General features: G+C 46.3%; 1 protein-coding gene and 1 long non-coding RNA gene across 51 annotated transcripts; both read right to left on the minus strand.

The window, feature by feature from the left end:
- Window positions 1–7,783: 7,783 nt before the first annotated feature.
- LOC144581190 (uncharacterized) lies at window positions 7,784–27,574 on the minus strand. The gene is made up of 4 exons (XR_013531740.1): window positions 27,459–27,574; window positions 26,091–26,148; window positions 9,933–9,981; window positions 7,784–8,342 (listed from the first exon to the last, which is right to left on the minus strand). It is a non-coding gene; the product is annotated as an uncharacterized LOC144581190 (long non-coding RNA).
- A 4,926-nt stretch (window positions 27,575–32,500) lies between these two features.
- Window positions 32,501–84,976, minus strand: FAM156A (family with sequence similarity 156 member A). Of its 50 annotated transcripts, XM_078363946.1 has the most exons (9): window positions 84,836–84,976; window positions 63,463–63,798; window positions 61,606–61,694; window positions 61,233–61,335; window positions 60,471–60,592; window positions 58,374–58,504; window positions 53,996–54,151; window positions 41,958–42,040; window positions 32,501–34,002 (listed from the first exon to the last, which is right to left on the minus strand). In XM_078363946.1, the coding sequence occupies exon 9, from the start codon at window positions 33,883–33,885 to the stop codon at window positions 33,196–33,198; it is 690 nt and encodes a 229-aa protein (XP_078220072.1). In that variant the 5' UTR covers window positions 33,886–34,002; window positions 41,958–42,040; window positions 53,996–54,151; window positions 58,374–58,504; window positions 60,471–60,592; window positions 61,233–61,335; window positions 61,606–61,694; window positions 63,463–63,798; window positions 84,836–84,976; the 3' UTR covers window positions 32,501–33,195. The 50 variants fall into 50 exon arrangements, with proteins under 50 accessions (XP_078220072.1, XP_078220066.1, XP_078220061.1 ...); XM_078363940.1 differs by lacking the exon at window positions 61,606–61,694 and having other exon boundaries at window positions 60,501–60,592; window positions 63,467–63,636; XM_078363935.1 differs by lacking the exon at window positions 61,606–61,694 and having other exon boundaries at window positions 63,467–63,636.
- Window positions 84,977–120,364: the final 35,388 nt, after the last annotated feature.

Consider the following 120,364-nt stretch of genomic DNA (forward strand, 5'->3'; position numbering starts at 1 on the left):
GATGAAGCCTTCTGCTTAGATAAAGGGCCACATAGGACTAGGTAATATACGATGAAAAATACAATTCAGCCATCCCTTGTTTCACGTGCTCCGTGGAGACCCACCTCCGCAAACTTCTCTTTTTTCTTCAGCTGTTCCTTCTGAATATTAAACTCTTGTGTCTCCAAATGATGGGCTCCTACTGCTATGTCCCGATCTAGGGATTTAGAGGTTATCTGTTGAGTTCTCAGAGGAGATGAGCATTTCGGTGTCTGAGATACATTCCAGGGCCAGAGTCCGCTCTTTGGCCTCCCCTGTGGGGGCCGCCCAAGCCAGGGCCTGGGCCTGGGCCTGGGCCTCCACTCAGATGCCTGTAGAGAGTCTCTGCCAATACGAAGCCTTCACAGGAGACTCTTTCCTCATCTGTGGCAATGTGGAGGTCACGGTTGCCTTTTTCCAAGGCCTGCAGAGTCACGGGGCGATCAGCAGCCAACCTAGTAGAATTCCTGGGTTCTGGGGATCGGGAACTGAGTGGACGGCGGTGCCAACCCATGAGACAAGGGACACAGTTGAGGGGGTCACCCGCTGATGTTTTGGGCTTGTGGGATATCTGAGTGGACATGCTCCTTAAACCATGCCCTGTGGGGGCTCTGGAGCTCACCTGGGATTTTCCCGGTGGAGTTCCTGATGGAGGAATCCATCAGCACACAAGTGGAGAAGGACAGAACCAAGTCTGGGTGGCGACGTGGGCACCCAGGGTCACCTACAGAATGAGGAGCGTCGAGGCCAAAGGTTGCAAGCCAGGAAATAACAACACTTTTCAGATGGTCAATGTAAAAGGACCAAGGAGGAGACTCAGAAGTAATGGCCTCGGGGTAGGAGGAAAGCCAGGGGTGGCTTCACAGATGCTGAGAAACAGAGCGTATTGAAAAAGGGAACGTGAACTGTGGCCAGGACAGCATTGGGTACTTTGATTTGGCATTGCAGAACTAGTTGGAGATTCCAGCTGGGGAACGTTGCGTGGCTGTGGGGCTCACTGAGAAGGAAGCAGGGAGAGGTAACCATTAACTCTGCTGCCGTGGTCTACGGGTTCAAGAAACTTGGCTTGAAAGGGCTCAGAGACCCAGGCTGATGGAAGCTGAGGGCTGAGGACTTGTCGGGGTGTGTCATCTTCTCCTCCCCAAACAGGTGAGAGGAAAATCGTGAGGTGCAGGTGCCATACATCCATGATGATCTTGAGGCCTGGTAATAGATGGCCCAGGCAGACAGAGGTATATGAGCCTCGTGGCGTTTCTCTGAAGATGGGCATAGAGGAGCAGCGGTTTCCAAGCAGCGGTGGGGTTGCAGGAAGGCTCCTACCACCACTGTCCTTCCCTCTTTCTTATCGCCGTGACCCATGGTGGTGGGGGCCGAGATACACCTCACCTTCCATGGAAACGGCCTAAAGGGATGGTGTCCACAGATTGCAAGAGTGTGACCTAAGTCGGTAGAGTGTGCAGTCGAGCAGGCAGGAGTTGAGAATATGTGAAAGGTGGCATCAGAGGGAGGAGGAGTCCCGCTGGGGGAGCACGGAGCAGTCTTGTGATGAGAGTGGTGGACCTACGGGGCTTGGAGTTGGGGTGATGGAAGGGGCGGGGTACATGGGGCACTTGGCTGGTCTGGAGATTCAGACCGAATGCCTGGTGCGAGGAGGTTTCTCTGCTTCGGAAGATAGAAGCATGAGGAGCCATCAGAAGCCAGAAGAGGTTGGTCGTGTCTGTGGCCCTGGCCAGGATGGACTTCCAGCCTCCTTAAACCTAAGCCCTATGGTGAGAGTGGCCTCATAGTGTCATCCCTGGTGGTGAGGAGGCTGTGCTTTTGGGCCCGTCAGGGGAGGATCAGAGAGACTTAGCCACAGGGTGACACAACGGAACTCCCCTGGGATTCTGGCCTCTGCAAAGCTGGGGCAGCAGGGTCTGAGTCCTCAGATCACCACGACGGGGCTGCAAGGAGCCCTGTGCTCCGGTATTCTTTGCAAGTGTAAGTAGAGCCCCAAGTCTGGAGGTTCACATATCTTGCAGCAGGCCACCTGTAGCAGGCCACCGTACATCATGGTGGGGTATGCTCCCCAGTGAAGGAGCAGGGTGCAGTCCAAGAAGGATTCTGGCCATCACTACCTGGCCACAGCCCAGGTGCCATCGGGAACTGAAGGTCTTTGTCAAGGAAACCCGTCGCTGCAAAGCTCCTTAAACTCTCTTTGAGTGGTGTGGGCGGGGGTGGGGGTGTCTCCAGGTATCTACCTGGGAGGTACCCCCTATAAGGAAAGGGGACCACATGGGGTATGAATGTGACAAGAGGAGGAGAAGCAAGCCCTTCCTCCAAATTGACCCCTTGAGAGATCCCAGGATGAGACCTAAGGGCCCTGGGAGGCTGGTTTTTGGGTCTGGTTTCTGGTGTACATTTGCTGGCCTGAGAGCGCTGCTGGGGCGTGAAGAAGAAGTGCGGCAGAAGTTGTGACTTTCTCAGCTTCAGGAGCCCAATCAGGATCTGGAAGCGGTGGCGTGGCCTTGGAGTTCCAGGTACTTGAGAGGCTGAGGTGGGAGGATGGCTTGAGCCGAGGAGTTCAAGGCTGTAGTGAGCTATGTTTGCACCACTGTACTTTAGCCTGGGTGACAGAGCAAAACCTTATCTCAAAAAAAAAAAAGACCCGAATCAGGCAATGAGTATAGAAATGTTTGCTAAATCGTGCAGCTCCACGTAAACTAAGGGGTGTTGCTGATTTTGCTTCTGCGGCCTAACTGTAGCTGCTGCTTCTATTAGTAACGGATTTCTATTATTAAATGAAAACACACTCAGAGGGGCCCAAGACAGCTGACTCACCCAGGGCTGGAGAAGCGAGACCTGCCCAAAGGGCCGTGCCCATGCACGAGGGTGCGTGGCGTCTGTGAGACATGAGGTTCTGCCTTGGAGAATGGGTTTCTGCCAGAATACGATGATGGGAGACAATTCTAGGTCTGTCAGGAACCACTGCAATTCCCTGTACCCGTCAGCTCTTGGGAGGAAACTGGCATTGTGTACATTTGAAAGAAATAAGAAGGAAAAAAGCCCTCCTCCTTTTTTTTTTTTTTTTTTTTTCTTTTGAGAGAGAGAGTCGCGTCACTCAGGCTGGAGTGCAGTGGCACAATCTCGGCTCACTGCAACCTCTGCCTCCTGGGTTCAAGCGATTTTCCTGCGTCAGCCTCCCGAGTAGCTGGGCTTCAGGTACGTGCCACCACGCCCAGCTGATTTTTTGTATTTTTAGTAGAGACGGAGTTTCACCGTGTTAGCCAGGATGGTCTCCACCTCCTGACCTCATGATCTGCCCGCCTCGGCCTCCCAAACTGCTGGGATTACAGGCGTGCGCCACCGCGCCCGGCCGCCCTCCTTGTTTTAATAGGAAATTTTGTCTCGCTGTGCTTCCTCCAGACATTGTTCTCTGGCTGTAGAAACATTTTCTCACACCACCCTTCAGGGCTCAGGCCCTGGGAAGTGTGGTCTATCTTAATAAAGAACACTGGAGCCCAGCATGGCTGGGGACGGCAATGATGGCCCTCAAGGAGGCCCTGCTCACCTCAGTGACAGCTTTCATTGGCTGTTCCACTCTGCGTGCCTCTCTGGTTTCTCCTCTTTCTGTACTCTGTTGGGGGTGGGCGGTCTATTTATGGGGAGTTAAAATCGTCTCAGGTGAGTAAATAAGAGGTGGCAGCCATACACGCTGGTGCACACCTGTAATCCCAATGATTTCGGAGGCTGAGGTAGGAGGATGCTTGAGCCCAGGAATTCAAGACCAGCCTGGGCAATGTAATGAGACCTCATCTCTACAAAGAGTGGAAACATTAGCCGGCTATGGTGGTGCAAGATTGTCATCTCAGCTACTGGGGTGGCTGAGGTGGGAGGATCTCTAGAGCCCAGGAGTTTGAGGCTACAGTGAGCTACGATCGTGCTACTCTACTCCAGCCTAGGTGACAGAAAAAAAGAAAAAGAAAAGAAGGAAACAAGAGGGGAAAAAAACCCTTCCTTTTAGAAGAATCTCTGGCTTACTGCTTTTCTCTAGGCATCCTTTCCTGGCTCTGGAAACAGTTTTTGCCTCCAGGCTCCATGGCTCAGGCCCTGGAAAATGGGGTCTGTCCGAATAAAGGACGGTAGAGCCTGGGGTAGCATGGGGAAGGGAACAACGGCTTCCCTGTTCTGTGTGTGTGTCTGATTCTCTGCTCTTTGTGTGTCCTGTTCTGGGGGTCTGCCTACAGGGGGTTACAATTGTCCTCGGTTGTAGTAGAGAAGACAGGTGTGTCCCATTTTCTTGCTACTGTGGGTCGATAAGACGGGGTGCAGAGCAGGAGTCAGAGGGGATGGTGTTTAGGGAGCACAAACTCACTCATGCCCCTCATACCCCACAAGCACATTGGTTGATTTAGTCTCTCTGACTGATGTGATGTTCATCTTGCTTGTCCACCCTCTGGACTGGATAGTAAAGGGAAAGGAACCCACTGGATTTTCGTCTGATCTGGTGTCATCTGATGCTGTTATGTAACCAGTCCATTTGTACAAATGCTCGATCTGTTTTGGCAAAAATGATCAGTCTCTTGGATTGCCACCCCACCTCTCTACTCCTGTCCAACATGGGGAAGGGGCGTAAGTGGCTTTCGAGTCTCCATGGTGATGTGGGAAGGGGCCTATGACATCTGATGTTGATTGCAGTAGCCTCGGTGGTTTCTTGGGGAAGGCTCACTCTTGTCCCTCAGTCCTGCTGGCACTGCTGCCCTGCTCATCCATGCGTGAGGCTGGCGTAACCTGCATTTTTGTCTCCTCTCTCATCTTGATCGGGACCTTGTGCTCCCTGGCTGACTCGGCCTCAGCCCACCCGTGCTGGCATCTACAGACCCCTCTCAATCTGGGCCTCATCCTCCCCCCGAACCCTGGCCAGTGCTGTGCACTCCAGAGCCTCAGCTGCAGGGTCACCTAGCCCCTATCTGGCTGATGCTTGCTTCATGGTTGCACCCGGGGGTTTTCAATCGGCCACTTGCACATTCCCCTCTCAGACACTGTAGAGCCCTGAGGTCTCCCAAAACAGCAGGAACCAAGATCAGCTCTACAAAGCAAAATTCTTCAACTCCAGACAGCCCTCTGCCCAAAGAGCCTACGGGGCCATTCTGCAAAATGAACTCCATATTTGCATGGGGTAAAACCCTCTTTTACTGGGAGCCTCTCTCCACTCCTTTGTCACACCTTCTTTCCTCCTCTGAGATGTCTAACTCTCACTGCCTCTGGGGACCTCCTACCCCCTGTGACTAGAACAGGACACTTTGTTTGGCTTGTCTTTCCTGTTCACCTCAGACTTGCCCTATTATATCCAGGTCAAAAAAAAGCACAGTTGGGAATTTGTACTTTGTTCAGAACAACGAGAAAATGTTTCCCAGGGCCTGAGCCATGGAGCATGGAGTCAAAAAATGTGCCCAGAGCCAGGAAAAGCAGTCAGTCAGAGATTCTTATAGAAAGAAGGGGAGATAATTCCTTTCTGTTTCTTTCTCTTTCTCTCTCTCTTCTCTTTTTTTTTTTTTTCCGAGACACCACCCCATTGTGTCACCAAGGCTGCGGTATTGTGGCACGATCGTAGCTCACTGCAGCCTCAAACTCCTGGGCTCAAGAGATCCTTCCACCTCAACGACCCCAAAATACAGATCAAGGACAAAAGCTCTATTAAAGGGAGTTGAGGCCGTGGCCTCAGAATTCCAGGCAGTTTTTGTTGAAGAGCAACACATTCTGTGCCAGCAGCTGCTGAAGGACATGTGGCGAGAGGGTGGGTTTTTCCTCCTTTGCTTGTGGAGTGCTCTAACGAAAGGGGGCAGTTGATGACTTGGAAAAGAGGAGGGATCATTGCAGGAGTAAAGCCCCTGAGAAGATGGGAGGCATGGGATCCTGAACTGAAGTGAGGGCCTGGCTTCAGTTAGGAGCACCGTACGCAGAAGGGCGGCAGAGAATGCCAGGGCGGGCATGGGTAGACTGGGCTTCGGAAGCCCGAAGAGTTCCCAGCGGATTGCTTCTGTCTTCTCAATGAATCCTTAGGGTAGGCCACTGAAATGGGAGAGGGTTCCTAGCATTGTTGGGGACTCCGGTAGCAGTGGAGGTAGCATGGGAGTGAAAGTGAGCCGCAATCTCTCATGGTCATGGAGAAAGGTACAATAATTCGTAAGGCCTTAAGGTTTTTCTCATCAGTGCTCAGCTGTTAAGACAGAGGCAGGGCGCCCGTCCATTACTGCACATCGTGGAAGGGCGCGGTCCTTCCGGACGCCCAGGGCATGATTGTGGGCGGAGGAGACCCCTGAGGACGGAGAGGTCCTGGTTGTGGCTTCGTCAGCCCCAGGGGCGATTGAGATAGCAGGGGAAGATCAGCGAAGTTAGGGCTGCGGGGAGGACGTTGGGTGTGCCACCTAAGAAGCGTGTTTGCTGGCTGGGTGAAGACAGCCCGGGGCCTGACACGAGTCTGGAACGTAGGGCGGTTGGGGCAGTCGCGTCCCTCGGCCGTGAGCTCGGTATAGCAAGGAGAAGAAAGCCTGCGGCGGACACCAGGAAGGAGACCAGAACCGACCCTCCTCCCGGGTCTCCGACGCGGAGGCCCGAGCCCGTCAATCCTAGGCCAGCCACGCCCCCCAGGCTGCGTTATTGCGGTGGCTGAGGAACTTCCTGCGCGGTTGCTATGGTTCCGAGGGCGGGACTAGGGGATGCTTTTGTAAAGGGATTGCTCCCTTTTCCTTGTTCGCCGGAGCCATTGGAGCTTGTTGCAGTCCCTTCTCGGGTTGTCGCTAACTTCCCGTTTTCCTGTCCCAGCCGAAGTGTCCGGGGCGTAGTCGAAAAGCAGCGGAGAAAATGGAGTTTTCTCTGCTATTGGTGGCGTCTGGTTTCTGTGGTCGTCAGGTGGTAGTGTTGCGCCGTGGAGCGGCTTTGCTCGCCTCCCGCCCCGCCCTTCGTGAGCGAAAAAACATCGCCGAGCCCTTTCTGATGGAAGAGGCATTTTTTCCCCCCTCTAGTGCGTGAGTGGGCGGGTTCCTCGCTGAAACTCACCACCAGTGGACAAAGCCCTTTTGCTTTTCAAATCCGCCCGTCTCCCGCTAGCCGCCTGCGTCCCTTAGCAACATTATTCTGCTGCTCTGAATAGTCTTGTCATTCTGTTTCCCCTACTTAGTCCTGGGGCTTGGGGACATTCATCAATATATTCTTTCATTAGGATGGGCGTTCAGCCTCAATGGAGAACATTGCGAGGCGAGATAACGCAGAATAAAGAAAACGAATCTTAGCCAGCGTCCCATCACACAGCGGTGGGCGTTCATTATGCTTTGTGAAATTTCCTTAGAGTTTTTTTCATCCATAAAGGTGCATTTTCCACATACTGAGATTCCTACTAGAGTCACAGCTTCAACATCCTTCTTTTGAAACTCAGTTTCACATTTTTGAAAAATAGCTTTTGTGATTTTCGTCGTTTGATTGAAATAATAATGCAGATGTTTTCTGGAATGTTCAATGTTTCATTAAAACTCCAGTGCACAATTCATTAACTCCTGATCCATAGACAGCTGTCACTGTGTTCTCTTATGAGGGCAGGAGCTGCGGTCTGTGTTCTATTCTTTTGTCCTTAGTACCTGATAGAGCACTTAGAACTTACTAGGTGCCTGATAAACATTGTAAAATAAAATATATTTTCCATCATTTTCTTTATACATATACAATCTTTTCATAGCACTGGAGGAGAGATAAAATATAATGAAGAAAACTCCACAGTTACATCAACATGCCATAATCACTAATCATATTTTATTATTTCTTGAAAGGTTTTTCATCTATAAAGGTAGATTTGAAACATGAGATTGATATTTACATCATGTCTTTAAGAAAATTTTAAGCGATTCTATTTAGCATTAAGGTGTCCCACAAATTATTTCAAGAAGACTTGAAATAATTTTATTTGTGTTTTACTAATATGTAGTATAGAAGAGCCAGAACCAACTTAATAATTAAGCTAGATAACAGAAATAACCCCTGTCCGTCTATTTCAAAGGTTAATATCAGAAAGTGATCATTATAATGACAGGAACTACATTTGTTTTGCTTTGTTTTTGCTCACAAACGTATTTTCAGCACACCACCAGAACAGTGCCTAGCTTTGTCTTCTCAATATAGACATTTGTTGAATACAAATACAGGTAGTAATTTCTTCCAGGTGATTTTTAAAAAAATAGGCTAGATGTCTTGGCTCCGGCTGGTAATCTTAACACTTTGGGAGGCAGAGGCAGGGGGATTGCTCGATCTCAGGAGTTGGAGGCCAGCCTGGGCAACGTAGTGAGACCCCACCTCTACAAAACATAAACAATAAAATTAGCAGGCTGTGGTGGTATATACTAATAGTCCCAGCTTTTGGGAGCTACAGGGGGCTGAGGTAGGAGGGTTGCTTGAGCCCAGGAGGTCTAGGCTGCAGTGAACTCCAGTGTACTCCAACCTGGGTGACAGAACAGAGACCCTATCTCAAAAAAAAAAAAAGTGTCATTTCATAATACTTAGATCATACTCTTTGAACAGTTTCCTACATGGCTTATTTTCTCTTTCCATTTTGCACTATTTCTGTGAGCAGTGACTGCCATGATTTTTTTTTTTTTAATGTTTTGCTGGCTCTTTTACATACTTGCCCAGCGTGACTTTTCTTTTTATACTGGGGGCAGGAAAGCATTCTGCAAGCCAGTGTGTAATCCAGAGTCTGACAGACCAGGGACATTGGTGAATGTCATTGCTCTCTTTAAGGGGCCCTGAGACCCTTGACAACCGACTCCACCTCTGTGTGCCTGTTTCCACAAGTGTAGATTAAGGGTGGTAACAGCATCTACTTCAGGGCATTGTTTATCACAAATAGTCCCACAGGTTCTTGGATTGGGTCCTGGCAGTCGTAGATGTCATACTACTCTTGCTATCTGCAATATTTTCTGTTACATGTGTAGTAGGTACAGATTTTTTTTTTTTTTTTTTTTTTTTTTTTTTTTTTTTTTGAGGCAGGGTCTCTGTCACCCAGGCTGGAGTGCAGTGGCAATGGTGGCTCACTGCAACCTCCGCCTCTCAGGTTCAAGGAATTCTCATGCCTCACCCTCCTGAGTAGCTGGGATTACAAGCCTGCACTACCACACCCAGTTGATTTTGTCTTTTTAGTAGAGACAGGGTTTTGCCATCTTGGCCAGGCTGGTTTCACACTCCTGGCCTCAAGCTCTCCATCCGCCTCAGCTTCCCAAAGTGTTGGTATTACAGGCGTGAGCCAGATTTTTAGGCCAGATTTTTTTTTTTTAGAGTGCATGTAATAAAATCTGGTCTCTAAATTTAGTTATAGCTGCTATGTGTTTTCATTTCCCATTTTTGCCTTCTGGTAGAAAATGCACTCTAGTAATTGCTAGGAAAATTCATGCAAGGAAATGTGTAGGAGGAAAGCATATGGATACATTTCTCAAAGACTGTCCCTCCATAAAATGAATATTTTAGTATGTATATATTTTTTACTATCTCTGATTTTTTTTTTTTTTTTTTTTTTTTTTTTTTTTGAGATGGAGTTTTGCTCTTGTTGCCCAGGCTGGAGTGCAATGGTGCAATCTCACCTCACTGCAACCTCCAGCTCCTGGGCTCAAGCAATTCTGCCTCAGCCTCCTGAGTACCTGGAATTACAGGCGCCGGACACCAGGCCCAGCTAATTTTTGTATTTTTAGTAGAGACGGGGTTTTTCCATATTGTTGATAGTCACTCGGGGTGGCTGGCAAAATATTAAATATTAGGAAAAGTTATAGAGTATCATCTCAAACATTTCGGAAGGCCAAAAGGTTTTACTGGGGCAAGGTGAAGACAGCTGCCTCATTTACATTAGCATAGGAAAGAGAGACGATCAAAAGCTTTCCCAGTTTAAATCTGCTTACCTCTTTGTCTCCACTGTGTTTACTCATGTAAATTTTGTGCTGAGTGGTCCTGTCAGAAGGAGATCAAAGGGGAATTACCTGTTAATAGTGTTTACTCAGGGCCCAGAACCTAAAGCTTTTATCAGTCATAAAACCATTCTTTCAACCATGCTAATTATCCACAAGTGTGTTGACTTAGAACCTCTGTTGTAAAATTCATACTGAATAAATGTAACCATGGAGAGGGAGGCTGGGTCGATTGGTTGTGTATTTCGCCCTCTGAAAGCAGCCAGCTTGTATCACTGTAATGGTGTGAAAGTGCATTCATTCATCCGTCATTGAGTCAGGGTCTGCAGGCCAGACCTCCACAGGTGGTGGTCGATGTCTCACCATGTTGGCCAGGCTGGTCTCAAACTCCTGACCTCAGGTGATCTACTTGTCTTGGCCTCCCAAAGTGCTGGGATTACAGGCATGAGTCACCTCACCCAGCTCTGGTTATTTTTAATAGATTACCAGAAGTAGATTTACTAGATGGAAAGGCATGAACACTTTACACTCTTCGTGCATATTGCAGGAAACATAATACCCATTTGTATTGCCACTGACATTCTATGAGTGACTTCAAGAAAGACTATCTTGAATTATTGAAAGAGTCCCTTTGGGGCTATTAAATATGTGAAAACTTGGACTTCGGCTCAGCACCTTAAAACAAAAAGAAGGTAAGATAGCTCACTTACAATGAGTGGCTTTCTTTAATTGGTAAGAAGCAGCCACTGAGAAAAGAGACAATCCAGGCAGACTCTAATCTATGGAGGTCTCTTTGAAAAACCTTCAGCCTTCTCCCCACAAAGACCTCCTCCCGTTGGTCTAAGTCTGCTTCTGCCTCTTATAACGCCAGTTTCTGTTGGCTGCCCTGCTTTCCTGGTCTTTGCTCTCCTTTGTGCCCCTTCCTCCTCTTCCTACCTTTCCCCACCTCCCTCTTGCCTTTAGATGCAGACCTTCACCACCCCCTTCCCAAGCAGTTCCTGACCCCAATCCTGTGACCTTGGAACCCTGGTTGTGGGCTGACTTCCATACCATAGTCAAAGATGTCCCAAATCCTGAAAATGAAAGAAATGTATTTGGGGTGGTTTTGGGGCTTATGCTCCTGAGCTCCTTTTTTTTTTTTTTTAAGATGGAGTTTCACTCTTGTTGCTTAGGCTGTAGTGCAATGGCACGATCTTGGTTCACTGCAACCTCTAACTCCCAGGTTCAAGCAATTCCCCTGCCTCAGCCTCCCGAGTAGCCGGGTTTACACGCACCCGCCACCACACCCGGCTAATTTTTTGTATTTTTAGTAGAGAAGGGGTTTCACCATGTTGGCCAGGCTGGTCTTGAACTCCTGACCTCAGGTGATCCACCCATCTTGGCCTCCCAAAGGATTACAGGCATGAGCCACTGTACCCAGCCACTCTGAGCTCCTTGATCTGTGTCATTTAGCACACCTACTAAAGTAGGACCAGGAGATCCCTGACCCTGGTTTGACAAGGCCACCATAAATTAGGATTTAGGTAACCCTGCTAGAAATTACACCTTCTTTGCTTATGTAAAAACCCAGGAAATAGGATAGTGTCTTTTAAAGGCTATCCCTGAAGTTTACGCCCCTCATAATTACTAGAGAACAATCCAACCCTGTTGACAAAGGCAGGATGAATCTGTCTCTAACTACAGAGAGTAATTAGAGACTATTTTCAGGAATACTAGAGGTTGGGCATTAATGCTAATACTGCCAAGGACTTCTCCTTTTTTGTTAATAGCCCTAAGCCTGAAATCTTGGCTGCTGTTCAGAAGCAGAAATAGGTGGGCAGGTCATACCCATCCACGAGTTACAACACTTAGCTCAGTATTTTGAAGAAAGCATGATAAACAAGGAGAAAACTGCACACACAGTCTTATAGCCCTCAACTTCACCTGAGGGAAACAAAAGGGCCTCTACAAATACAACGCAGCTAGACAAGCACGTGTGCTGGTGCTGTGGTTTATGATTCCGGTATTTTATAAAAACAACAGAGTGTCCTACCTGTGGCTGGTACTTGTGTTAAGTGTGGTGAGCAAGGCTGAGCTTTACTAGAAACCTTGCTCCAGGAATTGGATGTAAGTGTAGTCAAAGCTCCTACTAGGAAATAAACCTGTGAGGGCCGGGCGCGGTGGCTCAAGCCTGTAATCCCAGCACTTTGGGAGGCCGAGGCGGGTAGATCATGAGGTCAAGATATCGAGACCATCCTGGTCAACATGGTGAAACCCCGTCTCTACCAAAAATACAAAAAATTAGCTGGGCATGGTGGTGCGTGCCTGTAATCCCAGCTACTCAGGAGGCTGAGGCAGGAGAATTGCCTGAACCCAGGAGGCGGAGGTTGCGGTGAGCCGAGATCGCGCCATTGCACTCTAGCCTGGGTAACAAGAGCGAAACTCCGTCTCAAAAAAAAAAAAAAGAAATAAACCTGTGAAACAAAAGGAAAGTCCTTGGCTGGTATGCTAAACAATCCGCTCTCATTCAAGTTTAGCAAACTGCTGATGGTCTGGTTCCTCCAGACCACGTCTATGAAATCTTGGGAAAAATGCAGTCACAAGCATTCGATTCTATAAACGAGATAAGGGAGAATGGCAGTTCCTCAAAAAATTAAACATAGAATCGCCATCTGATCCAGCAATTCCACTTCTTGGTATATATCCAAAAGTATTGCAGTCAGGGACTCAAACAGATATTTAAACACCCATTTTCATAGCAGCATTATTCTCAATAGCCAAAATGTGGAAGCAACCCAACTGTCCATTGACAGATGAACAAATACACAAAATGTGGTATATAAAGACAATGGAGTATTATTCAGCCTTAAAAAGGGAAGGGCATTCTGACACATGCTACATCATCAAAAAAAAAAAAAAAAAAAACCTTGAAGACATACTTAGTGAAATAAGACAGTCACAAAGACAAACATTATATAATTCCACTTATATGAGGTATTTAGGGTAGTCACATTTATAGAGACAGGGAGTAGAATGGTGGTTGCCAGGGGGCTGGAAGGAGCAGGGAATATGGAGTTATGGTTCAGTGGAGACAGAGTTTCAGTTTTGCAAGATGAAAAGAGTTCTGGAGATGGATGGTGCTGGTGCCTGCAGAACAATGTGAATGTACTCAATGGAACTGACCCGTATACTTAAAAATGGTTAAAATAGTAAATGGCACATTACATATATTTTACCACAATAAAATGAGATATTGGAAGAAACCCAATGTCCCCTTCCATCAGATGGGCAATGGAGATACCAAGACCGCTGTTTGGCCTTTCCAGTCTGAATTGGAGCTTGATGAAAAATGTGTAGGCAACAAAATAATAAATAAACAAAAAGAAAAGAAATAAAAGAAAAATATGTAGGCTATGATCCATCACAGTAAACAAACTTGAAAACTCCTCTGGGCCAACACTGGTGGTGAAATCTTTAGTTGAGTAGCAGATGATGTCCCCAGGGTATGTTCCACCTGCAACACTTTATAATCCTGGACAAACTGTAAATGTGGGACATGGACAGAAACCAGGACTCCAGGGACCTTCTGAAGATTTACAGATGGACTTTATACAACTTCCTGCATCACAACAAATTTCCTCGATTGCCTAGCTCTAAGGCACCAGGTCTTACTATGACTTCTAAGAAAATTAGAATTTGTACTTTCTATCTGGGGAATCTCTACTTACTCATTTTACTGAAATTATAATTAAGAAACTTTGTAAGCCAAAAATTATGCAATCGCTACCAACTTCTATCCTCACTCTGCTATTTCTGTTTCTTCTCTGTGTTCTCCACATTTCCTGTTCCCTTTCTCCTCTGCCCTTACTCAATACCTCAAATCTTTCTCATTTTCTTGCTCAGGCTTATGAACCTAATGTCAGCTATTGGCTCTGCACCTTTTCCTGTCAATTCTATTTTATATCTCCTCTATTTCCTACTCTGAAAGAAATCTCTCCACCATTACTGCTGCCATCTGAGGCATATTCTCATACAAACTGGACCTCTGACAACTCTCCAAAATTATCACCCCCTACCCAGTATACACACCAAAGGAGATTAACTTGTTTTTATCCAAAGGAAGTGTTTGTTTGTAATCATAAATTTGTGGGCCAAAGCTACTACTACAAGGAAAACCTGCCAGGTTATTAGCCCAAATGAAGTGCTTGAGTGTCCTGGGTTTAATTCCAACACCAGCCACTATTAGAAAAGCTACATGATAAATTGTGACAGTCGGGTTTTTTTTTCTTCCCTGGAGAATACTTTGTTGTGGGTTCACTGCCTTTTTTTTTTTTAACTAGCCAATTGGATAGTCATGTTACCCATCTCTTTTTCCCTTTCTGATTACACAGTTGGATAGAGTTTTGACAACTTACGAACTTTTTAGAAGTGAAGTAAAAACTCACTTCTGGACAGAAGAACAGTCCATTGTCAAGAGTGAGAACATCCCTCTGCAAAACACCCATTTTCTCCAGGGGATGAACAGGAACTGTCTGAAAAAGCTAAAAGACTTGGAATCGTTTTAGAAGAATTTGCCACCAAAATGGACAGGTCTCAGGTTGCAGGCTTTTCTGGACAAGCAGCTGTGTGGGTTACTGAAGAAGCTCAACCCAATGCCCAAATTTTCCATGCTGTCAATCATGAAGCCAACCAAGCTACCAGTGATGTCACCAAAAACATTAACACAATCACTCAAGAAATGCCAGAACTCCAGCGGTTGTTGTCCATCATCAGCTGACATTAGCCATCATCCCAGCAGATCTAGGAGATGGATGCACTTGTGCACTTGTCAATGATGACTGCAGTACATATATCACCCCACACCTTTCTGATGTCTTTTTGATGAATAACCACACAGTCCTGATCGATGGGACCTCTGGGTTATCATTGGGTAGCTGAGAATATTACCTTTTCCCTTGAATGTTCCCAACAGGGATACAGTCCTGGGGATGCACTTTTTTACCCCCAAGAAATAGTGATAATTTTTCTTTTTGTTCTCATAGCAATAATCATGAAGTCTATCCAATCACATCTAGTTAAGACCAGCAGCACGCTCCTATCCAAATGGATGATCCATGCCACAACTAAGGAACAGAAGACCAAAGAACAAACTGCTCCTCAGATCCATTATGGAGGCCTTCTTGACTCAGTTCCTGAATATGATATATCCTTATAATTTTGTTTTCTCTCCAAAAAAGAATGTGCTGGCAATGAAAGGAGTTCATCTTATCTAAAACGAGGGACTAGGAATATTAATTAATTCATGTATTTATTTAGAGACAGGGTCTCACTCTGTTGCCTAGGTTGGAGTGCAGTGGGACAATCTCGGCTCACCACAACCTCTGCCACCTGGGTTCAAGCAATTCTTGTGCCTTAGCCTCCTGAGTAGTTGGGATTACAGGCATGCCCCACCATGCCTGGCCAATTTTTGTATTTTTAGTAGAGACAGGGTTTCACCATGTTGTCCCAGCTGGTCTCGAACTCCCGACCTCAAGTGAACCTCCCACCTTGGCCTCCCAAAGTTCTGGGATTTGTTTTTAATTTTTAAAAATGAGCCAGGTGCTTGGGAGGCTGAGGTGGGAGGATCAGAGGTTGAGGCTGCAGTGAGCCGTGACTGTACCACTGCACTCCAGCCTGGGTGATAGAGACCCTGTTTCAAAAAAAAAAAAAAAAAAAGAAAAGAAAAGAAAAAAGAAATATGAGGAAATCTGTTCCTTGAGTCATCATGGGGTTCACATTATACAAACATCTTTAGCATCACACACCTGAGCACTGATATCTCTAAGTAGCAGTTTTCTCTTCTGTTAAACAGGAATAATTATAGTAACCAGTAACTATCTCCAAAGGTTTCTATGATCAATGAGATTAATAATACATATAAAGGACTCAAGCATAGAACCCAACACATATTATATGCTCAATAAATCTTAGCCACATGATTTGAAATAGATAAGAATACAGTCTCTGGAATCGTAATTTTAGGGAGAGTAAAGACTTTCTTTACATCTTTTTTTTTTTCTTTGAGACAAGGTCTTGCTCTGTTGCTCAAGCTGGAGTGCCATGGCATGATCACAGCTCACTGCAGCCTTCAACTACGGGGCTCAAGCAGTCCTCCCACTCCAGCCTCTTGAGTAGCTGGAACCATACCTGGCTAATGAAAAAAACTTTTTGTAGAGATGGGGTCCCTACATCTTTAAAATACAAACAAAGGGTGTCTGTGCCAAAACCAAAATACATCCTAAGATGCCACTCAGAAACAAACAGGAGAAACTATGATTTGGTATTTGGAAAAGATAGATCACGAAAAACTCACTAAATTGACAAAAAGGACTCAAATTTCTATAGAGCTTGATTTTCAGTGATGCTGCAGTCCATACACTATATAACTATTTAGCGAGGACACAGGCTAATCTATTTAATGAGGCAGCAAAAATATATTAGCTTTAACAAAAGATAAAAGTTTCTCTTCAAAATAGTCTTCTTATTAAGCCAGGGTCCAGTACAGTAACTTGACAGTGCTGGAGACCTAAGCAGAGCGATTACATTGTAGTGGCTGCTACTCCTATGGATGACTGTACTGACTCATTTTCACAACTTCATTTCTCTCCCATCTTCCTTCCTGTCATGTGTGGGAGATTGAGCACAGAGGAAATCTTAGAAATCATGCAGACCAGTGCATTTCAAAGTTTTTGTTAAAAGAATGTTTCTTGAAAAAAAAAATCCAATGCATAAGAAAAAAAAGAGGAGCTGCTATGCTAGGAACAGGGACACTCTCACCACACCCGTCCCTGGATCCTGCTGCAGGCCCAGGAAAGAGCAAGTCCAGAGAAGCAAAGTGACTCAGTCAAATAGGTAAGGCTGGCAGGGCAGGAACTGTTAACAGAAAGGAAGTTCTCTTGAACCCTGGCCCAAGGCCTGGCATGAGGCCCTGTGAGAGGAAGTGAGTATTAGTGGAGAATTGCTTGTCCAAATCAAACCGCAGCTTTATGGTAAAGAAGTTGTCTGCATAAATTAACTGATTATTTGTGTACAGTACTGTTTACAGTGAGCCCCCTCCACTTTTTGGTAAGAAGTATGTGATTTTTTTCAGTTATATGAGGCATAGCCAAAGCAGCTTCAGAAGTAATAGTTAGACATGGAGAAAGACCACTGCAGTCAGATCAGTCTTGATTGACATATACTGCTTCCAGTCAAGTGATGGTGTCCCTGACTCCAATGACATGTTGGGAATTGGGCTCCTAAGTTCATATTTAGTGTTTTTTCTTTATGCCCCTAGTACATCATTACATCACCAAATCAATGCAGCAAGTTAGCTTGACTGTAGCTTCTTACCACTAGGCCAGATAACCTTCACATGCCTTCCAGAATCTCATTTCTATGAATTGACTTGATCTAGGGCAGGGTTCTGGGGAAGACAGCCAATATACTGAAAGCTGATCAAAACACAGAATAAAATATCCTTCTCTATCTGGGCAATTCTAGGCTACAACTTACTCAATTACCCCGTCTATACTAAAAAGCCTCAGTGAGATTTTTATGGAATGAAGGAGTGTTTTACATGCAAAGCCCTGAACTCTTTCCTGAATATCATAAATAAGTAAAATTACCTTTCCTAAGTGAACTGCCTGACGGACGCAAGACAGACATTTAAGAAATGTTAACGACAAAGGCAAATGCTCACTACAAAATGCGAAACAAAAAAAAAAAAATCATATAGAAAACCGGTGCTATATTATAATCCAGGGTAATGAAAAGATTGAGTCTACGTGTATAAGGAAAATTGACTGGAAATGTAAATGTAAATTTAATTCACAACGTTTACTAGGCACCCAGTAAGTCCTAAGTGCTCTTCCAGGTGCTGAGGGCAAAAGAACACATACAGACCACAGCTCTTGCCCTCATATGAGAACACCGTGACAGCTGTCTTTGGATATCAAATCAATGAATTGTGCACTCGAGTTTTACAGGAACTTTCAACATTCCAGAAAACGTTTGCATTATTATTTCAATCAAAATGACAAAAGTTACAAAAAACATTTTTCAAAAATGTGAAACCGGGTTTAAAAAGAAGAATGTTGAAGTCGTGATGCAAGTAGGAATATTAGTATGTGGAAAATGCACCTTTATGGATGAAAAACCCTCTAAGGAAATACCACAAAGCATAATGAATGATCATTGCTGCGTCATGGGGCAGTGGCTAAGATTCATTTTCTTTATTCAGCGTTGTTTCGCCTCGCAATGTTCTTCAGTGAGGCTAAAAGCCCTCCCTAATGAAAGAATACATTGAAGGGCCGGGTGCTGTGACTCAGGTCTGTAATCCCAGCACTTTGGGAGGCCTATGACTGCGCATCACCTGAGGTCAGGAGTTCGAGACCAGCCTGGCCAACATGGTGAACTAAATCCCGTCTCTACTAAAAACACAAAAATTAGCGGGGTGTGATGGCAGAGGCTGAGGCAAGAGACTCGCTAGAACCCGCGAGGCCGAGGTTGCAATGAGCCTCGCACCATTGCACTCCAGCCTGGACGACAAAGCAAGACGCTGTCTCAAAAAAAAAAAAAAAACTGATGAAGGTCCACAGGCGCCAGGACGACTTTGGGGGAAAAGGACAAGACCAGCAGAATAAGGGTTGCTAAGGGAGGTGGGTAGTCCTGCGGGAGACAGGCCGATTTGAAAAGCAAGACTTTGTCCACAGGCGCTGAGTTTCACCAAGGGATCCCCCAGCAGAAGGTGTCAACTCAGGCTCCGGGACCCGCCAGGACCTGCCGGCGCAGACCCCAAAGAGGGAAAAAAAGAAAAAGCCTCTTTTCTCGGAGAAGGCTCGGCAGGGTTTTTTCCGTAGCAAAGGGCGGGGACGGAAACGATCAGGGACTCCACGGAGCAACACTGCCACCTGGTAGCCAGGGGAATCAAGCACCACCAAATGCAGAGAAAATTCCATTTTCTCCGCTGCCTTTCCGCCTCAAGCCCAGAGAGCTCGACTGACAAAGGCAAAAGGGAAGAGAATGACAAGCCGACAAGGGACGAGAACTGGTTGCAATGGCTTCGGTGAACAGAGAAGAGGGACCGAGCCCTACACAAAAGTCTCCCCAGTCCCCCTCGCCACCATAGCAACCGTTAGGAAGTCCCGCTCTCGCAACCATAGCAACCGCGAAGAAAGTTCCAGCGGCTCCGAACCTTCCCCACTAGTCCCGCCCCCGTAACCACAGCAACCGCGCATTAAGTTCCTGAGGCTCCGGCCTCCCTAACTAGTCGCTCCCTCCCAACCAGAGCACCCCCGCAGGAAGTTTCTCAGCCACCACAATAACGCAGCCTGGGGGGCGTGGCTGGCCTAGGATTGACGGGCTCGGGCCTCCGCGTCGGAGACCCGGGAGGAGGGTCGGTTCTGGTCTCCTTCCTGGTGTCCGCCGCAGGCTTTCTTCTCTTGCTATACCGAGCTCACGGCCGAGGGACGCGACTGCCCCAACCGCCCTACGTTCCAGACTCGTGTCAGGCCCCGGGCTGTCTTCACCCAGCCAGCAAACACGCTTCTTAGGTGGCACACCCAACGTCCTCCCCGCAGCCCTAACTTCGCTGATCTTCCCCTGCTATCTCAATCGCCCCTGGGGCTGACGAAGCCACAACCAGGACCTCTCCGTCCTCAGGGGTCTCCTCCGCCCACAATCATGCCCTGGGCGTCCGGAAGGACCGCGCCCTTCCACGATGTGCAGTAATGGACGGGCGCCCTGCCTCTGTCTTAACAGCTGAGCACTGATGAGAAAAACCTTAAGGCCTTACGAATTATTGTACCTTTCTCCATGACCATGAGAGATTGCGGCTCACTTTCACTCCCATGCTACCTCCACTGCTACCGGAGTCCCCAACAATGCTAGGAACCCTCTCCCATTTCAGTGGCCTACCCTAAGGATTCATTGAGAAGACAGAAGCAATCCGCTGGGAACTCTTCGGGCTTCCGAAGCCCAGTCTACCCATGCCCGCCCTGGCATTCTCTGCCGCCCTTCTGCGTACGGTGCTCCTAACTGAAGCCAGGCCCTCACTTCAGTTCAGGATCCCATGCCTCCCATCTTCTCAGGGGCTTTACTCCTGCAATGATCCCTCCTCTTTTCCAAGTCATCAACTGCCCCCTTTCGTTAGAGCACTCCACAAGCAAAGGAGGAAAAACCCACCCTCTCGCCACATGTCCTTCAGCAGCTGCTGGCACAGAATGTGTTGCTCTTCAACAAAAACTGCCTGGAATTCTGAGGCCACGGCCTCAACTCCCTTTAATAGAGCTTTTGTCCTTGATCTGTATTTTGGGGTCGTTGAGGTGGAAGGATCTCTTGAGCCCAGGAGTTTGAGGCTGCAGTGAGCTACGATCGTGCCACAATACCGCAGCCTTGGTGACACAATGGGGTGGTGTCTCGGAAAAAAAAAAAAAAGAGAGAGAAGAGAGAGAGAAAGAGAAAGAAACAGAAAGGAATTATCTCCCCTTCTTTCTATAAGAATCTCTGACTGACTGCTTTTCCTGGCTCTGGGCACATTTTTTGACTCCATGCTCCATGGCTCAGGCCCTGGGAAACATTTTCTCGTTGTTCTGAACAAAGTACAAATTCCCAACTGTGCTTTTTTTTGACCTGGATATAATAGGGCAAGTCTGAGGTGAACAGGAAAGACAAGCCAAACAAAGTGTCCTGTTCTAGTCACAGGGGGTAGGAGGTCCCCAGAGGCAGTGAGAGTTAGACATCTCAGAGGAGGAAAGAAGGTGTGACAAAGGAGTGGAGAGAGGCTCCCAGTAAAAGAGGGTTTTACCCCATGCAAATATGGAGTTCATTTTGCAGAATGGCCCCGTAGGCTCTTTGGGCAGAGGGCTGTCTGGAGTTGAAGAATTTTGCTTTGTAGAGCTGATCTTGGTTCCTGCTGTTTTGGGAGACCTCAGGGCTCTACAGTGTCTGAGAGGGGAATGTGCAAGTGGCCGATTGAAAACCCCCGGGTGCAACCATGAAGCAAGCATCAGCCAGATAGGGGCTAGGTGACCCTGCAGCTGAGGCTCTGGAGTGCACAGCACTGGCCAGGGTTCGGGGGGAGGATGAGGCCCAGATTGAGAGGGGTCTGTAGATGCCAGCACGGGTGGGCTGAGGCCGAGTCAGCCAGGGAGCACAAGGTCCCGATCAAGATGAGAGAGGAGACAAAAATGCAGGTTACGCCAGCCTCACGCATGGATGAGCAGGGCAGCAGTGCCAGCAGGACTGAGGGACAAGAGTGAGCCTTCCCCAAGAAACCACCGAGGCTACTGCAATCAACATCAGATGTCATAGGCCCCTTCCCACATCACCATGGAGACTCGAAAGCCACTTACGCCCCTTCCCCATGTTGGACAGGAGTAGAGAGGTGGGGTGGCAATCCAAGAGACTGATCATTTTTGCCAAAACAGATCGAGCATTTGTACAAATGGACTGGTTACATAACAGCATCAGATGACACCAGATCAGACGAAAATCCAGTGGGTTCCTTTCCCTTTACTATCCAGTCCAGAGGGTGGACAAGCAAGATGAACATCACATCAGTCAGAGAGACTAAATCAACCAATGTGCTTGTGGGGTATGAGGGGCATGAGTGAGTTTGTGCTCCCTAAACACCATCCCCTCTGACTCCTGCTCTGCACCCCGTCTTATCGACCCACAGTAGCAAGAAAATGGGACACACCTGTCTTCTCTACTACAACCGAGGACAATTGTAACCCCCTGTAGGCAGACCCCCAGAACAGGACACACAAAGAGCAGAGAATCAGACACACACACAGAACAGGGAAGCCGTTGTTCCCTTCCCCATGCTACCCCAGGCTCTACCGTCCTTTATTCGGACAGACCCCATTTTCCAGGGCCTGAGCCATGGAGCCTGGAGGCAAAAACTGTTTCCAGAGCCAGGAAAGGATGCCTAGAGAAAAGCAGTAAGCCAGAGATTCTTCTAAAAGGAAGGGTTTTTTTCCCCTCTTGTTTCCTTCTTTTCTTTTTCTTTTTTTCTGTCACCTAGGCTGGAGTAGAGTAGCACGATCGTAGCTCACTGTAGCCTCAAACTCCTGGGCTCTAGAGATCCTCCCACCTCAGCCACCCCAGTAGCTGAGATGACAATCTTGCACCACCATAGCCGGCTAATGTTTCCACTCTTTGTAGAGATGAGGTCTCATTACATTGCCCAGGCTGGTCTTGAATTCCTGGGCTCAAGCATCCTCCTACCTCAGCCTCCGAAATCATTGGGATTACAGGTGTGCACCAGCGTGTATGGCTGCCACCTCTTATTTACTCACCTGAGACGATTTTAACTCCCCATAAATAGACCGCCCACCCCCAACAGAGTACAGAAAGAGGAGAAACCAGAGAGGCACGCAGAGTGGAACAGCCAATGAAAGCTGTCACTGAGGTGAGCAGGGCCTCCTTGAGGGCCATCATTGCCGTCCCCAGCCATGCTGGGCTCCAGTGTTCTTTATTAAGATAGACCACACTTCCCAGGGCCTGAGCCCTGAAGGGTGGTGTGAGAAAATGTTTCTACAGCCAGAGAACAATGTCTGGAGGAAGCACAGCGAGACAAAATTTCCTATTAAAACAAGGAGGGCGGCCGGGCGCGGTGGCGCACGCCTGTAATCCCAGCAGTTTGGGAGGCCGAGGCGGGCAGATCATGAGGTCAGGAGGTGGAGACCATCCTGGCTAACACGGTGAAACTCCGTCTCTACTAAAAATACAAAAAATCAGCTGGGCGTGGTGGCACGTACCTGAAGCCCAGCTACTCGGGAGGCTGACGCAGGAAAATCGCTTGAACCCAGGAGGCAGAGGTTGCAGTGAGCCGAGATTGTGCCACTGCACTCCAGCCTGAGTGACGCGACTCTCTCTCTCAAAAGAAAAAAAAAAAAAAAAAAAAAGGAGGAGGGCTTTTTTCCTTCTTATTTCTTTCAAATGTACACAATGCCAGTTTCCTCCCAAGAGCTGACGGGTACAGGGAATTGCAGTGGTTCCTGACAGACCTAGAATTGTCTCCCATCATCGTATTCTGGCAGAAACCCATTCTCCAAGGCAGAACCTCATGTCTCACAGACGCCACGCACCCTCGTGCATGGGCACGGCCCTTTGGGCAGGTCTCGCTTCTCCAGCCCTGGGTGAGTCAGCTGTCTTGGGCCCCTCTGAGTGTGTTTTCATTTAATAATAGAAATCCGTTACTAATAGAAGCAGCAGCTACAGTTAGGCCGCAGAAGCAAAATCAGCAACACCCCTTAGTTTACGTGGAGCTGCACGATTTAGCAAACATTTCTATACTCATTGCCTGATTCGGGTCTTTTTTTTTTTTGAGATAAGGTTTTGCTCTGTCACCCAGGCTAAAGTACAGTGGTGCAAACATAGCTCACTACAGCCTTGAACTCCTCGGCTCAAGCCATCCTCCCACCTCAGCCTCTCAAGTACCTGGAACTCCAAGGCCACGCCACCGCTTCCAGATCCTGATTGGGCTCCTGAAGCTGAGAAAGTCACAACTTCTGCCGCACTTCTTCTTCACGCCCCAGCAGCGCTCTCAGGCCAGCAAATGTACACCAGAAACCAGACCCAAAAACCAGCCTCCCAGGGCCCTTAGGTCTCATCCTGGGATCTCTCAAGGGGTCAATTTGGAGGAAGGGCTTGCTTCTCCTCCTCTTGTCACATTCATACCCCATGTGGTCCCCTTTCCTTATAGGGGGTACCTCCCAGGTAGATACCTGGAGACACCCCCACCCCCGCCCACACCACTCAAAGAGAGTTTAAGGAGCTTTGCAGCGACGGGTTTCCTTGACAAAGACCTTCAGTTCCCGATGGCACCTGGGCTGTGGCCAGGTAGTGATGGCCAGAATCCTTCTTGGACTGCACCCTGCTCCTTCACTGGGGAGCATACCCCACCATGATGTACGGTGGCCTGCTACAGGTGGCCTGCTGCAAGATATGTGAACCTCCAGACTTGGGGCTCTACTTACACTTGCAAAGAATACCGGAGCACAGGGCTCCTTGCAGCCCCGTCGTGGTGATCTGAGGACTCAGACCCTGCTGCCCCAGCTTTGCAGAGGCCAGAATCCCAGGGGAGTTCCGTTGTGTCACCCTGTGGCTAAGTCTCTCTGATCCTCCCCTGACGGGCCCAAAAGCACAGCCTCCTCACCACCAGGGATGACACTATGAGGCCACTCTCACCATAGGGCTTAGGTTTAAGGAGGCTGGAAGTCCATCCTGGCCAGGGCCACAGACACGACCAACCTCTTCTGGCTTCTGATGGCTCCTCATGCTTCTATCTTCCGAAGCAGAGAAACCTCCTCGCACCAGGCATTCGGTCTGAATCTCCAGACCAGCCAAGTGCCCCATGTACCCCGCCCCTTCCATCACCCCAACTCCAAGCCCCGTAGGTCCACCACTCTCATCACAAGACTGCTCCGTGCTCCCCCAGCGGGACTCCTCCTCCCTCTGATGCCACCTTTCACATATTCTCAACTCCTGCCTGCTCGACTGCACACTCTACCGACTTAGGTCACACTCTTGCAATCTGTGGACACCATCCCTTTAGGCCGTTTCCATGGAAGGTGAGGTGTATCTCGGCCCCCACCACCATGGGTCACGGCGATAAGAAAGAGGGAAGGACAGTGGTGGTAGGAGCCTTCCTGCAACCCCACCGCTGCTTGGAAACCGCTGCTCCTCTATGCCCATCTTCAGAGAAACGCCACGAGGCTCATATACCTCTGTCTGCCTGGGCCATCTATTACCAGGCCTCAAGATCATCATGGATGTATGGCACCTGCACCTCACGATTTTCCTCTCACCTGTTTGGGGAGGAGAAGATGACACACCCCGACAAGTCCTCAGCCCTCAGCTTCCATCAGCCTGGGTCTCTGAGCCCTTTCAAGCCAAGTTTCTTGAACCCGTAGACCACGGCAGCAGAGTTAATGGTTACCTCTCCCTGCTTCCTTCTCAGTGAGCCCCACAGCCACGCAACGTTCCCCAGCTGGAATCTCCAACTAGTTCTGCAATGCCAAATCAAAGTACCCAATGCTGTCCTGGCCACAGTTCACGTTCCCTTTTTCAATACGCTCTGTTTCTCAGCATCTGTGAAGCCACCCCTGGCTTTCCTCCTACCCCGAGGCCATTACTTCTGAGTCTCCTCCTTGGTCCTTTTACATTGACCATCTGAAAAGTGTTGTTATTTCCTGGCTTGCAACCTTTGGCCTCGACGCTCCTCATTCTGTAGGTGACCCTGGGTGCCCACGTCGCCACCCAGACTTGGTTCTGTCCTTCTCCACTTGTGTGCTGATGGATTCCTCCATCAGGAACTCCACCGGGAAAATCCCAGGTGAGCTCCAGAGCCCCCACAGGGCATGGTTTAAGGAGCATGTCCACTCAGATATCCCACAAGCCCAAAACATCAGCGGGTGACCCCCTCAACTGTGTCCCTTGTCTCATGGGTTGGCACCGCCGTCCACTCAGTTCCCGATCCCCAGAACCCAGGAATTCTACTAGGTTGGCTGCTGATCGCCCCGTGACTCTGCAGGCCTTGGAAAAAGGCAACCGTGACCTCCACATTGCCACAGATGAGGAAAGAGTCTCCTGTGAAGGCTTCGTATTGGCAGAGACTCTCTACAGGCATCTGAGTGGAGGCCCAGGCCCAGGCCCAGGCCCTGGCTTGGGCGGCCCCCACAGGGGAGGCCAAAGAGCGGACTCTGGCCCTGGAATGTATCTCAGACACCGAAATGCTCATCTCCTCTGAGAACTCAACAGATAACCTCTAAATCCCTAGATCGGGACATAGCAGTAGGAGCCCATCATTTGGAGACACAAGAGTTTAATATTCAGAAGGAACAGCTGAAGAAAAAAGAGAAGTTTGCGGAGGTGGGTCTCCACGGAGCACGTGAAACAAGGGATGGCTGAATTGTATTTTTCATCGTATATTACCTAGTCCTATGTGGCCCTTTATCTAAGCAGAAGGCTTCATCTGGTATCACTAATTATAATAAAATGTGAACCATGCGTCTCAACACACTTAATAAGTAAGCCTGGGAGCTGATTAATCCACATCAGCTGATACAAATCTGAGCCATGTCTAGATTCAAAGAACGAACGTGTGATGTCTCATAAAGGTATCTATCTATGCGATGTTTTACTCACCTTGAAAATACCTCGAGCATACGAGATCCTCACCAGAAATAACAAGTGATATGTTTCACTGGCAAATGCAGCACGTTCCCGTCAACATTTTGATTTCAGGAATAAGGAGAAAAGGGAGCACAGTGTCAGTTGTAAAACAAGCACTCACGCTTCCGTGAATGCTTTTGACCTTTCCTTAGCCCAGGAAATCTATTAGCCCTAGAAACTACCAGCATATCAGGGAACAATGACGTCCTGCTTGTCCTTTGACGTGGGACCTTTCAGATATGCTTTTCTTCCCGAGAGGATGGTTCCCCTTCTGCAGCTGCCACCTTGGCTTTCAAAAGAGGAGCTGTAACATGATACTCACGCTGGGGCCCCATTCCAGACATACTAAGTCAGACTCTCGGGGGGATAGGGCCCGGCATCTGCTCTTGGACAAATGCTCCACGAGAGACCTGACCCACAGCTGACATTGAGACACATAAGCACACGCTCCCCTTCTCCTGTCCTCTTTTTAAAATATAACCTTGGACTTCATAGCCTTGCTTGTAGTTAATGAATCGGAAAAAAACGTGTGGGTTGCCCTCTCTTTTTTTTCTTTAAAGACAGAGTCTTGCTCTGTCACCAGGCTAGAGTGCAGTGGTGCGATCTTGGCTCACTGCAACCTCCGCCTCCCGGGTTCAAGCGATTCCCCTGCCTCAGCCTCCAGAGTAACTGGGATTAGATGTGTGCCAACACACCCGGCTAATTTTTTGTATTTTTAGTAGAGACGGGGGTTCACCGTGTTGGCCAGGATGGTCTCGAACTCCTGACCTTGTGATCGGCCCGCCTCAGCCTCCCAAAGCGCTGGGATTACAGGCGTGAGCCACTGTGCCCGGCCGCCTTCTTTTTCAAGAGCATCTTTTGATGTATTTATTCTACAGCCACAGCTAGAGCAATTTCAAGGACTTAGGAGAGTGTTTATGCCACAGCTTCCCCTTTCCGACCTGATACTCGGCAGGCCCAGGAGAGGGAGAAGAGCCTTGAAGGTGGAAAGGGGTGGAGAGGTTCTGTTGTCTTGGTAACCGTGCTGCCACTCATCCCATCGGGGGGGCTCAGCTCTGGCAGGGGCCCTGTGGGTGAGACACCACCCCTCCCCACTCTGTATGTCTTCCTGTGCTCAGAGGTTGAAGCTGAGGGCTGAGGCTGGTTACCAGGGAAACCGAAGCCAGGTCCCTGAGACTGGCAAACAGAAAAACCGGCTGTGGAATTCAGAAGGCAGCATGGATTACGGGAGCCTGCCCACAGACAGGGGATGTACAGTCACTAGAGCGTGCACCCACAGAGTGCCTGCGCAGGAACGCGCGCACACCGCACACAGACACACACGTAGACACGTGCACTCACCAGCACTCCCTCTGCCCAGGTGTGCACAGTCTATCTGGCTGGAGCATCAAGTGCACGTGGAGGAGGCAGGCGACCAGACGGGACATGTAGGCGGGACGCAGAAGAGGGAAAGAGAGGGGATATTGCTTATTGTTGTAAAGAAAAAAACAACTGCATACCCTTTCCCTTTCCTCAATGACTTATGGTCACATTTGCTGGTTTTTTTTTTTTTTTTTTTTTTTTTTGAGACGGAATTTTGCTTGTTGCCCAGGCTGGAGTGCAATGGTGTGATCTAGCCTCACGGCAACCTCCGTCTCCTGAGTTCAAGAGACTCTCCTGCCTCAGCCTCCTGAGTAGCTGGGATTACAGGCATGCGCCACCACGCCCGGCTAATTTTGTATTTTAGTAGAGACAGGGTTTCTCCCTGTTGGTCAGGCTGGTCTCAAACTCCCGCCCTCAGGTGATCCGCCCGCCTCGGCTTCCCAAGGTGCTGGGATCACAGATGAGAGCCACCACGCCCAGCCTGTACCACAGTTTCTTAAATGGCTTTACTAAGGTATAATTTGTTTGCCACAAACTTCACATATGTAAAGGGAACAATACAGTGAGTTTTAGTAAATTGACAGTTTTGTAGCCCTCATCACCATCCAGTTTCAGAATACTTCCATCACCCCAGAAAGATCTCTGGTACCCACTAGCAGCAGTCAATCCCCGTTAGTTTACCGCCAGGCCTGCCCAGGCAACCAGTAAGCTACTTTCTCTCTCTGTAGAGCTGCTTCTCTGGGCATTTCCTATAAACTGACTCGTGCAATAAGTGGTCATTTGTGTCTGACATCTGTCAATTAGCATAACGTGTTCCAGGTTCAAACACGCTGCCGCATGCATCAGTAGCGTGTACCTCGTCACGGCTCAGTAACGTTCGGCTATATGGATATACCACTTCTTTATCCTTTTAACCACTGGTAGACATTTGACTTGTTTCCACTCTGGGACCTTCCCAAAAAATGCTGCAGCGAACATTGGAGCACATGTCTGTGTGTAGGCATGGTTTTAGCATGAATGGGTCTCGGATACTGTCAAATGCTTTCCTCTGTCTGTGATGATGATGATGTAGTTCCTCTTCTCTATTATATTAGCAGGGTAGATTACCTTAACTGAAATTTGAATGTTAAGCCAGTCCTGCATTCCTAGAATAAATGACACTTGGTCATGTTGCACAGCCCACTGTATGTATGACTGGACTGGGGTTTGCTAATATTTTGTTGGGGATTTTTGCAGGCATATTCATGGTGGATGTTGGTTTAAGGTATCCTGTTCTCTCTGTCTTGCTTTATTATTATTATTGCTGTCTCTGTCTTGCTTTATTATTATGTTTTTGAGACAAGTCTCACTGTGTCAACCCAGGATGGAGTGCAGCGGTGCGATCTGGACTCACTGCAACCTCCACCTCCCAGGTTCAAGCGATTCTCCTGCCTCAGCCCCCTGAGTAGCTGGGAATACAGGTGCCCACCACCACACCTGGCTAATTTTTCTATTTTTAGTAGAGTCAGGGTTTCACCATGGTTAGCCAGGCTGGTCAAGAACTCCTGACCTCAGGTGATCCACCCACCTCGGACTCCCAACATGCTGGGATTACAGTCGTGAACCACCGCCCCCAGCCTCTGTCTGGCTTTAGGAGCAGAGTAATAAAATTTTCGGAGGACGAGCTGGGAAATGTTCCCTTCTCCTCTATATTCTGAAAGAATCTGTGAAGAGTTGGTATCATGTATTTTGTAAATGTCGGACAGACTTCACTAATGAGGCAGCGGAGCCTAGACTGTACCTAGTGGGAAGATGTTTAATGTAGTCTTTCTATTTCCTTACCTGCTCCAGGTCTACTCAGATGTCCCACGTGATCATCGCATTTGCACCTTTCTCTGTCCCAATCCTCCCTCCTGCCGGTGCCTTTGGTTTGGGTTTGGCCTCTGCTGTAGAATTTTGCATACTGGACATCTGTGGACATCACAGGATTGCACATCCTAGTCTGTAACTTGGGATAGGATGGTGTCTCAGGCACGACCACCAGGCCCCCTCCGTCCCCCACACACAGGTATAGGGATAAAGACCTGGAGGTGAGGACGTGGCGCATGCGCAGAGTGCCTCAGTTTCCTCTACTCACCCATTTTCCATGCCTGTTCCTGGACACCCAAGACCCTGTGGCACTGTGCATCTGTGAGCTCCCTGAGCAAGCCCCTGATGTCTGCTTTTTCCAACTCAGATCTTTCTCACTCCTTTCATCTCCCGGGACCGGGACCACACAGGATCAGCCACCTGTTCTCTCACACAATGATGCGTATCTGCTAGGGTTTCAATGTTTGTCTTCCCTCCAAAACTCACAGTGAAATTAATCCCCACTGCAGCAGTGTTGGGAGGTGTGGAATGACAACAGGTGTTCAGGCCGTCACAGCAGAACCCTCGTGAGAGAATGAAAGGAGCTTGCAGCAGTGGTTTGTTCTCTCTTTTCCTCTTCTGCTATGCGAGGACCTAACATTCTTCCCGGCTTGCCCTTCCACCTTTTGCCCTGTGAGGAACTGGATTGAGGTTTGCTAGTATTTTGCTGGGGATTTTTGCAGGCATATTCATGATGGATGGATGAAGACTCTTGCCAGATACCAGATACTGGGACTTTCGTTTTGAACATCCCAGCATCCAGGGTTGTGAGAAATAAATTTGTTTCCATTACAAATTGCCTGCTTTCTTGGTCCATTTTGCTTTGTTATAACAGAATACCTGAGGCCGGGTAATTTCTAAAGAAAACTGGAGGCCAGGCATGGTGGCTCATGCCGGTGGCTCCCAGCACTCTGGGAGGCCGAGGCGGGACGATCACTTGAGGCCGGAAGTTGGAGATCAGCCTGGGCAACACAGCCAGACACTGTCTCTACAAAAAACTTAAAACTTAGCCTGGGCATGGCGGCACAGGCTTGAGTTACTTGGGAGGCTCTGGTGGGTGGATCGCTGGAGCCAGGAATTCAAGGCTGCACTAAGCCATGATCGTGCCACTGGGCTCTCTTCTGGGTAACAGAGCATGACCCTGTGTCTAAAAAAATTAAAATAAATACATCTTTTAAAAAGAAAAAAAAATCGGTTTATCTGGCTCACAATTCTGGTGGCCGAAACATTCAGTCTTGGGCAACTCCATCTGGGGAGGGCCTCGGGCTGCTTCAACTCATGGTGGGAAGTGGAGGGGGTGCCGGCGTGTGCAATGAGATCACATGGGAGGGAGGAAGGGAGAGAGAATCCGGGGAGGCCAGATTCCTGTGAAGAACTTGCTCTCCTGGGGACTAATCCATACCCGTGAGAGCAAGAACTCAGCCCGGAAGGATGGTATCACAGGACACTGAGTCCTTCATGAGGGATCCTCACCATGACCCAAACACCTCCCTCTAGGACCCACCTCCCAACACCGCAGCACTGGGCGTTAAACTTCAACCTGACTCTTGGTGGGGATAAACACGCCACATCAAATCCAGAGCACCCAGCCTGTGGTATTTCATGATATAGCGGAAGGACAGAGACTAACACAGGGTCTGATCTCTCTCCCTGATCAATCAATCAATCCCCCAGAGCAGGGCTACCTCTGCGACTCCTCCTGACCTCCCCAGCATGACAGTCGACGAAGCCCGGAAGGGAGAGAGGCAGGGTGAGGAAATGGAAACCCTGATGATTGCTGAAATGCTGTCACTGGCAGCATGGACCAGGTGTGCCTGCCGGGCTGACTGAGAAGGTCAGCGAGATAGCATTTCGGTGGCTGGGGAGTCAGACAGAGGCATGCATCCCCAGCCACCACTTTAGGACCTCCACAAACTCTCCGCAAGGTGGGGATGATTGTACCTGCCCCACAGCACCGTGCGGAGGATTCGGCAACGGGTCTCGCCAAGACTTGGTGCTACCAGCTATGAAATGACCACCAAAAGCCCTGCTCTAGGCCATTTACCCATAGCCTTCACAGAGGTGAACTGCTGAAGGGGGCCACTTCTGACCCCAGCCTGCCTAGGTTCGTGTGCTAGTTCTGCCGGTGTCATGGGCTGGTTCCCTAACTTCTCTGGTGTTCTGCTTTCCAAATTCACACAGCGGAACTGAAAATGTTGCTAGAGGATGGGTCTGTGGGAGTGGAGGAAGGCAGCTAATATGTGGAAGTGGGGAAAATACTGTCAGAACCCTAGGAAACATCAGCCAAAGGGCAATGCCTCGAGCCCCTTTGAAACCCTCCCCAATTCACTGCCCTGCATTTAGGCCTTTGTGTTTCAAGAAGGAAAAGCCCTGCTTTTTTTGTTTGTTTTTTTACCTTCTCCCTGGAGCTGGGTCACTTCCACTGTCAAGCTCGCTCATGAGATCCCAGCATCAGAATCTAAGACACTTACTTGTTTTCAAGCCACTTTTGTTGGCAGTAGGCACATAGACTTTTGCAGCGAGACAGCTCTGGGGAATACCTAAAAATGGACTGGCACGAAGCAGAGTCTGTTTTCAGTTCAGAGGGGTCATGCGGGTACCGGCTGGGTTCACACCTCAGGATTCTGCAGAGGTTAAAAGAAAGGTAGATTTAGTCATTGGTTCCTCCTGCAATCAAAAGGCACAGATGTCTAAATGATCCCAGTAAGATTCTGGAGGAACCCAAGGACGCTCTAGTTCTCACGAAGCAGGTGCAAACTGCTGCTCAGGTTCACCCACCCGGGCCCACCACACCGCAAGCAATGGCCAGCCCCGCATCCCCCAGGCCGGGGCACCCGCACTGGCACCAACACGCAGGGCTCTCACCGTGGGCGGTGGACTCTGCTTCCACGTCTCCTGTGGGCAGGAAGCCTCTCTTCGAAGCCGTGGTGCTGCCTGGCTGCTCTGGCTGCTGGTCTCGCTGCATCCAGTGACTGGGCTGTGTTCTCTGGTGCCCTCCCTCCCCCGTTCCCAGTCTCCACAGTGCAGAGCTTCCCTCAATAAACCCGGATCCGCTGCTGGGAAATTTCAAGGGAGCCAGCTCAGATCTAACGAGAAAAATCAATACGGAGGAACAAACCTGAATTCTACACCTATTTTCCATTCCTACATATATTTATTTGGTATTGGTGATGAGGAACCCCATCAGAAATTCCTGCAAGGGAGAATACTACTCGACTGTTAGGGGCAGGGCGACATTTATATACACGTAGCTTACCACGTACATAAAAGTTTACGCAAACAGTACGGCGGCGGACCACCAAGTTCTCATTCCACATCCCTTTCCCACACTGCGTTTAGCTGCCCGTTCTTGAAACTGGATCTCAGGGCAGCGCGCTGCATTTCAGCAGGCCTAGTGCTGCTTCTCGGAGGCAGTCAACTCAGTGGTGCAAAAGCATATAGGACAGCGACAAGGCATTCACACTACACCGACATGTGATCTCTTACGGACAGCAGGAAGGGAAGAAAGACGGAGATCCAGGGTGGGAAAGCGACAACATGCATCACGGGAGGCAGGTGAGACGCGGCGGGGACCGCTGGTATGCAGCATCCCTTGCCACGGGATGCCTCGCGGCCATCCGAGAATGACAGGCACCAAAGATGAGGACCTTCCTGGGGTCAGTCAAGGGTCATGCTGGGAGGGTTCCCACGTGTCCCCGTAAACGGGTCCTGGCACTCATCCGACCGCAGCTTGCTGTTTCGTCCCCAAAATGGTCCCACGCCCAGGCGCTGCCAACACGCGGGCTCCGTCTGAGTCCCTTCCGGTCTCCATCCCAGGTGGGTGCGCGTCTCAGTTTTCCTCTAACCACTGCTTGAGCAGCCTCTGAAACATTATTTTGCTCTCCTGCTGCCTCTCTCGCTGGCGCTTCTCCTCTGCCTCCTGCGGTTGGAGTGCCGCTTCAGGCAGAGGCCCGGGCTGGTTGGTACCCAGGTTGAGGGTCAAGCCACTGAGGCCCTGCACCAGCGTCTCCCAGGAGGAGGGAAGTGGGGCCCTGTTCCTCTCCCCAGGGATCCCAGAAAGATTCGGCCTGTGGCTCTGGCAGTATCGACATTCACATCGGAATCGATTCTGACCTCTGTCACCTAACGGGGAGATTCTGGCTTCCCTCCCAACAGCATAGGGGGCCATGTGATCGCGGTGTCTCCTCCTCACGTGCCTCAGGAATGCTTTCTTCCTCTGAAGGAACTCCAGCCTCTCCCACCGCTGCTCTTCGAGCGTCTTCTCCTCTCTGTACCGCTCGTGGAGCAGCCCCTCGGGGAGAGGTGCGGAGTGGCTGGGGCCAGGGCTCAGGTTGCTGGGGCCAGGGCCCAGGTTCAGGTTACTGAGGCCAGGACCGGGGCTCAGGTTACTGAGGCCCATCATCAGCTGCTCCGAGTATGAAGGCTGCGAGGGCGCTGGGCCTTCCCGGGAAGTCTCTGCAGCTGTCATCGGGAAAGATGTAGAAGGCGATGCTGGATTCTGTTTCTGGAGTGGATCCATGGAGGTCTGGTCCCAGCTGGAAGCTCCACCAGGCCCTTGGGTCTAGAAAGGGTGGTGAAGCTGGAGGTTCTCAGACACCAAGAAGGTAGCGAGGAATGTGTGCAGGCAGAACCCAGACTGCAACGCAAGGTGATAAGACAACAAGAAAACACACGATTATTCATCTGACTCAACCTCTCTGTCCCTCCACTTCCTGTGTGTCAAATGAAGATTATACAGACACCCCCTCCTAGGCTTCTTCTGAGGATGACGTGAGATCACACATCTCAGCAGCTGAGAATACTAATGCCATCTAATAAAGGATTGAGAAATGATACCAATTAATGCATCCACGTGACCCGGGGTGCAAAAGGATGCAATGCAGTTCAGTGATGTTGATTCCCCACTGACATTTTCCAACCCCTTCCCAAGCATCATATGAAGAATAATCAATGCGTGACTCACAGGTGCTCTTCCCATGAGCGTTCATTTTCATCCATTCACAAGGGAGACTTTTACTCAATTGTAAGCGTTTGCACCATGGGGACACACCCTTTTGCATGTTCGTCTTCCTGACCGCTGGGTTTGCGTCTAGTCAGAAAGGCTGCTCATACCTATGGAAATCCTCTCCAAATTCCTACTGTAGATAAGAATTCATTTTGCTAAGCAGCAGAAGCAAAAACCCCCAGGAGACTTCAAACAGAAAAAAACATACAAGAATTCAATTAATCCAAAAGCTGCTTCTTTGAAGTGATAAACCCGTGGCAGGACTGACTGGGGGAAAAGAGGGCAAAGAAACAAGTTACCAATATCAGCAACGCAAGAAGAGATTTCACTCCAGACACAGAAAACATAAAACGGTCAACAGGGTAAGAATACATGCGACTCTACAGCTTCACATTCCACAGGTCAGAGGAAATGTAGCACATACTCGAAAACCACAAGCTACCGAAACTCACATAGGATGGACTTCAAACACTGAACTGTGTGCACGGTCCTGTATCTTTTAAATAAACTGAATTCACAGGTAAACACATTTGCAAAGACATCTCTGGGCCAAGAAAGTTTCACTGGCAAATTCTAACAAACATTAAATGAAGAAGTATCACCAACTTACACAACTTCTTCTAGGTAACAAAGCAGAGGGAATGCGTCCCACTGACTTTATGAGACCAGCACCGCAGGGATACCAAGAAAATGACAGACCAATATTCTTTCCTAACACAGGCACCAAAGTATTCAACACAAACCTAGCAGTTTGAATGGAGCAATATGTGAGAAGAAGAATGAGCAGTGATCAACCGGGTTTTATAGCGGGAATGTGAGGACTGTTCTTCCCATACCTGAAAATCCATCAATGTAATCCACAGATTGAGAGATCAGATGAAGAACAAAAATGACAGGATCAATCAAGCTATGCAGAAAAACCATCTGACCAGATTCCAAGTCCACTGGTGATATAAAAACTAGCACCCTAGGGACACAAGACAACTTCCTCCCCCACAAAAAGGCCATAAACAGTCAAACCTACAACTAACAAGCCACTCAATGGTCAAAGACTGGATGCTTTCTGCCTGAGGATGTGAACCAGGCAGGGACGTCTATTCAACGTCACGCTGGAGGCCTAGTCAGTGCTATAATGCCAGAAGACTCACGGCACCCACCGGAGACAGCAAGAAACCAAAGTACTCCTTTTCGTAGGGCATGTGATCATCTACATGGAACAACACATGTGTCTCCCCCAGACTCTCAGAGCCAATAAGAGCTTAGTGCTCGTTAATGAGAGCTTAGCAGTGACACAGGAGACAAAGTCAACACACGGAAAACAATCTTATGAGTAACTGGAAACCTAAATTTAAGAAAGAATACCATTTACAAAAGCTACAAACACAGTGAGACGGTTACGTATAGAGCTTAAATACATGGAATGGGTCTGTGTGCCGAAAACTATAAAACGGTATGAAGAGATCAAAGAAGATTTAGTTAAATGGAGAGAAACAATGTGTTCCCAGATTTAAAGACCCAAGAAGGGAAAAAGTCAACTGTCCCCAACTTGATGTGTAGAATGAATGCAGTGCCTGCCAGTCAGAATCCTTGAGGGACATTTACATATATAAAGAAGCAGATTCGACAATTCACGTGGAATAGCCGATGTTCCAAAGAGCAGAAGGGATTTCGAGAGATCGTGTTATTGGATTTTCACATCTGCTCTAAAGCTGTAATAATGGAGATTGCTGGATCACAGGGGTAGACATGTAGATCCATGGAAGAAAGCGGAGTCCGTGAATCCATCCACAGAGATGTGGCCAGTGAGTTTTGACACGGATGTGAGAGGGAATCCAATGGAGAAAGGATAAGCTTTACAATATACGAGGCGCTGTATCCTTATGTGAGGAGATGCACCTCAACCTCAACCTTTATGTGCAGTTAAGGAAAAATGCTTCAGAGACCTACACGACAAAGTTCAATACTAAGACCTTTGGGAGAAACCGTAGGAGGACATCTTTGTGAGGGGAGGCTAGGACATGACATGAGATGCACGATGCACGGAAGGGAAAGATGGATGAATAGAAGTCTGACAAAATTTAAAACTCTGGGTCCGGCTGGGCGCGGTGGCTCCTGCCTATAATCCCAACACTGCGGGAGGCTGAGGTGGCTGGTTCACTTGAGTGCAGGTGTTCGAGACCAGGCTGGCCAATGTGGTGAAACCTTGTCGGTACCAAAAAAATATAAAAATTAGCTGCTCAGTGGCACATGCGTGTAGTCCCCAGCTACTGCGGAGGCTGAGGCAGGCGAATCACTTGAACCCGGTAGGCAGAGGTTGAAGTGAGCCGAGATCGAGCCACTGCCCTCCAGTCTGGGCTACAGAGCGAGACCCTGTCTCAAAATCAATCAATCAATCATTCAATCAATCAATCAATCAATAAAAGACAATAAAATAAAACCTTGGCTTCGTAAGAGCTAGTGTGTTCCGAAAAAGAAAATCAAAGTTGCACCAGTAGGAGGAAATGTTTGAGAATCATTGACCTGACTGAGATCTCACATCTGAAATACATGGCACATTATCAAAACTCCACAATAAGAAAATCAACACCCCAACCAGTAAATGGGGGAAAGACTTGAACGGGAGCACATGAAACCGTATTTAACATCATTGAGCACTAGGGGAACGCAAATTAACACCGTGAGTACTGGCAACGCCGAGCGAGGACAACATGCTGGGCGACTGGAAGTCTCATACTTTGCAGCTGGGAGGGCGAAATAGCAGAGCAACCTGGAGAAGCACCTTGGCAGTTTCTTGTAAGTGAAACAGATGTTTACCATAGGACCCAGCCATCCACTCCTGGGGATCTACCCTAGAGAAATACAAAAACTTAGGTTCACAAAAAAGCTCGCACCAAATGGTAAAAGCAGCTTGGTGCAAAACTGCCCCAAACTGGAGAGAGGAAAACGTCCTTTGGTGGAAGGCTGGCTGAACACCTGTCATCTTCCACACAGTGAAACTGCTTTTTCAGCCTAGGACAGAAGCATCCGACACTCACTCAACACGTTCATCAGGCCAAAAGAAGGAAGCCCACCTCAAAAGGCCACAAACCATATGGCGTCACCGACATGGCACTCTCCCCAAGACAAAACCAGAGGGAAGGAAACAGATCACTCTACACCAGGGAGGGAGGGGTAACTGCAATGGGGCAGTTCCAGGGAGTGTCCTGGGGTGAAGGGACTGTTCTGCATCCTGACTGTGGTGATGGTGGTGACAAGAACGTAAGCCTGTGTTAAAGCTCAGAGAACTGTACTCCCGAGGGAAAGAAGTCAATCTTGCTGCTGTAGGTTAAGTGAAAAAACCCAACGGCATATTTTGCAATAAGGGTATCTCTCTGTATTCTTTTGATATACATCTTAGATGAATGCAACCAAAAATTGACATTAAATGCTAAATGGAAACTTTAGACCAGCCTCCCAGGCTCTATTCTTTTGACAAACTTGGAAACCAAGAATTCACTAGTTTTCCTGGTCCTCTGAATGTTTATTCACCAAATCGTGGCTACCAGCACACACTGGGGTGGGAAAGAACCAAATCAGAAACTGTTTGAGTATGTACTGAACACACACACACACACACCCCAGAAAGAGTTAATCTTTCAGAAATTGAAATCTATCTTCCCTATGAGTTAGTTCCCTGACATCCTTTGGGCCACCACCATCTTACACAAACACTTATGTGTGAAACATTTGGAAATTGTTTTTTGTTTTTGTTTTTTGAGACGGAGTTTTGCTCTTGTTGCCCAGGCTGGAGTGCAATAGTGCGATCTCGGCTTACCGCAACCTCCACCTCCCGGGTTCAAGCGATTCTCCTGCCTCAGCCTCCCGAGTAGCTGGGATTACAGGCATGCACCACCATGCCCGGCTAATTTTGTATTTTTAGTAGAGACGAGGTTTCTCCATGTTGGTCAGGCTGGTCTCAAACTCCCGACCTCAGGTGATCCGCCTGCCTCAGCCTCCCAAAGTACTGGGATTTTTTTTTTTTTGAGATGGAGTCTCACTCTGTCACCAGGCTGGAGTGCAGCGGCGCGATCTTGGCTCACTGCAACCTCTGCCTCCCGGATTCAAGCGATTCTCCTGCCTCAGCCTCCCGAGTAGCTGGGATTACAGGCGCCTACCACCATACCCAGCTAATTTTTGTATTTTTAGTAGAGATGGGGTTTCACCGTGTTGGCCAGGATGGTCTCGATCCCTTGACCTCGTGATCCTCCCACCTTGGCCTCCCAAAGTGCTGGGATTACAGGTGTGAGCCACCACGCCCAGCGGGAGAACTATCTTAACCCAATTACCACCCAGCCGATTTTCAGGTGTCACAAGGATTCTCTCAGGATCTATTTCTACATGTAGAAGCTAATTCTCAGAGAGAAAAAAGTCCTCACAACCCTTTCCCCCCTCTTTTTTTGTTGCGGCAGGGTCTTGCTCTGTTGCCCAGTGTGGTGTGCAGTGGCAGAATCTCAGCTCACTGCAACCTCCGTTTCCTGGTCTCAATTGTCCCTCCAGCCTCAGCCTCCCAGGCAGCTTACGCTACAGGCGAGAGCCACCATGCCTGGTAACTTTTGTATTTTTTATAGAGACGGCGTTTCGCCATGTTGCCTAGGCTGGTCTCGAACTCCTGAGCTCTAAGTGATCCTCGTGCTTCAGCCTTCTAAATTGTTGGGATTCCCGGCATGAGCCACTGTGCCCAGCCAACACCTTTATAGGAAGAAATGAGGGCCGGGCGTGGTGGTTCATACCTGTAATCCCACCCTTCGGGAAGCCGAGGCAGGCTGATCACCTGAGATCAGGAGTTTGAGACCAGCCCGGCCAACATGGCAAAACCCCAGCTCTACTGAAAATACATAAAAAATAGCTGGGTGTGGTGGCGGGCACTTGTAGTTCCAGCCACTAGAGAGGCTGAAGCAGGAGAATCATTTGAACCCAGGAGGTGGAGGCTATAGTAAGCTGAGATTATACTACTGCACTCCAGCCTGGGCAACAGGGCAAGACTCTTTCTCAAAGGGAACAAAGAAATATGAAGATTCTGGAGACATCAGTTAACAACCAGGCTGCATAGTCATTGCTCTTTTCTCTTTCTCCCTCCATCAATTTTGTGAAATGAAACATTTTACCGTCCTATGTGTAGGTTCATCCAGAGATTCTCAAACCACACCCATGGAGTCGCTCATGATCCCTGACAGAGGCATTAAGGACAATGAGGTCTAGAGAAGTCCCCTGTGTGTACGGAGGGGAGCAGCTGCAGCAATATATGTGACTTCCCTTCCTTCATCATCTCACCGACGTCATTCCTTCAACAGGCAGTTGCTCCCCAGGAAAAGATCTTGTATCAAAAATCTCTGCATAAGACACCACAGCCTCAAGGTTCCCGCATCATCTCACGCAGCTACTGAAGAGAGGGAGGGACTACTAGAGACAGGGAACCCAGACAGTTTAGCCGTCAGACGTGCAGCATGAAAGGTGATGTTTCTGGGAACCGATCCCTCACTGTGATGGTTTTATCTGGGAACCGATCCCTCACTGTGATGGTTTTATCTGGGAACTGATCCCTCACTGTGATGGCTTTATCGGTCAACTCGGCCGGGCTTGGTGACTGGTCCCCTTTGGTCAAACGCTACTCTAAATGTTGCCGGGAAGGGATTTGTGAACGTGATTAACATTTACCATCAGGCGGGGCATGGTGGCTCACGCCTATAATCCCAGCACTTTGGGAGGCCGAGGTGGGCGGATCGCTTGAGGTCACCAGTTCGAGACCAGGCTGGCCAACACGGTGAAACCCCATCTCTACTAAAAATAAAAATTACCTGGGTGTACTGGTGGGTGCCTATAGTAGTTTGGGAATGCCATGGCTCCTAGCAAGACTTTCACTTCTCATTCACCCTGCAGGACTCAGCTGAGATAGCACTTCCCCCCTGGAAGCCTTCTCCAAGCTCCTAAAGCACCCTGTATTTCCCTGTCCTGGCCCCAGTCCCACTCAGCTGTCAACAGATAGCTGTCTGTCAACCCCCAGCCCTGGAGCTGGCAGGGGCCAGGGACTTTGTCTTGTTCACCCACCACAGAGCCTTGAGCCCAGTGGACATCCACATTCACAAATATCTATCGAAGGAATCAAGAAGAATATGGGGCCCCGTCATAAACATCTCACTGAGTATGTCAAGTCAACTCTGCAGAATCCATATTTTTCCATGTTGCAAAGGCAGAAATTCCTGCATGGAGAGGTCAAGTAACTTCCCTCAGATCACACAGCCACTCAGGGACAGAATTCCCTCCCAGGTCTCCCTGATTGCAGATGTACACACCCTTGGTAGCATTGCCTCTGGGTGTTCAGCCTCCCCTGACGCCTAAGTGAGAAAGTGATCCCGAGGGAAGAGTTCAGACAGCAGAATCCTGGGGGCTGAACCGTGTGTCCACAGCTGCCCCGGGATCGGGTACAACACTGCGACTCCTTACTCTCATTTTCTCCTGGCCAGTTCTGTTCTTATGCTGAAAATGCTGCACCTCTCACTCCTCTCGCACTACCCACTGTCATTGGCTTCATTTCTCCTGTGCGGAAGGAGAAAGAGAACAGCTAAGCAAGTGAATCCAGACTCCACCCTGGAAATGAGCGCCAGGAAGAGCTTTCTGTTTCTTTTAAAAATTGAGCCAGTCCTATGTGATGCTTTTTTCAATGTTCCAAATATGATATGAGATCCCCTTATAAAATGTATTTATTTCCATTTAAAGACACAGATTTCATTTAATAATCCCAAATAAATATGGACCTTTTTTTTTGAGACGAAGTCTTGCTCTGTCACCCAGGCTGGAGTGCAGTAACCCGATACCAGCTCACTGCAGCCTTCACCTCCGGGTTCAAGCAATCCTCCTGCCTCAGCCTCCTGAGTTGCCAGGATTCCAGGTGCCCGCCATCATGCCTGGCTAATTTTTGTATTTTTAGTAGAGACGGGGTTTCACCATGTTGGTCAGGCTGGTCTCAAATTCCTGACCTTGTGATCTACCCGCCTCGGAGAGTGCTGGGATTACAGCCATCAGCCACCGCACCTGGCCACATGGACCTTTTTCTAGAAGTGCCAAAATCCTACAGCAAAATGACTAAGATCTGTGCAAGGTCTCTGGGTGCTGAAAACTGTGCTCCTAGTCTCGTGCCATGCCAGGGGAAAGGAGTCTGACTCTTAGCCATGCAATGCCACACAGATTTAGGAAAGAGTCTGTCCTACACACGGCTCACAGATGTTCTATATTTTGGATGCCTACGCAGATTATCTCTATCCTGCTGGGTCTTGAGTGGAGGAGTTGTAATTCTTAGCAGCTTTGTAACAAAAGAACAGGTAGTCAGTAAAGGCAGCAATGCCTACTTTTAAGAGAGACAGAAGAAAATGAAGATAGCAGTGAAGCATGGTGCTGGCATCAGGGGTCTCCCAGCAGGTGAGTACACAGAAAAGCAGCGGGAGTACAACCGGGAGTCCAGGGAGGGGCACATTCTGAGGGACCAAGACCAGTGGCTAGAGCAGCAAGAGGAAGACAAGGAGCATGTCTCCTCTTGTGAGAAAGGAGCTTACCTAGACTCGCCCAAGGCAGTCAGGTCGCTGGGTTCACAAGGTCGATGCTGTGGGTGTAGGTCGAGTGACTGCTACACCTTCACCTATAAAAGAAAACAACCTCACTGGCCAGGTCACATTCCTCCAGATATTTACTGACAGCCCACGCCACTCAGCGGTGCCTTCAGTGAATTGCCCAATGCAGACCCATCCCAAGGACAAGTCTCAGTCAGAAATAAGATATTGTCCAAGAAGCCAGGAATGGTGGTTCACACCTCTAATCCAAGCACTTTGGGAGGCTGAGGGGGGAGAAGTGCTTGAGCCCAGGAATTTGAGACCAGCGTGAGCAACAGGGCGAGACCACCATCTCAACAAATTTTCAAAAAATTACTAGGCACAATGCTGTACACCTGTGGTCCCAGCTACTGAGGCGGCTCGGGTGGGATGATCACTTGAACCCAGGAGGTTGAGGCCAGTGCAGTCCAGCCTGGGTGACAGAGTGAGACCATCACCCCCAAAACAAAACAAAATTAAACAAAACGACAACCGTGGCAAGCATGAGACACGGGGGCTTCTGACACAGAGGAAGTCAAAACCACCATAGCCCAGGTGGTGGGAACAGCTTCTCCCAGGGTGTGGTATGATATATATTATCTGCCCCAGTTGCAGATGAGGTAACAGGATCAGAGAGTAACTTCTGAGTAGCACTGAAGGTCACACATCTAGGCAGTGGTGGTGACCATTTCTCACTAAGGTCTGCTGAAATACAGAAGTCACTCCACTATTTGTGACACCAATCTCTCTTTATATTGCCACCTGTTTTAATTCGCATTCACTGACATATACTTACCTGCGGTTCCCCTGACCTTCATATTCTCCTAAGTGGCTAAATATCATATAGTTGTTTTTTTTTTTTTTTAGCACATCAGGCCTTTCCATTAAAGAACTTACATCTCTGGTGCCAGGCACAATTGCCCAGCCCGGAACTGAACATTTATCTGGAATTCATCTTCCAACCACACACTAAGGAAAGGAAATGGATTACTGCCATTAGATATTTCACGAATTCTGAACTATGATTTCAAATGTAACCACTGTCCAACCAGAAACAGTAAAAACAGTGCTTCCCTATGAAAAGTATTCACAGGACATTTTATTAAATGCCAAAGCATTCCGGGTAAGACACACTGCCCCTTTGACAGGGAGTTGTTGAAATTCTGCTCCTAAGAATACAGAAGTCCTTTCTCTCTCCATTGCTAGTGCCCTGATAAGCCCAGCCAAGCAAGGCCATTCGCTTTTTTTTTCCCGAGCAATCACCAAACCACCCTCACACCCACGCAGAAATCCAACGCACCCAATGGGGATATGTCAGTAGAGGGAAATGGCATTGGAGATGCAGCTGGAAATCCATGAGTACTCAGAGCACCACATTTCTGATGGCACAGAGGGCTACCGCCCATGGTGGCCTGCACTCCAGCAAGGTGGAGGGCGGAGAGGCCCTCCTTCTCTAAACATGAGACCCTACAGCTTGTGCAGGTACTGGACACAAATGGCCTAGACCAGTCATTGCGCATGAATGCAGGAATCACAGCGCCCACTAAACGCACATTTCACATGTCACATCACGACCCTCCCTCCATCACAAGTCCTAGAAAGGGTCTGCGGGACGGTTTGCTTCAAAAGGGGCAACGGTGTCTTCCTTGAAAACCCTCCAGTCACGGTGTTTCCTGCTGTGCGGTGGGAGAGGAGATGGAGAAGGAGGTGATGCCAAGAACATGGCGATTTCTAAACCTGTTGAACAATGATTAGAGCCCAAGTGTGGTCCCGCCGGCTACCAATGCCTGAGGCAAGTCTCGGCATCCTCTTTCTCCGCTGAAAAAGGCCACCCGTAAGAAGGGAAAGAGAACTACGCCACCCCCAAACTGCGCCACCGCCATTCCCATACCCGGAAGCTAAGGGCGGTGGCGAAAACCACCGACTTCCTCCGAAAGCCCTACTCCCAGCCGGCCCAACCCAGGGATTCGAGCCCCAAGACACCCTGGCCTATGCTAGGGGACAGCCTCAGCGTCGGCCTCTTGCTCTCTCTCTCTACAAATCTCTCTCCCACCCTCCCGCTCTCAGTTTCTCCCGCGCGCTCGCTCGCTCTCCGTCTCTCTCGGGCTCTCTCACGCGCGTTCTCGTTCCGTAGCCGGTTCCCGCCGTCCAGGAGCCAGCGCGGGGCCTCCTTTCCTGGGCCTTAGAAATGCAGCGCGGGCCCGCCCAGAATTGAAGGGTTAAGACCACCGAGAGGAGTCGCCCTCCGGCGGGCTAGAGCCGCCACAAAGCGGAAAAGAACGTAAGCGAGGACGAGCGGAAGTCACAGGGATGCTACGCTGCTAAGAACCTGAACCTTTGATTAGCTGCTCGGGCGGCCGGGGACCCGAGAGAAGGAGTGAGTGAGTGTGTGTGTGTGTGTGTGTGTGTGTGTGTGTGTGCGCGCGCGCGCGCGCGAGAACTGCTCAGTGGCTTCTCTAGACTCATGCCGCCCAGGTCGCCTATGAAGGGAGAAGGCGTGGAGATCACCAATTCCGGAGGAGCGCCATGGCGTTCCCGGAGCGGTCCTTTTGGAAACGTGGCTCGTGGGCGGCATGAGAGCTTCCGGAGGTCATAGGAAGAGAATCCACGCAGCGGAAGTTCACAGGCGAGGGACGTGGAAACTAGGCTGGAAAGATGGGAAGAGGCCGACTTCTGTGATTGGCTGGGAGTTTTGAGCTAGGGTGCGCCCCTAAGAACCGACACCTGCTGTTTCATTTTCATTAGTTAGTGTTTTTGCATGAGCGATACATACACCTTGGTAAAGACAGAAACTAACCAATCCAAGACACTGAAATTACTCAGGTTACTGCCGTAGGGTGAGTGCCCCAGAAGTGGAAATCACACTGTCGGGGTAAATGGATGGGGGAAGGGGGTGTGTCTTCCATAGGAAGGAGTAGACAGGTTTTACTGGGGAGATTTATGGGGCAGGAGTTTTTTGTAATTAGCGGAAGTCTCAGCTAGCTGAACAGGGAATGTTTCTCTCTCTGCCTAGCTCCTTTCTGTAGGACACACTTCCCATCTGAGAGAATCATTCCTGAGACAAAATAACAAGGTCTGCCATTTGGGAGTCATGGCACAGGGTGGAGAGCCAACAACCTTTCTCTAACTCTTATGGAGAACATAGGTCCTATAAAGGTCAGCGATTTCCCAGAACACGAAAGTGCCTAACCTCTCTCTCTGCCTACAGTGCCTCATCCGTAATAGGATGGCACAGAGATTTCTTTACCATGGCGTATTTCAGGAATCAAGTGACATGCAACAAGGTCTGTCGTAGCAGATACACGGATAGTACATTCCTTTTTAACCCTGGGAGAAGCTGCCTCATGAACAGCAGTTTATAATTTTCAAAAAGTAGTATTATGTGGTCTAAATGAAGGAAGGAAAATCAATCGTTATCCTAGAATATTATCTTAATTTCATTTTACAATTGAAGTAACCGAGCCGCAGAGAGCTTAAGTAACTTTCCCAAAGTCACACAAGAAATAAATGGAGGAGTTACAATTTAAATCCAGATGTCTGTGGCTTCATCCCCTTCATGCTGTGCAGCCATACACTGTCATTTCCAAATGCATACAAGTGGCTCGATCCTCCCCGAGTCTACAGATTTTCTGCACTAACTGACAACCCGACAGGCCCGTTGCACTCGCCTCCTCCCATCCAGCCTCCTGGACAGTGGGAGATGACTTCTCAAAGAAGAGAGTGTTAGACATCCTTAGTCCCAAAGGCCCTACCCAAGCCCTGAAGGGAGAGGTGGGCTTCAAGAGGAAGATTAGAGGATTTGAAGGGAGAGTGTGTTTGTCTGAAGGACAGGCTGATAGGCTATTACAGCACACATGTGATAATAAATACCTGTTACTTTGAAAACATAAATTCAAAGTAACAGGTGTTTATTATCACATCTATTACTTCTTTAGTATTGGCAATACATGCCGAATGGTGATGATACCCAAAGCAGATAGCTAAAATCAAGACACTATACGGGTAAATTGAGACAGTCCCATTTTACTTGGGAGGAGCTCGAAAGAAAATACCACTGTGCAGTATAAAAGGAGAACCTTCTCCTAGACTCAACAACTGAAACAAATTAGTCATATTTCCTAATTATTCTTATTATCCTGTTACAAATAAGGTGTGGTAGGTACACAGAGGTTAGGGCAGCTCTGCGAAGTCATTCAACTCATATGTCCTTAGGTCCCAGAGCAAGGACTACTCAGCATGTACCAAAGTGAACCCACCCATTCCCACTCTCAGCACACCTGCCCCTCCTCCTTTGCTGCCCGACTCACTGACAGGCTTCTACGCAGCAGCTTGTGCCAGAGATCTTGAAAGCCATCCTTGATTGCTACCTCTCTCTCACCATCCCCACGGTGACCAAGCCTGGCCAGTTCAACCTCCCAAGTCTTTCTAAGTGAGATCTTGACACTCACTCTTCTCCATCACCACAGGAAGTTCCCCAGTCCAGTCACCCTCATCTCCCTCCTTGATGACCACCACCAATTCATAGCTCATCTTCTTGCTGCCAGTCTTGACCCCTTCCATACATTCTCTGTCCCAGTGCGTGAGGCACCTTTCTTAACTGCTGATCTGGTCATGTCAAACCTTTTCAAATTCTACTAGGGCTGTCTGCTGCCCTTAGGATAAAGTCCAGCCTCCTGGATTATGGACATCAGGCCTTGGCTATCCCCAAATGCATCCTCTGTAGCAGATGCCTCCTCCTGGTGCACCCACCCTCAGTATTACACATTCTAGACCTCTCTGTGTTCATCAGTCAGCCAACACTTGGACTCTCTCTCTAGTGTGCATGCTCAATCTCTGGCTCTCCCTCTCATGTCCACCACCTCACACCCAACCTTCCCTCTGTCTGGCCTGTACTTGCTCCATCCCCCTCTGCCTTATTCCCCCTTACCTTCAGCTCTCAAGTGAAGGAGAGCAAATTCTTCTTTACCTAGGGAGGATATGGATCAAAAGGCACACTTAGTGGGTTTGTTATTTTTACTCAATAGCATATGATGGGGATTCGTGAAAATTCCCCCAGTGGGCCAACCAATTGGAATTTCACCTCAGAGTAGGGTTTTGGGATAAGTTTACTTGCAAAGAAGAGGATGCAGGAAGGTAACTGAGGAAGGTGACAGGTTCATTTGCCTGACTATAGCAATTATTTCACGTGTATGTGTGTATAACATATTTTATACCTCAAATATATACAATAAAAATGTAAATAATAATAAAAATACACAACATTCATCTCTCTATTCCTGTAGACACATCGTTGTACAAATGTGGAGTTTGGAATTATGGCCCCAGGTTCAGTACCATGAAGTGATATGGGCTGAGGACCTGCCTCACAGCTGGTCCTTCCTGCCACAGAGTGGACTCTGAGGCTTAGCTTCATTCACTATAGCCTGTTATTTTAGCTCCTAGCATGGCACACCTGTGTATGAATGGAAGTGTCTGCTTTTGACATGTGGACAATAACAAAGGAAAGATGGAAATGGCCCCGGCCCTGCCACCAGCAGCCCAAGCCTGAACACCGCTGTACAATACACTGGACTCACACTGTCCCGGCACGCTGGCCCCACACGCTGATGTGCCCCTAACATGGCAGAGTGTGAATGGCTATTCCTGGAGCCTGGCTGTTGAGGACCTATGCCATGCATGTACAGTATTGATTTCCCAAAGACCCAGAGAGGTAATTATCAAACCCCCATCAACAGATAAGGAACCAAGCTGAAAGAGGTCAGGGCACCGAAGCAGAAAAGGCTGGATTTGGGACTCACATGCGGGTTCTCTCAGACTCCAAAGCCAGGCCTCTTTAAACTCATGACAACATACTTTGCTTATGTTCCCCTTGCTGAGATGCAGATATTATTCCATGATGGGACAGTCAGTCTGTTCCCAACACCACATCCACCTGTGTGAGATCCAGGCCCCTGGCAGGGCATAGCCACCCTGATAAGTTCTAACACATTCCATAGGAGCTGCCCCGGAGTCCCTTGCCTCACAGCTAACAGTTGAATTTAGTTTCTAGGGCTCCACCAGGAGGCGCTTTACCCTATCACAGAGACACTTGCAATCTACCCCCGCCCTAAATTACTTCTCCATCCTCATTTTATTTACCAGATAAGAATCTAGAGGCAAACAGAGCAGAGGGAGCATTGTTAGTGGCTGCAACACAGCTGTGGAGTTGATCAGACTACAAATATAGTGTGGAAATCAACAGACTGAGGATGGGAATCTGGCTTCTCCTGTTCTTCAGCTCTGTGGGCTGTAAGCTGTGCAGAATCAAAGTGCCTGCCGCCCACACCTCTGCTCCCCTGAAGAGTCTATCCTGACCCAACCTTTGCACACACACATCCTTCAGGTGAGGGTAGGGTGCACTCCTGTGTGCTTCTAGGGGGCTGTGGGTTATACTCTACCATGGCTCTCTTTACCCCCACCAGTGTGGAGGTCATCTGCCAGAAAGGATACAGCCGAAAGCATCCCCTTGTCCCTAGCGTGTCTAGTCAGCCCTCAGAACAAGTTTATTCAGTTAATAAAGGAATTTCACCCATCGTACTTGGTCAGTACTGGCTATGATTGTAGCAGCTTTGTGTGCATTAGAAATGCTCCAGGAGAATCCAGTGAACAGAGGACATCTGTGCAAAGAGATTCTCTTCTTGGAGTTGGTGGGAAGGTTGTAACTTTCCTCCCTTCCCTAATTCTGGAACTCCTAATAAAAGAGACTACAATATTATTTATTTGAGACAGAGAATCGCTCTGTCACCCAGGCTGGAGTGCCGTGGCACAATCTCAGCTCACTGCAACTTCCGCCTCCTGGTTTCAAGTGATTCTCTTGCCTCAGCCACCCAATTAGCTGGGATTACAGGTGCACGCCACTAGGCCTGGCTAATTTTTTTGTATTTTTAATAGAGATGGCATCACCATGTTGGCCAGGCTGATCGCAAATTCTTGACCTCAAGTGATCTGCCTGCCTCACCATCCCAAAGTGCTAGAATTACAGGTGTGAGCCACCAAACCTGGCCAGAATTTTAAAATATGTGTCGGCCAGTATGTTACTCCACCAGGCTCAGTTCTGGCCTCCCAGTGGGACTACAGTGATGGGTTCACCAAACTGTCTGAGTACCCCATGGCAAGTGCACGTGGACCTCCCACAAGATCTGTAGGGAAGAAGGACTGTTGACTGGGTTCCAGCCTCCTAATCAAGTATGTGGTTCTGTGGCCACAACATACATGTCCATGGCGACAAGGACATGAACACGTGGATGAGCATGTCTGTCAAGTCCGAGTGGGCTGCATAAGCTGCTCTGCCTGTCCTAGCTTGTTGCCCAAGCCCTCCTGGTTCTGACTGCTCCTGCCTGGGTCCCACCTTCGCCTGAACTCTGCAGGCTGCACAGATGTGCTTTCGGCATCTGCGGCCCTTCATTGTCCCTTTCCGTCTCACTGGCAGAGCAGAAGCCTACCTGGTCCAACAGGATCTCCTCCCTGTCACCGTGGCACCTCCTGCCTTCTGTTCAGCTTCCTGCTGGTACGCTGGTGTCCTTGTGGTATGTGTGCTGTGTCGGGATGACTCAGCCTCTGACTTTTATTCCCAAACTGGTCCCTCTGTCTGGAAGGCCTTCACCACAGATATCTGCCTGACTGACTCCTCCCCCTTCACATCTTTGTGAAAATGTCACCTTTCCAACCCAGGCTACCCTGGTCACTCTGTGTCATAACTAACCTGCAGCCCACCCAGTTCCTCCCCCTATTCCCAGTCCCTGTACCACCATCTGGATATTTTTTAACAGAACCCCATCACCTTTGTAAACTAAAAATAAAATTGTAAGCCCCACCCACCAGCCATCTGAATGACCCTTCTCTACACCGAGGCCATTCCATAGTTAACCTGAAAAACTAGTTCAGGCCATGATGGGAAGGGTGGGTCAGACATGCGTCATTACACCCTTCTCCCTACGGAATTCAGGCACAACTGACCAGCATTTCTGTTATCTTAAGGAAGAGATCTTAAGGCTTTAGCAATAAGATACCAAGTTCAAGCCTGACTAGCATAGCATCATGTTACAAATAGGCCCTGAAAGAAGTCAAAGTATTTCACCCAACAATATAGTTCTTTGACACATTTTGAAATAGCCCTACAGAGCCATCACTTGTGAGGAAGTCTACATTCTGTAGAGAATCCCTTTTCCTTTCCAGGTCTTTTTCCTGACCTAGGAGAGAATTAGTGAAGAGTCCAGCACCTATTGAAGTCTGATAAAAAACATTAACAGCCTATACTCTCTGAAACATGCTACCTCGGGGCTTCATTGGCATAGGAACCTTGGGCTCCACAATGCCTTATCTTAATCCAGACACTCTTTCCTATGGTTGGAGGTCTTTAGATAAACTCAAGCAATTGCCAATCTGAAAATCTTGGAATCCACCAATGACCTGAAAGACCCCCCCTGCCCCGCCAATCTACAGTTGTCCTGCCTTTTCAGACTGAATCAATGTACACTGTACATGCACTGATTGATGTCTTACATCTCCCTAAAGTGTATAAACCAAAGCTGTACACTGACGACCTTGGAGATGTTTTGTCAGGACCTCCTGAGGTTGTGTCAGGGGCACGTCCTTAACCTTGGCAAAATAAACTTCTTAATTGAAACCTGTCTCAGATTCCCTTGTGGAGGGTTTGCTGTCTGCCACCTATCACGTCCCCTTCAGGGCAGGGATTTCTGCTGATTTGTTTCCCGGATGTATCCCCACACCTGAAGCAGTGCCTGGCACATAGAAGACCTTCATACATATTTGTTGCCTGAAGGAACACATCTGCCTCCCCCGCTAGACTGTGAGACCATTCAGGGTCTCGTTCTCCCCCGTGTGACTGAGTCCTCTATGCATCCTTGCATCATCATGCAAAGAGCCTCACAAAATAACAGAATTAAACCGTGCATGTTTAAGAGACGGAGGGGACATTCTGGGGGTAGTTTCTACTTTCTTCAGCGCAACACACATTTCTCTTGAACGGTCTGTGCCCATTAGTCCTACATTACAGCTTAGACGGTCTCAGGCCCACACCTTCCCCCGGCCACAGATGGCATCTACCTGCATCCCCTCCCTTCCCTAGCCCCAAATCCTGCATTCAGAACTCTATGTGTTTTCGAGGAAGGGGCCACTCTGTAGATCCTTATCATGTAAAAGTGAAGTTAGGGTTTTGGAAGATGATCCAAACAGCTAGAGTCTTCTGCCGTCCCACCAGGGCACAGGGCATCCCGGGTCTGAGGCATGTGTTCTGGAGAGATGCAACAGGGACACTGTGTCCAGGTTATTTTCTGGGTGTCAGTGAGGTCTAGCAGGAGACAGACCACACGACTCAGGACCACATGGGCAGGTCCTGTTCATCCCTGAGAGAGGGAGCCCTGTTCTGTGTCTTTCGTCAGAGACACAGAAGAAACCCCTCCCCAAAATCAGATCTCCACAACTGGTGCTGAGGGAGAGCTGTGACTCTCAATAGAGTCACTTGACTGCAACCCCAGAGGTGGCTGTGAAGGATGCTGGCCGTGTAAACTCACAGGTCTAGATAAGTAAGCCAGGCTGTAAGGGGCTGGAATGGACAAGTCTGGGACAGCCAGCTTGAGACAAGCTCTCACTGACTGCACAGGGTGAGACGCAAACATCAGGAAAAGGACACAAACACCTCATGTGTGAAATATGCTGTGTGACAATGTCTCACATGCTGGAGATGCTCTCCCAAAGAGGACAGACATTTTAATCCATGGAACATGGAACCAAAGACAGACCAGGACTCATATCTCCCACCAGCTCTAAAATATCCTACCCTGGACACAGACTCTCAAATACCTCAGGAACCCCATAGGGTGACTCACAAAGCCCAATATACCCAAACAGCATGGAAAACCCAGATAAAAACCCAGGAACCAGCAGCTCAGACACATCAACCCTGGACACACAACACTGAACAGTTCGCAGAACTCACACACCTCCGAGAACTCAGTGAAGGAGGACACAGACATTAAACCTGCTTGGAGATGACCGATTCTAAAATCCAGATGCTTGTGCATGTGAGCAACTTCAGAACCTGTTATGTAGAAACCCAATTACCTCACAGACCTCACACCCTGGACTCAGAAGCCCACAAAACCATAGTGCTCCCACCCTGAGATGCAGAAACAGAAACAGTTGAGGGGACTGGGACAGGGAACACAGAGGTCGTGGGCACAATGTGACCTGCAAGAAACACCTGGGAGACCTCTGAGTGTGGAACACACAGCAGAGTTTACAACATGAGACACAGCAACTACTCAACATGTCAGCAGCCTCGACTGTTCAGGTGGGGACTCATAACCAGAGAGGACACACTCAGGATGCAGGACCCCAAACAGATCAGACATCTTTTGTGAGTTTGGAATAACCTCAGTGTTCTCACAACCTAGGATATGGAGCCCAGGGGGCGCTACTGTGTCCCATCCTTGACACAGACACTCCGGAGAGCTCAAACCCTCCTTCCTGAAATCCAGAACTGCTCCCACGCCTTGCATTCTACACACAACACCTAAAGCAGATCAGACACCTCACACGCTGGGAGAAAACCCTAACCAGCCCAGAGGACTGTCACCCTGGACACAAGTCCTCCACAGCTCAGAGAACTGCCGACCTGGGACACTGCCCTCCAAATTGGTCAGAGACCTCAGAATCTGGACACAGAGCCTGAAAGAGCTCAGCAGAATGACATCTTGCAATGCAGACACCTAAAAAGTCACTTGGTACAGGACACGTGTCAGATGCAGTCACAGCAAGAGATCACCCACCCTCTTGAGGCAAGACACAGAGACAGAGGGAAACAGAAACAGAGTCAAAGGTAGTAATGAGGTGGGGAAAGGAATGAGGATTAGGGAGAGCATTTCTGGGCAGATTCTGTCCTTACGGAGTTACCCTTGATCTCAGGACCCAGGCCCAGGCAGCCGAGTAACCTATTGTTTTCCAGGTGAAGGGAGACCCCAGGTTCTGCCTCAGAGGCTGTTTCTGGGACTAGACCACACCCAGGAGGGCCGGAGCAGCCCTGCACACACAGTGGAGCCTTTTCCCCATCAAAAATGGGGATCCATTCTAGGTTTGGAGGGTTCATGCCGTCATGGAGTAGAACCCTGTGCCCCTAAGGCCCCAGCTGCCCTTCTGCTGAGGGGCCACTGTCCTGGTGTGGGGAAGGGGTGCCTGTGCCCCGATGGAATAAGAGCATGGGTCTGTGCTGCTTATGACAGTGCTGGAAGCCTCCCCCAGCCCTGGGATTGCTTGTCCACATCCTTTATATCTGCCCTGAACAACTCTGCTTTAGCCTCCCGGGCAAGTGCACTTAGGAGGCACAGCGGACACCTGGCTTCCCTGTGCCCTCTGTGGCCTTGAACAGAGGGACACCTGCAGATCCTTTGCAAGGGAGTGAAGCAGAGGCAGCTCAAGTGGATGGAGGCTGAAGCAGCTGGCCATGCTGTGCTGAGGCTCTGTGGCACAGACCAAGAGCTGACACTCAGGGGCGCTGCTGTCCCCAGTCAACCATCCTGCCTACGTCACGAGAGCCCCATCCCCCCTCCTCTCAATGCCTGATTCTGCTTTATAGGAGATGTGACATGAGGGCATCCATGCTTGCTGCAGGGCTTTGTCCAAAGGGAAGGAGAATAGACATCCCCCTGCCCCATCTCTTCTAGACCAGCCCTAAGGCAGAGCTATTAGCTCATGGGTGAAAACAGCTGTCAGGCTGTGGAATTCAGGGACTGGGGTTCAAGTGGCCCTGGCCAGTGGGCCTGATGCTCCTGGGGACACACTCAGTGGCCATCTCTGATTCCCTGGTGGACGTGCACTGCCGTAGGACCACAGGAGCCCAGTGTCGCATTTCCAGCATTTCCTCCAGCGCTCTGAACACGGTCTGGGCTTAGTGAATGCCTGGTGGGATGCTCTCTGACTGAAGAACCCAGCTCCTTAATTACACTCACCCAAACAGCTGTCCCTGCTTAATGCCTAAAATCCCATATTCAAGCTGGGCACAATGGTTCAGTCCTGTAATCCCAGCTTTTTAGAGGCTGAAGTGGGAGGATCAGTTGAGGCCAGGAGTTGGAGACCACTCTGGGCAACACAGCGAGATCTTCTCTCTACAAAAAAATTCAAAATTAGCTGGGAGCACCTGGAGTCCCTGGTACTCAGGAGGCTGAGGTGGGAGGAAGGTTTGGGCCCAGGAGGTTTAGGCTGCAGTGAGCCCTGATTGCACCACTGCACTCCAACCCGGGTGACAGAGCAAGACCCTGTCTCAAAAAATTTTTTTTAAATTAAATCCCATATTTACTTATTTACAAAAGATTGAAAAGATTTGCAAACTATTCATTAGACAGGGTATTAATATCCACAACATACAAACAAGTCAAACATCTCAACAGCAAAAAATACCATCCAAGTTCAAATAGGGAAACGATCTGAATAGACATTTCTCAAAGGCAGGCATACAAATTGCCAAAAAACGTTTTTAAAAAAGCTCAACGTCACTAGTCATCAGAGAACTGCAAATCAAAACCACAGTGAGAGCTGGCTGAGATGGAGCAGGCCTGTAGTCCCAGCTACTTAGGAAGCCAAGGGAGGAGGAATGCTTGAGCTCAGGACTTCAAGACCAGCCTGGGCAATATAGTGAGGCCCTGTCTCCAGAAAAGAAAAGAAATAAATGCTGGCAAGGATGCAGAGAAAAAGCAACTGTCATACCCTATTGGTGAGAATTCAAACTAGTAGAAACACCAGGGAGAACAGAAGTGAAGTTCCTCCAAAAACTACAATAGAACCACCATATGATCCAGCAATCCCATTACAGGGCATTTATTCAAAATGAAGGAAATCAGCCATGTCAGAGAGACATCTGCACTCCCACACTGATTACAGCAGTATGCACAATAGCCACGCTATGGAATCAGCCTAGATGAATGGATGAAAAAAATGTGGTACATGTACACAATGGAATACTTTTCAGGGCTAAAAAAGAAGGAAATTTTGTCAGTCTCCACAATCCTGGGTGGAAGTGGAAGACTTTATGTTAAGTGAAATAAGCCAGGAACAGAAACTTAAACACCACACCTTGTCACTCATATGTAGAAGGTAAAAAATGCTGGTCTCATAGAAATAAAAAGTAGAACAGAGGATACTAGAAGCTGGAAAGGGTAAACAGTGGCAGGGATAGGGAGATATTTGTTAAAAAAAAATACAAAATTAGGCCGGGCGTGGTGGCTCACGCCTGTAATCCCAGCACTTTGGGAGGCCAAGGTGGGTGGATCACTTGAGGTCAGGAGTTCGAAACTAGCCTGTCCAACATGGGGAAACCCCATCTCTACTAAAAATACAAAATTAGCCGGGCGTGGTGGTGCATGCCTGTAACCCCAGCTACCCGGGAGGCTGAGGCAGGGGAATCACTTGAACCTGGGAGGCGGAGGTTGTAGTGAGCCAAGATCATGCCACTGTACTCCAGCCTAGGCAACAAGAGCCAAACTCCATCTCAAAAAAAAATACAAAATTACAGCTTGATAGGAGAAGTTATAGTGTTCCATAGCATTGTAGGATGACTATAATTAACAATAATATATAGGCTAGACATGGTGGCTCACACTTGTAATCCCAGCACTTTGGGAGACTAAGGCGGGTAGATCACCTTAAGTGAGGAGGTTGAGAGACCAGCAGGTCCAACATGGCGAAACCTTGTCTCTACTAAATACACAAAAATTAGCAACACATGGTAGTGGCTGCCTGTAATCCCCGTAACCAGGGACTCTGAGGCAAGAGAATTGCTTGAGCCCAGGAAGCGGAGATTGCAGTGAGCTCAGGAAGCGGAGATTGCAGTGAGCTGAGATCATGCCACTGCACTCCAGCCTGGGTGACAGAGCAAGACTCTGTCTTGAAACAATAAACAAATAATATATAGTTTGAAATAGCTAGGAAGACATTGAATATTCCCAACTCAAAGAAATAATGTTTGAGACAATCCATATGCTAATTACTCTGCCTTGATGACTATACATTATATGTATGAAAATATCACTACTTGCCCCATATATGTGTACAATTCTTATGCCAATTTATAAAATAAGAAGAAATACAATTGATTTTTGCATACTGGTATCTTGTACCCTGAATCTGAAATACTGTGTTATATTGAAAATAACCACAGCAACATCACAACTAAAGGCCAGTTCAGCTACGGAGAAGCTTGATTCAAACCCCAACACCAATGCCCTGGCAGAAAAAGAAAACAAAAGAAGAAACACTACATGCAGAGGAACAAATTTAAAGTTATCCATCAGACTTTTCATCAGAATCTATGCAACCCAGAACTTTCTAGTCAGCATTTTTTTTTTCTTTGAGACAGAGTCTCACTCTGTAGCCAGAGCTGGAGTGCAGTGGTGCGATCTTGGCTCACTGCAACCTCTGCCTCCCGGGCTGAAGTGATTCTCCTGCCTCATCCTCCCAGTTTGCTGGGATTACAGACGCCCGCTACTATGCCCAGCTAATGTTTTGTATTTTTAGTAGAGACAGGGTTTCACCATGTTGGCCAGGCTGGTCTTGAACTCCTGATCTCACATCACAATTTTTTTAAATGAAGGTGACATAAACACGTTTATACAAACAGGTAAACAAACAAAAATGCGGAGAAAAATCATTGTCAACAGATTTGACAATGTCTTGGCTCAGAAGGAAAACAGAAAGAACTTTGGATGCACACACAAAACTTAACAGTGCTGAACATCAAAAAAGATTTTTTCTTTTTTTTTTTTTTTGGAGACGGGGTCTCGCTCTGATTCCCAGGCTGCAGTATAGTGGCATAATCTTGGTTCACTGCAACCTCAGCTATCCAGATCAAGGAATTCTCGTGCTTCAGCCTCGCAAGTAGCTGGGACTACAGGTACACACCGCCATAACTAGCTAATTTTTTTGTATTTTAGCAGAGGCAGGGTTTCACCATGTTGCCCAGGCTGGTCATGAACTCCTGAGCTCAGGCAATCTGCCTGCCTTAGCCTCCCAAAGTGATGGGGTTACAGGTGTGAGCCACTGCACCAGGCCGATTTTTGAAACAATTTTTTAAATTTCTTTTATATAAAGAAAAGGTCTCCTTGTGTTGCCCAGGCTTCTGTCAAACCCCTGGGCTCAAGCAATCCTCCTGCCTCAGCCTCCTGAAGTGCTGGGATTACAGGCGTGAGGCACCATGCTCAGCCAAGATTTTTCCTTGTAGCTAATCTCTTTAAAAGAAAATTGACTGTCAAATAGTAACAATGTATTGTGGGGTTCTGACACAGGTAGAAATATGATGTAAGACAACAATAGCTGAAAGGTGGGAGAAAGGAAATGGAAGTACACAGCTGTAACAGTCTTACAGTGTCCATGAAGTGGTAGGATATTACTTGAAGTCTGGCAGGAATTTTTGCATTTTATGTGTGGGATCAGTAGATAGACCATTATCTTACAATTTGACATAAACTCCATGAGGGCGGGGATGTGTCTTTTTTTGTCATATACCCCACTCAGCACAGTACCCAGGAGATAGCTGGGGTTTGGTAAATGACTGTTCAACAAAAGAAGTCTTTTTTTTTTAAGACAGGGTCTCTAGTGGCCCAGGCTGGAGCGAAGTGGCCTGATCATGGCTCACTGCAACCTCCGCCTCCTGGGCAGAGGAAACGGACTTTATTTCAGAGAAACAGCAAGGTGATGGACTCATGTCCTGTGGAACCATCTTAAGGGGCATGAATCCCAAGCTTCTTTTTACACTGGGGAAGGGAGAATCAGGAGAGGGTGAGTTCAAGAGGATAATGGTGACCAAAGACATGTAGGTGTCAGCAGGAGCCCAATGAGGTTGCAAAACATCTTTGTCCTTGGTGAGGTCACAGTGCTCCCATAAACCTTTCACACAACATTGCTGCTTGTGTGTACATCTCCTCATGCTGGGTTCTGAAACGGACGATTATCATCCTTGCTTTGAAGTTAAACCCTACACTAAATTCCTCCCATAGTTAGCTTGGCCTACGTGTGGGAATGAGCAAAGGCAGTTAGTCCCTCACGTAGGAAGCAAGACAGAGCCAGCCCTGGTGGATTTCTCTGGCTGTTACAGGTGTGCCTTCCCTGTCTGTTAAACACACACAGAGACACACACAAACACCCGTTCCCCTGGCACTAATTCAGATCACTGGGCAGCTTCTGGGCAGCCTCCCTGACCTGCACTAGGAGGCTGAAGGGCACTGGCTTTAGCTCGAGGGTGGCCTCAAAGCTTCCTGAAGGTGCCACAGCATGACGCACAGCCAGGCCCAAGAGCTTTCTGGGTCTGTGGGTGGTAAGGGCCAGGAACCTTTATACCTTTATGCGGGCTGTGCCCTGTTGTCACAGCTTCTGGCGAATCTTCAGAAGGCTCATCACTAGGTGCAGTCGTTCCCTCACACACCTCGGGCCAGGGGGCTTCCCACCACAGCAATGGAGCACTCTCTCGTCTTAGCAGGAAAACAAACCCAGGAAAGAGAAGCTTAGCCACTTGTGCACTAGTAATGTCATAGATCACACTGGCATTCACTCCCCCAGGTCTTTCCGGGACTGACCCAACCCAGCCCTGATCATCCCAAACTGATGACCACAACAACCTATACGTGCCTCTCACTTTGCACTGTTGGTGTCATGGGGGGAGTGTTGAGTCTAACTATTGCCCCGTGTGTTTTCTGTTTCCCTGATCTCAATCTGTAGGGTTCCAGATACCAAGACAGGTGCCCCAGGCCACTCTCGGAAGTGATGATGCTGCAGGTGGGCCGGGCCTTGACCTCAGGACAGCTCACCAGCAGCAGCACCTTGCCAGGGACATGTGCTGCCCAACTGTGCCGCTGGAGCGGAAGGAGAGGAAAGGTCTAAGGAGACTTCATAAAGATCTCCATCTCGATAGCACAGAAGCCTCCCCTTACGGACATGCGGGTGTTTTGGTTTATTTTGACATGTACCGACAGTGGCATTCTCAGGGTGCCTGGGGTCTTCAGCTAACCTTCCATCTGCACTACTCTGCTCCCTCACTGCCCTTTCTACCCTACCGCAAACCTTTCTTCTTTTTTAAATGCTGCCCCTGGGGTCTCTGACTGGTTTTCCGTCTGATAAGGACAGCAAAACACCTTTTATCCCTAATCCTCAAAATACCTAAGAGAATGAGTCTTCAGAACAACTATTTTTAAAATTATTATAGAAACAGTGGCTGAGTAATAATAACAAAGAAAATGCAAGTAAAACCGTGAAAGGAATGTTATTTCAAAATGATCGAGAGTTTTCCACTTAGACAACAACACTTCATATGTGGTGCATTCCCTTACAGGCTTTTTTCTATGCATTTAAAAAATATATATACAATTGGAGAATAAGTAGTGTGTTTATAATACTGCATCTGCTGTTTTGTTTAATATTATACCAAAGCTGTTTCCCATAATGACAGTGACAGGGATGTCGCTGCAAACATCCATGGTAGCAAACACATACAGAAAGCTTGATATGCACCAGAGGCCATCTTTGTGCTTTCCTGCTAATGACGCACCACCCCGTATTATCAAACGCACTCAAGGGACCTCATGTTCAATCCACACGCAGATAATGTCATCTCATGAATGCTGCTGGATGCTTTCACCTGTCTTCTGATCTAGACTACCATTCCACACTGCAGTGCATTCTAGAGTGTCAGGGTTGGATTGGGTATGTCTATATGCCCCTCTCCAACTTGGGTACCAATCTGACTCTGCCCTTGCTGGCGACGTGACTTTGGGCAAGTTCTTTAGTCTCTTAAGCTATGTCTCACAGTTCGTTTCTGTCATAAGGGAGAGTAACATTAGGAACACACACCTGACAGTGTTGTCATGAGCACTAAATGACTGTTATTAGATATACATACATATAATTTAAAAATATAGTCATATATATATATAGCCTAAGATGAATAAATGTATGTAAATGAAGAGAGAGAGAGAGAGAGAGAAAGCGTGGGAGCAGAGTGCACTAAAATCATCTGGCCCATAGCAAGTATCCAGAAGCGTGAGCTTTTATTCTCACATCTCTGAACTTCTGCTTTCTGCTCTTCCCCATTATTCCTCGCCCCGTCTGCCCCAGACCCCTCTCCCCGCTCCCGCACACCTTCACCTGCCCTCCACACTCCACTCTCTTTCCCCATTGCCCGTTTCTTCTCACTCTGGATCTGAATAAACTGATACCAACTTCTCATGATGTAGCTCAGAAAATATTAGTACCATCAGTCTTTCATTAGATGAAAAATGAATTTACTTTTCTGAGACAGGGTCTCACTCCCACTGCCCAGGCTAGAGTGTAGTGGTGCATTCATTTCTCACTGCAGCCCTGACTTCCTGGGCTCAAGTAATCCTCCCACCTCAGACTCCTGAGTAGCTGGGATACAACCATGAGCCACCATGCCCAGCTTACTTTTTTATTCTTGTAGAGACAAGGTCTCACCATGTTGCCCAGGCTGGTCTCAAACCCCTGGGTTCAGGCAATCCTGCTTTGGCCACCCAAGATTCTGGGATTACAGGTGTGAGCCATCATGCCTAGCCAACAACGAATATTAATGGTAGAAGTAATCAACACAAGATATAACAGACGAGGTGAACAGTATACAAAAAATAAAATGCCACTGATGAAAATTAACTGCTAACAGCTTCGTATCTCCATCGGATTCAGATCTTCACAATTTGATGGAGGAGAGTTGGACTTAATAGAACTAATAGCAATAGAACAATCTACATGATAATAATTTTTGGCCTTTAAATTTCACTCTTTAAAATGTTTCTAAAAATTTATATGCTTTTGTGCTATGATTATCCAATGCCCACTTACTTGTCCAAGCATTATACAAGTCACAGGGAGAGGTCACTAGAGTTCTAATTTCCTAGAGGAATTTCCATTCAAATTTTCCATACAAGCTCATGAGGATGAAACCCCAGTATTGTATTTAGGCTCCAAAATGTCCCATAGGGAGAGCTGAATATTCATTATGCTAATAAAATATGCCTTTCCCCCCCCCACCCGCCCCACAGACTCAGACCTTGAGTCCCTGAAGAGCTGAAGAGACAATCTACACATCATTCAAGGGGTCAAAGGTAGACTTGACATTTGTCTCTCCAGAACATGCTCCAGGGAAACGAGGGAACAGCAACAAAAACAGCTTAGAATTGATTGGAAACTTACCGTATGCCAGGGACTGTCCAGACAACTGTACATGTCTTCACACAGTCAGTGCTCTAAACTGCCCCAAGAAGTAGACAACGTTACTAGTAGTATTTCCGTGGTACTAATGGAGAAAGAAGGCACAGAGATGTTAAGGAACTTTCTCCACATCACCCAGCAGTGAGTGGTGGAGCCAAGGGCCACAGGCATCATGAAAACTCCACTGTGCAACCAAGGGTAAGTTCCAAAGACCACTGCAAAATATTTAGCATTTTACAGCATGGGACTTCACAGACAATAGATATTTGATTTCTTCACAAATCTTTAAGAGATGGAGACTTGAGAGGATTGGTCTGGGTATCATTTGGAGACGGTGCCCTGAGTGTGTCATTACCATAACAGGCAGCATGTCAGCGTCGGTCTCCTCGCCTGAAGGTCTTGGGTTTGTACATCAGAGAACACACGAACCTGTCCCTGCTATACCTTCACAAAGGAGAAAGAAGCTGTGTAACTGGGAAAGGAGACTATTCCCCTGCTCTAGTATTGCTCAGACATGTTTCCATGAAAGTTAGAACTTAGGATCTTAAAAGTGCAGATTCCAAGGCCGGGCACGGTGGCTCAAGCCTGTAATCCTAGCACTTCCAGAGGCTGAGGCGGGCAGATCTTCTGTAGTCGCGAGTTTGAGACCAGCCTGACAAACATGGAGAAATCCCATCTCTTCTAAAAATACAAAATTAGCTGGGCATGGTGGCATGTGCCTGTATTCCCAGCTACTTGGGACGCTGAGGCAAGAGAATTGCTTGAACCGGGGAGGCGGAGGTTGCAGCAAGCCGAGATCATGCCAATGCACTCCATCCTGGGCACAGAGCAAAACTCTGTCTCAAAAAAAAAAGTGCAGACTCCAGGATCACACCCAGTGAATCTCATGTAGTGTGGCCACAATGGTGTCCTAGGATCTGGAAATTTGCTGCTCAGCCTAAGGAAATTTCAGAAAGCTTATTAAATCCCTTTGGTAGCAAGGCTGGCTGTCTCTTCCCAGGAGAGACATGAGGTTGAGAAGAGTGACCTTAGAGTACACAGGAACACAGGACATGATGAACTCAGTGTGAGACTCACCATAAGGGTAGGGCAGAGGGACTTTTGAGAAGGCCTCACAACTCTGTCTGGCCTTTCTCCTTGAAGGCCTCAGTTTATCTCGAATCCCTTCTCTTCATGGGCAGTGAATGAAGGGGTGCCAGGAAATGACCTTTTAGATCCCAAAAATGGCATGGGCTCCTCTCAGGGACCATTGAACACACAGGACGGGAGGAGATGCAAGCTACTGTCCCCCTCCCACCAGCCTTGGTTTCTTTCTTACACTGTCATTTCCTTCCACAGGAGCCTAGAGCAATGACAGGACTTAGGGCCAATGTCTTCCCTTCACTAACAGACATCTGCCCCTCACCTGAGGAGTTCGACTCCCCTCTCCTCCCTTCAGCTGTCCTTCTCCTTCTCTCACAGCAGACAGCTGTCCCTGGCAGCCTGACAACCTAGCCTGGCCCCTTCCTCCTTTGTCCCAGCCTGGAGAGGGCTGTGCTCACCAAGGAGGACATCCGTCCCAGGATCCCAGAGTCATGACCACCACAGAACCATCCTGAGCATCAGTGTCCTATGGCAGTGGCTGCCCTTTGACATGAAGCTTCACCACCCACCACAGCTGGCCTTGAAACATTTTCTTATCACCGAAAGTAACACAGAGGAACAAGGTTCCCACAACCCCTCCTGGGGAACATTGTGTCCTTCCCCATGTTACCGTGCTGTTTCCTCTGTACAGACTGCAACGTTCCTATCCTTTTGATGTAATTAAGAAGTTCTAGGATACTTCTTTTAAATCCTAAACTTGTGGTGTATAATCAGAATATCATCACCCACTTTGGGGCATTCTAGACATTTCCAAGGGCAGCTTTGGATGTTCAAATAACTAGAAGTGGCTCCTGGCATTTGTGGGGTGAAAGTTACAGGGAGGCAAACAACTTTTTCCAGAGTCCTAAGTAAACTGGATTTCTTTCCATACACATCACTTCCCTGTGAACTGAGGGAGGATTGTGTGTTGCTTCACCCAGAAACTTACAAAGATTTATTGACTGCTTTAGAAATCACATCACTTGCAGGGCATTCCATTCTTGGATTCCACTCTGACACAACATACCAGTGTCAATTTGCTTTGTAGCTCTGCATGCCTGGGGGAAACAGTAAGGGGAATCCAACTTACCTACCAAAGGGATCATTTCCAGGATAAGCCGTTTGCTGTTGGGGAAATCAAGCGGGAGATGCTGGTAGTGTGATCTCTCATGAGTTCGTGAACACACCGGCTATGCCCGTTGCTGTTACTGCACTGAAGTTCTCTTTGCAGGTGTATCTCCCTCACCAGGCCCCGTGGTCTCTCCTGGAAGGTTGGAAACATACCCAGTAGATCCCTGTGTCCTCAGGATGGGATAGGTGACCTCATAGGCAGAAGGAGGGCAGGGGACACTTGTGGAATTGTAGTGATCTCCACATGGTTGGATGACCAAACGCTGAGTCAGTGATAAGCCCCATGGATGGCAGTCTGCAGAGGGTGGGAGGAGAACGCCACAGGCCTCTGCCTTAGGAGCCATGCAGCAGAGTGAGAGCAATCTGCAGAACTGATCTCAGTTATGCCCTTTAAGGGTCCCAGATGTAGGCCGCCTATTGGTTAGGGTTCCTCTGTGTGTGGGTGTGTGGAGAGAGAGAGACAGAGACAGAGACAAAGAGAGCATTTACTGGCTGTGGAGACTGGCAAGTCTAAAGTATACAGAGGATAATGTCAGGCTGGAGACTGAGGGAAGACGATGTAGCTCAAATTCAAGGCAGTCTGGAGGCAGAATTTCTTTCTTCAGGGGGGATGGGAGTCTTTCTTTTTCTTTAAGTCTTTCAGGTAATTGAATGAGGCCCAGCCACATCATGGAGTATAATCTGTATTACTCAGTCTACTGATTTTAATATTAGTCTCATCTTAAAAAACACCTTCATAAAGACACCTAATCTGATGTTAGAACAAATACACGTGTACTGTGGCCTAGTCAAGTTGATACATCAAGTTTACCATCACGGCCAACTAATACAAATCCCTGTAACCATGAAGGTCTATCTTAAAAAGGCAAATGAGTTCCTAACTAAGATTATGTATGAACCTGTTTTTGTCCAGCCCAAGCCTCCATTTCAGGCTCGGCACCAATCTGGCCAGGAAGCTGAAGCTGACGTGAATGCCTTCCAGGGATGAGGCAGTGTCAGGACAGTCAGGGCCCACATGTAAATACAATCCCAGAAGGCACACATGGTACCCCTGGACACAAGACTTTACCCTTGTTAGGGCACCCCTAGCAGGACATAGGCAGGAGCTGGCAAAGGCCCCCAACGTGCCATCCCACAGTGGGACCCTTCCCTCTAGGCTTCCTTGTCCAGTCCAAACAACTCATTTGCATCCTTGGTTTCAGAGGGACTGACAGAAGGCAGGCAGTCCAGGTTCTGTTAACCATTGACACCTGTTCCTCCTCTTCACAAGCATGAATGACATTTGTAGACGTTCTGCATGGGATGCTCAGTAGCTGGGTTGACCCTGCTGACCCCTAGTTGCAGCTCTGTCAGGTGCAATTGTGCACTCAGCAGTCAGTAATGATCTCCACATACAGCAATTTGGGAAGGCTGAATAGGGAGCATTTTTTCAGGAAAAGAGGAAGGTTTTCAGGAACCATTTTGAAAAACAGAGATCACCATGTCCCCGCTCTCTGGCTATACCCTTTCCAGGTGTCAGGTTTTATGTTTTTTTAATTGTTAAAAAATCAGTGTACCATTCTGTAATCAAAACTTTCCATTTCTTGCAAACCAAAACTATGATGAGACTATCATTTTGCCCCAGTTAAAATGGCTTATATCCAAAAGACAGGCAATAACAAATGCTGGTGAGGATGTGGAGAAGGGAACCCTCATATACTCTTGGGGGAATGCTAGTTAGTACAGCCATTATGGAGAACAGTTTGGAAGTTCCTTTAAAAACTAAAAATAGAGCTACCATGTGATCCATCAATTCCGCTGCTGGGTATATACTCAAAAGAAAAGAAATCCGTATATAGAAAAGATATCTGCACTCCCATGATTGTTGCAGCTCTGTTCACAGTTGCCAAGATTTGGAAGCAACCTAAGTGTCCATTAAAGAAAATGTGATACCACTATTCAGCCATAAAAAAGAATGAGATCCAGTCATTTACAAGAACATAAATGGAACTGAAGGTCATTACGTTAAGTGAAATAAGCCAGGCACAGAAAGACAAACATCACATGTTCTCACTTATTTGTGGGGTGTAAAAACTAAAACAATTGAACTAATAGATATAGAGAGTAGAAGGATGGTTACCAGAGGCTGGGAAGGGTAGTGGGGAGTGGTGGGGAAGTGAGGATGGTTAATGGGCATAAAAAACAGAATGAATATAACTGACTATTTGATAACACAACAGGGTGATTATAGCCAATAATAACTTAACTGTACATTTTAAAATAAAAGAGTATAATTGGATTGTAACACAAAAGATAAATGCTTAAGGGGATATGTGTGATTATTACATATTACATGCCTGTACCAAAATATCTCATGGACCCCATAAATATATACACCTACTATGTAGTACCCACAAAAATTAGAAATAAAATTTGCAACTAAAATTCCAGGTGATTTCAAACATATCTGGAAGATAGAGAATGAGAGAAGAAGGATGGTAAAGTATTCTGAAATTTCATTTTGTTTGAAAGAATGGAATTTTATAAATATTAATTCACAAATCTGATAATAATTATTGGCATATATATGTATATGTATTTGTCTTTAACACTAGTAGGACATAAATCACATCAGTATCTTTCTTTTTTTTTTGAGATGGAGTCTTACTCTGTCACCCAGGCTGGAACGTGGTGGCGGGATCTTGGTTCACTGTAACCTCCGCCTCCAGGTTCAGCCAATTCTCCTGCCTCAGCCTCCCACGTAGCTGGGACTACAGGCGCCACCACCACTCCCAGCTAATTTTTCATATTTTTAGTAGAGGCAAGATTTCACCATGTTAACCAGGATGCTCTTGAACTCCTGACCTTGGGAGACACCTGCCTCAGCCTCCCAAAGTGCTGGGGTTACAGGCATGAACTACCGTGCCCGGCCAGTATCTTTCAAACCAATAGAAGAGGGTAAAAGAAAATTAAGCTCCATCAATGTAGCAACAGTTAAGAGAAGAAATATGAAACATTTTTTAAAATATAGTAAATGGGAAATATAAGCCCAATGTATCAGTGACTTTATAGATGTGAATTGCTTAACTTCATTTGTTAAAAGACAGAAATGATCAGATTCTGTGTTAAAATCCAGACATATGTTCATAAAATAAGACATCCTTAAAGTACTTAAGGTAAATGGATGGAGAGAGAGAGAGAGCCAAACAAGTATTAATTTTTTTAAAAAGTAGGTGTGACAATACTAATGTCAAATATAGTGGAATTCATAGTAGCAATATTAAGTAGAATTTAAAACACGATTTCATATTTATAGAAGTTTCAATAAACCAACAATATGTTCATAGTGATTAGCTCTAGCATATCCATATAACTGTGTAAGAATATTATTACCAAAAAGCCTATTAGCTAATCTGACTTACTAATTAATATAGGTGCAAAAATCTTACATAAATATTACTTAGTTATTCATTTGACAGTACAGCAAATGAATCACACACTATAACCAAATCAGATGTTAGAAGCACAGGCTGGTGTAACATTAGAAAGTGAACTAATGGGTAGGCACAGTGGATCATGCCTATAATCCTAGCACTTTGGGAGGCCAAGACAGGAGGACTGCTTGAGACAAGAGTTCAAGACCAACCTGGCCAAATAGCAAGATCCCATCTCAAAAAACAAATAAATAAAATTTTTACAAACTTATAAATATATTTAGAAAAAGTCAGGTTGGGTATGGTGGCTCATGCCTGTAATCTCAGCACTTTGGAAGGTCGAGGAGGGTGGATCACTTGAGGTCAGGAGTTCAAGACTAGCCTGGCCAACATGGTGAAACCCCATCTCTACTAAAAATAAAAAAAATTAGCTTGACATGGTGGTGGGCACCTGTAATCCCAGCTACTCGGGGGGCTGAAGCAGAAGAATCGCTTGAAGCTGGGAGGTGGAGGTTACAGTGAACCAAGATCAAACCACTACACTCCAGCCTGGGTGACAGAGGTTCCATCTCAAAAATAAGTAAATAATTTTTAAAAAGAAATTAATGTAAGTAATGATATATTAATGAGTTAAAAAATAATCTCAATAGATACTATAAAGATACTTGATGAAATTCAATATATACTTTGAATAAAATCAAATATCTCTTTTTTTAAAAAACCTTTCCATTTATTTAATTATCCTCTACCATCCTTTAGACCTTTTCTCTGAAATAATCATATGCAAGAGGGACAAAAGAATTTTCAGAGAAAAAAATTTTAATAAATCAAAACACACATCATGTTCAGAAACTGATCAGGATGAAATTCCAGATTTAAAAACAAATTTAAATAGGTTTGCATAACTTCTTATCCCTTTTGTCTCTATCATTTATCTAGTAAGCAGCTAGGAAAAGTTCAATGCTTTACTGGTGACAGCTGTATTAAATGGTCAAAGTGCCTTACCAAGGTGTGTGCACCAGGGAAACAGAGCCAGGCTATTCGTCCTCTGTTGTGTAGGGGCCAAGGGCCTTGGCCCTTTGAAAGTTTACTGGAAATGACTAACATAAAGGCAGATTAATAGGAGAAAAGGCATACAAACTTACTTAACGTGTATACATGGGAGCCTTCAGAATTAAGATCCAAAGATACAGGGGACATTGCCCATTTTCATGTTTACATTTACCAAAGTCTGGACAGCCATGAAGAAATATGATTGAACAAAAAGGGTAGGAGCTAATGCAAATAGACTGAGCAGGGAAACCCAGCAAAGCCCGTCAGTCTGGACTCTTCTAGGCCTTTCTGAGCAGCATTCCTTCCTTCTGAATGTGGGGCAGAACCCTCTCCAGAATGGGATGGGGGTCTAATGACCTACAGTCAAACAAGGTAGGTCAGATCATTTCTTTATGGTCCACTTTTTAAAAATTTCCCACTGGCAATATAATACGGCCCACTTTTATATATAAAGGCAGAGGGAAAATTAGTCATATTTTCAAGTTTGACAACTAGCTTTGGGGGAAAGGGAATTCTGGTTTCTATGGCCTGCCTTGGGGAAGAGGGATCCCAGTTTCTATGGCTAGCTTCGGGAGAAGATGGGACAGAGAGAGAGGAGGTCAGGAGAAGGTCAAAGAAAAACTTTTTCCTCTGAGGGTGCCTCCATTTTGGAGTACTGTTTTCTGAGCACATGTTTACACTTGCAAATTGTAATTAGTCTAGAAGGTGGAACCCAGCTGGGCACAGTGGCTCATGTCTGTAATCCCTACACTTAGGGAGGCCAAGGCAGGAGGACTGATTGAGCCCAGGAGTTTGAGACCAGCCTAAACAACATAGGGAGACTCCGCTTCTACAAAAAGATAAGAAAATTAGATTTTTCATCTGATCCAAGATGGCCGACCACTAACAGCTCAGGATTGTAGCTCTCAGTGAAAGCTCAGAGAACGAGACGACGCCACATCTTTAGACGAATTTTCGTCACTCACCGATCAGCCGATTCCCAGTGGAGGAGCCCCACAGGTCGCCAGCACGACTCTTGTGGCCGCCACAGCGGTTTTGCCGGCTTCTCGGCGCAGCAGCTCTTCATGCAGAGCCAACGGGACTGCTTCCCCTACTGACCAGAGTTTGGAGCTCCGGGAAGTCAGAGCCGCTTGTTGCGGACTCAAGAGGGAAGCCAGACCAGAGATTCCCGGGCAGAAGAGCACCATCAGTCTTATCGCTGCTATTTAGGCTGCCACAGTGGGTTGCTCGGATCCCAGCACTGGGAATCAATAAGTCGGAGGTTGACTCAGAAACCTAATTAGAAAGGCGGTTCATCTACAATGAAGGGAAAAAAACAGCCTAAGAAGGCCGAGTATACTCAAAATCAGAACCCATCAGCAATGGAACAAGCCCTGATGGAAAAGGACTCATCAGCAACCGAACAAGCCCTGATGGAAAAGGACTCATCAGCAACCGAACAAGCCCTGATGGAAAAGGACTCATCAGTAACGGAACAAGCCCTAATGGAAAAGGACTGTGTTCCATTATCTGAAGCAGGCTTTAAAAGGTGGATGATAAGAAACTTCTGGGAGTTAAAGGAACTTGTTCAAACCCAATGTAAAGAAACTAAGAACTTGGAAAAAAGGTTAGATGAAATGTTGAAAAGAATAGACAATATAGAGAGGAATACAAATGAACTTATGGAGTTGAAAAATACAACACGAGAACTTAGTGAAATATGTACAAGCTTAAACAGCGGAATGGATCAAGCAGAAGAAAGGGTATCAGAGGTCGAAGACCAACTTAATGAAACAAAACGACAAGACAAGAATAGAGAAAAAAGGATAAAAAGGAATGAGCAAAGTCTCCAAGCAATATGGGACTATGTGAAAAGACCTAATATACGCTTGATAGGTGTACCTGAATGTGACGGAGAGAATGAATTCAAGCTGGAAAATACTCTCCAGGACATTATCCAGGAAAATTTTCCTAATTTAGCAAAGCAGGACACTATTCAACCCCAGGCAATACAGAGAACACCACAAAGATATTCCTCAAGAAGACCAACCCCAAGGCACATAATCATTAGATTCACCAAGATCGAAACGAAGGAGAAAATATTAAGGGCAGCCAGAGAGAAAGATCAAGTTACCCATAAAGGTAAGCCTATTAGGCTTACAGCAGATCTCTCAACGGAAACCCTACAAGCTAGAAGAGAGTGGGGGCCAGTATTCAATATACTTACTCAACAGAACTTTCAGCCCAGAATTTCATATCCTGCCAATTTAAGCTTTACATTTGAAGGAAAAATAAAATCTTTTAGGAACAAGCAAGTACTCAGAGATTTTATTACCACCAGGCCTGCTTTACAAGAACTTCTAAAAGAAGCATTATACACAGAAAGGAACAACCAGTATGACCCTTTCTAAAGATACACCAAAAAGTAAAGAGCATTAACATAAAGAAGAATTTTTATCAACGAAAGGACAAAATAGCCAGTTAATATCAAACGGCAGCAACCCTAAATTTAAACCGACCAAATCTCCCAATCAAAAGATACAGACAAAATCTAACGGTATATCCAAAGATATACATAGACTCAAAATAAAGCGTTGGAAAAAATAAACGTACCAACCAAATGGAGAGCAAAAATAAATAAATAAAAAGCAGGAGTTGCAATTTTCACATTTGACAAAATAGATTTCAAAGCTACAAGGATACAAGGGTAAAAGGATTAATGTAATAATAAGAGATCTTAACACCCAGATACATAAGACCCATAATGAGATTTAGATTCAACGAGACAGAAAATTGATAACGATATCCGGGACTGGAACTAAGATCCAGAACAAATAAACTCAATAGAGCTCTCCATTTTAAACACACAAAATATACATTATCCACAAAATCTAACGATATATCTAAAGATATACAAAGACTCAAAACAAGGGGATGGAAAAAAACTCACCAACCAAATGGAGAGCAAAAAATAAATAAATTAAAAAGCAGGAGTTGCAATTCTCACACTTAATAAAATAGATTTCAAAGCTACAAGGATGCAAGGGTAAAAGGATTAATGTAACAATAAGAGATCTTAACACCCAGATACATAAGACACATAATGAGATTTAGATTCAACGAGACAACAAATTGATAACGATATCCAGGACTTGAACTCAGAGCCAGAACAAATAAACACAATAGAGGTCTCCATTTTAAACACATAAAATATGCATTAACCACTTTAAATACTCAAAATATTGATCAGCCATTATTGAAACCCATTTTAGGAATGAAGTAATATTCCTTTTTCCCTCTTTTTCTTTTTTTCCCCTTCTTTTTCTCTTCTTCCCTCTAAAAAAAAAAGATAAAATTAGCCTGGCATCCCGGCACACGCCTGTGGTCTCAAGTACTCGTGTGGCTGAAATGGGAAGATTGCTTGAGCCCAGAAGGTCAAGGCTGCAGTGAGCCATGATCACACCACCGTGTGCCCTCGATCACATCGGGGTCACCACCTGAGATGTGAGTTCCACCGCCACAGAAATCTGACCTGCAGACCCTAACCCAAATACAGATTACAGATGAATGAATGCACTCTAATACTATTACAGTGTTTTGAGTGGGCTAGGGCTGGTCATCGGCTGCTTTCAGAGGGTGAAGTGCAACCAATTCAACCAATCGACCCAGACCCTCTGCCCCTCACACATTTATTCCCGCAACATTTTAAAACAGAGGTTCTAAGCACACTTGTGGATACTTAACATGGTTAAGAGAATGGTTTTAAGACTGATAAAAGCTTTTGGTTCCGGGGGACCAGAGTAAATGCAATTAACGGGTAATTCCCCTTTGATCTTACCTGCGAGACCACCCAGCACAAAATTAACATGAATAAACAGAGTAGAGACAAATGGGTGTGGGGTAAAGCCTTTTGATCAGTCTCTCTCTTTCTAACTTAACATAATGGTTGGCCACCGCCTTCGGCCTGCCCCAATAAAACCTTTGGGCCTTCCAAAAGGTTTGAGACTAATCTATAACTTTCCCTAATATATCCTTAATATTTTCTGTAATATTTTGCCGAGTGAATCTCAACACCACTGTACTGCAGCCTAGGCAACACAGTGAGACCCTGTCTCAAAAAAAGAAAAAATACCCCTCCAGCCTTCCCTGAAGGGGATGGTCCCTCTAGCATTTATAACATTAAAGGATATAGCTTTTCACATCAATTTTATCATACATCCAGATGCAACAGCCATAAAACAAACAAACAGCCATTTTTAATTCCTTTTTTTTTTTTTTTTTTTTTTGGCTCTCATTGCAATTATAGGGTTAACATCATAGCTGCCAGAGGAGATTCGTCTGGAAGGCTGGGAGGGGCTGCAGTAGCAGCAGCAAAGCTGAAGAAAAGGGTGAAGGAATTTTTCTTTTTGTTCCCTTTGGTTTATCTAAGCTTTGCTCCAGCCCAAGGAACTGATTTAATTTTTTCCTTCATTGGAGGAGAGAGAAACCCAAATTTTTAATATTTTTCGCCCAACCCAACATTGCTTATGTGAATTCCCAGGCCCTTTGTTCTGTTTGGAGGAGAGAACAAAAACCAAAATCTTGACCTGGCTGTGCTCCCACCCCCCATCTCCAGCATAGCAAAAGACGCCAAGGAATGCAGTGATCCAAGTCTCCCGGAGTTGGATGTGTTCTTTTTAAATTCGGTAAGTAACATTTACCTCTCACAAGAGACAACAGCTAGCTGCTGTTTCACAGCGTGTGTGAGGCCATAATCACCTGAGCACAAAAGGTTCATCACCCACTACTCCTTCATTCTTTATTTGCTCAAACAATGCTTTCACCATATTTTAGTGAGTCAAGCTCATTCTAGCAAATCCTACCACTGTCACAACTGTGTCAGGGATCCCCAAAACCACTCCCATTTTCGATTATTTGCTGGGAGGACTCACAGTCAGCATGTAGCCGGACTCATGGTGGTGAAAATTTATTACAATAAAAGTATACAGCAAAATCAGCACCAAAAAAGGCATATGGGGCAATATCTTGAGGAAACCAGCCCAAGTTTCCAGTAGTCCTTTTTAAGGATTGTCACAGAATTCGCTCCTCCAGAAATCAACTGTGACATGTGTGATGTGACATATTTTCTATCAGAGAAGCTCACTAGAGATTCAGTGTCCAAGACTTTTATTGGGGGCTGGTCACACAGGCACCCTCTGACTAGCATGTGCCAAGATTCCAGACTTCCAGAATGAAAGCACCTATCCAGCATAAACTATATTTTGCACAAACAGTTTAGGCAGAGGAAGGGAAACATGGGAATCCTTCCCAAATCCAAGTTCCATGATGCCAGGCAAGGGCAAACATGGTAAGCAGGCCCTTCCAAGGAAAGTCTCAGGCTTCCTATATTATTAACCCTTTTCTTCTAGCACGCAACAACAGACCTTCAAAACACAAAAGCAGGCCAGGCACTGTGGCTTGTGCCTGTAATCCCAGCACTTTGGGAGGCCAAGGTGGGTGGATCATCTGAGGTCAGGAGTTCGAGACCAGCCTGCCAACGTGGTGAAATCCGATCTCTACTAAAAAATACAAAATTTAGTTGGGTGTGGTGGCACACACCTGTAATCCCAGATAGGAGGCTGAGGGAGAATTGCTTGAACCAGGAGGCGGAGGTTGCAGTGAGCTGAGATCACACCACTGCACTCCAGCCTGAGTGACAGAGTGAGACTCTGTCTCAAAAAAATAAAACAAACGAAAAAACCCACAAAATCAAAATCCCACATAAAGGAAAAGATAAACAAATTTACAATTATAGTTGGAGATATCAACACTCTCTTAATAATATATAGAAACAGTAGAAAGAAAATTAGCAAGGATATAGAAGAACTGAATGACACCATTTACCCTCTGAATTGTATTTACATTTACAGAACCATCTACATAACACCACTAGGATATACATTCTTTTCTAGTACATGTGGACACTTCACCAAAATAGCCCATACCTTGGTCACAAAATAAACCTTTTCAAATGTAAAATAATTGAAATCATACAGAGCATGTTCTCTGATCAAAACAGGAAAAATAAAAAAACACCAAGGAGTAAGAGAAAGTAAACAGGAAAATCTCCAAACTTAGAAATTAAACCATCCATACATTTCTAAATAATCCACGGGTCAGCTGGGCGCAGTGGCTCACACCTGTAATCCCAGCACTTTGGGAGGCCGAGGTGGGCAGATCACAAGGTCAGGAGATCGAGGTCATCCTGGCTAACATGGTGAAACCCCGTCTCTACTAAAAATACAAAAAATTAGCCAGGTATGGTGACAGCGCCTGTAGTCCTCAGAGGCTGAGGCAGGAGAATCGCTTGAACCCAGGAGGCAGAGGTTGCAGTGAACCGAGATTGCAGCACTACACTCCAGCCTAGGTGACACAGTGAGATTTTGTCTCAAATAAATTAATAAATAAATATCCACGAGTCAAGGAGCAATACAAAGGAAATTAGAAAACATTTTAAACTGAATGAAGATGAAAATACAACATATTAAAATTTGCAGGATGCAGGTAAATCAGTGCTAGGGAGTAAATTAATACCATTAAATGTTCATATTGGAAAAAAATAAAGGACCCAAACCAATTATGAAACTTTCTACCATAAGACACTAGAAAAAGAAAATAAAAATAACCCAGAGTAAGCAGAATGAGGGAAATAAAGATTGGAGCTGCAATCAGTAAGACTGAAAACAAACAAAACAGAGAAAATCAATGACCCAAAAGCTCGTTCTCTGAAAAGTTTAATATAAGTTAGACACCCCACAAAAATGAAAATAATACTATGAATAACTAATGTATACTAATACATAAGTATATGAATTCATATACATTCAGCAACTTAGATGAAAATGAAACAATTGCTTGAAAGACACAAAAGCTTATGTAAAAATAGATCTTTGGCCACTGGCTCATGCCTGTAATCTCAGCACCTTGAGAAGCTGAGGCGGGCAGATAACTTGAGGTCAGGAGTTCAAGATCAGCCTGTCCAACATGGCGAAACTCGGTGTCTATTAAATAATAATAATATAATAAATGGGGGCTGGGAGCAGTGGCTTACATCTGTAATCCCAGCACTTTGGGAGGCCAAGACAGGCATATTATGAGGTCAGGAGTTCAAAACCAGCCTGCCCAATATGGTGAAACCCATCTAAATAGAAGTATACCTATTAAAAGATGGAATTGACGGTTAAAATATTTACCAAATCATGTTATAAGATCAGCATTACACTGACACCAAAATTAGCCAAAGACAGCACTGAGAAAACAACAACTATAGTGTAATCCCTCATGAACACAGATTCAGAAAATTATCAACAAAATATTATCAAGAAAATATTTGGTTATTAATACATCCAATAATATATAAAAAGGATAATGCACCAAGACCAAGTGGGATTTATCCTGGGAATGCAAAGCTGGTTTAATATTCAAAAATATGTCAATGCAATCCACCATATTAATATACCAAAAAAACCACAAACTCCAACCACATGGTCACAACACTTGATACAGATAAAGCCTTTGACAAAATTCAACAGTCATTCATAATTTAAAAAAAAAATACTCAGCAAACCAGAAGTAGAAGGAAGCTTGCTTAACTTGATATGGTGCAACTAAAAAAATACTTTGGCCGGGCCTAGTGGCTCATGCCTGTGATCCTAGCACTTTGGGAGGCCGAGGCGGGCAGATCACGAGGTCAGGAGATCGAGACCATCCTGGCCAACATGGTGAAACCCTGTCTCTAGTAAAAATACAAAAAAATTAGCTGGGCGGGGTGATACACACCTGTAGTCCCAACTACTCAGGAGGCTGAGGCAGGAGAATTGCTTGAACCCAGGAGGCAGAGATAGCAGTGAGCCAAGATCACGCCACTGCACTACAGCCTAGGCGACACTGCGAGACTCTGTCTCAAAAAATAAAAATCTTACACCTTATATTATACTTAATACAGAAAGACTAACTGCTTTCTCCATAACTTCAGGAACCAAACAAGGTTGCTCACTCTCACCCCTGTTATTCAATATTGTACTGAAAGTTCCAACCAGTTTAAAAAGGCAAGAAAAAGAAATAAATGGCTTACAGATTGGAAATGAGGGACTACAACTACTCCAGCTCACAGATGTTATGATTATCTACATAGAAATCTTGCCAAATTTATAAAAAATACTTCTCAAATGAACAAGGGAGTTAAGCAACATTATAGAATATATGTTCAACAACAACAAAAAGCAAAGCACTTCTATAGACTTTCTATAGACTAGCAACGAACTGCTTAGAACAAACACTTTTAAAACTAGACAATATGATTTACAATAGCTACCCCTCAAACTCTAACAAAATATGTGCAGGAATCATATGCAGAAAACCATCAGAAGCTAATGAAAGAAATAAAGAAACAACTAAATAAAGAGAGAGACGTACTATCCTCATGGATGAATAGACTCATTATAGGAATGATGTCACCAAACTGATGTACAGATTTCAGGCAATTCCAATCAAATTCCCAGCAGAATTTTTTGTAGATACAGACTGATTCTAAAATTTATGTGTAAAGGTAAAGGAGCTATAATAGCCAAAATAACTTTGAACTTTGAGAGGCTGAGGCAGGAGGATTGCTTGAGCCCAGAAGGTTGAGGCTGCAGCAAGTCATGATCATGTCACTACACTCCAGCCTGGGTAACAGAGTGAGACCCCATCTCTGCAAAAAATAAAAAAACTTAGCCAGATGTGCTGGTGCATACCTGTAATCCCAGCTACTCAGGAGGCTGACATCAAAGGATTGCTTGAACCTGAGGCCAAGATACAGCAAACTGTGATTGTGGTACTGCACTCTAGCCTAGGTGACAGAGAAAGACCCTGTCTCAAAAAAAAAAACCTATTTGCCTTATTTTTGTGGATACTTCAATAGAAAGAGAACAGTCTTTTCAATAAATGGTGTTGGAAACATTGGACATCCAGGCTATTTATGCTAGAAGAAGGAAAATTTATGTTTACACAAAAATCCATGCACAAATGTTTATGGTGGCTCTATTCATAATTGCACCAAATTAGAAATGGCCCAAATGTCTTTCAATGGGTGCATGGACAAAGAAAATCTGCTACACTCATACAATGGAATATTATCAGAAAAAAAGAAGAAACTACTGATATATTCAACAACTTGAATGAAACTCAAGGGGCCAGGCACAGTGGCTCATGCCTGTCATCCTAACACTTTGGGAGGCCGAGTTGGATGGATCACAAGGTCAGGAGTTCGAGACAAGCCTGGCCAAATGGTGAAATCCCATCTCTACTAAAAATACAAATATTAGCTGGGCGTGGTGGCACAAGCCTGTAATCCCAGCTACTTGGCAGGCTGAGGAAGGAGAATTGCCTGAACCCAGGAGGCGGAGGTTGCAGTGAGCTGATATCACACCACTGTACTCTAGCCTGGGCAACAGAGCAACACTCCGTCTCAAGAAAAAAAAAAAGAAAAGAAAAGAAAGAAAGAAACTCAAAGGCACTATGCTGAGTGAAGAACCCAGTCTCAAAAGATTACAGGTTATATTATTTCATTTCTATGATATCCTGGAAAAGACAATAGCATTATGATAGAGAACAGATCAGTGGGTACCAGGGCTTAGGGGTGGCTGAAAGGAGTGACTATTACAAGGGCAGCACAAAGAACCCAGGAAGTTCTTTGAGGTAATGCATATGTCCCAGATACTGACTGCGATGGTGGTTATATCAATCTATGCATGTACTCAAATTCATACAACTATACCTCAAGTGTCCATTTTACTGTCTAATTTCAAAAATTAAGAAAATCCGCCCACCAGTCAGGTTAGAATCCTTGCTGTCTGTAAAACTGTTATAATATTGGCATATGCATGCCTAAACACTATTTTTATTTCCTTTTGAGCCATGTAGAAAGGGAATCACATAGGATATCCTCTTTTGTAACTCGCTTCTTTCACCTAACGTTATGTCTCTGTATGGTCTAGCTCATTCCTTCCCATACCTGTGCAGTAATTCATAGTGTGAATCTGGCAGAATTTATTTATGCAACTTCTTATTGGTGTATAGTTGGGCTGCTTCTAGTTTTTAGCTATTGCATATAGGGTTACTCTATGAACATTATTACATGTATAAAAATGCTCGGCCAAGTATGGTGGCTCACACCTATAATCCCAGCACTTTGGGAAGCCGAGGCGGGCAGATCACAAGGTCAGGAGTTCAAGACCAGCCTAGCCAATATGGTGAAACACCATCTCTACTAAAAATACAAATATTAGCAGGCCATGGTGGTGGGTACCTATAGTCCCAGCTACTAGGGAGGGTGAGGCAGGAGAAGCGCTTGAACCCAGGAGGTGGAGGTTGCAACGAGTCGAAGTTGTGCCACTGCACTCAAGCAGCCTGGGCAACAGACAGAGCGAGACACCATTTCAAAAAAAAAAAAAATGCTCATCACAAGACAGGATGTTCAAAAAGTAAATCAAACAGTAACGAACCATCTAATAGGAGAATGATTGAACAAACTATGGCTATAATAAATGATGGCATATGATCCAAATCACATCAGAACAGGTGAGTCATTATTTGGATCAATTACCCAAGTGTTAGCCTGGTGACTGTTGTGATGATGACGCACAGATCTAATGACTGCATATGGGTCACAGTAACTCATGGTGAGCTCACTGGGCTCATCTCAGGGCTCCGTGTGGGCAGAGATGAGGACAAACGGGAAGGAACAGTGACACAGTGGCTGGCCACCCCAGAACACCAGAGACAACCTCACCTGGTCCCCAGCCCACGGATCTGCTCACAGCCTCAGAACCTCCCCCCCCCGCCCCCGACTGTCCTCAACACTTCTGGGAAGGCAGCCCCTGGCCGTGCCTGAGGTGGCCGCATCCGTCCTTTCCCCTAACCCTGACCCACTCCTCCTCCTCTTGGGCCAAATCTGCTTCCTCCACACCTCGGCTCCCCTCCATTCATGAGCATCCCCTGCATGTTGGGGGTGTGATGATGCCCATTGCGCAGGTGAGGAGACTGAGGCATGTAGAAAGCAGCAGCTGGGCCTGCAGCTGCACAGCAGGTCAGTGGGCCTGTGCTGGGTGGGCCATGCCTCAGCCCACAGCTGTGCACCCCCTCAAGCCATACAGAGATTGCCTGCTGCCTCCTCTCTTGAGGGATCCTCCTGGCCAGTGTCTCCCCCAGACCACCAGGCCTGGAGTTTCTAGACCCAGAGTTCAGGCCCTGGGAGAGGATTGGGTGGAGGCGGAGCCAGCAGCTGGCCAGGATCTGGCTGGGGTGTTGGTGGTAGTTTTTTCCTGAGCCCCAGGCTCTGTTGGGGTCTGTCCCCAGTATTTTCAGGATCCAGGCCAGTGCCCTTAGGACTAGCCAACCTATAGCCTGACATGCCCTGGGCATGGGCCTCAGAGCAGTGCATCTTGTAGAAGAAAGCATAAAATGCAATCATTAAATAAGAAAAGATAAAATTATATGAGAATTTTCCTTTAGCCATGGAATGAGCTCAAGGAAAAGGAGCAGGAAGGAGTGAAAAGCCATTTGCAGATGACCCCAAACAGCACTAAAACCTGGCCCTAGGCTGCCCCTACCTGTCCACAAGCAGAGAGGGAGGCTCCAAGGGACACCCAGCCTGGAGCTCATGCACCCTGAGGCCTGTGACCCCACCACGAGTGAATGTTTAAGACTGTTCTCCGTCTTCTCTGAGGCTTTCCCGGTCTTGGAGATGAGATTACTCCTGCTGGCAAAGCTGGGTATCACTGCAACGAGACTGCACTGTGCCTGGAGACACCAACCTCACCATGGGACCACAGGCTTCCCTCAGGGTTCCCTAACTGAAAGGAAAAGGTTACTTTGACTTAGCAGGAACTCAGGTTTGGACTTGGTCTCATCCTGGGCAACAGACATCAAGAAGAGGAAGTAGAGGGGTTGTAGAATGTGGGTGGGTGACAGCAGGGCTGAGAGCTGAGGACAGAGAGAGCAGAAGCCACTGTGAGACTAAGATGCTGGCTCTGGCCAGGAACAGTGGCTCATGCCTGTAATCCCAGCACTTTGGGAGGCCGAGGCGGGTGGATCACTTGAGTTCAGGAGTTTCAGACCAACCCGGTCATCATGGCAAAACCCCATCTCTACTAAAAATACAAAAATTAGCCAGGCATGGTGGCACATGCCTGTAATCCCAGCTACTCAGGAGACTGAGGCAGGAGAATCACTTGAACCTGGGAGGCGCAGATTGCAGGGAGCCAAGATCACATCACTGCACTCCAGAGTGGGCGAGAGTGAGACTGTCTCAAAAAAAAAAGAAAAGAAAAAAAGAGATGCTGGCCCTGGTCACAAGGAGGAGGAAGAGGAGGACCATGAAGTCCTCTGCAAAGGACTGTGCTAAGACCTGGGGCTGATGAGAATACAGAAGGCCCTCACCTGTGAATGGGTGATAGAAGTAGACTTGACAGTCTCGGAGTTGGGTGAGAAAAGCAGGATTCATGTTAGGTGGTCAGCCAGTGTCTGGTACAGAATCATGCTGAGGGGAATGCTGATAGTATGGGTATGAATGGTTGTATTAGTCAAGGTTCTCCTGAGATATCTAGATATAGATATATAAGAGGAGACTTGTTATGGGAATTGGCTCATGTGACTGTGGAGGCTGAGAAGTCCCGCCACTTCCGTCTGCAAGCTGGAGAGCCAGGAAGGTGGATGGTATGATTCAGTCTGAGTCCAAAGGCCCAAGAACTGGCAGAGTCAGGGGCCTAAGTCATGGAATCTGAAAGCTTGAAAACCTGGAGTTCTGATGTCCAAGGGCAGGAGAAGATGGGGTGTCCGAACTCCAGAAGACAGCCTTCTTGTAGTACATGTGCCCTCGAGGGATCAGACAATGCCCACCACGTGGATCTTCCTCCCTCAGTCCACTGATTCAAAGGCCAGTCTCTTCCGGAAACACCCTCACAGACACATCTGGAGATAACAGTTTGCCAGCTATCTGGGTTTTTCTTAACTCCATCAAGCAGACACCGAAAATTAACCATCACGATAGTGATATCAAAGGCCTCACTCTGAACTGCCTGAGACATGCTATTCTCCGCTACAGGGTGAGCACTCACTGTCTTGGTCCATCTGTCTACCGCTGTGGCCCCAGTATGGGGACAATAACAGTTACCGTCAAGGCTTGCCAAAGAAGAGGGTATGTGGTAGGCAGAATAGTGTCCCCAAACACATCCATGTCATTCTCCCTAGAACCTCTTCCAGCCAGGGGGATGCCACTGGGCATGTACTCATTCTTGCCCTGTGCCCGGCACTGCTCTCGGTGACTGAACAGTCACCTCACCTCTCCTTTACATAACCGTGTGAGGAGGCAAAGTTATTACCCTGATGACAGACAAGCAAAGGGAAGCACAGAGAGCTGAAGCCACTTGCCCACCATGTTACCAGGGGCAATTTAGTCCCGGCCAGCATCAGTCCAGCCCCTGCTCCTGTCCACCCTACTACCCTCCCTCAACTAATAGACCTGTCTAACACGGGCTCAGGAGGAGGGCAGTACACACATTTTCCCCAAAGCCCATACCTACCCTACTTGGCAGGCATTAGCCCCCTTTATGAATGGGAAACTGAGGCTGGTCAAGGACAGGTGATTTGCCCAAGGTCCCACCACCAGGGCTTGCCCTGGATTTGCCCAAGGTCACATCACCAGGGGTTCCAGGCTTTTATGAAGCCCGCCAGGCCCCAAAGCCCAGGTGTCCCAGGGTATTATAAGTGTGAATGAGGCCTGAGGGGAGATGGACCCCAACATCTGACGACAAAAGGGACAGGTCCTGTCCATCCCCTGAGAGATGATGGCCCCTCTCTGTGGCTGGTGTCAGGAGCACAGGATAGAGGATTCCCCGGCACACGATCTCCACAAACAGGCCTGAGGGAGCCTCTAGGATAGAAGGCAGGACCTGGAACCAGGGGAGGTTCTGCAGGAAGGAGGCTGCCTACACTGCGTGGTCCACACCAGGAAGTCGGGGGCACTGAGAGCCTGTGTGCAGGAGTCACGGACACTTACGCTACTCCCACTTCAAGTCCACTGCACTCTGCTTCACTTGTGAGGATTTCCTTTTTGTGCCTGAGAGTGCATAAAACATGAGTGTATGTTTTAATGACAATAAGTTGCACATTCATGTAAGAACCGTAAAGTTCAAGGTTCATCACCATCTCAGAAGTCCCCAGGGTACCTTCTCAATCAGCGTGCTTTTCCTCATGTCCCCCATCTTCCCCTTTCTGCCTGTCTCTTCCACCCCAGTTCCCTTCTCATTCCCAAAGTCCTGCCCTCCATCAGAAGTAGAAATGTCGTGCTGGCCATGGTTCCCATATTATCATTAATCATTTCTACTGGCTGGCTGGCTGACTTTCAGTGTGGACGGCACCTTCCCTCCAGCTGTGGGGCTCAAGCCCTGTGTCTCCCATGATACAACAGAAGGTTATGCCTCTTTGAGGAATTTCAGGTGTGAGCAGGAAAACAGGCTCAGGGCACTTCTCTGAGCCTCAGGTCCTTCATCTGTGACATAGGAGAACTCCACCTGCCTCTCAGGTTGTGGGAGAAATAGAGATGGGGACACCGGGCACCTGTAGTGAGTGCTATGTGTCAAAACCTGGGATGAGGCTTTCTTTACCATCACACGTCCTTGAGATCCCGGACCCACCAGGTGCTTTCCCTGCTCCAGGGCTGTTGCACTTGCCATTCCTTCTGCCTGGAAAGCTCTTCCCTCAGGTAATCACAAGTCCTGCTCCTCACTGCCTCCAGGTCTCTACTCAGTCATCACCTCTCCAGGGATGCCTTCCCCGCACAGCATGAATAAAATAACATCCTGACCACTTACCCGTTTCCCTGACCCTGTCTTAACTTTTTTTTCTTTCTTTCTTTTCTTTTTTTTTTTTTTTTTTTTTTTTTTTTTTTTTTTTTGAGACAGAATCTCACTCTGTCACCCAGGCTGGAGTGCAATGGCGCAATCTTGGTTCATTGCAACCTCTGCCTCCCGGGTTCAAGCAATTCTCATGCCTTAGCCTCCCAATTCACCTACCAGGCACCTGCCACCACATCCAGCTAGCTTTTGTATTTTTAGTAGAGATGGGGTTTCACCATGTTGGCCGGTCTTGCACTCCTGACCTCAGGTGATCTGCCCACCTCAGCCTCCCAAAGTGCTGGGATTACAGGCGTGAGCCACCGCCCAGCCCCTGTCTTAATTTTCTCTGTAGCACTTACCACCCTGTGATGTGCTACATATTTACTGACGAATTCTGTGAAATCAGGGATGTTGTTATTTTTGGTCTCTGTTGTATCCATAGAATCTAGAACAGTGCTCTGATATACAACAGATGCTCAGAAAATTCTTGTTGAAGGACGGTTGTAGTGGCGCCCTTTATACACATTGCTAAGATGCACAGATGCCCTCCAAGATGGATATTGGCCCCATTGTATTGATTATGATACATACTTGGTTCAAGGAGACAAGTGACTTGCCCAATGTCACACAATCAGGACTTGGGGGCTCCAGCTTTGAAATCACATCTGCCAGCCTCCAAAACCCACAGTTCCTGGACAGAGCTCTCACAACCAAAAAAGTAAGAAATTTCACTCCTGAGACACAGAACCCCAAACAGCTCAGATACGCAAAGACACCAAAAACAGTTCGCTAATCTCACAACCTGAAACAGACTCCAAAATCCCTGCAGAGACCTCACAACTTGACACAGACCCCCAAACAGAACAGAGAGCACACATGCTGTGCCAAAACCCCCACCACAACAGACCAAAGTTCTCACTCCTGGAAAACAAATTAAAACTATTCAGATGTCTCACACCCTAGAGAGAGGCCCCTCAAACCATTCAGACACCTCCCAACCTAATACAAAACAGAAACAGAAGTTCAAATAACTCAGAAATATCACATCATCTTAAGATAAAGTCCCCAGACAAATCAGAGAACCTACATTCTGGGCAGAGACCCCTCTCCCCCAAACAGCTCAGATACTTTACACCTTAAGCAAAATTTTCCCCACCGACACCAGCTCAGAAACATCACAACTTGGGACCCAGAATTGCAAACAGCTCTGAGACTTCATTCACATCCTGGGGTGCAGAAACCTACATAGAGCTCTCACACCCAGGGACACAAATGCCTGAAAACTCAGAAGATGCACACCCAGGCCAGGCATGGTGGCTCATGTCTGTAATCCCAGCACTTTGGAAGACCGAGGTGGGAGGATCAGTTGAGGCCAGGAGTTCAAAACCAGCCTGATTAACATAGCAAGACCCCGTCTCTACAAAATAAAAAATAAAAAAACAGCCGGACATGGTGGTGCACACCTATAGTCCCAGCTACTCGGGAGGCTGAAGCAGGAGGATCGCTGGAGCCCAGGAGTATGAGGCTGCAGTGAGCCATGATCAGCCACTGCACTCCAGCCTGGGTGACAGAGTGAGACTCTACCTGGAATCAAACAAGAGAAAAGAAGAAAAGAAGGGACATCCAGGCATATAGGCACACAAAGCCTAAGAAACCTCATATGGTAGCACACAAAATCCACTCAGATAAAATATCCCACTCAGACACAATCTAGTCCCCAAACGGCCCAGAGTGATCAAATATACCCAAACTGCATCTGAGATGTCATACCTAAAGATACACATCCCCAAAAGTACCTTACCCGCTTTACTTCCCAGGCAAACACCAAACAAGCTCAGAGACCACTCCCTGGACATTGAGTGTAGCGGGAGGAATGATGGTGCGGTGCCAAAAGCACCAGACTAGGCTTCCGACGGAGTTAAGGGTAAACAAGACTGAAAGAGCTCAAGTGAAGCAAATGACTAGTGCAAACCTTGCTGGGGTGGCATCTCCAGCCCCTCTGGGACAGTCGATTGGTGAGCAGGCCAAAGAACTTTACTCTAAAAAGCCACACACCCTCCTCGCTCCAGCTGCCTGAACTCCAGCTCTGCAATCAACATGCCTGTCCCAAACTGAAGGCCAATGGGAACCAGGGACGCGACGAGGGAGGCAGGGCCTAGCCGGTCCATCCGGAGCCACTCCGCGCCCCGGAAAATGTTAGTCCGGCGCTCACGCAGTGACCAATCACCGCCCGGGACGGCCCTCGACCCCGCCCTTTACATCTCGAAGCCAATCGCTTGCCCCTTTGCGGTCCCCGGCGGGATTTGACTATGTGGAAACGAAGAGGTGGTGATGAAGTGAAAGTGATGGCTACACCAGGCTCGAACGGGCTGGGAGAACCGAGTGGTGAGAGTAAGGAAGGACCTAACGGGGCGGGAACTGTGGTGGATTCTCCACGTGGGTTTAAAGAGACCCTTAGTCCTGTCACACACAAGGAATTATTCCAAAATGGACAGGCGGAGTAGACTGTCCTTCCTCTGCGCTCCTCAGTGGTACGTCCCAGGATTGAACTGTTCCATCCCGCGCGCCCCTTGGTGGTGCAAACAAGGAACAGCTAGGCGATTCAGATGCCAATGGACCATTCTGGGCTGCCCCTTAAAGGGTGAGAGGGCATAGTCAGGACAAAAACTGACTGCATACCCACTGCAGTCTTGAACAAGAGAAAAGCGTTCCTAAGCAGCAGCCTTCCAGTACCTTCCTGCAGTGTCCACCATCAAACATTTACTGCGTGCTGGGCATTGTGCTCACTTGTGCCTCCCTGGGTAATGCAGAATAGGTCTAATGGGGGACCTGCTGGCCTGGGAACCCAGCCACAGTCCCCCGGGGCAGGAGGGATGGAACTTCTGACTGGGGTCAGAAGGCCTGATGCGGGCCAGGTGTCTAATTCTTGACTGTCAATAATGGGTGAGAGGGACAGCAGGATCTTCAAGCTCTGTTAGGGAAAGGGCCATTTCTCAGGGGCCCCCAAGGAGAATGAGTAGGTCAAATAAATCCTGTTACCCCTGAATATGTTCCCTAGCAGAATCCTCAACCTGTCTAGCTATGTCTCTCACCAGAACTTTGCATTTGTTTATTCATTTGCTAATTTATTCATTCTGTCCAAATTATGTGCTGGGCACTGTTATAGGTGTTAGGAATACAGCTGTGTGGAAAGAGACAAAAACTTGCCCTTATGGAGCTTACATTCTATTGGGATCATATGGCACAAAAACCTAAGCATGTAATTTGTCAGGTGGTGTTAATTGCTGTAATGAAAATTAAGTCAGGGTAGTGAAATAGAAGAGGGAGGATCCCATCTAGAAAGAGTAGCCTAGGAAGATCTTTCTGAGAATGTGAAATTCATATTTCAATAGGAGATGAATATCTGGAAGAAGCATTCTGGGCAGAGGTAAGAACCAGTGCAAAAGTACTGAGGTGGAACTCTGCCTAGTATGTGTGAGACACAGTGAGGAGCCCAGTGTTGCTGGGGAGGTGGGAGATGAGCTCAGAAAGGTAATGAGGACCAGATTATACAGGACCTTCTGGGCCATGGCAAGGACTTTGACTTACTCTGAGTGAGCCATGGGAAGGTTTTTAGCAGAGAAGCTCCTATGCTTCTTTCAAAGGTCAGAGGCCCAGGTCACTCAAAGTATAGGGAGGAGCTCCTGTTTTTTTCCCAGGAACTCCTTCCCCAGCCCCTCTGTAGGTGAATATGCCTTTCCTGGATAATCCCTTAGACTTGGAAGATATCTTCCCAACTGCTCCCCGAAAAAATCCATGTCAAAGGATGATATTAGAAGCTGATCAAGGGCCCTCAGAGCATGAGTGAGGTCACACCCAGCCTCATGTCTGAGAGAGAAACAAAGTAACAGACACAGAAAAGACAAGAGGGAAAGAAAGAATATTAGAGAGACAAGGACAGAGAGACTATTTCTGGCAGCTGGCTGTCCCTGCTGAATTAGACCCACAGCTCTGGACCCCTATGTATGCTACTAGGTGCTATGCCTGTTGCTACAGAGGAAAGGAAGCCTCTCCCCAGAAACATGACGAGGGATTGACTCAGCTGCCGTTGGCCTGGGCCTCAGTCATGAGGAAAGACCCACCCAACTTCCTTGACACACATTGGGACCTCTACTCATCAGGATAAGGACATGTTCCAATTATAGGGAGGCTCATGCTGTATACACAGTCCCCATACTCTCTCCAGCCCTTGACTGCCCTCCTGCTGACTCTCAGTGCTGGAAAAAAAAAAAAAACTTTTTTTTTTTTGAGACAGGGTCTCGCTCTCACCCAGGCTGCAGTGCAGTGGCACTATCACAGCTCACAGCAGCCTCAACCTCCTGGGCTCAAGCAATCCTCCTACCTCAGCCTCCCAAGTAGCTGGGACCATAGGTGCACACCACCATGCCCAACTGATTTTTTCGTTTTGGTTTTGGTTTTTTTGAGACAAAGTTTCCCTCTGTCACCCAGGCTGAAGTGCAGTGGTGTGATCTTGGCTCACTGCAAACTCCACCTCCTAGGCTCAAGCGATTCTCATGCCTTGGCCTCCCAAGTAGCTGGAATTACAGGTGTGTGCCCCCATGCCCAGCTAATTTTTTTATTTTTAGTAGAGACAGGGTTTCGCAATGTTGGCCAGGCTGGTCTCAAACTCCTGGCTTTAAGTGATCCGCTTGCCTTGGCCTCCCAAAGTGCTGGGATTGTAGGCATGATCCACTGCGCCTGGCCTGATTTTTTTTTGTATGTTTTGTAAAGACAGAGTTTTGCCATGTTGCCCAAGATGGTTTTGAACTCCTGGGCTCAAGCCATCTACCTGCCTTGGCCTCCCAAAAGTGCTGGGATTATTAGCGTGAGCCACTGTGCCTGGCCTGAAAAAAATTCTTTCAAGGGGGAAGGAGAGGCAGGAATCTCTACATTTGCTGTGGGTAAATGTGGAGATTCCTGCCTCTCCTTACCCCTTGAAATTTATCCATTGGCCTCATGCCAATGACCTAGCCGATGAATCTGTGATATTTCCCCACCTGTGTGGATACTCTATCTCACACCACCACTTCCACAGGTAATGTGAGGATTGCATTCTGGACATCCATTACCAAGCAGGGTGTACCACAGAGAGACAGAGAGGCAAACATCCTCCCAGTGAATCAGTGACAGGGCCCTTGAGGCCCTGGGCAAACCTCTCCCTTTACCCTTTCCTTGTCATCCCCCACTGACCCCAGCTGTGCCTAAGCCTTTCCCTGACTCCTCCAGTGAGTCCAAGTTTACAGCCAGTTCCTCCCTCCTCATGAGGACTGTGTGCACAGTCTCCACCCTCACTGGGCTTCAGCCTCCTCATCTGCAAATGGTGACCTCCTCACTGGCAATTTGGCAGATTGAGTTAACATGGGTTACATGGGTTTGTCGCAGGGGTCGGCCCCGAGCAAGGATGGAATTAATGTCTGCAGACATTGTGATTAGTATTTGTAGCATGGGCTCCTAAATGCTACACTGAGGACTTGCCCTCCCTGAGGATAAGGATCCTGTGTTTTCATCTCTGTGATACCAGGGCACCTGGTTCTATCCCTGTGAGAGAAAGGGCCATCCTGCCTTACTCAAAAAAATATCCTGATATATGAGCAGCTCGGAGACCTAACCTACTCTGGACAAAGACCTCCCACAAATATTCAAAGACCTCATGCCTTAGGACAGTGCCCACAAACAGTTCAGAGACCTCTCAACCTAGACACCAACCAACAAACAGCTCAAAGACACCACACCTTAGGACACAGACCCCCCAACCAGCTCAGAGAATTTCTACCTCGAGGTAACAGCTCCCAACAACTCAAGGACCTCACACACCAACCCACAAAGAGCTTACCGGCTGCATCCTGGGGCACGTACCCACAAAGAATCAGCTCAGGGTTGCTGTGTGATGCTGAGCCTCTGTACCATCCAACCCTGTTAGGAAGAGGCCTTGGGTCTTGTAGTTCCCCACAGTCTGCAGTCACCACCTTTTTGTCATGAGGAAGGCAGGTTCACACCAGGGATGGGGAGGACCCTCTGGGACTGAGGAGTTCAGAGAATGAGCTCTCATATCTGGGTCCCAGGAATAGCCATCGTCTGACCAACCCTGATCACCTTTGGTCCTGGTGACTTTTGTATCCTGCCGCATGGGGGCTTCAGGGTAAGTCCAAGAACACAGTAGGAGACCCCTGGACCCCGTCATCTTTGCCATCTCTCAGCACCTACTGTGGGGTACTGGAGCTTGAAGAGAGAGTAGAGGTCTTCCTTTCACACTGCCAACAGCAACCCCTATTATGGTCCTTCTGAACATCCTGGTCCTTTCCCAAAACCTCCTCTCCTATTGGCAGCTGCCACACCTCCTCTCTCTCCTCAGCTTCCCACTCTTGTGGGCCACCAGGGTGCCCCTTCTACCCCACAGACCTCTTTACCTCCCTACCCCAGCCCTAGTCACGGGGCCTCAGTTATACCCTCTCATGCCCACTTTGGTTCTCTCACCTGGCACGTAGGCCTACCTCAGAGGACCCCCTCAGGACCCTCCCTACTCCCTGAAAGTGCTCCTGCCCCCACACAGGGTTCTGTCACAACATCCCTGTTAGGGCAGAACTGGAAATCTCTCACAGATCCAGATAAAACTCCAGACCCAGACTGAGAGTCCAGGGCAATTCACCTAGGGCTGGAGGAGGCAGGATGGGATTCCTCAAGAAGGTGCTGGGGTGTCACCCCAGGAGATGGGAGGACATTACAGAGCTGAGTCTGTGAGGACAGAGAAGGGACCGTGAGAAGGACAAGGGCAGTGTTAGCACTGGGAGTGTGCCAACTGTGGTCCTCTAGGTGTTGGCATCTGGCCCCAGCTCTGCCCCACCCTGGCTGGAGGGCCCCAGCCAGGGATCTGCCTTCTTGGTGCTTCAGTGTCTTATCAGTGACAGAGGCAACAGGGCTTTCTTCCAAGGGTGCTAATGGGGATTAAATGAGATAGCACATAAGAAAGAAGTGCTTAGGACACTGCAAGTCAGATCTGTGATGACCTGAAACTTAGAGCCCCGTACACTGAGCACCAGATGACACCTTGCAAGTGGTCTCACTAAGCCCTGCCTGTTACTTGGGAAGATCTTGAAGACTGGATCCCACTTGTCATCCAGTCCTTAAAGCCCAGGCTCTGCTCTACAAACTCTGACCCATCAACCACTGTGCCTGACCATGCCCAAGCCCAGGAATCCAGGGACTGGGCTTTGCAAGTGCGTCCCACTGTACCCTGTAAGAGCCAGACCGGGCAGTCTCCAGGTGAACTTCTCTTGGAAACAGATGCTTGGTGCCATGAAGAAAAATCGGCACTGAGACAAAGGATCTCTCAGCAAAGCAATTTTTACTTCTTTACTTCCTACACTGCAGGAAGGGTGCCCTCGCTAGCCATCTTCCCACAAGAGTACAACAAACAAAGGAAAATCAGACATATTTATCCCTTATGCATTTGGGGTTGTCCTTACTGCTGTGTTTGATTTCCACTGGTTGGAGCCAGACCTCATAATCTAAATGAAAACCCGATTGGCTAACAACTTAAAACTTTTCTAAACAGGTAGGGGGCATAGGCTGCAAGCTGGGACATGCCTGTGAGCACCTCCAGCACAGATATCTTAGTTAAAGTGCAAGGACATAGAATATACTAAGGACCTATAAGCATAGCATGTCTAACAGCTACATAGGATAGGGCTTAACAGAATTATTAGCAAATCTATTCTTTAACAAGAAAGGAAACTTTTTTTTTTGAGACAGTCTCACTCTGTTGCCAGGTGCCAGGCTGGAGTGCAGTGGCACAATCTCGGTTCACTGCAACCTCCACCTCCTGGGTTCAAGCAATTCTCCTGCCTCAGCCTCCTGAGTAGCTGGGACTACAGGCGCACACCACCATGCCCAGCTAATTTTTGTATTTTTGGTAGAGACGGGGTTTCACCATGTTGGCCAGGATGGTCTCGATCTCTTGATCTCGTGACCCGCCCGCCTCGGCCTCCCAAAGTGCTGGGATTACAGGCTCGAGCCACCGCACCTGGCCCCAAGAAGGGAAACTTTAAAGAGGAGTTTTTTACTTCCCGGAGCTTCCCAGAGCAGTCCTTGATTCAACAACTTCCTTGTCCCACAACAGATTGACTGCTCCTTTGCAGGCTCTTGGTTTATTAAAATCTATAGAACAGAGATGGATGTGGCCGAAAATGGGACTAGAGGGATCTCCAAGAAGTTGGAGAATGGATGTCCTCTTGGGGCTGGGTGGAAACCAGGAGGACAGATTGCCACATGGGGTGCTGGCCATGACCCTCTCCCTACTGTCAAAAGGTGGGGCTGATCTCATTGGTGGGCGGGGGTGGGCTTTGTTGTTCCTCCACACACAGTATTTGTATTCTTATGAAATAGAACCTCGAACCTCCCTTCCTCTGTGGTATGTCGCATAATGGTGTGTTCATTTCCGACACCCACAATGGTGTGTTCTATCCTCCACACCTCATCTCCCCTCCTCCCCACCACCTGCACACTAACAGGAGGTGAGACCCAAGAGGGGCCAGCTATTTCATACTTAGGTCCTGTGAATTATTCTGATGGTCCCCAAACTTTAGTGTGCATCAAGAATCACTTAGAGAGATTGTTAAAACACAGATTGCTATGGGCCTCACCTTTCAGAGTTTCTGATTCAGTGGGTCTGAGGTGGAGCCCAAGACTTTTTTTTTTTCTTTTTCTTTCTTTTTGTTTTGTTTTTGAGACAGAGTCTCACTCTGTCACCCAAGGCTGTAGTGCAGTGGCCGAACTCGGCTCACTGCAACTTCTGCCTCCCAGGTTCAAGTGATTCTTGTGTCTCAGCCTCCCAAGTAGCTGGGACTACACGTGCATGCTACCACTCACGACTACTTTTTGTATTTTTAGTAAGGACAGGGTTACCATGTTGGCCAGTCTGGTCTCGAACTCCTGCCTCAGGTGATCTGTGCACCTCAGCCTCCCAAAGTGCTGAGATTACAGGCATGAACCACCACACTCAGCCAAGACTGCATTTCTAACTGTGCCCAACCACCCTTCTACACAACTAAATTGGCTTGTATTCCCATCTTCCTCCACTGTATTACTAGTAGACCAGCCTTTCCCCATCTTTTTCTCCCTTTCTCCCCAACAACACATTCAGATAAAGTCTTATCACTAGACCCTGAAGATCTTAAAGGGAGCAAAGGTCTAAGCATCCAGTCCACTGCCACAGAGCTCCTGCCCCATAGGTGGTGACTATGCCAGTCAACAAACTTTTCTTCTCCTGCACCACTGATGCATAGCATCATAGCAGCACCTATCAAAACGAAAAATCCTTAGATGTAAGCTCTTAGAATGTTACATCCATGGAGGCAGGGGCATTTTTCTGTCCAGCTTCCTCAGTCTCCCCAGTGTCTGCCACACAGCAGGAACTCACTGCATGATTGTTGAATGACTGAACTCTTTCTCCCAGCAATTCCACTTAAAAGAATGTAGAATGAAGAAACACACACATAGCACAGAGCTTAGTATACAAGGAAGATAGTGGCAAACAATCAGGGAAAACCTCTTCTAAATGTCCATCGATAGTCAATGATTATTGGATGGTAAATGAACAACGAGAGATTTGTGTTATATCAGGGAGCGTTCACTGGCCATGGAACAGAAAGAGGGGACCAGACTATACTGCTATACTGGTCAAAGGAATCTTCTTCAGGACATGTTCTTAATGGGGGAAGGGGGAAAGTTCATAGTGGGACCTGGGGTGTGTATGTGTATGTGTGTGTGTGTGTGTTTAAATACAGAGAAATGTATTTGAAGAAAACAAAGAAACACCCAGATCTCACCCCAGTGGTAAGCTGGGAAGGGAGAATGGCCTGTGTAGTCCGTGTACAGATGTACTAATGCAGTCTTATTTTTCTTTTTTTGAGACAGGGTCTCAATCTGTGTCACCCAGGCTGAGAGCAGTGGTATGATCACAGCTCACTGCAGCCTCTATCTCCTGGGCTCTAGAGATTCTCCCACCACAACCTCCCAAGTAGCCAAGGCTACAGGTGTGTGCCATCATATCTGGCCATTTTTAAAATTTTTTGTAGAGACAGGATCTGACTATGTTGCCCAAGCTGGTCTTGAACTCATGACCTCAAGTGAGGTCAAGACCTCGACCTCGCAAAGTTCTGGGATTGCAGGTATGAGCCAACCCGCCCAGCCTATTGGAGTCTTTTACACCAGACCCATATTCGAGTATTATTTGAGTAACTATAAAGCAAAGTCATGTGAAGAAAGCAATCCCTGCACCACAGAGGACTTTTGTGTGAGGGTATCTGGAGGATGTCCAGGAACAGGGTTCTCAAAGTTACATGCCCCAAGGGCCAGACAGTGTGCATAAGAGAACCCAGCTCATCTCCAGGTAAGGAAGATCAGCACAATGATTATGTTAAATGTTCCCTGCCAGTCACCCTCTGGAGTGAATACTAACAGAAGTTGGAGCTGGTGCAGATCCCAGCTTCTCCTCTTCTTATTAGCTGTGTGACTGGGGGTCATTCCCTTGCCCTCCTTGTGTCTTAGTCTTCTCCACTGTGAAACAGAGTCAATCCTCTATTCTTTATTTTTAGTAGAGGCAGGGTTTGGCCAACATACCCGGCTAACTTTTTTATTTTCAGTAGAGGCACGTTGGCCAGGCTGGCCTCGAACTCTGACCTCAAGTGAGTCCTTGGTTAAACCATATATATATATATGGTTTAACCAAGGACTGTATATATATATATATATATATTTCATGTACAGATGTACTAATGGAGTCTTATTTTTCTGAGCCATATATATATATATATATATACACACACACACACACAAGTTTTCACAAGACCTGGAACAGAATAAATGTAAGATAAACATTAGCCAGTATTATTGTCTTTTTTTTTTTTTGAGAGAGAGAGAGAGTCTCACTCTGTTGCCCAAGCTAGACTGCAGTGGCATGATCTCGGCTCAGTGCAACCTCTGCCTCCTGGGTTCAAGTGATTCTCCTACTTCAGCAACTTCCCCCATCGAGTAGCTGGGACCACAGGTGTCTGCCAACATACCCGGCTAACTTCTTTATTTTTAGTAGAGACAGGGTTTGGCCAACATACCCGGCTAACTTTTTTATTTTTAGTAGAGGCACGTTGGCCAGGCTGGCCTCGAACTCCGACCTCAAGTGATTTGCCAGCCTCAGCCTCCCAAAATGCCGAGATTACAGGCATGAGCCACCGCACCCAGGTGTTTTTGTCATTATTGTTTCCAGAGATGCTCTATTTTAATGGTCAGTTAACTCTTTTAATACTGATAACATCCCTGGGTAATGATTATTATTATTAAATCACTGTTTCACAGATGATTAAACTGAGGCACTGTTCATCAGCTAACTGACTTACTCAAACTGACTTACCAGGGCTAGAGGAGAAAAGCTAGTACTTATGTCCAGGTCCGTCTGGCCCCAGAGCCTATGTGCCTATGTGCTAGGCTGTGCCTTATTCCATGGCAATATCAGTGATAATGGTAGCCACTGAGGTCATAAAGGTGGTCAAAGCTGCACAAAGACCCCTGAAAGAAATTCAGTCCTCACAATATGCTGAAGAAAGACTAGACATTTGAAGTACTCTCAGTCTCACTGAGTCACTCCTCCCTGTGCATGTCCTGGAAGCTGGGAGAATCCATCCTATGGGTTCTGTCTTCAAGGGCCATCTGAGCTACTTACAGAATCATGTCCAAAGCTGAACTGAGCAACACCCAACTCTTTCTGCACTGCTGGGCAGAGCATGCTGATGGCATCTGTTCTAGGGACTTTCTACCCCTGGGCCCAGCTGACCCTTCATGAGCTCCTTCCTGGCACTCTACCCTTCGAGTGGCTCCAACAGCCAACATTCACCCCTGCCTCTATTAATAGACCAGTGAATAAGGAGACTTAGATACAAAGGGGTTAAACAGCTTGCCCAGGGACCCACCAAAGCCAGGATTTACACACTGCACTTTCTGATGCTAGGTGTCTTTTCCTAAAGCAACATTCTATTATGCCTCTAGGAGTAGGTACTCTTTAATTGATGCCCTCATGTTGGGTACTTTACACATGATACATCTTCATCATCATAATTGGTATTTGTCATGATAGCAACAGTTGTTAAATTTTCACACTAACAGAACATGAGGAGTTTCCTTCAACCTCTTCATCACAGGTCACACATACACACATATCATATGAGAAAGATTGCCAACTCTCTGAACACAGCATTCCAAGCCTAATTCAAGACTGACCCAGGAATCACTTCAGGCTTGCTACTCCATGATAAAGTAATAAGGTCTAAATTTATCTTCCCACTCTAAATAACCAAAAAAAAATGGAAGAAACAGTTTAAGGATATGGTACAATAGGCGGTGCAGGCATTGATACACTAGAGAAGGGGGGAAATGAGGTAAGTACTAACATTGTCCCAAATGTACTGCTTGGAGAGAGTTTCCAGGCATCAGTGCAGGAAAAGGGAATCCAAACAGAGGCCAGCAGTCTCCCAGAGTTGAGGAAACAGAGCTGATTATTCTGCGAGGCCAAGACAGCTAGAATTCATAGAGCAGAGGTTCTGAGAAAGATAGCTGCATGGAGAGGAAAGAGCTGCAGAGAGAGAATGAGTTCTGGAAATCTGCCAAGGGTCCTGTTGAGTCTTCAGCTGAATTCTGATCAGCATAAGTGTGTAAGGAAACCACCCAAGCCCGGAAAAACAGCCAACAAAAAGAAGTGGGTGGAACAACCCCAGAACTCACAAAGGGATAGAAATAGTTTATCTTCTCACCTGCCAGAGTGGGAAAAACTTCATAACATGCAGGCTTCTGGGTAGAGTACTCAAAAAGATACTACCTCATGTGTTAAGCCATTCTTGTATTGCTATAAAGAAATACTTGAGGCTGGGGAAAAGAGGTTTAATTGACTCACAGTTTTGCAAGCTTTACAGGAAACATTGTAATGGCATCTGCTGCTGGTGAGGCCCCAGGAAAACTTTCAATCATGGCAGAAGGCAACGGGGAGCCAGTATGTCACATGGTAAGAGTGGGAGCAAGAGAGAGAGAGCAGGGAGGTGCCACACACTTTTAAACGACCAGATATCTTGGGAACTAAATGAACAAGAACTCACTTATCACCAAGGGAATCTGGCTAAATCATTCATGAGGGATCCACCCCCATGATCTAACCACCTCCCATAAGGCTCCACTTCCAATATTGTGAATCATATTTCAACATGAGATTTGGAGGGCGCAATCATCCAAACTATGTCATTCTGCCCTGGCCCCCAAAATCTCCTGTCTTTGTCACACTTCAAAATACAATTATGCCTTTTCAATAATTCTCTAAAGTCTTAACTTGTTGTAGCATTAAATCAAGTCTCAAGTCTCATCTGAGACTCAACTCCTTCCACCTATAAGCCTGTAAAATCAAGTTATTTACCTCCTAGATACAATGTTGGTACAGGCATTGGGTAAACATTCCCATTCCAAAAGGGAGAAATCAGCCAAAAGAAAAGGGCAACAGGGGCTGGGCATGGCAGTACATGCCAGTAGTCCCAGCTACTCAGAAGGCTGAGGCAGGAGGATTACTTGAGCCCAGGAGTTTGAGGCTGTAGTGAGCCATGATTGTGCCACTACACTTCAGCCTGGGCAATAGAGTGAGATCCTGCCTCAAAAAATAAAATAAAATAAAATATAAAGGGGCAGTAGGCCCCAAGCAAGTCCAAAACCCAGCAGGGTAGTCATTAACCCTTAAATCTCCAACATAATCTTTGACTCTATGTCCTGCATCCAGGCTCACTGGTATGAAGGGTGGGCTCCCAAGGCTATGGGCAGCCCTGCCCCTGAAGCTTTGCAGAATACAGCCCCTGTGGCTGCTCTTACAAGTTGGAGTTGAGTGCCTGAAATTTTTCCAGGCTCAGGGTACAAGCTACCCATGGCTCCACCATTCTGGGGACTAGATGACAGTGACCCCATTCTCACAGCTCCACTAGGCAGTGCCCCAGTGGAGACTCTATGTGGGGGTTCTAAACCCACATTTCCCCTCTGCACTGACCTAGTAGAGGTTCTCTGTGGGGCCTCTGCCCCAGGCTTTCTCATACATCCTTTAAAATCTAGATAGAAGCTGCCAAGCCTCCTTACTCTCACATTCCATGCACCTACAGGCTTAACGTTATATAGAAACCACCAAGGCTTATAGTTTGCACCCTTTGAAGCAGCAAAACAAGCTGCACATGGGGCTCTTTGAGCCACAGCTGGAGCTGGAGCAGCAGGGATGCAGGGAGCAGTATTCCAAGGCAGCACAGGGTAGCAGGGCCCTGGGCCTGGCCCCCCAAATCCTTTCCTCCTAGGCCTCTGGATCTGTGATGGAATGGGCTGCCACAAAAATCTCTGAAATGTCTTCAAGGTCTTTTTCACACAGCCTTAGATATTAACACTTGGCTGCCCTTTAGTCATGCCAAATCTCTAGCAAATGGTTACTCCACAGCCCTCTTATGGTCCTCTACTGAGAAAGCTTTTTCTTTCTCTGCCACATGGTTAGGCTGCAAATTTTCCAAACCTTTACACTCTGCTTCCCTTTTGTTGTTGTTGTTGTTGCTTTCTCTGCTTCCCTTTTAAATATAAGTTCCAACTTTAACTCACTCCTTTGCTCCTGTATCTGATCATACAACGTTAGAAGCAGCCAGGCTAATTTTTGAATGCTTTACTGGTTAGAAATTTCTTCTGCCAGATACCCCCAGTCATCACTTAAGTTCAACCTTCCACAGATACCTAGGACATGGACACAATGCAGTCAAGCTCTTTGCTAGGCCTTAACAGAGGTGACCTTTACTCCAGTTCCCAATAACAGCTTTCATTTCCAACTGAGACCTCTTCAATCTGGCCTTCATTGTCTATGTTTCTTTCTTTCTTTCTTTTTTTTTTTTTTTTAGAGACAGGGTCTTGCTATGTTGTCTAGGCTACTGTTGAACTCCTGACCTCAAGCAACTTCCACCTCAGCCTCCCAAAGTGCTAGGATTATAGGTATGAGCCACTGTGTCTGCCCTGTACATATTTATATCAGCATTTTGGACATGACTACTTAATAAGTCTCTAAGAAGTTCCAAACTTTCCTTCATCTTCCTGTCTTCTTCTAAGCCCTCAAAAGTCTTCCAACCTATACCTGTTACCCAGTTCCAGAACCATTTCAACATCTTCAGGTATCTTTCTAGCAATGCCCCACTCTTTGGTACCAATTTTCTTTGTTAAGCCATTCTTACATTGCTATAAAGAAACATCTGAGGCTAAGTGATTTACACGGAAAAGAGGTTTAACTAGCTCATGGTTATGCCAACTGCACAGGAAGTATGGTGCTGGCATCTGCTTCTGGTGAGGCCTCAGGAAGCTTACAATCATGGCAGAAGACAACAGGTAGCCATCATGTCATATTGTGAGAATAGGACCAAGAAAGAGGGCAAAGGCGCCACACACTTTTTGACAACCAGATCTTGTGTGAATTAATTGAGCAAAAACTCACATCACCAAGGGGATGTTGCTAAACTATTCATGAGGGATCATACCCCATGATTCAATCACCTTCTACCAGGCCCCACTTCCAACATTGGGAATCACATTTCAACATGAGATTTGAAGGGAACAAACATCCAAACCATATCACCTCAGTAGTGAGACAAATAGTCAATAAAGACTGCTCTTATTCCACCTAACAATGCTTGAAAGCAAGGCTCAAAACAATTAAACTGTTTCCAAGCAGTTTAACTGCATCTGAGGACAAAGCCTAAAATCATGTAAAGAATGATTATTATTTAAAAAGAATATTTTTGGGGACAGGATCTCATTCTGTCACTCAGACTGGAGTGCAGTGGCACATGCATAGCTCACTATAAACTTGAGCTCCTTGGGCTCTGATTTGGCTCAAGTGGTCCTCCCACCTTAGCCACCCAAGGAGGCCATTTGTTTCAAAGGAAGCTAAAGTTCAAAGCAGAAGTGAGCTATGGTCACATCATTGCATTCCAGAAAGGTGGCAGAGTGAGACCCTGTCTCTAATTTAAAAAGAAAAGAAAAGCACACCGAGTCGCATTAGAATCAAAATGTTCGAAAGCAGTAAAAAGGAGGAAATCTTAAAAGCAGCCAGATTTTTTAAAACCTCATTATATGAAGTAGAACAAAGATAAAAACGTGACAGCACATGTCAATTCAGAAACAACAGAAACCAGAAAACAGTGGCACAACGTCATTAATGTAGTGAAAGAAAGGAATTGTCAAACTAAAATTGAAAACAGAGATAAAATAATTTTCAATAACGAAGACAAAATGTTGACATTTTTAAAGTTATAAAGCTAAAAGAGTTTATCAGCACACCTGCAGCATTTAAAAAATGGCTTAAAAAGTCTGTCAGCTAGAGTGAAAATGATACTATATTAGATGGAAATTAGGGCATGCACAAAGAAAAAGTACCAGAAATGAGGCTGGGCACTGTGGCTCATGCCCATAATCCCAGGACTTTGGGAAGCTGAGGCAGGCAGATTGCTTGAGGTCAGGCAATCAAGACCAGCCTGGGCAGCATGGTTAAACCCTGTCTCTACTAAAGAATACAAAAATTATCTGGGCATGGTTGTGTAGCTAGTTGGGAGGCTGAGGCAGGAGGATTGCTTGAACCTGGGAGGTAGAGGTTGCAGTGAGCTGAGATGATGCCACTGCACTCCAGCCTGGGCAATATAGGGAAACTCCATCTCAAAAAACAAAAAAAAGTACCAGAAATGATAAATATGTTTGTAAATATAAAACACCTATTTTCTTATTTTAAAAATAACTTTTAAAATTAATTGACATTTTGAGGCAAAAATAATATATTGTGGAGTTTATAACATAAGTAAAAGTAAAATGCATTCCAACAAAGACAAAAGCCTGGAAGGAGTGAAACGAAATTATACACTTACAAATTTCTTATACTCTATTTGAAGTAGTATACTCTTACTTAAGAGTGATAAATTGTAAATGTGTATTATAAACCCTGAATCAACTACTCAAAAATTAAAGTACAGCACATAAGCCAACAAATCAGCAACAGAAATAAAACAGAATCATAAAAATACTACATTAATCCAAAACAAAGCATAAAAAGAGGATAACGGGAACAAAGAGCAGATGGGACAAACAGAAAACAAATAACGAAATGGAATATGTAAGTACAAATAGATCAATAATCACATTAAATGTAAAAGTTCTAAATGCCCCCATTAATAGACAAAGATTGTCAGGTTTAAAGAACAAAATTCAACTACAGTATATGCTGCCTAGAAGAAACCCAATTTGAATATAAACACGCAAATAGGTTAAAGTAAAAAGATGGACCACTCAGGGAATTGTACTTGCAGAATGGCAATGCAAAGAGCTGCGTGGACCTGTTCACCAGTGAAACCAGTAAAAAATATTTTCTTAAAAAATAAAACATTTGGCTGGGTGCAGTGGCTTACTTCTGTAATCCCAGCACTTTGGGAGGCCAAGGTGGGTGAATCACGAGGTCAGGAGATCGAGACCATCCTGGCCAACATGGTGAAACCCTGTCTCTACTAAAAACACACAAAAAAAATTATCTGGGTGTGGTGGTGCATGCCTGTAGTCCCAGCTACTAGGGAGGCTGAGGCAGGAGAATAGCTTGAACCCAGGAGGCGGAGATTACAGTAAGCCAAGATCGTGCCACTGCACTACAGCCTGGGCAACAGTGCAAGACTCCATCTCTAAATAAATAAATAGATAAAATAAGATGAAACATTTAAAGTTTACAGAACATGTCCTAAGGGCATATAATAAATAAACATGTGTTCAAGGAAATCTACTGAATCTCAGTAAAAATAGTGAGAGTCTGTTGCATTTAAGCCATGATCCACTCTCCCAGCTCAGCTAGATGGAAGCTCCACTCTAGGAGGATGTGATTAAAAATATGGGTCAAGAACCTCAGTTCTTGACTCCCTCTCCCTTCAGCTCTCAATCAAGAGATACAATATCTCACTGGAAGAGGCAGGACACCAGCATTTCTCATCCCACCCAAATCCAAGTTGCAGAGACTAAATTCCTTGTAAGGGTATCTGAGGGTTCAGGAACTGCCTTCCTCCACCTAACCCCCATTCATAAAGTGGAAGCCTCACCCCAGGCAAAACAGGCTGAGAATACTAGAGCACCAAAAGCCTTTGCCCCAGGTCACTCAAAAGAGGTGGTTTCAGTTGAGAAAAGCAGAAGCTACTACCCCTACACAGTGTTTCGAGCAGATAGATCAGAGATTTTGCTCAGGGAATGAGGCAGTCCATAAGAAGATAAAACTCCAAAGTTATCCTCAAAGGAACCAACTTTATTTGAAACAGTGTGAGAGAGTTCACTTAAGAGAACTCTAAAAAACTGTAGAGTTTGCTAGTAAACAACTAAAAGGAGGATGGTAATTTCATGAGACCAACAAACAAAACTGACTGGGGGTTCTAGACAGAGCAATTAGGCAAAAAAAAGAAATAAAAGCTATCTAGATTGGAAAAGAACGATCAAAATGACTTCTATTTGCAAATAGCATGCTCTTATAAATAGAAAGCCCTAAGGAAGCCACCAAAAAACTATTAGAGCTTACAAATAACTTCAGAAAGTTTGCAGGATAAAAGGTCAACATACCAAAATGAAATGTATTTCTATCTACTAGCAATAAACAACCCCAAACTTAAATCAAAGAAACAATTCAATTTGCAATAGCATTAAAAATAATAAAATACTTAGGAATAAATTTAACAAAAGAATTGCAAGAGCATGCACTGAAAACTACAGAATATTACTGAAAAAAATTAAAGAAGACCTAAATAAATGGAAAGACATTTCACGTTCATGAAACAGAAGACTTAATGCTGTTAAAATGGAAATACTTCCCAAACTGATCTATTACTTCAATCTCTTTCAAAATTTTAACTGCGCTTTTTGTGGAAATTGTCAAACTAATTCTCAAATTCATATGAAGTTGCAAGGGAGCTAGAATAACCAAAACACTCTTTAAAAAGGTGAACACAGTCAAAGGATTCACACTTTTTGATATAAAAACTTATTACGAAGAAACAATAATCAGGAGTGTGGTACTGTTAGCAGTGGCAAATCTGTATGGCTTTCCAGCAACCTCAGTTCTTGACTCCTCAGAACCAAGAATTTGATCAAGGGGCATAAGGCAGAGTGAGAGACTGAAGCAAGTTTTAGAGCAGGAATTAAAGTTCATTAAAAACCTTTATCACACCTGTAATCCCAGCACTTTGGGAGGCCGAGATGGGTGGATCACCTGAGGTCAGGAGTTTGAGACCAGCCTGGCCAACACAGGGAAACCCTGTCTCTACTAAAAATACAAAATTAGCTGGGCGTGGTGGCACTTGCCTGTAATCCCAGCTACTCAGGAGGCTGAGACTGGAGAATCACTTGAACCTGGGATGCAGAGGTTGCAGTGAGCCAAGATCATACCATTGCACTCCAGCCTGGTGGGCAAGAAGAGTAAAACTTCGTCTCAAAAAAAAAAAAAAAAAAAAAAGCTTTTTAGAGCAGGAATAAAAGTAAAGTACACTTAGAAGGAGGTCAGGCAGGTGACTTGAGAAATTAAAGTGCACTGTTTGACCTTTGACTTGGGGATTTATATGTTGGCATGCTTCTGGGGTGGGGCAGGGGGTTGCAACCCTTCTCCCCTGATTCTTCTCTTGGGGTGGGCTGTTTACATGTTCAGTGGTCTGACAGCACTTGGGAGGGGCCATATGCACAATGTGTTTACAGAAGTTGTATGCATGCACACTTGAGGCATTTTTTCCTTACCACTCCAGTGTTCCTAGAGGAAGGTCATTATACCAGTTAAACCCCACCATTTTGCCTCTTAATGCACATGCTTGAGCTCACTCATCCAACTCCTGAGATCTTACTGGGAAGCTGCTGATCACAAGTTTCAGTTTTTTTCTGTCTACTGGGAGACTGCCTTTCCCTGGCACTGGCTACAACTAATTATTATTTTAGAGAGCCAGTTTAACAACTGCCTGACCATCACCTTGATGGTCACGTGACATTCCTGGTTGGGGAGAACGGGGGAGGGGAGGGCTCTCCTGCCCTGCTCATGTCTGCATGACTGCCTACTGCAACAATATTGTCATAAGGATAGATATAGATCACTGGAATAAAACTAAAAATCCAAAAATAAACACTCAACGTTTATGGTCAATTGATTTTGGACAAGGAGGCCAAAACAATTCAATGGCAAAGAATATTCTTTTCAACAAATGGTGCTGAGACAACTGGATAGCCACATGCAAAACAATGAAGTTAGACCTCTATCTCACACTTGTGGAGGCCAAGGCCCTTGGACTCCTAAAGGCTCACTGAAAAAAATCACTGACATGAGGCAGATTGACTAATAGGAGAAAAGGCATACACATTTATTTGATGTGTATTCTCACAGGAGCCTTCAGAATGAAGACCCAATCTCCCAATGAGGTTCAGAAGTTTACATACCATCTTGAGGTTACAGAAAGGATGCAGGCTCAGAGCATGGCCAAAAACAGATTTTACTGGCAAAACAGGTTATGAAAGGGAGAAAGGAAGAGGCCTGGCTAGCAAAGAGAATCTTGTTATGTAAATGAAACCTTACAGCAGTCCTCAGAGAGAATAGATAGTGAATGTCTCTTTTAAGACTTTTAGGCCAGGCATGGTGACTCATGCCTGTAATCCCAGCATTTTGGGAGGCTGAGATGGGCAGATTGCTTGAGCCCAGGAGTTCAAGACCAGCCTGGGCAATACAGTGAGAACTTGTCCCTACAAAAAATTAACTGGGCGTGGTGGTGCATGTCTGTAGTTCCAGCTATTCGGGAAGCTGAGGTAGGAGAACCACCTGAGCCCAGGAAGTCGATGCTGCAGCGAGATGAGATCACACCACTGTGCTTCAGCCTCAGTGATGGAGTGAGACCTTGCCGGAAGGCAGGAAGGAAGGTAAGAAGGAAGGCAGGAAGGAAGGCAGGTAGGCAGGCAGGCAGGAAGGAAGGAATCTTTAATGGTGTCAGACTCTCAGTTAATCTCTCCTAGATCCAAGAAAAGCCTAGAAATGGAGGGCCTGGCTACATTAATGGGGTTTCTCTACAGATAATAAATTTCTCACACAAAAGACTGCTCTGCAAGGCCATTTCAGTCTGTGGCAACCACTTCGAATTATGCCAAAGATATGATTTTGGGGTAAAATATTTTTATTTCCTTTACACCATATACAAAAATTGGCTCCAAATGGATCAAAGATTAAAGAACTAAAACTCTTAGAAGAAAACATAGGCATAAAACTTTGTGACCATGGCTAATCATGACGTGATTACAAGTCTATAATCCCAGCACTTTGGGATGCCAAGATGGGAGAATCACTTGAGGCCAGGAGTTCAAGACTAGCTTGGGCAACATAGTGAGACCACATTTCTAAAAAAAAAAAAAAAAAAAGCTGGATGTGGTGGCACTCACCTGAAGCCTGAAGTAGGAGAATCACTTGAGCCCAGGAATTTGAGGTTGCAGTGAACTAATATAGTGCCTCTGCACTCCAGCCTGGGTGACAGAGGTAGACCCTGTCTCAAACAAACAAACAAAAAAAAAACCTTTGTGACCATGGATTAGGCAATGGTCCCTTAAATGTGACAACAGAAAGCATAAGTAATAAAAGAAAAAACTAGATTGGATGTCATCAAAGTTAAAAGGACACCATCAAGAACATGAAAAAGCAACACAGAATAGGAGAAATGTTTTTGCAAATTGTATATAGATGCTCCTCGACTTACAATGAGGTTACATCTGAATACATTTGTTATAAGTTAAAAATATCATAAGTTGGAGATACATTTAATACACCTAACCTACTGAACATCATAGCTTAGCCTTGCCCATCTTAAACATGCTCAGAACACTTACTTTAGCCTATAGCTGGACAAAATCATCTACAACACAAAACCTATTTTATTATAAAGTGTTGACTGTCTCATGTAATCTATGGAATACTGAACTGAAAGTGAAGAACAGAATGATTGTATTCTACTGAATATGTATTGATTTTCCGTAATTGTAAAATAAAAAAAAAATCAGGCCAGGCGTGGTGGCTCAAGCCTATAATCCCAGCGCTTTGGGAGACCGAGGCGGGTAGATCACGAGGTCAAGAGATCAAGACCATCCTGGTCAAAATGGTGAAACCCCGTCTCTACTAAAGATACAAAAAATTAGCTGGGCACAGTGGCGTGTGCCTGTAATCCCAGCTACTTGGGAGGCTGAGGCAGGAGAATTGCCTGAACCCAGGAGGTGGAGGTTGCAGTGAGCCGAGATCGTGCCATTGCACTCCAGCCTGGGTAACAAGAGCAAAACTCCATCTCAAAAAAAAAAAATCATAAGTTGAACTATTTTAAGTTAGGGACCACCTGTACCTAATATCTGTATTACAGAGAAAACACTTACAACTCAATAATAAAAAGACAAATGACCTTATTTAAAAGTGAGGCCAGGTGCGATAGCGCATGCCTGTAATCCCAGCACTTTGGGAGACCAAGACGAGTGGATCACAAAGTCAGGAGTTCAAGACCAGCCTGGCCAATACAAAAATCAGCTGCGCATGGTGGCAGGCACCTGTAATCCCAGCTACTTGGGAGGCTGAGGCAAAGAATTGCTAGAACCTGGGAGGCGGAGGTTGCAATGAGCCGAGATCATGCCACTGCACTCCAGCCTGGGCGACAGAGCTGGAGACTTCATCTCAAAAAAAAAAAAGTTGGCAAAATATGTTAATAGACTTTTCTCTAAAGAAAATACATGATGACCAATATGCACATGAAAAGATGCTCAACATTCAACAGTCATCAAGGAAATGCAATGAAAACCACATGAGGTGGAGGGGACTCAAGATGGCGCGGTGAGAACAACCCAAGATTGAAGCTCTCGGTGAATGCGCGGAGAGGGTGAGTCAGGGCTGCATTTCCAGACGGATCTTTGTTGCCCACAGAATGGGGAAATTCCCAGGTATAAAAGAGACATGGGATGCCAGGCAGAGGCTTTGGCTGGTGCAGTAGCACAGAGGCGCTACACAGAGCTCCGCACAAAGCGCACTGGTCCGGGTGCCCTGTTGAACCGGCAATCTGAGACTTGAGAGGGCTGAACTTGAGACTGAACGGGACTTGGACAGTAAGCCAGGCCAGGAAATTTCAGGGAAACAGCGTTTGGAGTAGTGCAGTGGGACAAACAAAATGGCAATTCCAAACACTCCAGGTGGAGAGGTTCCCTGAGGGCACAGCTGAACCCAGGACGGTGCAGCTCCGTGAGGGAGGGGCGTCCGCCTTTACCAAGGCAATCAGCCCCTACTGAGGTACACGCCCATTGCTGATGCAGCCTGCCGTTGCCAAGGCAACCCACTACAACAGAGAGACTCCGCCACAGGGCGTAACCCGTGGCAGCAGGGCTGAGACCGCAGCAGCAGGGCAGAGCCTGCAGAAACAGGGCGAACCTCACACCAGCAGGGCGGAGCCTCGGCAGGAAAATAGTGACTAGACTGCCTCCTAGCTGGGCAGGACAGCACGACGGACACTCACAAAGAAAGCCCCAACCCCCCGAGACAGAGCATCTGAGAAAAAAAGGGTTTTTTTAATGAGTTCTGCTGTAGCAGAATTAAACATAGCAGCCTAACAGCCCTGAATGAACAACAGAGCTCACAGCTCAGCACTTGAGCTCCTATAAAGTACAGACTGTCTCCTCAAGCAGCTCCCTGACCCCTCTATATTCAAAAGACTGACATTTGGCAGGCATCATTCTGGGACAAAGATAGCAGAAAAAGAAACTGGTAGCATCCCTCACTGTTCCACAGCTGCTATAGGTGCACCCCAGACAAGCAGGGCCTGGAGTGGACCTCAGCAGTTGTACAGTGGAGGGGCTGGTCTGGTAGAAGGAAAACCAAGTAACAGAAATACTTCATCATCAACAATCTGGGCATCCACTCAGAGACCCAATCGAAAAGTCAGCAACTACACAGATGACAGGTGGATGAATCCACAAAGATGGGAAGAAACAGCGCAAAAAGGAGGAAAACACCCGAAACCAGAACACCTCGCCTCCTACAAAGGACCAAAACTCCTCACCAGCAAGGGAACAAAGCTGGGCGGAGAATGACTGTGACAAAATGACAGAATTAGACTTCAGAAGGTGGATAATGAGAAACTTTTGTGAGCTACAAGAACATGTTTTAAATCAATGCAAAGAAACTAAGAACCTCGAAAAAAGATTTGAAAAAAGATTCGAGGAAATGATAACAAGAATGGATAACTTAGAGAGGAATATGAATGAATTAAAGGAGCTGAAAAACACAATACGAGAACTTCACGAAGCATGCACAAGTTTCAACAGCCAAATTGACCAAGCAGAAGAAAGAATATCAGAAGTCGAAGATCAACTCAATGAAATAAAACAAGAAACCAAGATCAGAGAAAAAAGCACAAAAAGGAATGAACAAAGTCTCCAAGAAATGTGGGACTATGTGAAGAGACCTAACCTACGTTTGATAGGTATACCAGAATGTCACGAAGAGAATGAATCCAAGCTGGAAAATACTCTTCAGGACATTATCCAGGAAAATTTCCCCCACCTAGCAAGACAGGCCAACACTCAAATGCAGGAAATACAGAGAACACCACAAAGATATTCCGCAAGAAGAGCAACCCCAAGGCACATAATCGTCAGATTCAACAAGGTTGAAATAAAGGAGAAAATACTAAAGGCAGCCAGAGAGAAAGGTCCGGTCACCCACAAAGGGAAGCCCATCAGACTCACAGCAGATCTCTCAGCAGAAACACTACAAGCCAGAAGAGAGTGGGGGCCAGTATTCAACATCCTTAAAGAAAAGAACTTTCAACCCAGAATTTCATATCCAGCCAAACTGAGCTTCAGAAGTGAAGGAAAAATAAAATCCTTTGTGAACAAGCAAGTACTCAGAGATTTTGTCACCACCAGGCCTGCTTTACAAGAGCTCCTGAAAGAGGCACTATACATAGAAAGGAACAACCAGTACCAGCCATTCCAAAATCACACTAAATGCTAAAGAGCATCAACATAATGAAGAATCTACAACAACTAACGGGCAAATCAGCCACTTAGCATCAAAATGGCAGTACCAAATTCACACATAACAATATTAACCCTAAATGTAAATGGACTAAATGCACCAATCAAAAGACACAGACTGGCAAATTGGATAAAAATCCAAAACCCATCAGTGTGCTGTATCCAGGAAACCCATCTCACATGCAAGGATACACAAAGGCTCAAAATAAAGGGATGGAGGAAGATTTACCAAGCAAATGGAGAGCAAAAAAAACCAGGAGTTGCAATTCTCATCTCTGATAAAATAGACTTTAAAGCAAAAAAGATCAAAGGAGACAAAGAAGGCCATTACATAATGGTAAAATGATCGATACAACAAGAAGAGCTAATGATCCTAAACATATATGGACCCAATACATGAGCACCCAGATACATAAGGCAAGTTCTTAATGACTTACAAAGAGACTTAGACTCCCACACAATAATAGTGGGAGACTTTAACGCTCCACTGTCAATATTAGACAGATCAACCAGACAGAAAATCAACAAGGATATCCAGCGCTTGAACTCAGACCTGGAGCAAGCAAACCTGATAGACATTTACAGAACTCTCCACCCCAAATCCACAGAATATACATTCTTCTCAGCACCACATCACACCTACTCTAAAACTGACCACATAATTGGAAATAAAGCACTCCTCAGCAAATGCAAAACAACTGAAATCATAACAAACAGTCTCTCAGACAATAGTGCAATCAAGTTAGAACTCAGAATTCAGAAACCAACCCAGAACCGCACAGCTTCATGGAAACTGAACAACTGGCTCTTGAATGTTGACTGGGTAAACAATGAAATGAAGGCAGAAATAAAGAAGTTCTTCGAAACCAATGAGAACGAAGACACAACATGCCAGAACCTCTGGGACACATTTAAAGCAGTCTCTAGAGGAAAATATATAGCAATAAGTGCCCATATGAGGAGAATGGAGAGATCCAAAATTGACACCCTATCGTCAAAATTGAAAGAGCTAGAGGAGCAAGATCAAAAAAGCTCAAAACCCAGCAGAGGACAAGAAATAACTAAGATCAGAGCTGAACTGAAGGAGATAGAGACACGAAAAACCCTTCAAAAAATCAATAAATCCAAGAGCTGGTTTTTTGAAAAGATCAACCAAATAGATAGACCACTAGCCAGACTGATTAAAAAGAAAAGAGAGAACAACCAAATAGATGCAATAAAAAATGATAAAGGGGAACTCACTACAGATTTCACAGAAATTCAAACCATCATCAGAGAATATTACAAACAACTCTATGCACATAAACTAGCAAACCTGGAAGAAATGGACAAATTCCTGGACTCCTGTGTCCTCCCAAGCCTAAACCAGGAGGAAGCTGAAACTATGAATAGACCAATAACAAGGGCAGAAGTCGAGGCAGCAATTAAGAGCCTACCACACAAAAAAAGCCCAGGTCCAGATGGGTTCACAGCCGAATTCTACCAGACACACAAAGAGGAGCTGGTACCATTCCTTCTGAAACTATTCCAAATAATCCAAAAAGAGGGAATCCTTCCCAAATCATTTTATGAGACCAATATCATCCTGATACCAAAACCCGGCAGAGACCCAACAAGAAAAGAAAACTTCAGGCCAATATCCATGATGAACATAGATGCAAAAATCTTCAATAAAATATTGGCAAGCCGATTGCAACAGCAAATCAAAAAACTTATCCATCATGATCAAGTAGGATTGATCCCGGGGATGCAAGGCTGGTTCAACATACGCAAGTCTATCAACGTAATTCACCACATAAACAGAACCCAAAACAAAAACCACATGATTATCTCAATTGACGCAGAGAAGGCAATCGACAAAATTCAACAGCCCTTTATGCTAAAAACCCTCAATAAACTCGGTATCGATGGAACGTATCTCAAAGTAATAAAAGCTATTTATGACAAACCAACAGCCAATATCATACTGAATGGGCAAAAACTGGAAGCACTCCCTTTGAAATCCGGCACTAGACAAGGATGCCCTCTTTTACCACTCCTATTCAATATAGTACTGGAAGTTCTAGCCAGAGCAGTCAGGCAAGAAAAAGAAATAAAGGGTATTCAAATAGGAAAGGAGGAAGCCAAATTGCCTCTATTTGCAGACGACATGATAGTATACCTAGAAGACCCCATCGCCTCAGCCCAAAAACTCCTGAAACTGATAAGCAACTTCAGCAAAGTCTCAGGATATAAAATCAATGTGCAAAAATCACAAGCATTCCTCTACACCAATAACAGACTTAAAGAAAGCCAAATCAAGAATGAACTGCCATTCACAATAGCTACAAAAAGAATAAAATACCTAGGAATACAACTCACAAGGAACGTAAGGGACCTCTTCAGGGAAAACTACAAACCACTGCTCAACAAAATCAGAGAGGACACAAACAGATGGAGAAACATTCCATGTTCATGGTTAGGAAGAATCAATATCGTGACAATGGCTATACTGCCCAAAGTAATTTACAGAATCAACGCTATCCCCATCAAGCTACCATTGACTTTCTTCACAGAACTGGAAAAAAACACCATGAACTTCATATGGAACCAAAAAAGAGCCCGCATAGCCAAGTCGATTCTAAGTAAGAAGAACACAGCGGGGGACATCACACTACCGGATTTCAAACTATACTACAAGGCTACAGTAATCAAAACAGCATGGTACTGGTACCAAAACAGAGATATAGACCAATGGAGCAGAACAGAGGCATCGGAGGCAACACAACATATCTACAACCATACAATCTTTGATAAACCTGACAAAAACAAGCAAGGGGGAAAGGATTCCCTGTTTAACAAATGGTGTTGGGAAAACTGGCTAGCCATGTGCAGAAAGCAGAAACTGGACCCCTTCCTGACACCTTACACTAAAATTAACTCCAGATGGATTAAAGACTTAAACACAAGACCTGGCACCCTAAAAACCCTAGAAGGAAATCTAGGCAAAACCATCCAGGACATAGGAGTAGGCAAGGACTTCATGAACAAAACACCAAAAGCATTGGCAACAAAAGCCAAAATAGACAAATGGGACCTAATGAAACTCCACAGCTTCTGCACGGCAAAAGAAACAGTCAATAGAGTGAATCGGCAACCAACAGAATGGGAAAAAATTTTTGCAGTTTACCCATTTGACAAAGGGCTGATATCCAGAATTTACAAAGAACTCAAACAGATTTACAGGAAAAAAACAAACAAGCCCATTCAAAATTGGGCAAAGGATATGAACAGACACCTTATGAAAGAAGACCTATATGAGGCCAACAATCATATGAAAAAATGCTCATCGTCACTGGTCATCAGAGAGATGCAAATCAAAACCACATTGAAATACCATCTCACGCCCGTTAGAATGGCGATCATTAAAAAATCTGGAGACAACAGATGCTGGAGAGGATGTGGAGAAAAAGGAACACTTTTACACTGTTGGTGGGAGTGTAAATTAGTTCAACCATTGTCGAAGACATTGTGGCGATTCCTCAAGGCCTTAGAAATAGAAATCCCATTTGACCCAGCAATCCCATTACTGGGTATATATCCAAAGGACTATAAATCGTTCTAGTATAAGGACACATGCACACGAATGTTCATTGCAGCACTATTTACAATAGCAAAGACCTGGAATCAACCCAAATGCCCATCGATGATAGACTGGATTGGGAAAATGTGGCACATATACACCATGGAATATTATGCAACACTCAGAAATGATGAGTTTATGTCGTTTGTAGGGACATGGACGAATCTGGAGAACATCATTTTCAGCAAACTGACACAAGAACAGAAAATGAAATACCACATATTCTCACTCATAGGCGGGTGATGAAAAATGAGAACACATGGACACAGGGAGGGGAGTACTACACACTGGGGTCTATTGGGGGGGAAAGGGGAGGGCCAGCGGGAGGGGGAGCTGGGGAGGGATCGCCTGGGGAGAAATGCCAAATGTGGGTGAAGGGGAGAAAGGAAGCCAAACACACTGCCATGTGTGTACCTATGCAACTGTCTTGCATGTTCTGCACATAAACCCCAAAACCTAAAATGCAATAAAAATTTAAAAAAAAAAAAAAACCACATGAGGCTAGGAGCAATGGCTCATGCCTGTAATCCCAGCACTTTGGAAGGCCGAGGCAGGAAGATCACCTGAGGTCAGAAGTTCAAGACCAGCCTGGCTAACATGGCAAAACCCAGCTCTACTAAAAATATTTTTAAAATTAGCTGGGCGTGGTTGTGTGCCCCTATAATACCAGCTACTCGGGAGACTGAGGCACGAGAATCACTTGAACCCAGGAGGCAGAGGTTTCGGTGAGCCGATTTTGTGCCACTGCACTCCAGCCTGGGTGACAGAGTGAGAGTCTGTCTCAAAAACAAAAACAAACAAACAAAAAACATCACATGAATTGCCACTTTATACCCACTAGAATGGCTATAATCCAAAGAGAGATTAAAAACCAGCATTAGTAAGGACATGGAGAAACTGGAACACTCATATACTGCTGGTGAGAATGTAAAATGGTGTAGCTGTGCTATGATATGAATGTTTGTGTCCCCCTAAAATTTATATATATGTTGAAAACCTAATCCCAAAGGTGATGGTGCTTATAGCAGCATTACTTTTATTATTTTTTTCTTTCCTTAAGAGACAGGGTCTCACCATGCTGCTCAGGCTGATCTCCAACTCCCAGACTCAAGAGTTCCTCCCACCTCAGCCTCCCAAGTAGCCGACATTAGAGGCACGTTCCACCAAATTCAGCTTAGCATTATTTTTAATAGCCAAAAAGTGGAAACAACCCTAATGTCTATTAACTGATAAATGAATAATATGTGATATATCCATTTAATAGAATACTACTTGGCAATTAAAAAGAATGAGGTACCAATACATGCTAGAACATGGAAGAACCTGAGAACATTATCCTAACTGAAATAAACTATTCACAAAAGCAGCCAGTCAAATCAATGACCTCAGCTTGACATAATAGATCAGAAAAAGAAGAGCAAACAAGATCCACAGTAAAAAGAAGAAAGGAAATTATAAAAAATAAGATCAGAACTTAATGACTAAAGAAAAAAATAGAGACAAATCAATGACATCAAGAGTTGGTTCTTCTAGAAGATTATTAAAATTGATAAACTCCTAGGCAGAATGATCAGAAAAAATGACCAGGGAAAAAACAGAAGACACACATTACCAATATCAAGAATGACTATAGATGTGACAGACTTTGAGAAGATCACCAAGAATATTATTGTGATACTGTGATGTATATATTTGGTTTTGTCCATGATTCTTGGCTTTCACCTTCTGGAAGCCTTATTGTTTCCTAAGTGATTAGAGTGATAAGAATATATTTGTTGAAGTATTGTATTTAGTCTTTTGACTTTGGTTCCTGAAGTAGCACCTGAACTTAAAAATTAAAGACACTTTTTTGTTATTTACAGCAAGCCCTTCAAACATACCTGCACTTATGTTAATGAGGGAATTTTTGAAAAGCCTTTGGATATCATAAGATGGCGTTGTTGGTTGCCAGGAGAACTAGCCAGGTGCTCAGAGGGTTGGAACTTTTAGTCTCATCCCTCAACCCTCAGGAGAGGGGACAGGGGCTAAAGTTTAAATTGATGCCAATGGCCAACGGTTTCATCAATCATGCCTATGTCATGTAGCTTCTATAAAAACGCAAAAGGGACAGGGTTCAGAGGGTTTGCAAATAGACAAACACCTGGAGGCACTCCAACTCCAAGGGGACAGAAGCTCCTGCACTCAGGACCCTTCCAGACCTTACCTTGTGTATCTCTTCAACTGGCTGTTTATTTGTGTCTTTTAAAATATCCTTTGTAATAAACTGGTAAACCCAAGTAAATGTTCTTCTGGGTTCTGTGAGCCACTCTAGCAAATTAATCAAACCCAAAGAATGGAGGCTGCAGGAACCCTGATTTATAGCCAGTTGATCAGAAGCACAGGTAAAATAACCTGGGGACTCAATTTTGTAGGATTGCGTCCTCAACCTGGGTGATCTGATGCTAGCTCCAGGTAGATATTGTCAGAATGAAATTGAATTAGAGGACAGCCAGCTGGTGTCCACTGCAAAATTGATTGCTTGCTTGCTGGCAGGAGAAATCCCTGCACATCTGGCATCAGAAGTGTGTTGTGAGAGTTCAGTGGGAGAAACTGAGTTTAGTTTTTTTCTACTCATTTGGTGTCAATGAAGAGGGATTTGCTAGAAAAGCCCTGGTTCACAGAAACATTTGGTTTGGGAAGAGGAAGGATGAAAGGGTGAGGGATAAGAAATCTTCGATCTCTGGATGGCTACCTAGTCAGTCATCCATGGTATGACGCTACAGCTAAAAAGTTACCAGTGGAATTTAGAGATGGATCCAACTCCCAGGGAGTTGGTTCACTGAATACGTAAGGAAATGCAAACTAATAAGAAAAAAAGCAAAATATTCAATCCCTTGTGTGGGAAGTAGAAAAGTTCCTTTTTAAAGTTTCCTTTCTTGTTAAAGAATAAGTGGGCATGGTGGTGTGCCCCTATCCTATGTAGCTGTTAGACGTGCTGTGCTTACAGGCACGTAATACATTCTGTGTCCTTGTACTTTAAACTAGATATCTGTACTGGACATGCTCACAGGCGTGTCCCAACTCTCCATTGCTTTTACCTGTTTAGAAAAGTTTTAAGTTCTTAGCCAATAGGATTTTAGATTAGATTGTGAGGTCTGGCTCCAGCCAATGGAGATCAGACACAGCAGTAAGGACGGCCCCAAATGCGTAAGGAATAAATGTGTGTGTGTCCCTTTGTTCTTTGTACTCTCTTGGCACAATGGCTACCAGGAGTACCCTTCTTGCAGTCCAGGAAGTAAAAATTGCATTGCTGAAAGATCCATTGTCTCAGTGCTAATTTTTCTTTGCAGCATCGAGTGTCTATTTCCAGCACCTTGGTTATTAATATATGTAATAGCTAAAATGAAATGAAAAGGCTAGGCGTGTTGGATCATGCCTGTAATCCCAGCACTTTGGGAGACCAAGGTGGTTGGATCGCTTGAGCCCAGAAATTCAAAACCAGCCTGGGCAACATGGCAAAACCCCATCTCTACAGAAAATAAAAAAATTAGCCAGACATGGTGGCATACACCTGTGGTCTCAGCTACTTGAGAGGCTGAGGTGGGAGGATCACTTGAGCTCAGGAGTTCAAAGCTCCAGTGAGCTGATTTCACCAATGCACTCTAGCCTGGGTGACAGAGCAAAACCCTGCATCAAAAAAAAATGTAAAGAAGAAGAAGGAGGAGGAGGAGGGAAGAGGAAGGAGATGAAGAAAAAAGAGAATGCTGAGCCAGACCTTGCTGCTGGACTAAACCTAGATTTCAGTAAGCCTGAGTTTGGCCACTAGCCTCAAAACTGACTTCCAGGGTAAAAATTATGCAGGGAAAACAGAATGTACCTCTGAGACCTGTGGTTGCCAAGAAGATAGTCAATGTGGGGGAAACCGAAGAAATTATTGAAACTAAAAAATGTGTAAAGGAATTGTTTCATTTTGTAGATGGTTATCATGAGCTTGCTGAAGAGCCTTTACTAAAATGAATTCTGAGAGTAACCAATTTAGGAGCAGTATCTTTGGTTTTAAATGCTGCAGGGTGAAACAAGATGTTTGGGTTGATGCAAGAACCACAGCTCACTGTTGAACAATCGTAGACGGCTGTATGTGATCCAGACATGCAGGGCGCTATTCCTGAGGGCCAGCCAGCATGGTGGACTGGATAAAAGCCACTGTCAAGTATATTTACCCTTTACAGATAGCCACCATGAGATAGCCCCCATGAGAAGGGGGCTACCTGACTCCCTCTATTAGAAATGCCAAGTGGAACACCCCAGTGAAGCAGCTGACATACTTTATATGCAGTCCATGTGCGACTGGCTTTATGATGCCTGGGATGTTAACCTACTGAATATGCACATGGTAATGTGCAGGTCATGGTAGATGCTGTGATTAAAGGGGGTACCTAAAGCATGGGGACCCCATGTGATGTTACTCCTGCAAAATTGAACAACAGTTGGAGAAACCTTATCTTTTTTGCTGTATTAACTTCCTCATACAGGTCTCACTGATATCAAGAATGTTAAAGTAGGGATTATATTCCCCACATAAAGGGAATGTGGGGAAAGACAGAAGGGAGAGTCAGGGAACTCATCCCAGCAGGGTAGAAATCTTTAGATGGTTTAGATGGGATCAGTATGGTAGACAATTGATGGTGCTAAAACAAATGAGACAACCCCTTATCTCCCATCCCTCACTGCTGGTCCCTCAACCTTAAAAGGCCCCAAGCAAGTCCTCTCCATTTATCCCAGTTTGGAGGAATTTTTAAAGCTGGAAGGCAAATATTACATGAGATACCCCATCTGGAATCACCTGGCACAATGGTTAGATTAATTGGGGTGATGAATGAGAGACCTGGTGGGGTACCCAAAGTCATTTGTATGCATATGGGTTAAACGGCCAGATGGGGGAGAAGAAACCTTTTGGGGACTCCTTGATACAGGAGCCCAGTGCATTGTGATTCCAAAGCCTTTTGCGAAATCTTTTTTTTGAGACGGAGTTTCACTCTTGTCGCCCATGCTGGAGTGCAATGGTGAGATCTCGGCTCACTGCAACCTCCGCCTCCCGGGTTCAAGCAATTCTCCTGCCTCAGCCTCTCCAGTAGCTGAGATTACAGACACTCACCAGAAAACCCAGCTAATTTTTGTATTTTTATTAGAGGCAGGGTTTCACCATGTTGGTCTGGCTGATCTCAAACTCCTGACCTCGTGATTTGCCCGCCTTGGCCTCCCAAAGTGCTGAGATTACAGGCGTGCGCCAGCACACACAGCCACCTTTTGGTGAAATCTAAAAGAGGGTAGCTAAGCTTAGATTGGGAGGGTATGGAGATGCAACAGTTAATGGGACTCAGGTAAAAGTTTGTATGAAAAGTGGGATTATAACCAAAAAGCAGGTTAGTTGCTTACTGCATACAGAGTTCAATTAACAAGAGGCCGGGCGCGGTGTCTCAAGCCTGTAATCCCAGCACTTTGGGAGGCTGAGACGGGTGGATCACGAGGTCAAGAGATCAAGACCATCCTGGTCAACATAGTGAAACCCCGTCTCTACTAAAAATAAAAAAAATTAGCTGGGCACGGTGGCACGTGCCTATAATCCCAGCTACTCAGGAGGCTGAGGCAGGAGAATTGCCTGAACCCAGAAGGCAGAGGTTGCGGTGAGCCGAGATCGTGCCATTGCGCTCCAGCCTGGGTAACAAGAGCGAAACTCCATCTCAAAAAAAAAAAAACAAGAGCAAGAGCAAGGTCTGATACAAAACAAGTGAATTTACTCTGAAGCTAGCTTGGTGGAAGGGGCACAAAGCGTCCTGCCTTTTAATGTGCCATATCTCCTTTGGAGCAGAAAGCAGGCTTTTTTTTAAGGTGGGAGAAAGTGAGCAAGGGCAGGGTTCCCCCTGCTAGCTTGGTGACTTATGTATGGGACAGGTGAGTTGGCACCTTCCTGGGCAGAAGTTAAGTCATGAAAGTGGCTAAGTGAGAATGCTTTCATTAAGCCCTCCTTGTGTATGAAAGTTCCAAGGCAATCCCTGGAAGATGAAAGTTCCGAGGCTACCCACTGGAGGTGAAAGTTCACGGGAGGTATGCTTTGGTGTGCAAATTGATTGTCAGGTCTCAAGGAGAGATCTGTCTTGGAGCACACAGAAGAACTTGCCCTACAGGGAATGTCTGGTGATAGTGAGGTGAAAGGTTATATTTGCATTTCTGAAGAGCTAAGTAGGAAACAGGGAACGGATAAAAGGGGAGAGAAGTGAAGAGAAAATAATTTTTAAAATAATAATTCCTTTCCTTTGTCTTAGAAAAAAGTAGGGGCACTCGCATACAGGACTTTTTTCTTTTTTTTTTTTTTTTGAGATAGAGTCTCATTCTGTTGCCCAGGCTGGAGTGCAGTGGCGTGATCTTGTCTCACTGCAACCTTTGCCTCCTGGGTTCAAGCTATTCTCCTACTACAGCCTCCCAAGTAGCTGGGATTACAGGAGTGTACCACCCGGCTAATTTTTGTATTTTTAGTAGAGACGTGGTTTCACTGTTTTGGCCAGGCTGGTCTCGAACTCTTGACATCAGATGATTTGCCCACCTTGGCATCCCAAAGTGCTGGAATTACAGGTGTGAGCCACCATGCCCAGCCTTGGATACAGGATTTTTGAACAAACTTTTATATGAGGTGGTCACATCTCCTTTACCTGAGTATATTTTGGGGATAGTTACTATATCTGACTGGGGATTTTTCTCCTACCTAATATTTGTTGTTTTGTTTTGTTTTGAGACACAGTCTAGCACTGCCCAGGCTGGAGTGCAGTGGCACAATCATGGCTCACTGCAGCCTCAACCTCCTTGATTCAAGTGATCACCTCAGCCTCCTGAATAGCTGGGACCACAAGCATGTGCCACCATGCCTGGCTAATTTATTTATTTATTTTTTGTAGAGACAAAGGTCTCCCTATATTACCCAGGCTAGTCTTGAACCCCTGGCCTCAAGTGATAATCCTGCCTTGGCCTCCCAACATGCTGGGACTACACGGGTGAGCCACTGCGCCCAGCCCCTACCTAATATTGTAAAAACAGAAGGCATGTAAGTGATACCGACAGGAGGCAGCCAAATGCCTAGGTGGATGGGGCAGGTCCCTGGTGAAACCCCACCTCCAAGCTGAGGACAGTGTAAAACCTGAAAGCCAAGCTACAAGTTTAATCTACAAACTGTATTGAGAACTTGCTTTTCTGTTTAGTGCACTTTCCTCTGATTAATCCTCACCCTTCACCTATTTTACATATTCCTACCCTTTCCTAATTGGCTTTCTGCATTGTCATGCCCACCATGAGTTGTGTCTTCACTTTAACCTTTTTTGCATACTCACAAACCAATCAGCACACCCTCCCCATTTTGAGTCCATAAAAGGCCTGGAATCCAGCCACAGGGGAGAAAAACCACCTGACTCTCCCACATCCCCTCTCCACTGAGAGCAGTTCCATCACTCAATAAAACTTCCCACCTTGCTCACTCTTAAATTGTCAGCACATTCTCATTCTTCTTGGGCACAGGACATGAACTCAGGAACTGGTGCACAAGCCAGACTTGGCCGAGGTGGGCCAAGTAGGCAAGCCATCTCCTGCAGCAGGTAATATGGCCAAGTGAGGCCCCAGCAGCTTGCAAAGCGACCGAGAAAAAAAATCCTGTGTCATAAGTCCACCCTCAGGCCAGTCTTGATTGGGCATGCTAAATGGGAACCACTAAAACTGCCTGAACCCACACTCGTGGATAATTTTAAACAATATAGAATACCTGGTGGACAGGAAGAGATTACTGTGTAACCAATGACATGCCAGAAGGTTATACCAACAAACTCTGGTATAGTAGCCCTGCAAAGCCCATGGAAAAAGGTGGATGGCTCATGGAGACTAACAGTAGAATATCCAGGCTCAAATCAAGTTGTACCACCCATGACCTCAGCAGTCCTGGACATGGTTTTGACCATACAGAAAATACAACACAGACTAAAGGAAAACAGTATTCAGTGATTGATCTTGCAAATGCCTTCTTCTCTCTCTCAATTTCAGAAAATAGCCAACTGCAGTTTTCATTCATGTAGGAAGGATTTCAGTTTATATTTGCTGTACTGCCACAGGGTTATCTGAATTCACCAGCGTACTGTCATAATTAGGTCAGGAGGGATTTGGACTTGATGTTGGTCTCAAGTGTAATAATACACTATATTGAGGATGCTATAATATCAGAAACTGAAGAGCAGTCTAGGAGTGATTTGAATGCAATGATGGCTCACATGACCAACCAAGGCTGGTTAATAAATCCAGCAAAGATTTAAGGGCTTCCCAAACTGTAAAATTCTTAGGAATAACCTGAGCAGGAGTTATCCAGAATATTCCACAAGTAACTAAAAATATTTTGTTATTGCTCCCCATCCCTAGGACCAAACAAGAAGCCCAGCATTTGGTTGGTTTGTTTGGATTTTGGAGAATGCATATTCCACATTTGGAAATATTGCCAGCTCCTGTCTATAAGACTATCTGAGGCCAGGTGCAGTGGCTCAAACCTGTAATCCCAGCACTTTGGGAGGCCAAGGCAGGCAGATCACCTGAGGTCAGGACTTCAAGACCAGCCTGCCCAACATGGTGAAACCCCTACTCTACTAAAAATACAAAAGAGTTAGCTGGGCATGGTGGTGGGTGCCGGTAATCCCAGCTACTTGGGAGGCTGAGGCA

Source organism: Callithrix jacchus, chromosome X (genome assembly GCF_049354715.1).
Source record: "Callithrix jacchus isolate 240 chromosome X, calJac240_pri, whole genome shotgun sequence".
Lineage (NCBI taxonomy): Eukaryota > Metazoa > Chordata > Mammalia > Primates > Cebidae > Callithrix > Callithrix jacchus.

Excerpts from the sequence above, each read along its gene's own strand:
- FAM156A (XM_035289585.3), bottom strand. The coding sequence starts at position 33,885 with ATGGATCCACTCCAGAAACAGAATCCAGCATCGCCTTCTACATCTTTC.